This window comes from Dermacentor andersoni, chromosome 1 (genome assembly GCF_023375885.2).
Source record: "Dermacentor andersoni chromosome 1, qqDerAnde1_hic_scaffold, whole genome shotgun sequence".
NCBI classification, from domain to species: Eukaryota; Metazoa; Arthropoda; class Arachnida; order Ixodida; family Ixodidae; genus Dermacentor; species Dermacentor andersoni.
The window spans coordinates 279,421,136-279,538,874 of NC_092814.1; the positions used below are offsets into that span (position 1 = coordinate 279,421,136).

Consider the following 117,739-nt stretch of genomic DNA (forward strand, 5'->3'; position numbering starts at 1 on the left):
GGCCAGTAGGGGGGGGGGGGGGGGGTGTCATATACGTCTGAAGACAGGCGAAAATTGTCGACGACATCCTCGCCTTCCTCGACTACACCCGGGGGGGGGGGGGGGGGGTGACAAGAGCTAAGGGCCCCGGGTGCCAGACGACCTAGCTACGCCACTGCTCAAAATCCTCCTCAACGTCGGCCAACTCCCGCATCAACGGCAGGATCTAATAAAGCACATCAAATGGACTCCCGCAGGAAAGATGCGCAGGAATAACACTGCCAAGAAAAAGTAAACAAGCGAAAGTGTAAATTAAAGATTTTTATTAGCACTTTTTGAATTAGCCCTGGAAGAATTATACGAGAAATATATATTTGCGGAAGGAAGAATCACAGTCAGGCACGTACCCAGGATTTTTCTTTCGGGGGGGGGGGGGGGGGGGGGGGGGGACAGCCCAAGGTAACTTCTATGCAAATGAGAGGGGTGGGTACTTTACTCGTACAAATGCGAATAACGTCCACCATTCGCCATAAAAACGCGTAAACGCACAAAAGAGAAATGAAATAAGGTGTATTTTACAGGTACGCTTGTGCGATACACCTCTCCTTTACTTGGCAAACGAGGAACTACGTCAAATGGACTAGCGCAGGAAAGAAGCGCAGGAAGAACACTGCCAAGAACAAGTAACGAAGCGAAAGTATAAAATAAAGATTACTCTAGTAGTATACAACATAAAGAAAACAGCAACAAGGAACCAAGGCACACAAACCGGGCGGAGTTGTGTTACTTCGCCAGTCAATCACAGAAGCAAAACAAATCGTCGTCATGCGGCCTTTTAAAAATGGCGTCATCCTTGATACCTCCGGAGCGTCTGCTGTTCTTGAAGAGTCTTTTCATCGGCGGAAGCAATGAAATGTGCAACAGACATGGACAAAGTGTATGGAGTCTGAGCATTTCACTCTCCAAAAGTCTGCGGTGCCGTTAATTTCACTGCTGAACCCGTTTTACTCATGAAACTTCTCTGCCAACTGAAGTGATACCTGACAATAAAAGAGAGAGAGAGATGAAGAGGGAGGTTAACCAGATATCAGTCTCCGGTTTGCTATCCTACACTGGGGATACGAGATAGGGGTTAGAAAGAGGACAGAGAGGAAAGCGTTAAAAAAAACGCACACACGGAGACATACACACACAAAAGGCGTTCCAGTTAAAGACGTTCACAAAGGCCGGTGTAGATCGCAAAAAGCGCAATAGTGCTTGCACGGCCTTCTTCTGTGACGTTAGGTCCTTTCGATGGTGTAAAATTCTTTTTTCCTACAGCGGTTGATCGTCCAGCTGGTCAAGATCGTGGCGAAGGTATTCCCTCTGTGGACTGTACTGCGGGCAGGCGCACAAAAATATGGCCAATCGATTCTTCATGGCCGCAGTGGTCACAGGTTGCAGCGTCGGTCATCCCTATGCGGAATGCATAGGCTTTGGTAAAGGCAACGCCCAACCACAGTCGATACAAAAGCGTGGTGTCTCCACGGCGAAGCTATGATGGCGCTCGAAGACTTAATGTGGGATCAAGGGAGTACAGTCGCGTATTTCTTAAATGTGGCTCATTGCATTGCGACGTGGTGCACTGCCGAGCAAGCAGGCAGAGCTTCAGTGCTGCGTCAGTTCTAGAAAGTGGAATTGGTACGTGGTGCTCCTCAGTACGGGCTGAGCGGGCAGCTTGATAAGCCCATTCATTGCCGATAATCCCGCAGTGACTTGGAAGCCATTGGAAGGTTATTTCATTTCATGGCCTGCATCACTTATATGGTATAACGTCTCTGTAATTTCAAGTATTAGCTGTTCGTGTGGTCCGCGTCGTAAAGGTGACAGTAGAGACTGCAGTGCCGCCTTCGAATAGCAGAATACCGTCCACTTGTGTGGCGGTTCATCCAGTGGCGTAGCTAGGTTGTCTGGCACCCGGGGTCCATAGGTCTTCTGTCGCCCCCCCCCCCCCCCCGGGTGTAGTCGAGGAAGGCGAGGATATCGACACTTTCCGGGTTTCAGCACCAGTACAGCCGCCTTGCATACCTCGCACGTCCCCCGGCTCCCCTTCTCCTTCGTTTTCTTTCCCAGAGATCGCGAATGCAGCAGGTATTGGCGCCGAGGAGTTACGGAGTCGCCATCTATCGGAAGCGCCTCGCTGGCGTAGTTTGAGGGATCACGCGGCGCGCTCCTCATAGGTTTTGCTGTCAGTGCTCAGTGAAAACACCACGCGGGAGCTCTCCCGGACATTTCTGTGAGCACTTTCGAAACGAGAGAAAGTTTTTACTGTCTAAATAAAAATATTGGGCAAACTGAAAGCACAGAATCGTTTACAGACGCTATCTCTTTACCGAATACGTAAAGTGAACGCCACTGTGCGCAATTGCAGCAATGGAGTCTCCCGAACCGGCTTCTTGCGTGAAAGGTAGGCAAACGCTGAGAGCAAACTGTGTGAAATATGTTCTTATAGTGTTGGTATAACTAAATCGAGCGTAATAGAATGAAGCCTCCATGCAGCGATCGCACAGCTTCGCAGCGACCGACAGCGCGTCTGCATGCTTGTCCGCGCACTGTTTCGCTTTCGCCGCGTGCGCGTTTTCGCACCGTGCCATGAGCTTCAGGCCGCAGAATATGAGCATTTGACAGTATACAAGCAACCATTGTTGCGTGTGCGCTATCAGAGCTGTTCAAAAATAATTTCGTTGTAGAGACTTCGACGCCTATATCTACGGCGACTGTGATGTGCCATCGCGACGATTGAATCTTTTTTTTTTTCTAAATTCTTGGACGTTTCAATATTATTTCTCGAGTTGGGTCGAACTATAAGTTTATCGGTGTTCTCAGTGTGCGATTTCGCGCTGCTTCTTTTTTTGTAATCCAGTGCATTATTTCATAACACAAACATGACCATATGCCATGCTTTCTTTTTAATGTGCTTCTTACAGCTCTCTTTCCACTCCAGTGAACTTGCCAGTATCTATAGCATCGAAAAGTTCATAAACCAAACCGTCATGACATTAGTCGGGCAGCGGACTCGGGCGAGCGTCTCAGGGCGCGTTTTTCGAACATCGCAGACCCGGCGCCGTGGCATAAATATTCCTCGCGTCTGCGCTTGCTGCTTACCCGAGTATTAGCCGATGACTGTTTGCCGGTTTTATGTTTCGCGAGCCAAGCTTCACGCGGCTTCTTTTCCTGCGGCTACGTATGAATAAGGATGACACCGGGCTCCGTTGCGTACGTCCGGCACTGCGGCACTGAGCAGTAGCCTACCATGTTGCGCGCCTTCAAAGGCAGCCACTACCTATTGTAATGCTTTCAATCGTTGTAAAGGAGACACTCGAAGCGGGAAAATCTCGCCACTAAATGAAGACCGCAGCGTACGAGGGAACTTAAACTCTCGTTTCCAGCTCGCTTCAGCGCTCCCGAAGCAGCCGACGCGGCCGCTATGTCCACGTGATCCATAATAGCACGTCACACCGACGGTGGCGCCAGCTTTACAGTGGTAGAGCTCGAGGCCAATACACGCTGTTTTTTCTGCGCCAAATAACACAGGGTGCTGGACTGATAACTTGTGATAAGCGCATGTGCACATCTTCTGTCAGACTGTAAGGCTTGACAACCAATACAAATGCGGCATCGTGGCAAATACCGCTCACGTTACAAGAAAAAAAATTTTTTTGTAAAGTTTTAATTACCAATTTTAACGGGAACATTGCATTTGCAAAATTGAAGGCCGACATTCACATCTTGCCCAACAACAACTTCACAAAAATCGTCGTAGGTACTATGGCCCACAGTATTTTGGCTGTGGGCAGCCCTGAACGAAAACGAAAATTAAATTGTGTCTCAGTGACGCTGATCTCCCCACCATATTAGAAAAACGGAAAACGCCAACTGCCTCCCTGCTGCGCGGGCGCCAATGCTATGACAATTACTAGTTCTCTTCATTCTGATCAATAAAGCCTTGTTTTATTTGCTGCTATACGGACAAACGTGATTATCCGAGCTGCGGTACCACCAAAAGATTGGGAACAGAATAGAGCAACGCTTCGCGTCGATTCTTGGCGTCACCATAAAAAAAAAGAAGACCGCGATGAAGCCCGTGCCAGCGAAACCTGTTGGTCTGCACTCGCAATGGAGATGGTTTAGGGATCAACGTACGTCACTGGTCCACTATTTCATATTTCTTTCGCTACTGCCATACTTGGCGCCGCCCGCAGTGCCAAAGTACTGTAGGTTGTAGCACCCAAAACGGTTTTGCTTAAGAAGTTTTTGTTGAGTTAATAATATGACTTTGAGTTCTCAATTCTCGAATTGAAGTGCTTCCGCTATAAGTACAAATTACGGAATTATTAAGGATATGGTTATTACTTATCTGCCATATTTTTCGCGCTACCGAGTTCCTAGTAATCACAAAAAGACATAACTTCATAGAATCTCGATCGGGAAATATCCTTACAAAATTCACCTTTCTTCATATAAAATTCTGTGCAGCTGAAACAGACACTGTACGTGTGACATGAAGTCACACAACAACAGTTTTCTGAAACTTTCGAGGGTAAGAAGGAAAGTGAAACATAACGGCAGGTTTCGCAGCGGCTTCTCGGAGCGAGCGGGATAGGGGAAGTAAAAGCGAGCCGGACATCGCGGCGGGCCCGCGACTACAGCCTGTCGAGTCATACGCCGCCAAACTCTTCGGCCGAACCGAGTCTGAAGACGATCCAGAGAATCTCATTCGCGACTTTTGACGGCCCCTCTTATGCAACGTCGCTCTCAACGAACGCTTCGCCGTAAACGCGCGCGCCGGGCGCGCTGGTTCAACGCCCTCTTGCTGCTGTCTTTGTTCGTCTTCGCTGCGCGTTCTGAACGCAAGAGGTACCCAAGAGCCCCAAAGCCTTACGCCTCACTGTATGTTTAGCGACTCCTGCTCCCAGCATGAACGCACAGCACGAGCGCACCCCACATGAAACGTTCCGCTAAAGCGAATAGTTTAGTGACCATTTTGCGAATTAAATTTTTTAGCCCGAACATTCGTGCAATTGTTTCGTGGGGTCTTGGATAGAGCTGCAGCCGACAATTCTGCGGCGCAACGCATCGGGTACATGAGCTCGGGCTACTGGATACTGGAGCATTCTTTGCCATTTGCGCCCAGTCAAGCCGGCGGAAAGAGGGTTGTCTTCAGGCGTATGACCCCCCCCCCCCCCTTGCACCCGTGGCCCCTTGCACCCGGGGCCCACGGCCCCCCGGCCCCCCCTGTTGCTACGCCACTGGGTTCATCACCAATGCAATGAAGGGTAGTAAAGAGCGCTGCGAGCTCTGATGCCGTCGATGTTGTCGCGTGAGTCGTCTTAAATTTGATTGTTGTAACTTTCGCTGGTATCACGATTGCCGCCGCGGAGCTGTTTGGCAGGACAGATCCATCAGTGTAAATATGCGTAGAGTCACGGTAGTTCTCGCACAAAAATAGTAGCGTGAGCTGTTTAAGGGTTGGTGATGATAGATCAGCTTTTTTTCGCGATGCCAGGTATTGTCAGGTTGATTTTTGGCTAAGCGAGGCACCATGGAGGAATCGAAGGTCTCGCAGCCGGAGTGAGACAAGCTGGCAATGATTCATCATATGCGGTTATCGTTTGGCTGAAAGATGTTCGTGGTCTGTCCGCTGGTAGAGAGGCTAAGTGGTGTAGAGTAGTCCTGGCTAGATGCCTTACATGGGTCCTGAGCACTTCAATTTCAATGTGGGTCTTCACAAGGTGGTCTCTAGCGACTGCTATCGTAGCCACTGTTGAAGCACTCTGAGGCAGGCCTAGACAGATCCGGAGCACTTGACCCTGAAGACTTTGTATTGTGCGTAGATTCGTTTTACCTGTGTTGGTTATTGCTGGCAAGCTGTATCGCAGAAAGCCTAGAAAAAACACCCTGTACAGTTGTAACATGGCACTCAATTGTCGACATTCCCCAGGTCTTGACAGCGAAAAACTTGAACAGTTGGCAGATGCCTGTCAACCGTTTTTTCACGTATGATACGTGAGGGCTCCATGAGAAATCCCTGTCGATTATGACACCTAGAAACTTGTACGATCGAACCCGTGGTAGCATTTGGCCATTTATCATTACGCTGCAGTTTGTCATGGGTTTGCGCGCATTTCTCTGAGGAAATTTCCATGCCTCGACTACGGAGGTAGATAGCAGTTTGGGTGGCGGCTCTCTGAATTCTCGCTCGCAACTGTAGCGTGTTACTGCAGACGTCCATATGCAGATGTCATCCGCGTACATTGATAGTCTGCACTATCGTTGGCACGGGCTCAAGGAGAGCAATTAGGGTTACCTTAAATAACACAGGGCTAAGTACACCGCCCTGGCGGACGCCGCGCGGTAGCTATAATGTAGAGAAGTATGGCCTTCCTCAGTGCTTACAAAAAATAATCGCATGGAGAGATAGCTCCGTATCCATTGAAACATCCGACCACCCACTCCTACCTCTGCGAGAGCAGAGAGGATTGCTTCGTGTGTAACGTTGTCATATGCCCCTTTGACGTCGAGGAATAAAGAAGCGCAGAAACGCTTGCGGCATTTCTCATGCTGAATGTAGGTGACCAGGTCGACGACGTTATCGATCGATGATCGACCCCGTCGAAAGCCCGCCATGGCATCCAGGTAGGTGTTTTGGTACTCCAAGTACCACTGCAGGCGTTCTAGGACCAGCCTCTCCATTTGCCCACACAGCTTGCTAAAGCGATCAGGCGATATGATGAGAGGAACAAGGCGACTTGTTTTCCAGCTTGTTGGTAGCGTGCTATCTCTCCAAGATTCATTGTACAACTCAAGGAGAACACCTCTCGCTCGCTCCCCCAGGTGACACAGAGCTCGGTATAGGTTGACAATAAATAGTTGCAGCAAAGCAAGCATGTTATTTCAGTTGAATAAAGAATTAGGCTTTGGCCATTCCACTATAATAGGCGTGGCAAAAGGTATATAATTACGCGCTAATAATTTTACTTTTGTGGTTACCGCCTTATTTGGCTAACAGGAAAAGTTTTAAGTACGAATTATTTGCAGCCTTGCGGAGGAACAGTGGCTGGCGGTTATGAGGGCGTGGGCGGGGCTTCACTGCAGACTTAATTTGTATCCGACTATAGTAGCGTTTTTTGAATTAGCTCTGGAAGGATTATAGAGAAGTATATATTTGCGGAACAATCACAGTTTTTTTAGATCCATCGTTTATGCTCTACCAAGTAAGTGCCACAACCGGCTCGTATTGTTATTTCGGAAGTTACGTAACGATGCGTGGCTGCCAGTCCCGTACAACCGCGTAGGGCGCAGGACGCTGCGATTCAAGACGTACTACGCCCGCCGCAGAACGTTAGAAAAACGCCTACATAAGCATAGCAGAGGAGTGACTACGTTAGGCAGCTCAAATGTGATAACTGTAGAAGCGCCATTCAGAACACACGGAACTGTTCACCACTTCCTTTTTCTATTCTACTTCCTTTTTAAATAAAAAGATGTTGATCCATAAATATTTTCATAAAAAAAACGGTTAAATTTGTTAATTTTCACTTTTCCTTCCTGTTTGGCTGTTGCCTTGGCTCTCTCCCTTAGTAGATCGCCTCATTTCTCAACTCCTTGCGACTTTTGTTACCAGTTGGCAATTTTACACGAAAAGGGCTCTATAATTAGGGAAAAGACAGACGAGTTAAGGGGTGACAGTCACATTGCGTATGAGTTTAAGGGTTATTGCAGGGTTTGATGATGAACACTGTATCGCATTATTTTATTTTCCACCTTATCTAACCCATATCGCGGGTATATGGTTCCGATCTTTCAGCGTCGCGGCGAGCCGTTACTCGAGGAAATAATGAAGCAAAAGGAAAAGTTAAACGCAATTAGCGTTTTCTCTGGCCGCCACTCGTTTCACGAGCATACAGACCAGCTGACTGTATCCGAGCTGAATCCCTTAAGGGATTCAGTTCGGATACAGTCAGCTGGTGCCTGGATCCGTCTAAACAAATAAGCTTGAACTAACGAAGCAACAGCGACGCGCGTGACCGTTCCAACAGATGCTGACAACTGAACGCATCTCGAGTTAATTGCGCGTGCACCGAATCGATGAGAAAACTGGCCTTCACACCCCAGGAGATGCCGATAACCACTGTTGTGATCGGCCGTTCACCCCGCGACACCCCTCCCTCACGGCTCGCACGATTATGGGCAACGGGCCGACGGCCTCGTCAAAATCGTTCTCGACACGGATGAATTATGACCAGCGCGGGAATACCTCGTTCAGGAGAGGTTTGAGCAATTAGCAATGATACGGCTGTCAACTGTCAGCGGCATACAGACCATACAGCACAAACTGGCGTGTCCAAGCCAGAGACGCGCTCAGTGCGATGATCCGGCCTTCACCAGTCAGAGTACGATCGGAGTCGACGAAAAGGGCAACCTGACACCGAATTGGTTGGACCTGATGTCAACGGCCTCCTGACACCGGTTTGGGGGCAGTGACTAAACAAAGATCACACAAGGCATAAAAGGAGCTACGGACGGCGGAAGTTATCATCCGACTATATACCACTTCATCATCAACTTATCTGTATTTCTTTGCATTTTCTTGTACTTATGTAAACATATACGTGTTTGTCCAACGTCTTGAACATCGGACCCAGCCTCACGTTCACTTGCCCCATACAAAATTTTCATATAAAGTCTATAGACAGTCTATAGACGTCTATAGACTGTCTATAGACTTTCTATAAAAATTGTAAGGGGCCCCTCCACGAGGAAAGAGGATCCCACGTCTTCGAACCCCGAGTCGCAACATTGGATGGCAGCGGTGGGATAGTCTGCGTAGCGCTTCGACTTCGGCATGGTGAGTGCACGACCTTTTCTCCTTGAGAGTTGCCAGGCTTAACGTGGTTCTTCCTGGTAGCAAGGGTGTTAAAAGCATTGTTGAAAGATACTTTGCTTCAACACTTAATTCCTTGAGAAACTTGTCGGCAGAAGAGAGGTAGTCATGGATTGGAGCAAGTTGCGCAGAACGGACCTAAACGCGATATGCGGGGATTCCGGGATTGATTGTGGGATGCAGCTAAAGAAGGCAGAGGTCATCGATGCGATAGAGGCAATCGGCAGAGATGAGGAGATCGTGGAGGTTTGGGAGGATATTCAGGGACATAGGGAACGCGAACGGCGAACACAAAAAGGAAGACTAGAGAAAGCGAGAGCAGGAAGAAGGCGAAAGGCTGCAGCGAACGCGACAGCACATAATTAATTAAATTATGGGGTTTAAAGTACCAACACCACTTTCTGATTATGAGGCACGCCGTAGTGGAGAACTCCGGAAATTTAGACCACCTCGGGTTCTTTAACGTGCACCTAAATCTAAGTACACGGGTGTTTTCGGATTTCACCCCCATCGAAATGCGGCCGCCGTGGCTGGGATTCGATCCCGCGACCTTGTGCTCAGCAGCCCAACACCATAGCCACTGAGCAACCACAGCGGGTGCGGCAGCACATAACGCGGATGGAGGAAATGGATAGGGAACTCCAGTATCTAAGGGCAATGCAGGCACGGTCTAGGCTGCACGTACTCGAGGACAGCGAAAACATGGAAAGTTTTCTTGAATTTTTCGAGAAGGTTTGCGCAGAGGTGCAGCTGGACCGTGACCATTGGTCGGTAGGGTTGTTGGGGGTACTTCCCTGTAATGTTTCATGTTGCTTGGCTTCCGGAATTACGATAAAGCCAGGAGTGCATTATTCCGGCATTTTGGTATTCCTGCTGAGCGCGTGAGGGAAACCTCGAATGACGAGTGCAAAATTTCTCCTTTCGAAGAGACTGAGGTTGCGCCAGTAAACGATGAGCACGAAAAGTGCGAGGTGGCGAAGCCCTGAGACAGAGCGCGTCGAGAGCGAGGCCGTTGCCGGTCTACAGAGGGGCCATTCCGGAGGCCGTCCCTTGCGATGACGAGGCTTGTTCCAGCAGCCATGAGGAGGCGCTGGAGACCTTCCTCGTATCCGAGCGCTTGGCCAACTTTCCGGAATCGTCTAGGATAGACCCAGATACGGTAGCGGCCGAGCTAAGAGAAGACCCGACGCGGCAGAACGGAGAGGAAATCGTTCAGGGCTCCAGCATCGGTGACTGCGCAATGCAGTCGTACACTGAAACCGAGCTAGCGGCCATCCCGGAGAGCCCTCCTTGCGGGGACGAGGTCTGTTCTAGCAACCCTATGAGGGTCAGTGTTGGGCTCGTACCTCAGCACTTGAGTGACTTTCTGGCATTGCCGAAAATAAAGAGCGAAGTACAGGCAGTGGCGATACGGAAAAGAGTTTCTTGCGAGGACGAGGCTTGTTTCGGTAGCCCTAACAGTGTAAATGAGGCGCTGAAAACCTTCCTCGCACCACCGCACTTGAGCGACGTTCCGGAATCGCGAAATTGAGGGAACGCCATGGCGGTCAGGCAGGGCAGGAGCCCGACGCTCGAGCGTTCTAGTGACAGATTAGGTGACCACCTGGCAGCGAAAAATTGGTTCAGGCGGCGGAGGGTCAAAAGAGCGAAGTATTCGGCGCATCGAAAACTCGCGAAAGACGGCACATCGCCGCGCGTGAGACAGAGGGACAGGCCATCGCGCAGCGCCGAAAAGGGTTCGTTGTGGCGATTCATAAAACGGAGGCGTCTCGAAAGGTTGATAACGACAGGAGAGAGCGCATCTCTGCGAGTAAGGGTGCAGCGGAAAAGTTAAACTGGGCTGAGACATGCGCGTCGGAACCGGGTCGGTCGAACGGTCACTGAGGTGGACTGTGCCGCGAAAGCGAGGACGAAGGGAGAATGGCTATTCCCGCTTTTACGGCCTCCCCCTCAGGGACGAGACAGCAAGCCGCGAGCACATGGAGTGACGGATGACGGCAGAGAAAAATGTAGGTCCCGCACCTCCTGTGCTCAGCGTGGCCCAAAGGCTGTCAGTCGGCGACCGATTCGAGCGCGCATTAAGAAAGAGTAATTGTAATTTGAACGCTTGTGTAAGTTTTTTTGTTAGTGTTGTTTCTTTTTGTAATTAGTACGCGATGCATTCTTTTGTTAGTTATTGGGCACGTCTTACTTTTCATTGTAATAGTTCGCGTTAGGAGAGCAATTTTTTCAAATGTTTTTGCGGATAGGTAGAGTGTAGTTTTTTTTAAAGATTTTAAATAGCACTCTGCGAATTAATTTAGTTTAAAGTAACGTGGTCAACAGAGCCCAGTGCGTTTCGCTTTAGAGGCCCTGGTACCGGCACGTGGCACTGACCGAACGAGTAACTCGGCACGTGGCACTAATCCCTTTGTCCATTTCAATCGCTGTGACGAATCCCGTGGCTCAAAAGGTCGCCTTTTTCTTTCGCTTTGGCGACTTGTGAATCACGCGCTACCTGGAATTTTTAGTTTGGATGGGCGGAGTTGGAGACGTGGGACACTTTGCCGTGGAATGATCCCAGTTCTTAGAATTTCAACCACGCCGCACCGTGACCAAACTGACAGCGGTCTTGGGGCCGTTTCGATGGGGAGGGGCAAAGGTGGCTGAAAGTGGCCGACTCATGAGCTATGTCGTTTGTAAGGTGTTTATGCCTCGATAGGGAACATAAAGAGCTTCGTTTTTTTTTTTTTTTGGCTGTTCTGTTCTAAACGATCTCCAATCGTTTATCGTTTGCCTCACAGCTCCGTGAGTTGCGCCTTCTTTGAGACACGATAAAAACGAAATTGACTAAAACGTTAGGCACACTACCATTTGAACTTTGTTTAGTGTCTGAAATTTAAATTACTAATTAATTTGTTTAGGTTCGTTTGCGCGGTACTCTTCCATGGCTGCCTCTCTGGCGCTCGCTGGTTCCGACCTCGGGATTAATTAAGGGAGAGGAAGGATTACGTGGCATATCTCGGAGGGGGTTTGAGCGCTTGCCTTGTCGCTACTCGGGCGCTGTGCGGACTTGGTCACTAAAATGCCAGTTCCGAGCCTACGACCTGCAGTCTACCCTCCCTCGAAGATGGCTATTGGACGTGATTCTCCCGGTGAGCCCTGGACTTCGAACCGGAGCTGAGCCTGCTGAGCGGCCAAGGCCTCTTCAAGGGGCACTGGTGAGCTGCCCTCTTGCAAGCCATCTTCCTGGCGGTGGACGGGCTGTTGTGATCGCCCTTTCGATCCTCCCGGCGAGCCTGGGACTTCGAGCCGGAGCTGAGCCTGCTGAGCTGCCAAGGCCTCTTCAAGGGGCACTGATGAGCTGCCCCTTTGCAAGCCCTCTTCCTGGTGGTGGACGGGCTGTTGTGATCGGCCTTTCAATCCTCCCGGCGAGCCTGGGACTTCGAGCCGGAGCTGCGACTGCTGAGCGGCCAAGGCCTCTTCAAGGGGCACCGATGAGCTGCCCCCTTTCGAGCCCTGTTCCTGGTGGTGGACGGGCTGTTGTGATCGGCTGTTCCCCCCGCGACACTCCTCGGTCACGGCTCGCACGATTATGGGGAGCGGGCCGACGGCCTCGTCGAAATGGTTCTCGACACAGATGAATATGACCAGCGCGGAAATACCTCGTTCATGAGAGGTTTCAGCGATTAGCAATGATATGGCTGTCACCTGTCAGCAGCACAAACTGGCGTGCCCAAGCTAGAGACGCGCTCAATGCGATGACCCGGATTCCACCTCTCAGAGTACGATCGGCGTCGGCGAAAAGGGCGACCTACCTCCGGATTGGTGGGACCTGATATCAGCGGCCTCCTGACACTGGATTGGTGGGACCTGATGTCATCGGCCCCCTGGCACCGGTTTGTGGGAAGTGACCTAAACAACGATCACGCAAGGCATAAAAGGAGCTACGGACGGCGGGAGTGATCAGCGACTACCACTTTATCAACTTTTCTGTATTTCTTTGTATTTTCTTGTACTTATGTAAATATATAAGTGTCTATCCAACGTCCTGAATATCGGACCCGGCCTCACGTTCACTCACTCCTCCACGAGGAAAGAGGATCCCACGTCTTCGAGCCCCGAGTCGCAACATCCCCTAGCCTGATACTGTGCCGACTTTTGCCCCGCCTTGTGTCCTGCTCCAGAATATGCTTCATTCCCAAAACGCCCTCGACGAATGGTTCTTACTACTTGTAGCAGTGCGTGCGCACATTGATAGCTGTCGCTGGCCGCACTCTCCGAGTCACTGCTTTGTAGTGGATCCAATCAAAAGATGGCCACGTCTAATACGACGGCGACTCCCGCCTGCAGGAAATAGTCGCCGCTGGAGGACGAAAACAAGGACGACGATGATGGCGAGGACATCGCAAAGCACGTGCAGACGTAGCAGACGAACTGGCAACACGAAGCTCGCGCGCCGGCGAGCACGCTGGCGTGCGTACGTCACAGTTTTGTGCGATCACGAGCCCAGCTGTGTTCACATTCCTTCTTTGACCATCTCGTTGCTCTCTGAAACCGAAACTTGGACTGGTCACTACAAACAAGACTCCATATAATTACCTGTAGTGCTATGAAGCAAATGATGTTTCGTGCCGTTATTACTGGGTCATTAGCTACTTGCTGCAGCGGAAAAACCAAGATCGAAAAATTTTGTCAGTACTCCTTTGTCTGAAACGGTTCAGACAAATTTTGTAGACGCGTAGGGTACAGCTAAAGTTAATCATTCGCACCACAATTTGTGTGAAACGTCTCATATTAAGAGAGCTACAGACAATTACAAGTTACCCTCCTCCATAGTCATGCATATTCTCCTCAACACGTTCGCCGAGTGATCGGGGCTAAGGCCCGTCTTCACTGGCTGTGCGTCATGATGGCGCGTCATATCGTCGACCTCCGGTTCTCTAGGAGTGAGCACGCTAAGCCTCTCCAAACTCTCCACCAGCTGCTTGGCAGTCCACCCCAAGCGAGAGCTATCGAAGCAGCGCGCATGCGAGCATTCTGTCGCAGCGCCGAACGTGTCTGGTATTCCAGTAACCACAGGCGAGCTGGGCGTTTCGACGGAACGGTGGAGACATAAACTCAAGCTGATGAAGAAACTTTAGCGCAGACGTATACGTGAGCTGCCTGATCGGTCTCCACGGTCCAGCCACCGGTTGGCGCAGAGCTTAACCAGCCAAACAAAGAGCTAATATTGCTCTAACCAAGTGTAAAACATTTTAAACATTTACAAAAACAACGTGTTAACGATTGCACTCCTGCGAAAAATTAACATCAGCAGCAAAGAATACATTTAGTTAAATATTTTAAGGCAGTTTTCCTAGCCTCTAAAGCCGCTCGAGTTCGCTCTTCTCCTTGAGCGGCCATTTTTCCTAGAAAGTATGCCTTCCAACTACTCCGCCCTTAAACTGGCTCTCTCAACTACTACACGCAGAGACAAAGCAACAGCGCGCGCATTAGATCCCATAGATGAGATAAATATTTACAATTAGTATTAGGGTTATAATTATATTCGAGTGCTGATTGCCGTGCTATCGTTTGCTAACGAAGCTTTCCCTCAAGTCTAAATATATTAAGGCAGTTTGTCGTGTGCGTATCATGGCTACGCACGCTTATATCGCATTCCGTTTCTCTACCACGGGTGCGCTTTAAAACCACGGCGCTGCAGTTTTTGCTTTTCTTTTCTTTCTTCTTCTCCGCCCTTAAACTGGCTCTCTCAACTACTACACGCAGAGACAAAGCAACAGCGCGCGCATTAGATCCCATAGATGAGATGAATATTTACAATTAGTATTAAGGTTATAATTATATTCGAGTGCTGATTGCCGTGCTATCGTTTGCTAACGAAGCTTTCCCTCAAGTCTAAATATTTTAAGGCAGTTTGTCGTGTGCGTATCATGGCTACGCACGCTTATATCGCATTCCGTTTCTCTACCACGGGTGCGCTTTAAAACCACGGCGCTGCAGTTTTTGCTTTTCTTTTCTTTCTTCTTCTCCGCCCTTAAACTGGCTGGTTAAATTGGCAAAAACCGACTTTCGCGGACAACATGAGTCTCTTTCCACGTAAGTGTGAGGCTCGGAGGAGGAGCTGTGGCGCTTGAAAGTAGCCTGGGGCCTGACGAACCAACCGACTGAGCTATCTTTCCGGGCAACATCGAAGGGTCACGAGTTCAAATCACCTGTTATGTTCCGTTTTTTTTTTTTTTTTTTTTTTTTTTTTTTTTTTTCCGCCCCTTTTTCTTTCTTTTTTTTTCTTTCTTTTAATGTCTTTTCCTTTATTTTATCACTGTACGGGAACCCTCCTAAAAAAAAAAAAATAGATATATATCTTCAAATATGTAAGGCCTCACATGTGCAGGTCATAAATACGAGGTTCTCTAGCCGAGTGCCATCCATGCGGTATAACCGAGCTCAGATTGGTCCACCTTGACTGACCAAGTAGGGCACCACTGTAGGTTAAATGAGGCGTACAACTCCTGCGGGACCCGCCGTGGTTGCTCAGTGGTTATGGTGTTAGACTGCTGAGCACGAGGTCGCGGGATCGGACCCCGACCACGGCGGCCGCATTTCGATGGGGGCGAAATGCGAAAACACCCGTGTACTTAGAATTAAGTGCACGTTAAAGAACCCCAGGTGGTCGAAATTTTCGGAGTCCTCCACTACGGCGTGCATAATCAGAAAGTGGTTTTGTCACGTAAAACCCCATAAATTAATTTTTAATTTAACTCCTACGGGGACGGTAGAGTATCCGTCTCCAGTGCAAGAGGACCGTGATTCAAATCCCGGTGCCGCGCTATTCTCCACCGGAAAATACAAAAAAAAAAAAAAACCGTGTGTTGAGAAAATTGCACAAACAGGCCTGGAGTGCGGCCTGATCCCGGTGACCAGAACCGGTAACGCACTCTCTCACCAGAGCAGGATTGGCCACCCTGGTGCAGTACTTGGCCACAACCTCCTATATGAATACAACAATCGAACCCCGGCCCTCAGTCCCCAGCAGCCGCGAAGCAACTGACCACGGCGGCGGTCAGATCTGTGACGCTGCAGAGGGTGCTAAGAATACCTGGCTCCGGACAGGCCGCCATTGGAATCTGAACCTGGCAACGTTTAACGTTAGAACGCTATCTAGTGAGGCGAGTCTAGCAGTGTTATTGGAGGAATTAGAGGGTAGTAAATGGGATATAATAGGACTCAGTGAGGTTAGGAGGACAAAAGAAGCATATACAGTGCTAAAAAGCGGGCATGTACTGTGTCACCGGGGCTTAGCGGAGAGACGAGAACTAGGAGTCGGATTCCTGATTAATAAGGAAATAGCTGGTAACATACAGGAATTCTATAGCATTAACGAGAGGGTGGCATGTCTTGTTGTGAAACTTAATAAGAGGTGCAAAATGAAGGTTGTACAGGTCTACGCTCCTACATCTAGTCATGATGACCAGGAAGTCGAAAGCTTTTATGAAGACGTAGAATCGGCGATGGGTAAAGTCAAAACAAAATACACTATACTGATGGGCGACTTCAATGCCAGGGTAGGCAAGAAGCAGGCTGGAGACAAGTCAGTGGGGGAATATGGCATAGGCTCTAGGAATAGCAGAGGAGAATTATTAGTAGAGTTTGCAGAACAGAATAATATGCGTATAATGAATACCTTTTTCCGCAAGCGGGTTAGCCGAAAGTGGACGTGGAGGAGCCCGAATGGTGAGACTAGAAATGAAATCGACTTCATACTCTGCGCGAACCCTGGCATCATTCAAGATGTAGACGTGCTCGGCAAGGTACGCTGCAGTGACCACAGGATGGTAAGAACTCGAATTAGCCTAGACTTGAGGAGGGAACGAAAGAAACTGGTACACAAGAAGCCAATCAATGAGTTAGCGGTAAGAGGGAAACTAGAGGAATTCCGGATCAAACTACAGAACAGGTATTCGGCTTTAACTCAGGAAGAGGACCTTAGTGTTGAAGCAATGAACGACAATCTCATGGGCATCATCAAGGAGTGCGCAATAGAAGTCGGTGGTAACGCCGTTAGACAGGAAACCAGTAAGCTATCGCAGGAGACGAAAGATCTGATCAAGAAACGCCAATGTATGAAAGCCTCTAATCCTACAGCTAGAATAGAACTGGCAGAACTTTCTAAGTTAATCAACAAGCGTAAGACAGCGGACATCAGGAACTATAATATGGATAGAATTGAACAGGCTCTCAGGAAAGGAGGAAGCCTAAAAACAGTGAAGAAGAAACTAGGAATAGGCAAGAATCAGATGTGTGCGTTAAGAGACAAAGCCGGCAATATCGTTACTAATATGGACGAGATAGTTCAAGTGGCTGAGGAGTTCTATAGAGATTTATACAGTACCAGTGGCACCCACGACGATAGTGGAAGAGAGAATAGCCTAGAGGAATTCGAAATCCCACAGGTAACGCCAGAAGAAGTGAAGAAAGCCTTAGGAGCTATGCAAAGGGGGAAGGCAGCTGGGGAGGATCAGGTAACAGCAGATTTGTTGAAGGATGGTGGTCAGATTGTTCTAGAGAAACTGGCCACCCTGTATACGCAATGCCTCATAACCTCGAGCGTACCGGAATCTTGGAAGAACGCTAACATAATCCTAATCCATAAGAAAGGGGACGCCAAAGACTTGAAAAATTATAGACCGATCAGCTTGCTGTCCGTTGCCTACAAAGTATTTACTAAGGTAATCGCAAATAGAATCAGGAACACCTTAGACTTCTATCAACCAAAGGACCAGGCAGGATTCCGTAAGGGCTACTCAACAATAGACCATATTCACACTATCAATCAAGTGATAGAGAAATGTGCAGAATATAACCAACCCTTATATATGGCTTTCATTGATTACGAGAAAGCGTTTGATTCAGTCGAAACCTCAGCAGTCATGGAGGCATTACGGAATCAGGGTGTAGATGAGCCATATGTAAAAATACTGGAAGATATCTATAGCGGCTCCACAGCCACCGTAGTCCTCCACAAAGAAAGCAACAAAATCCCTATAAAGAAAGGCGTCAGACAGGGAGATACGATATCTCCAATGCTATTCACAGCATGTTTACAAGAGGTATTCAGAGGCCTGGAGTGGGAAGAATTGGGGATAAAAGTTGATGGAGAATACCTTAGCAACTTGCGATTCGCTGATGATATTGCCTTGCTTAGTAACTCAGGAGACCAATTGCAATGCATGCTCACTGACCTAGAGAGACAAAGCAGAAGGGTGGGTCTGAAAATTAATCTGCAGAAAACTAAAGTACTGTTTAACAGTCTCGGAAGAGAACAGCAGTTTACGATAGGTAGCGAAACACTGGAAGTGGTAAGGGAATACATCTACTTAGGGCAGGTAGTGACCACGGATCCGGATCATGAGACTGAAATAACCAGAAGAATAAGAATGGGTTGGGGTGCGTTTGGCAGGCATTCTCAAATCATGAACAGTAGGTTGCCACTATCCCTCAAAAGGAAAGTGTACAACAGCTGTGTGTTACCAGTACTCACATATGGGGCAGAAACCTGGAGGCTTACGAAAAGGGTTCTGCTGAAATTGAGAACGACGCAACGAGCTATGGAAAGAAGAATGATGGGTGTAACGTTAAGGGATAAGAAAAGAGCAGATTGGGTGAGGCAACAAACGCGGGTAAACGACATCTTAGTTGAAATCAAGAAAAAGAAATGGGCATGGGCCGGACATGTAATGAGGAGGGAAGATAACCGATGGTCACTAAGAGCTACGGACTGGATTCCAAGAGAAGGGAAGCGTAGCAGGGGGCGGCAGAAAGTTAGGTGGGCAGATGACATTAAGACGTTTGCAGGGACAACATGGCCACAATTAGTACATGACCGGGGCAGTTGGAGAAGTATGGGAGAGGCCTTTGCCCTGCAGTGGGCGTAACTAGGCTGATGATGATGATGATGATACTGTGTGTGCTTGAGCTATGTGACACCAGGTGGCTGCACCGTGCAGACCATTCACATTTGCGCTTCTGCTCATCCCGTGAAACGACACGGTCAAACGGCCAGGTTCTGTCACGAGACGGTCATTAGAGGAAACGCCAGTTCACGGGATTGGCCAGTCGTTTCAGCGGGTGCGAGAGAGAAAATCTGGGGGCGTTCGCGCTTGAAATTTCTCCCTTTGCCTAGGTACCACGGAGGAGCAGTTTCTTTGGTCGTTCTGTCCCTAGGCGTGCCCTGGCGTGTCGGCATTTTGCCATGTGTCGGCTGGCGATCTGTGCGTCGCGTACAAGCACGGTGCGTACAAGTTTTTCTCGTGCGTCTCCTTGGGTGTTGCTGGCGCAGTGCACTGGCGCGAACGATTGTTGTCGTTTGGTCAGTGGTCTCCCGTGAAGGCGAGTATGATATGGCGTTGCCCTGTCACTACCAGTGTCACACGTATACTTCTCATCGCGATCGGCACCGATCCGGATCGAAATTCTCGACTGTGATTGGGTCTCTCGCTCATTTTGTCCAAAGAAGGCAATCACGACCGCGAAATTCGATCAGGATCGGGCGTGATCGCGATGAGCAGTGAGCTGGAACACAAGATACACACACAGCGCACACTGTCAACAATTTCATTGCGAAAGCATTGCGACCTTTGAAGATTATAGCATGGCACTAGTCACTTGATAGATATAGCATATATTACATATATAGCAAAATATATAGCATCTTCACAGTTTGCCCTGTGTGTGCTTTTTCGTTCCTTGCTTGTGCCCCTGTCACACTGGTATCTTACCGTCCTCGCGAATTTTTCCATGCGTCGAAAGCTTCGAGAGGGCTCAGTTGCGCGTTATTAAATTGCCATAATTTAAATATTAAAATACTACTAACTTGTAGCGTGGGGTCTCTTTTTCACGTTTCTGTGTCTTCGTCCGCTTCCGCTGCTGCCTTAGTATGTCAAACGGCAAACTTCTGACTGCTGTTGCAGAAGTCTTGGCGTCACAAGTTGGCGGCTGGACGTAATAATATTTATATTAAGTCCAGCACGCTTAGGCCTCCGCCACTCCAATCCTACGGGCCATCCTGCTTCCAGCTTTGATCTCCCCACTACCCCTTGGGTGTCCTGGGGATCCTGCGCCGCCTGCTTTATTATAACCTCAGGTCCTCTCCTGAGGCCTCCGGTTGCATGTGCCCTCCTGGAGCAGTGCTTGTAAAAAATCCAATCTATCGTCGCGACTGCAAAAGCGACCCGCGACAACAGTCACAAAAAGCGACAACACCAGTCAGAACCTTGCCTGTCGAACCAAGTCATTCTCACCTAATTATTTAAATGATTAAGCGACTTCTGTAGGTGTCGGTCAATGTCATATTAAGCGACTGGCGAATTTGTTCCCTTTACTGGACGGATCCTGCATCTCGGCATGCATGTTGTAGCTGTGTATTCGTATAGATGTAGGAGCTCGGTGGGAGATCTATTAGTGCAGGCAGCATGCGCTAACACCATGTGGCAGATACTGCTTGATGATTTCTAGTATATCATACCCGCGCGCAGCTATCGTGTGCGCCACAGCCCTTATAAGTTATTTGGCTCAGCCATAAGTTCCAGCTTTGCTCCGACACCACGTGAGTGCTGGTTTCCCATGTCTGTCTGTCCACACAGTTCTTTAAGCTGACAATGACCGCTGTCATCATTGATTTTCATTTTTCGTTGCCAGGATCGTGATCCCCATCTTCACATTGCATTAGTACAAATAATAAGAAAACTTTGACCACTATTGTCACCACTTTGATTAAAGTTCAGGTCCCTGCAATAATGCGCATTTCACTCTATATCTATACATTTCTTTTCTTGGGAGTTCTTCAAAAGTATATTTTTTTCACTAGAAGGTTGGTAACAATGGGCACCTCACCGTCATGGGCTACCAGTTTGGTGCAATGTCCCACTCATTATAAAAATCTTATAGATGGATCGTCATTTGAAGAAAACCAATTCTTTAACAGATGGTCCATTCTGCATTATGGTTCTACCTACCTGTCTTCTACAAGCTATGCATTCACATATGAAAGAACTGTATATAATGATAGTGATGAAGCGGTGTATCTGAAATAACCTTTGACATCATCACAGGAACTTGGAAACAGGTACCACATAGTGATAACTCTGATAATCATTAATCATGTCTTATACATGGCTGGACATGTTTTCGTTCGCTTCTGGCCTTCCTTGGGTCACATGATATTTTCTGTACCTCACAATGAGACCTTAAAGCATAGGCATCTAAGGCTTTCACCTTAAAACGGAAAGACGCAAAATTGATTGCTTCAATGTTGCTTCCCATGAAAATGAACTACGTGTACTTTGTTTAATTTATTCACTTTTGAAATGCACATATGATACCATCCATGTTAACATAGCAGCATAGACGGTGACTATGTGGGGGGCTCCGGGGCCCAAGCCCCCTCCGGAGATTTTCAGGGGGGGGGGGGCTGAGCCCCCCACCCTGAAAAAAAAATTGTAATCTTGGTCCCCCACTTGATTAATGGCTAGCGTCATTACTATTGTAGTGTTGATAGCTCAGATATGTTGAAATAATTTTTGCTCTTCAAAATGAGAAAACACATGACATTGCTGAACTGTGGCTGTTCGTCAACTCTTGATATTAAACAATAGAGAATCGTCTTACCGCCCTCAAATAGTTTGTGCGCGGTTTACAAGCTGGAACATACATTCAACTAACTTTCTCCTCAAAACTTAATAACCGCTTCTCAGAATTACAATATTGAAAATTGTTCATGGCAGAACAGCCCTTTTTGCATCATTTTGTGGAGTCTTGATAATAGCAATCCCTTGCTATTGAAAGTTGTAACATTCTTTTCATTAACATTGAAGTTCGAATGCTTTCAAGTCCTTTTAAATAAAAAAATAGGAGGCTTGGGACATTGTGGTATAGGGCCTATCCAGACATTTTTAAACTGCTAGAATAAGAAGTTAACATTCACGAATGTTTGTACTGAGAAAAAGGTACCGAGTTCGATTTATCTAAGCAGTGGTTCATACACACCTCTAACACCACCCCAGGAGGAGCCAGACACTGCCAAATTTTTTCCAATATACCCCCCCCCTCCTTACTTTCTCCCGCACGCAAGAGGTATTCGCCAAATGCCAGTTAGGTCGGAAGAGACAAAATAGAAAGGCGTCTTTTTGCGCCTCTTGTTCATCAAGCAATGTTTCAGAAAAAATGAGGACATACAAGGCACTGTTTCCAACTAAATCTTTTATCCAAGAAAACCAATATACAGTAAACTACCACTTGAACGTCACTTAAGCAAATTATTCAGCTGTACGAACTTTTTTTGTATCCCCCATCGAAACCCCATTCAACCCAATGCAAATGCCTTTCAGTTTAACAAAATTCAGTACAGTGGCATTTCAGTTCTGTGATCATATTCTGCTACATCATCATCATCATGATTTTTATTTTTACCACTGGATACAAGGTGAAAAAGGGAGAGCCGGGAAAAAAGCCGAAATCTCTTCGGCTTGACAAAGTTCCGGTCTCCCAGACAGGCACGGAAGCGGCTGGTGTAGCAATACAATTACGCATAAAGTGTGGAAATAAGAGTTTTTTAAACACAAATACATATAGAAATTTTCATGTTATTACATGGAAACTAGTTGTAATACAGTTGTGTCAAATGACTCCCAGTATACAATTATAATCTGTTATCTTGCATATTATTATTTAACACAGACTCAGTTGCATATATCATAGTGGACTTGGAAGCACCGAACGAGTACGGATGCTGATCAAATTTTTTCTGATCGCACAGATCGTGCTGTCGAGGACCGGATTCGTCGACGCAGGGTCTGAGCATGCACTGCATCAGGCCTATCTACTGCTACCTCCGGCTGTCTGCCCTGCTGGCTTCATCGGACAAAACAAGTCGCAGGAAGCTGTACCACGTGCACTGCACTGGGACCACCTGACCAGCACGGTGACGTCGACGGAGACATCGTGGCACCCGGATAAAAGCAGCAGCCTTTTCGACGTTCCCTTCAGTGGACTTGGAAGCACCGAACGAGCACGGATGCTGATCAAATTTTTTCTGATCGCACAGGTTAGTGACCAGCATTTAGTCTCTTCAGTTAGAGACAACGGCGTAACGTTAACGGTGCTCCCAAGTCCACAATGCTATGTTGCTATTTTGCGGGGTTGTTTTAATGTTGTCCGCTTAATGTTACTAACATCCGGAGACGAACAAAATCCAGGCCCTTACTCTCATTCAGATGAATGTTCGCAGCGGGAACTAATGAAACACATTCTAAGAGAACAAAAGGAAACGAACAAAACACTGAAACAACTGTCTTCAAATATCAAGCATGTGGAGACAATAGTTGCAGATTTGCAAGAAAGAATGACAGTTATTGAGAATGAAAGGGGATTATGGAAAGAATGCGAAGACAGGATAGTACACTGCGAGGAATCTTGTAAATCTACCATGATGCAAGTAGAATTTCTGGCATCGAAGGTCGATGATTTAGAAAATAGAAGTAGGCGGAATAACCTAGTAATTTATGGATTAAGAGAGAGCTCTGATGAAGATGTTAAAACACTTGAAGAAGAAGTGCACGGTATACTTAAGAAGATCCTAGGAATAGAAATTAACTCAATAGAACGAGTTCACAGAATTGGTACAAAGCAAAGCTAAAGGACACGCCCCGTTATTATCAGGCTATTCAACTTCGCTGAGAAAAACAAAATATTATCAAGCTGCTTCAAGGTGAAAAACACCCGGGTTTCAATATCCGAGGATTTCTCAAAGAAAGTATGCGACACACGTGCTAAATTATGGTGTTCTGCAGTAAGTGACAAGGCGAAAGGGGCAAAGGTATCTCTGTTATTTGATAAGCTAAAAATAAATGGCAACACCTTTATATGGAATGAGTGTGAGGTCAGAAGAATTGAACTATCTAAACCGAAAACTTCTGCACACGCTGGCCCAGCAGCTTGCGATGGCACGTGACAACAACGTACGAAATGTATCAGAGTGTTATCACTGAATGCGTGCAGCGTAGTCAATAAGTCCAGCCTACTTGAAAGCATAGTTGCAGCCCATCAACCGCACGTTATAGTCATCACGGAAACCTGGCTTCAGGAAAGCGTCCAGGATTCCGAAGTGTTTCCACCTTCTTATCGGCTCATACGGAAAGACAGAGAATTGCGGGGGGGGGAGGTGTAGCTGTCGCAATTAAATCTAACATAAAATTCACAGTTTTAAACAGCATACCTGACCATGAAAGCGTATGGTGTAACCTTACATTTAATGGAAAAAGCATATTTCTGGGTGGCGTATACCGACCTCCGAATGCGCCCCCTGAATACCTAGACGTTATGCATGATTACATTGCACAACACACTTATTCACGTTCCAATATTATTATCACGGGTGATTTCAATTTACCAGGAATCAATTCGTCTAATCTTTCGCACAACAGCTCCGACGCAAAAAGTGCTGAATCACTATTGTTCATGTCATTTACCTTCTCTCTAGACCAGCTAGTTTCCGAACCGACTAGAATAGCTGGTCAGTCATGTTCTGTGCTTGATCTGATGTTCGTAAGCAGTCTATTTCAAAATAACACATTAAACGTTGAAAATAGCATTTCGGACCATAAAACTATTGTATTCTCCTGTCCGATTTTAGGAAACTGTGAACGCGTTAAGCCATCGATTGCTGTTATCAGGGATTACACAAGAGCGGATGACAATGCTATCTCAGAATATTTAAACGCCTGCTTTCTGCAGGTTTCATTACTTCATGACGTAAATGAATTATGGTTACGTTTTAAGCATATTGTACACTTTTGTGAAGAAAACTACATTCCCTCCAGAAAGAAAAGAGTGAACAGAGAACATCCTTGGGTATCGCGCGAAATAATACATTTAAAACGAGAAATTAAAAGGAAGCGCAGAAAGAAAACCACACGTGACCTTCAAGATCTCGTACGCTTATTACAAGATAAGATAAACATATGGCCAAGGAGCGTTTTTTCACTGTTACTCTGCCTTCTTACACAACGAATAAACCACAAAAATCCTGCTGCTACCTATCGAGGGAGTGGCACACCGTATCGCAGATTACTGTTTCAAACGAGACGATTGTTCAGCCTGATGTCATAGCAAGCAAATTTAATGAATTTTTTCTATCTGTATTTAACAGAACTACATTATCATTTCGAGAATCCAATGCCTGAAATAGATATCGACCAACAAGGAATTCTTCGACTTTTACAAAAACTGGATGTAGAGAAACCCTGTGGCCCTGATCTTATATCAGATGCATTTTTGCAAAAACATGCAGTTTGGACGTCAAAATACTTATACGTAATTTACAGGCGATCTTTGGAAGCTTCAGTGATACCTGACGACTGGCGAAGGGCCAAAGTAATACCTGTGCACAAATCTGGCTCTAAACTCGACGTAAGTAACTATAGATCTGTTTCATTAACATGTGCATCCAGTAAATTGTTCGAACATATTATTTATAAGGCCATAATATTGCACTTAGAGAATAATAACCTACTATACAGCCGGCAACATGGATTCCGTTCAGGTCTAAGTACTATTACTCAGTTAGCTGAGTTAACCCATGATGTAGCTACCACAATAAATAACAGAAGCCAAATAGATGCCATTTTCTTAGATTTTTCAAAGGCCTTTGATGTTGTTCCTCATCCAGATCTTACTACTAAACTAATTGCCATTGGTGTACACGAGAAAACAGTATCATGGATCAAGAGCTATCTCGAAAACAGAAAGCAATGCGTAGCTGTGAATGATATTACGTCTGATTACGTCAACGTTTTTTCTGGTGTTCCACAAGGCTCGGTTCTTGCGCCCCTCCTATTTCTGATCTACATCAATGATATTCGTTCATGCGTTCAGCCGCCCATTCGTCGATGATTGCGTAGTGTACGCAACAGTGAATACCAGAGAGGATCAGGTAAAACTAGATGATTCGTTAGCTGCTGTACAAAATTGGTGCAACATTTGGGGGATGAAACTGAATGCATCAAAAACTACCAGTATCTCCTTCACTCACAAGAAAAATGTGCTTCAGTTTACATACACAATAAACAATGTATCACTAAGAAAATACGAGGAGGTCACATATCTCGAGGTCACTCTTACAACGAAATTAAATTGGGAAACTCATATAGATAACATATATGACAAGGCCCTAGGTAAACTACATTTCTTGAGAAGAAAACTTAGAAACACACCTCCTAGTGTTAAATTAAATGCATGCAAAACCCTCATTAGACCCTCTTTAGAGTATGCTGACATTATTTGGGCCCCGCACCAGAAGCATTTCACCGAGAAACTAGAACGCATACAGAACTTAGCATTGAGATTTATATATTCACAATATTCACGTCAAACGAGCATTACGAACCTGCGCGTCAAGGCTAACATTCAATCACTGGCTCAACATAGAATGATTTCCAGATTAAAATTTCTATACTTACTTTATCACGGCTCCTATCGAATACCACAAGCAACATAAATTCAAGCGCCATTCAGACTTTCTGCCCGAACCAACCATAATAAATCAATACGACACCATCCCAGCCATAATAACACTCACAAGTACTCTTTATTCCCACACGCCATTTCCCATTGGAACATACTACCCTCCAGAGCCGTAAATTGCCCATCTGCCAACGCAATTATTGACAGTATTGAGAATCTGGAATTCGAATGGTGATATTACCTGTATTTCATATGCAGCCTCTGTAGATGCATTCTTATAGTAAACGCTGTTTCTCCTGCTTCCCGGGCGGCTCATTTAAACAGTGTATATATTTATTGAGTGTGTTCTTTTTTGTGTGTGCTAATGCTCTTTGTTTTGGATACACTAGTTTCACTTTATTCTTTTTTTGTACTGTATTCCATGTTGTAACCACTCATGCATGGGCCCGACGATGGCCTGCAATATTGTAAAATAAATAACTAAATAAGAATGCAAAAGCAATATATGTATACATATATATACATACACACACATACATATATAAATATAACAAATTTCACAGAAGTTTACAATAAACACAAGTTAAGTTACCATCAGGAAACATTCTTTTTTTTTCAGAAATTATTTTACATACTTGCAAATATATATGTGCATCTATGTTAAAAAACATAAAAAAAGAAAATCTGCATATAGGCTGCTGCTTTCGCGACAGACATCACGGCAACGTAGCCCAGGGCGTCATCACATCCTTGAATTTTAACAAACGCGAAGACGCCCTTTGCAGCATCCAGTTTACAACACGAAACCCTGCCACGTGGTTCGGGCACAATCACTGCAGCGGAAACCCGGATTCTAGGAATAGTAGTTACAAGTGTGAATGTATAAACAAAACAAAAAGCTTCTACTTAACATTGATACAAAAAAATCTTCTGGCGTCGATGCGATACCCAACACATTCCTATTCCGGTATGCCGAGTGGTGCTCTAAATTCTTATGTGTGATTTTTAATAAGTCGTTACAACTATCCGAGTTGCCTCATGACTGGAAGTTTGGAAAGATTGTTCCAGTGCCAAAAGGAGGAGACCCATCGCTGCTTTCTTCCTATCGACCCATTTCTATACTCTGCACATGTTCCAAACTTCTTGAACACATTATCTTTAAACATCTAACAGCTTATCTTGAGCTTCATGGTTTTCTTGACCCCAGGCAGCATGGATTTCGTAAAGGGCTTTCAACTACTACTCAGCTTATAGAAACCATTCATGATTTCGCAGCTATTCTGGATGAGCAAGGGCAAATTGATATTATTTTTCTAGATTTCGAGAAAGCGTTTGACCGGGTATCACATACCAAACTCATGATAAAATTGAAACCTATACTTAAAAATGAGTCCCTTCTTTCTTGGATTCAAGCATACCTTACTTCGAGACGACAAACTGTAAACATAGACGGAACACATTCACGTTCAAGACCTGTACTATCCGGAATCCCACAGGGATCAGTGCTTGGGCCCTTTTTTTCTTAATTTTCATCAATGATATTGCACAGGAATTGCCAGTTAAAATAAAATTGTTTGCTGACGACTGCGTTTTATATAAAGAAATCCGTAGTCCCGCTGACCAATCGCTGTTAAATACCTCGCTGTCTACAGTGCAATCATGGTGCAGCACATGGCAAATGAAAATCAATGCGAAAAAAACTGTAGCGATGACCGTGACGCGGAAACGACACCCTTTAAACAACCGGTATTCGATCGATGGGCAAATTTTAGACCGCGTGACAAGCTATAAATATTTGGGTGTAGTTATCAGCTCGGATTTAAAATGGAATGAGCACGTGTCATACATAGAAAAGAAAGCCATGCAGAAGCTTGGTTACGTGAGGCGTTGCTTAAGAAATTCACCCCATGAGATAAAGCTACTAGCTTACAAAACTTTCGTCCGCCCGATTCTTGAGTATGGGTCTGTCGTCTGGGATCCACATAGCGATATTAACATACAAAAGGTGGAAAAAATTCAGAGAAAGGCGATAAGGTTTGTATTCAATTCCTTCAGCCGGTATGCATCACCAAGTGCTATGCTCGAAACAGCAGAACTGGTTACCCTGCAAAAACGGCGATTTAAAGAACGATTAAAGTACATGTATCTGCTCTATCATGGGAAAATTGGGCATCGACAAGGACACGTATACCGAGCCTCTAACTCGTCGATCAACTCGGTCTAGCCGCGCTAAGCAGCTTAAAGATTACTACTGCAAAACAGAAGCCTTTAGAAATTCATATTTTCCCCGAACCATTAGGGAATGGAATGCACTTCCTGCTGCGGTGGTTGCCTGCGACACCATCGAATCATTCTTAAAGCTGCTCAAAGAAATTGTGTAAATGACCGGGGTACATACCTGCCTTCCTTTCCTTTTTTTCTTTTCTTTTCGGCTTGTCCTTCCACATAGCTGAACGCACGTGTTTTCTGATGCTTCTGCCACGGCTACACATTTTTACACACTACCACATTATATTTCTCTGACAGGATGTATGTTCTGTAATCGTTTACCACGAATGGTATGCTTATATTATTCTAGTTTAGTTTTTCTGTCTCTTAAGTGTTTGTGAACTTGGCGCTAAGAGCAGTTTACATTTCCTTCTGGAATAATTTCACATTGTTAGCGCTAATTGCTACGTTTTCGCAAATGACACGCTGCTTATATTTTCAAATTCAGTGCTATTTCATTTTGCTCACGCTTCACACCTTGTACTCAGTCTTGTTCGTCATGTATGTAACCACTCCTGCTTAAGGCCTCTAACCAGAGGCTGGCAGTAATCTTGAAATAAATAAATAAATATAAAATCATCGTCATGTGGCCTTTTCAACAATGCGTCGTACTTGATAGATCCGGAGAGTCTGCTGTTCTTGAAGAGCCTTTTATCGGCAGAAGCAATGAGGTGTGCAACAGACATGGACAAAGTGTATGGAGTCTGAGCATTTCACTCTTCAAAAGTCTGCGGTACAGTTCATTTCACTGCTGAACCAGTTTTACTCATGAAACTTCACTGCCAACTGCACTGAAACTTGAAAACAAATAGTTGCAGCAAAGCAAGCATTTTATAATTTTCAGTTGAATAAAGAATTCGACTTTCGCCATTATTTTATTTATTTATTTTATTTACAATACTGCTACTCTCATTTGAGAGCGTGGCAGTTGGGCGATACAGTAGACATGTATATGAATACGCATTTAGGCAGAACAGTTCATTGAAAAAAGGAAGAAAAAAGAAAACAATTGCCCGAGGATGGTAATATAAGAAAGAAGCTGAGTTTAAAAACAAAAATGCAAGTTTTCACATGACAGTTAATTAACATGATTCTGGCAGTTAAGAACACGTAATTAACTAGTTTATACATAAAATAGAAGCGAACTGAAAGATAACACTTATCGCGTGAAGAAATTTTAAAGTTGTGTGAGGGGATACGCTTTAAAGCATACACTTTGAGAGCGAGAAGACACGAATGGAAAAAGAAAGAACAATCTAGGCAAGCAATCAGCAGGAAATGGCAGTTATAACAATTATCTTAGGACTAGCAGTAGTACAGTAATGAAAATTTATTTTGGGAACACAGTGTACCATATGTCCACATAACGACAATCAAACAAAAATGGAAAAAGAAAAGTGGGAAGTCGAAAGCAACACAATGCGAAATTTCTGATGATGACACGTGCGATGATAAATTGTTTTATTTACGCACTGCAGCTTCCACTTGTGAAGTAAATTCGGACAACGATTCGATGGCGGTTATAGCAGGATCAAGTCGGTTCCATTCAGCAATTGTAAGGGGGAAGAATGAATACTTAAACGTGTCATTGTTGCATGTGTATTCTGTTAAAGTGTGCGCATGTTTGTTACGTGTTTTTCGAGCCTCAGAAAATGAAATGTACCTGGACACATCTATCTTATAGTTATTTTTTAGAAGCTGAAACAAGAACTTCAGGCGAGCGTGTTTTGCCCTGGTAGATAGCATTTGCAATCCAGACTGCGTTAGAAGATTAGTCGGTGAGTCAGCGCGTATATATTTGTTGTGAATGAACCTTATAGCCTTTCTTTGTACTGCCTCTAATTTTGTTATGTTAGTTGTTGTATGAGGAAACCAGACTGTATTTGCATATTCGAGAACCGGCCTAACGAACATTGTGTAGGCCAGTAGCTTCGTTGATGTTGTAGAGAGCTCAAGGCTTCTTTTGAGGAAGAATAGTTTGCGTAATGCTCCTGCCGTGATATTCGAAATGTGTTTATCCCACCTGAGGTCTGAGGTTAATGTAACTCCCAGGTATTTATGTTGTTCAACTTTAGTTAGTGGTATGCCGTTAATCTCATATGTAAAGTTAGATGGTCTTGTTTTCCTTGTTACGGTCATGACCACAGACTTTTTTACGTTAATTGACATCTGCCAATTAGAGCACCAAATAGCTAGAGTGTTGAGGGATGTATTAAGTGCGATGTTATCGTTATAATTAGTGATTTCACTATAGATAACGCAGTCGTCGGCGAACAGTTTTATGTTACAACCAATGTTAGCTGTGATGTCATTAATATAGATTATTAAGAAGAGTAATAGCCCAAGAACTGAGCCTTGGGGAACTCCGGAAGTAACGGTGACAGTGTTAGGTGGCATTTTTTCGTAGGTTACAAATTGTGAACGATTGGCTAGAAATTCTTTTATCCAGGCTGAAAGGAGCCCTTTCCCAACAACACTTTCAACTTTAGCGATTAATTTGTTATGGCATACACAATCAAATGCCTTAGATAGATCAAGTAAAATCATGTCAGTCTGGCCGCGGTGATTGATAGTATATGCAAGATCGTGGACTAGTTCTGTTAGTTGGGTTATTGTTGATAAACCACTGCGAAAACCATGTTGGTAGGGAGACAAGAAGCCAATGCTCTCTAGAAAAACCGTTATGTGCTTTAAGATTATGTGCTCTAGAAGCTTACAGGATGTACTAGTTAATGAAATGGGTCTAAAATTTGAAATTTCTGCTGTGTCGCCTGATTTATGGATAGGTATTATCTTTGCAATTTTCCAGTCGTTCGGTAGCTGTGAAGTCGTGAGTGATTTACGAAAAATTATGCCGAGGTATCTACTGCACCATTCCGCATACCTTTTCAGAAAGTCGTTAGGTATGTTGTCAGGACCGCTGCCTTTTTTAGGGTCAAGATTAAGCAGAAGATTAAGTATGCCAGCGTCCGTAATGTGTAATTCGCCAATGCTTACGCCCTGTCTCGTTAGAATGGGGGGAATAATGTTATTGTCTGTAGTAAATACTGATTGAAAAAAAATGTTATATGCGTTGGCTTTCGCAGTTTCTTCCTCTGGGCTTAAGTGGGACGCTTCTCCATCATTGGTGCGAAAGTGCCTCCAGAACCTTCCGGGATTATTAGTAAGAAAGCTCGGTAACTTTACATTAAAATAATATTCTATTGCTCGTTTGGCTGCAAGCTTGAATTCCGCGATGGCATTAGGAAGTTTCGTCACCCTGGATTCGTCTCCTCCTTTAATTTTTATTGTTCTACACAGTCTTTTCAGACGGCGCTTTGCCTGAATTACTTCTTGGGTTATCCAGGGATTATTTTTTGCCGGCCGCTTGGTTTTAGTGGGCACGTAGTTCGTGACGCAGTAGAGGACAATAGATTTGTACTTATACTCGCCTATTATACTTTAATAGGCGAGGGAAAATGTATAAAATTATGCGCTAATAATATTATTTTTGTGGTTACCGCCTTATTTGCCTAACAGGAAAAGTTTGAAGTATGAATTATTTGCAGCCTCGCAGAGGAACAGTGGCTGGCGGTTATGAGGCCGTGGGCGGGGCTTCGCTGCATACTTAAGTTGCATCCGATTATAGTTTCGTTTTTTGAATTACCTCTAGAAGAATTATAGAGAAATATATATTTGCGGAACAATCACATTTCTTTTGGATCCCTCGTTTACTGCTCTACCAAGTGCCAAAACTGACTCTTATTGTTATTTGGGAGGTTGTGTAACGATGCGTGGCCGCCAGTCCCGTGCAACCGCATAGAGCGCACGACGCTGCGGCTCTAAACATGCTGCACCCACCGTGAAGGTTAGAAAAAAGCCCACATAAGCATAACAGAGAAGTGGCAACATTAGGCGGTTTGACTGATAACTGTACAAGCGTCATTCAAGATACACGGAATTGCTCCCCACTTCTGGCGGCGTTTACAGTAACGAACGGCACACGCGTTATCAGCATGATAGCATTGCCTGTTACTTTCCTGTCGGGAATGATAACGCGCATGCCGTTCGTTACTGGAAAGTACCGGGCTCAGCGCGTTAAAGAAAGGAAATGCGGACAAGCAGATGACGATTATCGTTGTGTGGCAAAAGGGTGTAATTATGCTTAAGAGTGTATGCTAGCCACCATACCCTTAGTATAAACATATCTTCTCTGTAAAAAAAAAATAAAAAGTTTAACACAGTGATTTTCGTCTGGCGACAAAAAAAAAAGTCGCTTCCAAAGATTGTGCGCATCTATAGCCAAGCCGATCCATGCCTAAAGCTTCCCAAAATGGCCGACTGCATCGTCGAAATCGTTAATACACTCTAATCGTTCACTTGATTTTTCGCTGCATTGGAAATGCAAGCGGTTAATTTCGCCGAATGAAATGTCTCGACGCTTTTCAGCGCCCGTCTCGTGCTTCTGAAAAGAGCTTGCGGTATTGGCGTGAACAGACAGGCAAGTGAACGTATTTATTCTACAGTTATTGAACAGTTACTTATCGATACATCTTGAAGTTAGCTTACAAGCTGTCGTTAAAAGTTCCGTCTTTCAGTAGACCTTGTGCAGCGTACTCTCAGCTCAATACGAAATTCTTGACTGCGTTCTCGAGTTTTGCTTAACTGTAATGAGAAGGAGTTAGATAATGCACAGAGGCAAGGTTTTGTCTGGTCTTGCAGGAGTCCCAGGTGCTTTTTGCGCCGCGTACACTGTCGCAATCGTTACACGTCTGAGGAACCAGACTGACGGCGCATAGGTAAAGCCGGCTGCCAGTGCAAGCCGCAGTCCCCTACATTGTCGCTATAAAGAGGAAATTTGTACGTGTACTAAGTGTACGCAACGTTTCTTTGTTTAGTATAGTTTGGCGGTGCCTCCAGCAGACAAAACGTGGATCCCGTACTGCTCCTTCGGTTTGGGCTCGGCAATGCCTCCGCGTGGCGGGCGCGTTTAAGAGAAAGCTTTAGCTCGGGTGTTCCAATCTAAATACATGTAAACGGAGTATTCGTTTTTCTCGGCAACCACTGCACCAAATTTGACGAGGTTTGTTACATTTAAAACAAAAGCTTAGAATCTAGAATTTCTGCTGGGTACACAAAAGATTTAAGCGAAACAATTGAAGCAAAGCGGGGCATGGTGCTTTCAGTGCCCAATTTTTTGTAGAACATGTAGTTTTCCATTATAAAGGGGACTAATGCGATGTCTTTAAGTAGTGGGTTGTCTTATATTCAGAGTCGACTTATGTTTCAATATGAACGGGAATGAAGTGTTACTCAATTCTATTAACGAAATTTACCTCTGCTGCTTAGTTTCCATATTGTGCGTAGAAGCAACAGTGCGTGCACTTTCAGCTGCTCAGTTTATCTTCAATGCTGCTCTCATTTTGTAGAGTTCATCACTTGTGCATGTGCAACACATTGGCGGAGGCAATACGAACTGCATTTCTCACTAGCTGGACAAGTCGGAATGGCAATGCATCTTGGAGAACAAGACTCGAATTGTGAAAGTCTGGTGGTAAGTCTGAAGTAATATATATTCATTTATATTTGGTGTTAACTTTCCAGCGCACTTTCTATCCTATTGAAGAAACATTTAGCCCCCTGTTTGGCCTGTTTTTTGAGGGCCTTACATCAGGCCCCCTAGCAAGTTTTAGTTTACACTGCAATTTAAAGCTTCTTGAGACCCGAATACAGCCATGGGACATAATTACTTTTCAAGCTGGTTATTATTGCCTCCAGGCATGTTACGAACATGAAAGGCTTTTTAATAACATAGTTTTAAATAACTGGCATCGTCTTTAAATGTCACAGTCATACGTAGACAGGATAAGAGCTGCATCCCCAACAAGTGAACATCTCATGTTCGCTATGGTAAAAACTGTATTTCATTGCCTGAACACAGGGGTGAAGATGGAGTTATGTGTAGTAGACTGTTACTTGGCTGCTGCATCCTGGATTTTCATGCATTAATGAGGAATTCAAAACAGACTTCAAGGTTGCTTCCTGCTGTTTGTGACAATGCAGAGGTCTAGATCAACTTAGTGTGAAATTTCTTGAAAGTAGATGAGAAGAATATGAGTGAACCACTTTCGACAGTTCCACATGCATTGGACTTCATATCCATGATGAATGTTTGGAGTAATGACTTCAGACTTCTGGCATTGCTCTACCGAAATAATCTTTTAAACTGGTTTATTATTAGAGGAGACAGAAGAAATTGAATGCCCTCTTACCACACCACCATGAGGTGAGCGTGACTGCCAACAGAGACACACTCTCCCTTTGCCTTGAGTAGCATCCGCAAGCGACGTTCCTTCCTCGCCTTGTCACATACTCGAGCCGAAGAACCCTATCGGGTTCACGTGACTAGCACCACCCGCTTTTTTTTTTCTTATCCATTTTTGTTGCGTGGCACATTTTCCACCGTGGCATTGTGCATTCTGAATTGGGCGATTTACCGAAGTAATGCGTCATGGCGAGCGACACGACTGTGTTTTGCGTCGCACTGTTTGTTTGTGTTGCCTTGACTCTGGCTGGGTGTGGCGCTTTCTCGAGAGGGAGGAAAGTGGCGTTTCATTTGAAATTTCAGCTGTCTGTATGACATGCACAGATTTGTCATGAATATCTGTGTCATGTGCTGTAAGGCTGTAAACTTAAGAACAGCATTAAATACATTCTCTTAGTAGTGAATGCAACGCATATTTATCTTTTGCGCACAAAGAAGATGTGAACAGTGTACAGTGCTCCCACTTCTGCGTCAGTCTGATAAAAAGGCCAACAAAGAGTGATACTGCACTAAATCAAGTATCTTGAAATTTGGAGACATACTAGGGATGCTTCTGCAGCAGACATGATTGACCAGAGAGGTTAACAATGTACAGCTGCTTGCGGTCACCAAATGCACAGCACCATCACTTTTGTGCCATGCTATAATTCTGTCAAAACCGCCTAAAATTCTTGCAGCTTTTTAAGAAAGGATTAGTGGCACGTAACAGTGTGCCTTTTTTTTTCCTCTTTTTTGAATGTATATTTTGCTCCCACATAGCTGATGTGACTCAAAGGTTTATAGTCCTGAAAGCTTGTTTGCTTTGTTATGAATGTTACCAAAAACTTACGTGTGCAAGCTTACCTCTGCCCACACTGAACGCAGACACAGTGAGTTTATGACGAGTAGAGACTGGGTGATGGCAGCCGATTGAGGGAACGAGCTCGCCTGCGGATCTTGCAACCACAAGAGGTTCAAGTAGATTTTATCGCATTAAAGTGTAACAAGTGACTAGAAAAAAAAAAAGCCTGGGCGTGTCATCAAAAGATACCACTGGGAACAAAAGTCTATGGATCTACACGCACCATGAAATACCCAATTTTTTTTCTTACTTGCCATGTTGGCATACACTGGTCCACAGTAAAGTTGCAGAATGGGGTGGGCCCTCCATTTCATTCCTGCTTGACAAAGTTGAGATCTCTTAATTCCACTCTTTTTAACTCCCCAGAACGCCAAGAGTTGTACCATTCCTCCAACTTTAAATGAAATTCTTACTATACTGGCTCTTTCAGTATCTACCTATAGGTCACTGTCTCTGCCGTGGTACTTGCCAGCAAAATGGTATTCTACTTATTGTGAAGTGCTGGAGACTGTTCCAATGACGAGCTTTAATTGCACCTAAACACTAAGCTTTAGTTGCCAAGAATGATTCTATTTAGCAAGAGCATGCTTGGACTATGACACAAGGATGGAGGCCAAAAAGTTACTGCCCTTCCACTGCTGCGAAGTGGGGTGCAAGCGAAACTTGGGATCTGCGGCTCTTTGTAACGGCGAGGGCGGCACGTCAACGTCGACCCCTTTCTCAAATTCCCGGTGGCATCAATCAAACACTGCCTGTTCTTTGGCCAAAGGCACAACACGTGGCCTGCTCCCACTGCCATTCCTTCAACACAGCCTGCTCTTCAGCAGAACAGACCAAACGCAGTCTCCCCATCTGACTGCTGGGCCTGAACTGGTGTGGGAAACTGCGGGTGTCAGGCGAGCGAACACACCCTTTCCCTCCTCTGGAGGAAGGGGACGCCCGTGATTGGCTCATGCCTTGCGCTGCTTCTACTTACCCACCTTAAAGGCAGCGTTTGATGAACTGACAGTGGCTGAATCGGTTAGCATGGTGGTCTCGCAACCCAGAGGTCGGTGGTTCGAATCCGCAGCCTGATAAGCAATTTCTATTTTTGCGCAGCTTGGGTTTTTTCGCGCGGTAACACCGACACCAGTGAGGCAATACAAGCTTCTGTTAAAAAGGTCACAAATGGTTGCATCTTATGCCAGTTCCTGTTCATGTGGACATTCAGTGTTATTTTTCACTGTCAGAAGTATCCTTGAAGAAAAAAGGGGAGGAGGGCCAACAAAGTATCAACACTAAAGAAGCAACGTCGACGTACATGGTAGTTGAAATAAATCGATGATTAAATGTTGATTATGCTGTCATGTACGGCGCACAAATTGTGAGATGGATCTGGCGAGCTTCAAGCTCACCTGTCAGCACTCTCATTGGCCTGTTGAGCATGTGTAGCGTTGGCAAGATTAGCATTTCCTGTCTTCAGCGTTGACTGCTGCATTGTGGCGTGGTGGAGCACTGCCATTACGAATCCCCTCACAAACTATGAGCTACCAAGCTGCACTAAGACCAGTGCACCAGTTTCACGTCTGTGCGCACTCAAGGATGACAGCACGCATTGCATGCGCACTCAGATGGGCATACATACAAATTCTTGATTACGTCTCTCATTGTACTGTTACACTAAGGTACGTTTTAATACTGCATAAAATTACTGCTTAATTTGCACATCACATAGCATTAATTATAAAAAATTCAGCATGTGCATATTATAGCCGGCTATAAAGAAAAAAAGTTAGAGCTCCTTCCAACAATGAAATAGATGATTGCACAATGGTGGCCGCTTTTCATAAGTTAGCTTCGCTGGAATACATCTGTGTTAGTGGCAAAGCATACGAATTTGGTTTCGTCTCTTGGTGAACTGTGCAAGCTATTTCCGGCCCAAATTTATGTTTAAAGAGTTGCACGCATTCATCATCATCATCATCATCCTATTTTAAAGTTCAATGCAGAATGAAGGTGCCTCCCTGCAATCTCCAATTATCATTGTCTTGCACTAGCTGATGCGAACTTGTGCTTTCAAATTTCATCATCTCACCTAGTTTTCTGTCATCCTTGACAGAACTTCCCTTCCCTTGGCACCTATTCTGCAACTCTAATGGTCCACTGGTTATCTACCCTATGCATTACATGGCCTGCCCAGCTTTATTTTTTCCTCTTAATGTCTACTAGAATATCGACTATCCACACTGCTCTCTTCCTGTCTCATTGTCATTTATCATTGCATTACTCTTTGTACGGCCCTTAACATGTTCTCGAGATTCTTCGTTAACCTCCAGGCTTATGTGCCATACTGCATGCTTAGAACAACAACGTGTCTACCAAGTTGACATTTTCAAATTCCCTGATTTTTTCAGGTTTCACAGAACTTTGTTTTATGTCAAGATGGGCTGACACCATGTCACCTGATGCTGTTACTCTCTGGTAAGCATGTTAAAAAAATAAAAACAATCCAGTTTGAACAGTAAGGAGCAGTGTTTATTTTCTTCAAAATAGAAAACTGAAAAGAGGGGTTTGTAAAATGCACAGCTACTAAAATATCTTCGAAAGAAACTCGGTGCCCTTTTACTCTGTGAAGGATGACCAGCAAAGCTGCGTACGTGGGCCCCTTAATGGTGAACTGCACCTCTACCGCGGGTCGGCCTGGTATTGCACTACCTATGGGATTGGCCCATGTGTGGGGATTGCTTAAAGCCTGCTTCATCTCCGCCGCAGGTTTGACTGGCATTTCACGACCTTCGGGATCAGCCCACATATGGGGAGTGCTTAATGCTTGCTTCACTTCTGCCTCGGGTTGGCCTGGTATTGCACTTTCTTCGGGATCGGCCCACCGTATGAAAAATTGTTGGTCTACGCGCGGATGCGATCTGCGAGATCCTCACCATAGACAGCTTCACTGTAAAAAAGGTGGTCTAGCTCACGGTAAATAGAGTCAAACATTTTAAAATGCGAATAAAAAGAGATGCATACAAAAGCAAATAGAGCTATTTGTATCAACTGATAGCAAGCTCATTGGTATCATGCCCGAACTTTGTCACATATGAGATTCTCCAAGCAACTGGAAAGTCAACCTCAACTGTCCTGACATACTCTCAGCCTGCGCATAATGCCTCAGTGTTGCATTTCACTGCTTTAAGGGATTTATTTTGGTTTGGATGTGGGTAACCTGCATCTTAGCGTCAGCCAACACTTTGCTTTTTGAGCGCAAGCTCCTTCAAAGAGGCGGTGGCGGCACAGTTCCTTTCCTGATCATTCCTCAATGCAATGGTCCTTCCTATTCTTGTCCTTGTTACGCTGCGTGTTCGCCCCATGGATGAAGCATCCTTTTGGTCAGTTGTACAGCCCGATTTTTCAGACTCCCTAAGGGCCGCTACAATGTCCGAAAAAAAAAAATGAATGCATGTCTTTTACTGCCCTTAAGGGCCCAAATCGCCACAGGCACGTCCGAAAAAGCTCTGAAGGTCTGCCAGTACACTTATTAGGCATATAGGTGCTTGCACTCTGACAGGAGACGGCAAGTGCACGTGAGTCTAACAATATATATGCTGCGTCCCATACACTTCACCGCGTAGCATCACTGTGCTGAGGCAAAGCTGCCTTTTGAGGACTAGCAATATGCAACGCGCCGTGCTTTACGAGGATTGCAGAGGCAGAGTGGGTACCTTTGCTGACAGCGGTGAATTCTTTCAATGAAAAAGACAGCACCGAATGTCAAGAACCGTAATAGCATACCTAGGCCTAGCGTTCCCGCCATGGTGATTATAGTGGCCAGTGGATCTGCGTGTGAGTGTCAGTTCAAGGTGGTGAGATAACACGGCGGTGTTGGCTTTGATTAATGCCATATCAAATCTGCAGTTGCAGCACATTCGGAGTGCGGATCAATGGTGAATATCTCGGCAACAGTGGGGACAAATTACTAGTGATTGAGGACCTTAAATAAAAAAGTGTTAGAGTGGGTTTGAAGATTAATATGCAGAAGACAATGTTGAAGAATTCACATCGCCAGTCAGCCTCTAGAGTAAGTCAGTTGCTCGTAAGGGACCCTGATCATGAAAAGGCAATTTACCTAAGAATAAAAATGGGGTGGAATGCATATGGCAGGCATTGCCAAATCATGGCTGGGAGCTTACCACTGTCATTGAAATAAAAAAAATTAAATTATGGGGTTTTACTTGCCAAAACCACTTTCTGATTATGAGGCACGCCGTAGTGGAGGACTCTGGAAATTTCGACCACCTAGGATTCTTTAACGTGCACCTAAATCTAAGTACACCGGTGTTTTCGCATTTCGCCCCCATCGAAATGCGGCCGCCGTGGCCGGGATTCGATCCCCATCCTCGTGCTCAGCAGCCCAACACCATAGTCACTGAGCAACCACGGAGGGTGTCACTGAAAAGAAAAGTGTACAACTATTGCATTCTACTAGTGTTAATTTATGAGGCACACATTAGAATTGGGTAAATACCGTAATTAAACTTTGTGATATATGGTTCTTGCTTCAAAAGTTTCCTATGGCAAGCATAAATGGGAGTTGTCGACACGCGATCACACGTGTTGAATGCATACATTGTTTCCTAAGCATCGCCGAGCTAGACGTGCTGCCACTAAAAGGGTCGCTATTGGGTTCACCATAGGGGTCAACAGCGAGTCACTGTTCCAAGTTCAAATTATCCTGTGAAGGCCAATTTTACAATCAAAATAAGAGATTCGGGACTGTAGAAATGTATGACTGCCGGCCAAGACCTTTGGCCAGGATTGAATTACCCGGAGTCGAATTAACAGAAGGCGACTGTAGCATATGGCAGTGGACTTTGCAGCAAGAATGTATCTCCTACTACACATAGCAGAATATTGGCATGCTGCAGTGCTCAGTGGCTGCAGAACAGTAGACTCCTATAAATTTGATCCCGTCTGAAAGTCCCAGCCAACACACGTGCATTTCTATAGGTCCAAACTTCGGTTATTTTGATACTAAAATAGGCCTTCACCCAAGAATTCCAACTTGAGCAGTCAGCATGCATGCTGACCCCTACAGTGAACGTAATAAGCGACCCCTTTGGTGACATACCTTAGAGGACAGTAGATGTGTGAAACAGACTATCTCCTGCAGGAAATGCCTATTTTCTGCCTGCCCAGGAGGAGCTCCAAGCAATAATCACAGATCAAAACGTCTGATTGTGGTATTCACCCATTTCTAATGCGCCATCTTTAACAAAACTTTCTTGGCGATTTTTGTATGCTTTACCGCATAACACGGATGTATTGCGGCGAAGCTGACTTTGGAAAATTGGTTGCAATGTGCAACACATTGGACCCTTGTCCATTTTTTTAAAAATAAAAATTGTGTGCGCATTTGATTTCTCTTTCATTTTAGGGGCTTTTGTCCTTTCTATGCTAGTTTACACTTTGGACACACAGCCACCGGGCGTGTGTTTCACTCTGGGGCATGTTAGAATCTGTACGTAAACCATGGCAAATAAATCAGTCATGTGTGTTGGCATTTCTTCTGCATCTTCTTAAATTTGACCCACCAGATAATTCAATCTGTTTCGTCAGTCCCGTCAGAGTCGAATTAACGGAATGAAGTCAACTGCATTTTGCTTGCTGCTCAGAAGTATGAGCTTGAATAAATAACATAGCATTACAACACATAGGACATAAAGGAGACAAATGAGTGCTGCAACATGTGCCAACTTGCCTAAGTTAGCACTATATAAGCTTGAACCCAGATGTGCCAGCTGCATTAAGGTTGTGACAAAATGTAAAATCGCATGTGTTGGAGACTCAGTAGGTTGGCTTTCCTTCTTGAAAAGGTGTTGCAGAGTGCCTGTTAAGGATTCACTGATTGATGCTGTCAAACTGTCAACAAGGCTGCCAAAAAATTATTCTTAATACAACCCTTTCATGGACACAACAAGGTAACAAATTGTTTTGTGTGTGAAGCATTAAGAGTATATTCGTGATCAAATATTGTTCTTAAAAAGTGACCTCAACGAGACAGCACACGAGACTGCACAAGATCTAACTCACCGTGTGAGCCCGGACTCCCTCTCGGCAGGATGGGCAAGCGAGCGCGATCCCCTCGTCACAACGATCTCACCCAGCATTACAAGTTAGTCAAGAGAACCATGCCGCTACCGCACAAAGCACCCAATAAAGCACAAGAAGTCACGTACAGGTGGCTTCAGACAGGCACCTACGCATGCCTGGCCTTCCTGCACAAAATCTTTCCGGACGTGCACCCTCACAATGCGTGTCACTACTGTAAGGATATAGCTAGCCTTGATCACATGCTCTGGGCTTGCCCCCTGGTGCCAGAACCACCAAGGAAAAGTGGGACCGAGCTCCACACAGTTCGTACCTTGAAGCACAGCTCTGGGCTGTCCATCGGGCCCGCGACGCGGCGGAGGGGCATGGCCTCTCTGTCCCGACGTGGGAGTGGCCCACTGCGCACTAATCGCACGTACCGACGGTCGTCAAGAAATTTATTCATCCATCCATCATCAAAGCAGTTGTCAGAAAACATTCTGCAGGGAACAGCTAAAACACTATGCATTTCTCATTATAGTGATATTATGTGTGCGTGAATTTAATAAATAGATAATTTGCAGGTGTGTGTATTTCACCAAAGTCACAAAAGCACACAGCACTCTACTTAAAAGGAATCTGAGCATTTGGCCACTGTTGTGTCACTAATGTGCACTGTCGTAGCCGTCTTCATTACCAAGCAGAAATACACCCAACAAACTATTTTTCGGACATGCGTGAGAATTTGGGTATCCTTGCAACACTGCCACGTACCTCACAGAGGCAATTAATTATAAGCACAGCTGAAATTTCGGATGCTGAAATGCTTTGCCTTCAAAGTGCGGAAGGCACAACCATTGTAGAAAGTGTTGTATAATGCCGGTTTTCAAGCGTCAACTTTGCTGCAATATAGCTTGCTACGGGAAGAGGCTTATGCAATGTATCGTGGTGGAGCATACCAGCAGTAAAAATGGGCCATTGTAAGATGGCATGATTTACGTTTTTTTTATTTACACACATACATACTCTCTTCTGTTACAGCACAAGCACCAAGAAGCCTGATAAGTGTTGTGGTTGGTCTACAAAATTAAGAAAAATTAAATTATGGGGTCTTACGTGCCAAAACCACTTTCTGATTATGAGGCATGCCGTAGTGTGGGACTCCGGAAATTTCTATCAACTGGGGTTCTTTAACGTGCACCTACAGTAAATTTAAGTGCACGGGTGTTTTCGCCTTTTGCAGCTCTGGCCGAGATTCGATCCTGCGACCTCGTGCTTAGCAGCCCAACACCACAGCCACTAAGCAACTAGGGCGGGTACAAATTAAGTTCCTTGCCTACCCAAACAAAAATGTTTGCAACATGATGTGCGTGGTATACCGTCCTTGGGAAGGCAAGCTTAATTGGTTGCTGTTGGCTTTGTGTCTTGCTTCACTCTTCAGCAGCGCTTACTGACTGCACAGTAATAAGCTCCACCAAATGGCTAGATTACTTCTGTACTACTCCAAGTGTTCCAAGAAGACATTTGGAACACGAAGTAGAAAAAAAATTTCTGCTCCTAAACTGCTCCAGAATGTCAACTTTGTGCTTGAAACCCTAAACTGTCTTAACCACTGAGGGTTTGATCTTCAACATCACTTATATACTTAAGATAAAATCTTGAGTAACACTTACTGGTTGTCTAAACATTTTGAAATGGTTTCACAGGTTCTAATTTAACACTTATATGCACTTTTTAAAACAACAGTGAATAACGATTTCGGTATCCATTTCGGTAACATATTTCAGTATTCTACAGTTGATTTGGAGGATTATGCGCCATCACTGGTCTGCAATTATGGAAGTTTAGAGATAAAAAAATGGGGGCAATAATGCCTACGTTTTACACATTGTCATTGTACAGAACACAACCTATGCAACTTGCTATAAAACTGATTTATATAGTATTTGAAATTACCATAAGAGTATGTAAACAGCTGGGGTTTCATAGTTCTAGGTTCTTGTTATGTTTTAGACTAGCACCTCCCTTTAAATGGCAGTAAAAGGCATGCATTAATTTTTTTTTTTTTGGACTGCCTGATTTTCTAAATGTTTTGTTTTTGCAGTCCTCAGGGAACCACCCACCGCCACCAAGAAAAAGCACTTTCGACTGTAGCAGTAATCAGTGATTCGCCTAATTGGCAAACAGTTCAGGATGCCAAACAGCCTCGAGACAGCTGTACCTCTGACAGAAGGCACTAATACACAGTGCAATGCACTGTTTCTGCACTCTAGACTGTGGGATTCTCATCCCGTACCTTGGGTCAAAGGAACGACAATCACAAGGGCATTTATTGCACCTTTCATAGATCAATGCCTGCTAGCCGAGTTGCTATCCACAAAACATGCCGATGGGCCTCGACAAATCGCGGAAGTCCGGCTCACCGCGACCGGATATCGAGCGAATATGTTCGCCCCTTGCCGGATCCCAATGCCTGGTCGTTCACGCGTACGGTCACGAGACGATCTCGCAGAAGCATCGATCGGCGCACGGGCGGCACGTCCGTGCTGCTTGCCGTCCCGAACCAAAGAGGAAACGTGTTCTCCCTTGCGCCCCCAAGTAACCCTGCCATGAGGCGGCATTAGCAGTGCAACACTCGCGCCATCTCTCGCGTAGCCTGAGGCCCGCGGCGAAGCCGCAATGCAGGAGACTGAAGCTATGCGGGAAAAACAACATATCAGGGGACGTGTGACAGTCTCGCATCCCCACAAGACAAATGTGATAAGAGCTGTATTATGTGACCTATTATAACTCCGTGGTGACAATACAGACAGGATATGCAGGGCATGTAGCGATGAGGACAGTAGCAATGGAATGATATCACCAGTGTACAGAGCGCTGAATTCATTCTTGCTCTGTTGAGAACTCCATCAAATGAAAAATTAAGAGAAATATGTGTGAAGGAATACTACTCATCATATCTATTGCAATTATTCTCGGACAGCATTCCCTCTTTCTTGCTTTTATTATTAATGCATATATAGTACTGCTCACCTGCTGTTCCATGTGTTCCATCGACACATATACGATCAGTTCCAAGCCTCTTGAAAAGCTCCTGTTGTGGTGTGGTCATGATGACTAGCATAAAATCTCTGTCATCCAAAAGGTCCTCATTTTTTTCTCTAAAAAAATGTCACTTTTTGTCAGGTTGTCCTTGGTGTTTTAAAGAAGAGCAATGGGTTCTCCTTTTCACTATGCATCCTCTCAACCCGCTATGCAGCCGCTCGGTCTTCGGGACTCTGGCATCCCTCATTATTTTGCGGAGATCCTGCTTGCTTAACAGGTTAATGCGGTGGAATGTCTCATCCACGTTGGACCGCACATTATCCAGTACTGCATCCATGGACACGCCTTCTCGCAGCTTGTCTTGAGAGAGTAGAGAAAAAGTGTATATTAGTTGAAGCATAAGTAAAAATTACCGAGCACGCAAGGAAGTGAAATGGGCACTGATGAACATTTTTAATATCATTATTTAGAATTCCTTTAATTGAATAATGAGTTACATTGACTTACAAAAACCTTTTGCAATGGTGTGTGTGAAATAGTTCAAGCTGTCGCAATTTTTGTTCTTTTTAGGTCAGCTCTTTGCAAGGACATGGTGCTATGCAGCCTTCAGCTGCTGAAGAGGCAAGATTACATTTCTGAATTACACTACACGATTACATAACATTTGAAGAGGCAAGATTACATATTTAAGTGTTTCAATGTTTGGTGTCATTGATAAACCGTCATAGGGATTATCTGCACCAGTGTTATCAGGTACGTAAGTGAAGAAATTTATTGTGTGTACCAAGTTTACAGCTAGGCTGCCAATTTCATCCTTCACTGTTGGTAACCTTGTTCGCACAAAAGACATTACTGAACCATTGTAAAAGCATTGCACTGGACTGGACAAGTGCAGATTGTGGTTCAGATCCTACCCAGGGCAAAAATGTCTTCCACTTTTAGTTCCTTTACTAAATATTGCCATTGTTATCAATTTCTATCCTACAGTTAGAACTTAATTTTCCAATTACATTCCATAGCACAAGTTATTGCCACTTCCATAGTGGCATGCCACCATAGAAGGGCAAAACAGTCGGCAATCGAAAACATGTGCAGCATTTCCAGATTAACTTAAATATAAACATCACTGTTACTGACTGAATTGATGCACATAATTTGATTAATGTCAATATAAAAATTGTCAATTAAAGCTTTCAGCAATTATTTTTAATGGTTGATTTATCAGTCATTCATCCATATTTACAGAGCAGACACACCTGTGAACGTATGCTTTGAAGGCTATGCAGTCATGTGGGTTTTTGAGTTAAAGGTATTATTTCAGTCAAGTAGAGTACTGACTGGACACTTGAAGCTGTTTTACGAGTTCATGTCTAATACCCCTGTCACACGGCAAATCTAATGTCATTTACAACGAATGACATTCGCTGATAATGCCATTTCTTTGGTGTCACACGGTAAAACGTAAGGACATTTTCGAAAATGACATTTACAAACAAATCAGTTCGCCAAACTCATTCGCATTCGTTTGGAACTGAATGTGTATCCTCGACACCACGAGTTTACCAGTGTTTCGCAAACAGTACGTGCTTCTTTTTTTGTTTTAACAAAAAAATCGCTATTATTCTATCCATTTTATTACCTAATTATTGCTTTAACGACATTGAAGTCCATCGCATAGGTAAATACAGAAAACTACTCTCCGTCCAGTGACCAGACAGCCATCTTTAGCTTTCGCTGCAGCAGTCGTGTTGGTTCTCACCGGAGCATCGGCCGCGGCCACTTCAATTGACTTGGCATAAAAGCGTGCGCGTTTTTTCCTGTGGCACGCGCCAAGAATGAGGATATTAGAAGCTCGCATGCACATCAGAAAGGCGATGACATGCAACTGCCCTTCTCGTACCACTTTAGCAGATGTAGCGGACGCGCCTATCGTTCTCTTCGCCCTGTTGCTTGCCTTAGCTCGACTCGACTTCGTTGGCAATGTCGACAAGTTAGTAATCGAACGCTACGGTTTGAAAGCAACGATCACATATTCTAGCGGAATTTAGCATACTGGAAAATAATTGTTGGACAAAAGTGGGTTTGAGGCGTGTCTTTTTTTTTTACTATCGTCATTGTCATCATTTTCAAATGACATTAGTTTTCACCGTGTGACAGGGGTATAAGCCTAATTATCGTGATCGTTTCAATCATGTTTCATTCACATAGCTGATTCATGAGCATTCAAAATATTTAGGTACCATATTTTCCAAACCATAGGTGCCACCATTTTCTTTTCATTTTCGTCCAAGCGTATTGTAGAACAGTGTAACTTATATATGCAAGACCAACATGAGACATTCTTTTTCTCCAGCAATGTACTTGCAGGTTATTTTGTCTGCTAGAATGTGCGGCTCATAAAATTTTTTTTTACTGAAGTTTAGTGCCCTGAAATGGGTAAGTACGACATTTTAGGATAAGTGTATAAACATGCACAATCGCATTTCACGATGCTGACCCAAGTTAAGATAGATGCATCTTATACAATGAGTTATATACACATATTTTTTCTTTGAAAGTTGTGAAAAGAGGGGGGGAAAGGGGGTGACTTGTACAACAGTTCAAATTATAGTCCAGAAAATATGGCACATGGTTTGTGAGCCCTACATATAGTAGAGTAAAATACAACTTGAGCTGATGAAAGTTTCACATGGAAAGCACATCTGCTGTGGATGACCTACAGTAGTGGCGAGAGGTCGCAGTTTCATCGATGTCTGTAATACTTGCACTTCAGTTTAGGCAAAATGGCAGACATAATTATGTACAATGCACCTTAAGTAATCCCAAGTGGAAATTATTCCAGCTTACTGCTATTTTGAGACATTGAATCCCACTAGGATCATAAGTCATACCAATACAGTTAACTGAAAGCCTGAAAAATAAAACAGAAAAAGAAAAAGCCACAGTCTGCTGCGTGGCCTACAGTGCACCAGGAGGCACTACACCTTCCTGCTTGGTACATGAAGTGATGCAAACAAGTATAAAATAACTAAAGTCGTTGCCTGCAATAAGAATAGCCATATAGGTCAAATATAGGCCACTGGCTGTGCCAAGGTAGTTGTTACCGCTGTGAAATTGGAGAACGGTTCCCTTTTTTCTCTCTCTCTCTGAACCCTTCAGGCATTGATACAATGTAGCAAAATGATAAACATGTTTATGATGTCATTAACTATAATGCCCTGCAGTCAGTAAAGGTGGCCTCAAATTATGTGGAAATTATGAATTTCAAATGCACTAACATGTGCTCCAAGTTCATTGCATGGTCTGGCATGAGTATTGCCTTGTATTTGGGATGTTGAAAACTCAACAACCACTCTTTATGTATTATAAAGCAGGGCAAAAGCGGTTTCTTACCAGCAATAGCAGCTCTTTCCGACTTGGACAGAAAAACACGACCCAGTTCAAAGTCGTGGCCTCTGTGCTTGAATTAGAAAACCACATACACACCTGTGTTGTCTTCAGTCACAGCCATTGCCGCAAAACATCTTTTTCCACACTTGACACTTGAAGGCCGCTTCAGCTTTTGTTTACTTGTAGCTGTGGAAAAAGATAACCGGGTAGTTTATTCTAACTTAAGCACTGGACTTCCAACACATGCTTAGTGGTGGTTCTACTACACCATTTACACCATTTAGCTACAATTCAACTTGCCTGAAACCTGGCTACGCGAACTGCGCAAAGGTGTGGTATTTTCACGCTTTCAGGGCAGCGCGGCGTTTCCAGCAGGGGTACGAGAAGACTTAAATATAAGAAACAAATAGTGAACGTGCAAGTAATTCAGTTTGAGATGGATCATCTACTAGACTTTTCAAATATTGAGTAATATTTGCAGTAATGCAATGGATTGCCCGAGGTCAAAGCATTGCATGCAGCATTTCAAGGGCACTTGGTTTGTCTCGAAACAAGAACAAATAAAACAAATCTGGGTTTTTACATGCCAATACCACGATCTGATTATCAGGCATGCCTCTCTCAGTATAAGTTTCGTCCTGGCTGTCAACACCAATCGAAGCAATTACTATATGCAATGCTAACAGGGTACGGTGACAAAAGCAGCATTCATAGCAAGCACAATGGCATGCGCTAAGACCCATTGACCACTGGAAGGCACACAGTTTGCATTGCATATATGTGTTCTTGCACGTGGTTAAGAACTGTATGACAATTTGTGATCTTTTAAGTACAGGAACTAACTTCTGTGCGCACTTGTGATAGTTGCTGACTTGTGAAAAGAGGGGGAGGTTACTTGTGCCAGGTTCAAATTATTGTCCGGAAAATATTGTATATGGTTTGTGAGCCCTGCATATAGTAGAATAATATACAAGTTAAAGTGATGAAAGCTTCACATGGAAAGCAGATCTGCTGTGATCTTGTGGACTCGTACAGCAGTGCTTCATCAGTTATCAAAAACTCGTACTAATGATCTCGGAAACAATTGCCAATCGTACCAATATATTAACACCAAGCTTCCTGTAACTGCTTGCAGCCCATATCACAATCACCAAAAGCTAATTTCATGGCACACTACCCTGACCATTGGCCCTAATCAGCACTGCTTCATCAGGTCGGTTGGGTATCAGTAACTAGAGCTACAGTTAGCTGATGAATCGACTCATATCTATTTGCAGTTGAATCGACTCATATCTATTTGCAGAGGCCAGCAAACCACCTTGTAACAATATTGAGTGCATGGAATGGTAGCAATGTTGTTTGTGTCCACCACTGCCATCTTTGCATCCATTTGTGCTATGGCACCTCCTTCTGGACGCTGTTCATAGCCTCGCGGCAGTCTCTTGTCGAGCTTCTTGCATTGTTATCGGGTGTAATACACTTGTGCATATGCCATAGTGCATATGAAAGCACATGTGTCATTTGCAATGCACATAAGACATTCACCTTCACTTCTTTTGTTATGTGTGACAGAGCAAATTGTTCTAGTGCAGTTGTAATTTCTTGCCTCTCCGACGCCTAGGCACACAGCTGCTTTCATTAGCCCACAAAATTTTTATTTATTTACAAAGGCTTTCTACCTACTCAAATGAAAGTACTTGCAACATACTGGCATGGTAGTAATTGGCTGGTTCTGGGTGTTAAAATTTTCTTAAATGTGTAAGCGTTTCTATGCTTACCAAACGTCCATCACGCAAGATAAAAATGTGGGCCGATCCCAGAGATAGTGCAATACTGGGCCGACCCACGGCGGAGGTGAACAGCCTTCAAGCACCCAACAAAGTGAAAAGTGCATACAATATAGATAGAGCATGCAGCAGCGAGTGGCTTTACCTTTGTTCTGCCTGTCGCTACCACGAGATCGAAGCAGCGCTCGCAAATCTCTCAGCACACACCGCACCCTGCACCTTTCGCAGATCGCTTTCAAGATATGGGCCCGCTCTTCAAGGCAAAGCGATGAGAACACGGAGTTCAAGATATGGTCCACGCGGCGCATAATGGTTTGACGTGGATGGATAAGGCACTAAAGAGCAGTATCAGTTTATAATGATCAGAACGTCATCAGCACACCTGGCGCCGCCGTCTGCAGCAGTCCGTGTTGCTGCGACGCTGCTGTTTATACCGGTCATATTAACTTCCATAACACTCTTTTTTGTTGAAGTACCCTAAAGAGCCCAGGAGGCATAGGGGTGGGGGATGTTACGATTGGCCAGCGGGGATAGTGACCTTCACTGCAATGAATCGCTTCGTGAAACCAACAACACGCCCCCTTCGAATAGCCCTTCGGAGCCAGTAAGGCTAGACCGTTTGGCGGACAGGATTGTTAGCTGGTTCGCTGTCACCTTCAGGGACCAATTGGAGCAAGAAAACTCCTGGAAATGTTTGTTCTATGGCATTCCCCCATGTACTCTGGTAATAGTCACGGTCATGACAGATTCAGCAGCTAACTGCAGAGTCAGCTCAGGAACCAAGACATGCCAGCTTGAGTCAAGCGTGACAACACCTGTCTATGAGGCCTCACTGGTTTTGGTGTGTTCAGTAAAACAAAAGTGCAAGAGAGTGTGTGAACCTTCGCCCTCAAAGGCGGGTACTTCGACGACTTTGGACGCTTTGATTGGATGAAGGTTGGATGGCAGCTTTCCCTGGCCTAAAGATCTAGTAAGGATAGACAGTGTTTAAGCAGACATTTTCGGCTGTTCAGTGTGCATTTCAGTCATGCTAGACTGATCAGATGTAATGTTCTCCACCCTTAATGTAGATATTGTAGATAAATCCCCTACTCCTCATTCCTCCCTTCAACAACATCCTTAGCATGAATGAGTCGGACAATGGTATGGGCCAGGTACCCTTTTCATGGCAGACACCATCTCTTACAGGGATTACAATGAAAGGAGCAAAACATACCAAAAGTACGCAACTAAACAAGAAATATGAATTGGAACAACATGAATTAGTGCAAAAAAACGACTTATTACAGGGTATATACAATGTATGAAAAAACATAGTAATGACAAGGTTCCTAAAGTACTTGACTTATCACAATGAGCTGTTTTACATTACAAAACAATGGAAAAAAATTTAAGTATACATTACTAAACAGGAAAGCAAAATTGCATATTAAATAAGAACATCAAGAAATGCAACTGGAACGGAACAGCAAGGTAAGAGGTAGTCCAGATTTCTAGGAACAACTTCAAATTGTGTACAAATGAGTCGTGACAAATAGCGAGGAGAAGAGGTGAGTGGAAAAACGGATTAGTGTGGGTGAAGATGGGTGCGATTTTAAGTTGGTGATCAAGCCGTCAAGACACATGTCACGAGCTAGTCTGATATTTAGAGTCGCGTGGGACAACCGACTGGAGTAAAGTTTATGAAAGAAGGACAATAGTGTCGGAAGCCTGCGTATATTTAGAGGAGCTAAATTAATCTAATATTTGATTTCCGTAACTAGATGTATGCGAGTAGTTTCTTGTGATGAAGCGAGCAACATTATTTTGCAGAGACTCTAGTTTGTGTTCGAGGTAGGCCTCATGTGTGGATTCCAAATTAAGAAGGCATATTCGATTTTAGAGCATACTAAGGTGGTGTAAGCCAGAAATTTGGTCTCGGAGTTAGCCGAGTGCAAATAGTGCCTTATGAAGCCAAGTGATCTGGTTGCTTTAGTAGAGTGTTCTAGTTTGCCGTTTTTACACTCGGCTAAGCAGCTGAGCAGAGCGAAAGCGTGAATGCACATGCGCCCTCCACTTAGCTGCAAGCAGGCTGGTGGAGTCAGAAACACGGTCCGCTTACAAGCTGCCTGAGCAGAAGGTTGCTGCCATTTTTTTCTAGCAAGGGTGGTCGATGCACACACCCACTCTGGCACGTGCATCGAGGCACCTTGCCTGCCTTGCTCTTTACAAGAAAGATTTGCACAGACGAAGACTTATGTCTGCTAGAAGGTGCGCATGCTGACCCATTTGAAAACCTCGCAGCGCGGGAGTATGTGATGCATGCTGTGCAACATGTTGGCATCAGAAAGGATCAGATTGGATGCAAAATGCAAGCTCGCTGGCTATCACGTGGCATCCCAAGATGGGGCTTTATTTTCCACTGGATAAAATGGACCAGTAATGCATTACAAGTTCACGTTTAGATGCTTTATGGACAAATAAGCTATATGTATTCATTTTACTTATAAAAGTTTTACTTATAGGTGCTTTTATTTTGTTTCATTACCCTGAATTCGGCCAGAAGGCGCTGCAAATACGAAAGGAACATCAAGCGGAAAGCCAGAGAGGCCGAGATAATCTCGTGGCTGGCGGCAATGGAAAATAAACCTGCTATGAGTAACTACTGAAGAGAAAATAACAATATCGGGAAAGAAACAATCTATTATAACTCAAAGGGAAGCTCATTACTTTCTGAAATGAGCTCGGGATGCCTTAGAACACGCACTTATACAGCAAGATATAAGAAGGAAGAAGCATGTGCTTGCTGCGGTAAAGCTAGGGAAACAATAGAGCATGCTTTACTAGAATGTGAAATATCTCCCCAGCAGTAGATTTAGGCACCACTGGCCTATATACCATTAATAAAATATATCCAGAGAGGGAGATTAAGATGGACTGCAATGATTGTAATGGCATCATTGGAATCAGACATATACTGGCGGGGTGTCCCGCGACTCTCCCCAAACTCGTTGAAGAATGGACACAGTGAGAGAAAAGGATTCAAAGCCCATTGTTTCAGGACCAACTAAGGGCAGTCCAGGGGGCCCATGATGTCGCTGAAAGGCTTGGCCTGACAGTGCCAACGTGGGAGCGGCCCGCCTTGGCTTGAGAAGTCTAGCCTCCGGACATTACAATAAAAGTTTTCACACACATACACCACTGGCCTGCTTGAAGCCCTTGGGTTCAGCAAGAGCAGAGGGAAAGTAAAAATGTATGCAGTAAAGATTGGTAAGCAACGAATGGAAGATTGGTGGACAAAAAGTAGGGAAACGTCAAACAACAGAGGCTTGCAAAGACAAAGTTCAGAAAGTTTGGTTATGGGGAGTCATCGTGGGTTTCTTTCTTTGTTAACATAGGTAGAACATTAGGCAATACAAGAGCTTCATGGCGCAACCCACACATCTTTCCAAAGGGGACACTCGTAGCACCTATCCATCCGTTCCTCTGCTCCGCTAGGCTAGACATACAACTAAAACATGCAATCACCCACCACTCCACCATGTGGCTTAGCGGGGCAACTTGGAGCGGGGTGGACCGTAATGACACTAAACTAAAACACTAGTGAAAATCACATCTACGCAAATGTTCCATGACAGATCGGATGACAAATGAACACCCAGATATTGTGAATACCGAGGCTACGGGCATGTTTTATAATTATGCAATTGCATAACACGGGTTTAGCTGTAGTCCCGAATCTGGTAGCTTTTGTTATATTAATGTTGATTTCCGCTTGCTTACTGCCCCACTTACGGAGATTGTCTAAGTAAGATGGAAGGTAGCAGGTGTCCTCAGGGTTAGTAGATCACGCAATCATCAGCAAATAGTCTATGAAATGCCTACCATTACTAATATAGTTCTAATATATATCTATATATATCTATGTTCTAATATATCTAAAAACAACATAGGCCTGAGCATGGAACCTTGCGGTACTCCAGATTTGACATGATTTAATGGAGACAAATGGTCATTGATGAAAACTGATTGCTACCGGTTAGTTAAAAAGATGGTAGTCCACCTAGTTATCCTCACATATTAAGCTCTGTCAGTTTATGAATAAGCCAGAATTGAGGAACCTTGTCAAAAGCCTTCGCGAAGTCTAGAGATATTACATCGATTCGATAAAAAGAATGAGTGGAGTTATGCAAGTCATTAATTCAAATCAATCGTGTAAAAGTCCATGCCGACTGATAAAGAAAAAGTTATGTTCTGTAAGAAACTTCATTAGAGCAGATGAAATGATGTGTTCGAGAAGTTTGCAGCACATGCTGGTTACAGAAATTGGTCTGTAATTTGATGGGTTAGACGAATCACCATATTTAAATATGAGAATTATGCAAGCTGCCTTCCAATCATTTGGGACGCATCCCGTGTCAATACATTGCTGAAAAAGCTTGGCTAAAATGCGACATATTGCAGGTTTGGATATCTTAAGAAGTTTAGGGCAGATGCCATCACGACCAGGAGCAGAGTTAGTTGGAAGACAATCGATACAGGACTGTACTACTTCAGAAGCAATATTAATGTTGTGCATGCTTGAATGCAACATAGGGGCCTGAAAGCTACTAGGTACAGGAGTCTCATCCGTGAAAACGGATGAAAAAACACTTGTTGAATTCAATAGCAACACGTGCCAGAGAAAGAATGTTACCATCCTTAGATAACGGTACCGTCAAGTTCGATAATTTGGGTTTCCTAAATTTTTGTGTCATTGCTAAGCATGTCTGAAATGTCATGGTTGAAAAATTTATATTTGGCTGTTGTTGTTATGGTCCTGCATAAGTGTGCGTGCTCACGATAGGGCCTCCAATCTTCCACAGATGCTCATAGTTCAGCTCTGCAATATATAGGTTTCACATGCGTCGCAAACCAAGTGCTTTCTGTGCAGGCCGTTATTTTGAATTTTGGAATATGCTTTTCTTTTTAAGTGTGATCAGCCCATTATGAAGAAAAACCCAGTTTGTGTTTATGTTGCAATGAGGGAATGACTGCAAGAAGCCGACAGAAAAGGTGGAAAGGTCACTAACAAGCCCGCTGACATTCACGCGGGTGTAATCAAATATTAATTTCTTTCTATTTTCATGTTTCTTTAGGGCACCTATGAATTCACAATGCAAGATATTGTGGCCACTGATACCATCCAATACATTTTCCGTAACATTATTTGGTTCTGTGGCTAGTATGAGGTCAGAGTGAATCACCATGAGTGGGAACAGAAACAATTTGATGCAAATTGAAAGTTGAGAGCATGTCAGGAAAATATTGGCATTGACGTTTTTCTTGTGCCATACAGGGGTCGGCATCAATGCCATTCAATATTGGGATAGTCGAAATCGCCGACATAAAATATTGGTGATGTCGGGTACTTATTCTGGACAAAACTTAAAGACTTGTTTAGATAATCCGGAAAGTAGTGGGATGAATCAAGTGGACGATAGCAGACTCCAATGACAGAGGTAGAATGTGTGGGCAGACAGAGAGCAACCCTTAAAATTTTGAGGCAGGAATTAGTTTCAATAACGCAAGCTTCCAAACTAGATTTTACTGCGATTAACACACCGCCACCTCTCGATTCAATTTTATGTTTTCTAAGTAATGAAAACTGACGAGACAAGGACGATCCAAAATGTCGAATGACAACCAGGTTTCGGTGCCTAGAACGTCTACTGAACAGGATTCAAGATAAGAACAGAGGTGATCTTGCTTACGAAATAAGCTGCGGAAGTTTGACACAAGAATTGACACACATGCATCACAGCGTTCATTTTTTACATCACTGGGTTTTCACGACGACGTGACGTTTCGGGAGGGCACTGACTTCATTAGTGGTATGGTCAAAGACAAATCGTGTTGTTTAGTAGAAGCTTGTCAAACAGAAGTTTGAACCTTTCAGCGGGCTTCTGTTTGGAACGTCCGAAATCTCGGAGTTTCTGGACTGCATCCTCATTGAAAAATCCTTATCAATCCACATGAGACGATTCAAACCTTTTTTAGTTTAAATGCATTTTTCAGTATGTGTTTTCTTTTTTAAGTTTAGGAATTTCACAATTATCAGCCAAGTATGGCCTTGTCTTTTTTGTCCTATTCTATGGGCACGTTCAATTTCATCAGCTGCAATGCCTAAATATTTAGAAACTAACTCAGTTACAAGCCCTTCCTTTTCCTGCCACGTCTCTGAGTCTTGCTCAATGACTGCTTTAAAGATAAGGTTGTTGTGACGCAATCTGTTACTGAGGTCGTCTACCACCAAACTTGTGTTGCAATTGTTCTGATTTTATGCTTTCCAGTTTGTCCTGGGTGTCAAGCATATGAATTACCTCGTGATGCCAGAGGTTCCTTCCATTTAGGAAAGAAGTTCAGTAACATTCGTTTGGACGTCTTTTACTTTCCCTAGGATGTCTTTCTGAAATTTTCCATTACAGGCTGCCGTATCCTTGAAAATGAGTTGATAATGACATTGGGCTGCGTGGAGATGAGCAAGCGGTACAATGCTTAAGCTTACTTAAGTCCCAGAGGAGTTTCTGCATGAATTTTTCAATTGTTTATGAAGGTTTCTTACCTAATCAAAGAAAAGTGTTTGCAACATACTGACGTGGTACTAATTGGCTGCTGCTGGCTGTTGGCCTTGGTGTCTTCCTTTGCTGTTGAGCAGCATTTAGTGAGTGCACAGTAATAATGAGCTGCACCAAATGGCTACACATTACTGCTGTACTACTCGAACTATTCCAAAAGGGCCAATTTTTCTGCTCCAAAATGCACCATGACTACTTATTTCCTAGCCCAAATTCTTAACTGGCTAGGCCCCCGCTGCATGCTGACACACCACCCACTGTGGGTGTGGGCTGTATTAGCAAAGTCTCAGTAAGACAAAAATAACTGTGGCACTGTTCTTTTTGAGCTTTGTTATTTAATGAAAAGGCTTTGAATTCAGGCCACCAGTGCCACTATAAAGTATTCCTATTCCAGCCGCACTACTTGTTAGAGCTGCATGCCACCTGCATTACTAGCTGGGCCAGTCACTTGAAATCGGTGGACTATAAGGTTAGAGTAGAACCAAACAGAAGACATTTTTTTTATATACTGGCTTTGGACGTCCCCAAATTTTTGGGATGGGCCTGCTATAAATTTTACGTATTCATAACATGGGAAGGTTATGACGACATGTAACCCAGGCAGGCAATGCTTGTGGAAACAAACTTTAAACTTTGCCACTCCGACAGTGGTGAATAGAGTGATCTGTTGTCATGTTGAGCAGTACTACTTGCATCTGACCGCTGGATGTATTGTGTCACTGTTCATTATTTATTACATGTGCTTATAACATGTGCTCCAAAAAGATGTTCCAATCATTGGTGCAATCTACTAATACCAGCTACTTTCGCAATGTCTCTGTAGGTATCTCTTTAAATCCTTTTATGTCTAACACGATACACAAGGACTCCCCTGCAATCACTGACACAGAAATAGTACAGTGTAGTTCTAAAACAAATGTGCTTAACTCATATTGGTGACAACAAATAGTTTAACATTGGTGCTGTCATAGGTCTGGTTTGCGATTACAGCCGATGTCTTGTGGTTGATTATAGGAGTTCTTTAACAGCAAGGTCCAGCATTACTAGAGCTTTGTTTAAAGGGCAGCCACTTGGACAGTGGTACGCTTGGACTCGGGTGTAAGTAGTTTAATATTGATGCATAGGCTTTGAGGTGACCAGGGTCAGGCTAGTGTATACAATTTTTATCCTGTTCTATTTTCTTTCGCATTACTTGCACTTCATTCAGTGTTACTGCATAGATGGTGTGTTGAATGATAGGAAGGAAATAGAATCATATGTATAATCTTGGCCAAGATGGCCTTGGAGTATGTTTAAGCCCAACTTTAGGCACACATGATTCCCAGCTTGGGTGAGCATACCGAGATAACTGTCCAGGTTGAGGTTCATTCCGATATGCTGTTAACGCTTCTTTGAGTAATCGTATAAACATGAGTGAACAAAAATCTCTGTGGTTTTTAAAAACCCATCAAAGCCAGAGACTCAGACTGGTGGTCATGATATGGGCATTTCACGATACCTTGTGAAGCATAACTTCCAGACCGGTGACAGACGAAGTAGAAATGCTTCTTTTTCAGGTGGCCACAAGTCTCTGTACCTGTCCTTGCAATGAAGTGACTGCGTGTGTCTTTCTCCACCTTTTCCTTCTATGACTTGAAAGCTGATCAGGATAATAAAATAAAGCAAATGTTACATGTATGCAGTGTGTCAAGGGGAATCAGTTTATTGTAAGCCCACGTTGGCTGTGCAGAATATCTTATGGGGTAATTTAGAAGAAGAAAGAAGATTAAGTACCCTGGACACTTGTATGTTCAGTCTGCATTTCAGGGTGTGTAATGCACAGAACTAGCGTTACAAAGTTGAATCGTAGACATGTGGAACTCGGTAGTTATGAAGAAGAGCTTCAGTGACATCTTTTCTCTTTTCCTGATGAGGATCAAGCATTTGTTTTTCTCAGGGCAAAATTTTAGAGCGAAGCATAATGGAATTGAAGAAAAAGAAGATATAAAAAAGTGACAAGAATGATGTTGCTTCTTGTACATTTTTAAACTATGCTTTGTTTGAGTACATTTTGCAGCTTTCATACAGAGATCAAACTCCTGCGAAGACAGTATGTATAGAAACTGTAAGCTAATTTGCTTTATTAATTTGAGGTTGACACTGTGACATGGCGTCTAATTATAGCAGCACAAAGTGACTGCCATCAAAATTTTTTTCGTGAGCAACGCCAGAACTGCATGAAATGACAACTGAAAATGACAACTCTATATCTTACAAATTTCCGTTCTGAACGAGAAAGAAAATACAGAGAATCATACCTTATCTATAAGTTCAAGGCATTGCAACAAATAGGCATAAACATTTCAAAAGGAGCTTTATAATCTATCCGCTATGCTAAATTTCAAGCTATAGGCAACAACACTTAGTTTGGTTTCTTGGCGTATCCTTCTTTTTTTCTTTCCTCTTCTTTTTCTCAGCCGGCGTGTCAGATGCCGTTGACATGCCGGCTAATATGCGTGCGTTGGCACGTGGTTGACACCGTTTTCCCCATGTTTTAACTGAACAATTAGTAGATTTAAATTTTTTGCACATTGGGGATTCAGGAAATATAAAACTTCGACAGGAGCTATCATTAGAACTAGTGTACCGTACTTCTAGCATTTCTTTAATCAAACAATGCAAAATTTGCGCTTTGGTTGACTCAGCTTTTACTTATTGTGTTAAGATTGATATGAAGTGCTACTTTGTTTTTCTGCTGTGTGTACATGTTTTTAGACGCAATCCTTTCCATTGTATGGAGTTCTCGCTCACACAAAGCCATGTACTCGATTGCAGATCGACCTTAGGCAGAAGTGCAATCTCATACCTGTGCACTTGCCTCTATTCATTAGTGTGCAATACCGCGCAAGCCTGTGCATAACTATACGACGACTGTAAAGCATATGAAACCTCCAGCACCAGTTTAAGGCACAAGATTAGACCAGATTTCTTGAACAGAAAAGCTGATTTAACACATTATTAATGTACAAGGAGGCTTGTCCATGCTACCTAACCTGACAACTATTGCTTCTAGACCCTAAAGAATGCAGTAAAAAAAAAAGTAGGTGCTTGCTGCAATGGGGAGAAACATTTTTCCTGTACCATACTATAGGTGCTTACCCATTTCCAAGATTGCAAAGCGAGTGCTTTCCTGCATGGCATGGCCACCACTATGGCTAATATTCATGCTACCAAATCTGCATATAGTGTATCGCATGGTTTACCTTACAGAAGTTGGGAAGTAGAAGCAGGGTTCATACTTTGTATATTTGTTTTCTTTCTTTCGTTAGTTAAAGTAAAAATAGCAAATCATTAACTTCATTCATGCTCCTCCAGTCACTTTTCTTTTATAGAATGTATTCTAGGGTTTTATGCGCTAAAACCACGATTTGATTATGAGGCATGCCATAGTGGGGCAGTCCGGATTAATTTTGACCACGAGGGGATCTTTAAAGGGACACTAAAGCGAAACAATAAATCAGTTTAGACTAATGAAGCATTGTTTAAGACCCCTGCAGGCAGTGATTTCAAAAAAATAGTTTGATTATTAGATGAGAAAATGAAGGTCCAAGTAACAGTATTTGAATTTCGCGCCGAAACCCCAGCGCCGGTACATTAGCGTGACGTCAGGGATTCCAAAGTATGTTTTCACATTTGGGCCGCGTTGGCTGAATAAAGGTTCCTGAAACTTGCCATGTTTAATATTTGGTTCCTTTAGAACTCAATATAGTCAATCTGTACCGCTATATATATAATTAGTAGGCCCTAGAAGATGCCATCAAAATCCACGACGTCACAGCCCCCAGGTGCGGGAACTCAAGTAGGCGTCGCCACCCGTATTTCGTTCTTGCGCTTTTTCTGGCTTACCAAACATCTTATCATTGTAACAGTGGTGTTTTTGGTGTTGTAGAACGGTAATTTACTGATGCAGAAGAAATAATTTTTCACTTTAGTGTCCCTTTAACGTGCCACACAGGCGTTTCTTGCATTTCGCTCCCATCTAAATGCGGCCGCCGCGGCGGGTACATTTTTTTAAAACTTAAATATGTGATTCCTAAAAAAGATCCATCAGCAATGATTCTGCGTTGCTTCGATTCAAAACAGCAATGATAAGCATGCAATTTAATGTATGATGGTATAAGTTGCAGCTAGTGCATGGTCAGATAAAATGTTAAGCATGAAAGCACCATAAATGAGCACATTTCAAGCAATAAGTGAACAAGTGAATCGTTCACTCTGCAAGCCCGTAATGCAAAAATAACAGGTGGAGCGGTAATCACGCGTTGCTTTGAGAGAATAAGCAAGTGTCTTACCTGGCATTGTCAGAAAGTGATACCTCTCATATTCCGGCTCGAAGAAATGCACGCTGATATGGCGGTACTCCAGTTCTTTCAAAGTCAGGGCTACTTCACACTCGTCGCAGTTGTACTTCGGGTGAGTGATTTTGTGCATAAGTTTTATGTGCCTCTGCAGACTGCGATTGTTCGCTAACCGCCGGTCGCAGTACTGACATTCAAAGGAAGCAACTTTCGCCATTGCGAGACCGCGAAGAGAAGCATGGGGTTTCCTAAAAACCGATTACGTAACTATGCTCAGTGCGTGCAAGTGGGCCTTTTATATCTGCGGGTGCTCTGACCATGGAGTAAAGAAAAAGCTGAGAGATGCTGACGTCACTCTTTGCGAAGCATGAGTGACGTCGGAAGGCATGGCAGATATCCTCTCTTGTGCATATCTCTCTCCTCCGGCCCGCAACCACGCACGAACTGCGTGGGCTGCACGGGCGCGCCTGTAGCAATCCGAAAGCATCTACTATTCTGACAAAAGATGCAATCGCGATGTAACGTTGGCGAAGTCTGAGTGTTCTGCCCTGGCATTGAAACAAGTTTAAAATAAACTCCTCACATTAGACCGTCATGTTGGACTCCGCAACTTTTGCGGGATTTTGTGAAAAGCAATATGGTTTATTGGTCCAGCCAACTGAAACTGTCCTGATGCCTTCTAGACCCACCATGTTGTATTAGTGGTTTTGGCATTGCGCTGCGAAAGTGAGGTTGTGGGATCACATCTCGGTCGTGGAGGCCGCATTTCGACGGGGTTCGACGAAGTAAAAATGCAATGCCCGTGTACCGTACGTTGTATGCATGTTAACGAATCCCGCGCGGTGAAAATTAATCCGCAGTTCACCGCTACGGTGTGCCTCATTATCAGTTCTCTGCTTTGGCACGTGAAGTGTCAAAATTTGAATGTTTGATTAACCGCAGGTACGGTGGCTGCCTAGTTCCTGCATCATTTTAGATTACCTTTATTGTTCATTTCTACCTTCGTTTCCTCTGTTTGGGCTCCCTGGGGCTAGACCATAGTGGTTATGGCTAGACGCGGCGATGAAAAAATCAACGAGTCTAGAAGTTCAGGACAACATTCATTTGGGCTAGATGGTGCATACTTGATTTAGGAAGGAACAGCGCCAACGAAGACGTTCACAAGTGGGGAGAACGACACAGGACAAGCACCATGTTAAAATTGGCTCCAAGGCGCTGTCAATACAGGTTAAGAAAATGTTAGTAAGCACCGGGGCTACGCAGGATCCAATACAAATCCCTTGTCTTTGTCGATAAAACTTGTTCTCGAAAGAGATTAACTTCACATCAAGGTAAAATTCTAGCATTTTCATAAAATTATATATTGACACGCCAGAGGAGTTTTGGAACTCTACTGCACCGTTACTTTCTATAGCATCTCTGACAGAACGAAATAAGGCATCGTGGGGCACAGAGTAAAACAAGTCTTCAACATCTACTGAAAACACATAACCATTGGAAGTACATTCCTCAAGAAACCTAACAACATCTTTTGAACTCTTTGTGGTGTACGGATCTTGAACTTTAAGGGATGTAAGGTGCTTTTGAAGAAACTTGCATAACACAATCAGCCAAGTTCCATTTTCGCTGACCACTGTTCTGAATGGCACGGACAGTTTGTGCATTTTGGCCGTAAAGAACATGGAAAGGGCATTGCTTTTGCTGTTACCAATGTCATTGGCCAGCGTGCTCAGATCTAATTCTTTGCACATCGCAGCCGCCTTGCCTCTCACTCGCGTCGCACTAGCCTTCAGAGGGATGAAGTTCTTTGCAATTGCTTCGCCGGCTCTTTTTTGAAACTCTTCCTCGGTGAGCACCACAAACCCACCATCCTTGTCAGCTTGAAGAAGCCGGAGTCTATTCTTCCTGAAATACGACACGACTTTTCCCATAGAATCTTTGCTAGTCAACGTGTTAGTGCTGGTTGTAGATCTTATAAGCGTATCCACACCATCCAGAAGGCATCTTTCAAGATTTTCTTTCAACGCCTTTCCTGCTATGCGCCTATTAAGCGCCAGGAACTCATGTGCTTCTATCCGTGGCTCGTGGCTGAATTTCTGACCTTTGTTCAACACATGCCTGACATCGTTGGGAAGATCAACGTCTCCGATGACCGTCACCAGCCTTTCCGGGGGCTTCTTGTCCTTCAGAGAAGACGACTGTAAACACTGGTTCAGTGTCTGAGCCCATCAAAATATATATGTATATATATATATATATATATTATTGAGAGAGAGAGAGAGAAAGAACAGCGCATTAGTAACTCCCAGTTAGGGATATCCATACATTTGTTCCCGCGCGCAGGCATCATGTAATGAATGATTGTAGACCAAAAAATATTTCGCGTTTCTTTCCGGATAAATACATGACCATTAATAATGCCTTGGTTTTCATACTTATTAAGAAGTAAAGGAACATTACAGGTTAGCGATTGCATTACATAAATTGTTAGCCTTTTTGGCACGAGCCATCTATCCTGGCTGTAGTCCCGACAGTGATTTTACAAGTGAAGAGACTTTGTTAGAGGAAAAAAATATGAATAGAGTAAAGGAAAGCCATACAGATCTGGCAGTTTGAAATCGCGTTAAATTTGGTGAAAAGTGGTGATGTTGTGTGGAGGTATGGAACATTAGCAATAATTCCGACGTGCACGTTTCTGAAGAAAAAGCTTGTGTTAGTGTTCACAGTGGTGCCCCACACATGCATGCAGTAGTTAATATGAGATGCAAATATTGCCTGGTAAATTTGTAATTTCAACTGTTCTGGAAAGAAATAATATTTTTAAGGCCGTTGTGGCTGGACCATCCCAATGAAGTGGAAAGGAGCGCGTTCGCTTTAGGAATGACATCGCAAGCCTCCAGACCAGAGACAAACAGGCTGGTATCATCCACATACAGAATGGTTGTTGCCTCGCTTTCTGCGAACGTTCATCGAGCAATAAGGTTCCCAAAGAGCTCCAGCCGCACGGGAAGGTGCGAGGTGAAATCCGGCAACACTCATGCAGGCGGCTGTTCCCCCACTCTCCATTCCCCCAGCCACACTTTGCTTCGCTGCACCGCTCATTCTTGGCTCAGCAGCCGTCCAATATGGAGGTTCCCATTGTTGATCGCACCAAGTACGAGATTTGTTCCGCAATTCGCTTTTTGCACGCCAAGGGGACTCCCCCGTGGATATTCATCATCAGTTGACAGAGGTGTATGGCGACAAGTGCATGTCCGTTCAACACGTCCGAAAGTGGTTTAGGGAGTTTAGTGCCGGTTGAAAGTCCACGATGAAGAACGGAGTGGAAGACCGTCAGTTTCGAAGATGGTTATCAAGATGGCCCAACGCAAAGTGCTTCGGAAGAGGAGGATCAACATCTGTGAACTTATTGCTCAGATTCCTGGAAGTTCTTACGGTACAGTGGAAAGAGCTTTGACTAAAGTATTGGTGTATCAGAAGTGTTGTGCTCAATGGATACCGCGGCTATTGACATCAGACTACAAGGAGAAACGCCTTGACTGTGCTCGCCAGTTTCTTCAAAATTGTCAAGAAGATAAGGAAGGATTGTTGGACTCCATTTTTATGGGAGACAAAAAGTGGGTGTTTCATTTCACTCCTGATATGAAATAAAAATCCCAAGAGTGGCGTCACCCAGAGTCACCTGTCGCAAAGAAGTTCAAACTCCTTCTGCTGGCAAAGTCATGGCCACTGTTTTTTGGGATCATAACGGAGTACTGCTGATCGATTTAATGGAACGTGGGACAACAATCAACTCTGAAAGTTATTGTGCAACACTATGAAAACTCAGGCAAGCTATTCAGAACTGCCGGCGAGGACAACTGGCAGCCAGTGTAACACTGCTTCACGACAACGCCCGACCTGACGTCTCCTGTCAAACCCAGGAACTTTTGACAAACTTTGGGTCGACTGTCATGCCCCACCCACCGTACAGTCCGGACCTTGCACCTAGTGATTATCACTTGTTCCCCAAGCTAAAGAAACATTTGAGTAGCCAACGCTTCCGGAGCGATGAAGTCGAAGAGGTGAAATGCTTCCTCAATGGGTCGGCGGCAGACTTCTACGACACTGGGATACAGAAATTGGAGCACTGTATACAAAAATGCATAGAAAAAGATGGCGATTATGTAAGTTTCATCTTTCCAATAATGTAAATTTCTATGAGAATAAACAATGTTCTCTACTTCTAAAATTGATGGGAACCTTATTTCTGGATCACCCTCGTATGTCTATCATGTCATTAACGTAAATGTCGAAGCGGACCTAAAATGCTGCCCTGTGGGACACCTAACAATATTGCCGTCCGAGGAAATACTATTTCCAATGACAACGCATTGCCTGCAATCAAGCAGATACGAACACAACAAAATATGTCATTCCATGTACACCGTTGGCAGTCAACTCTGTTAATAGAATCTTGTGTTGCAGACTGTCAAAAGCCTTGCTGTAGTCAATAAATATCCGGACTACTAGGTTTCATTTTTCTAGCTTCTTGATTAACACCTGCTGAACAAGCAGTGCAGTTTCGGTAGAGCAGGTCATCAAAGCTGTTTCTCCATCGCCAGGGTTTGTCATGCTCTCCAACCATGATTCCTCGCTCCTTTGTGCCCTCCAGAGGGGCGCGGTCATGGCCCCCCAAACAAGGCACTTAAATCACCACAGCAATGAAATTGCAATTTTTCGCTTTTAATATGCTTCAGTGCAATACATTGCATAAGCTTCCCTGCTTAACTCAACTGTAATGCGGCAGAGGTGACTTTAGGAACACTTTCTAGACATGCCAAACAATATGTGCATTCTGGTCAGAACTACACCTGACTTAACATTCCGACACGTCGGCATATGGATGGCCCTTGTGCAGTTTAAGAGCACGAATACGCATGCTGGTTGTGGCTTGAGGAAATGTGATTTCTTAAACAAGTTTCAATGCCAATGCCCTAGACTGAGCTTCACCGCAATGCAGTTGTGTTATGCACTGGAGCTTCTGTAATGTATTGCGGTCCATCACTGCAGCAACGTCAGAACCAGCCTTGAATGGGTGTCATGTGAGTTATTAGATGTCTCGGTGCTCATACTGTGACAGATGACGGCACATGTGCGCATGTATAGTCGGGAACATGTGCAAGGCTGTGTTGCAGTCTCGTATATGGAGCTTGCAAGATGGGCGAAGCAAGGGCCCAAATCACCACAACCCTGCCGGAAATAGCTCTAAATCCCTGCCTGTACACTTCTTAAGGGTTTCGGTGCTTGTACCGTAACCGGAGATTGCACATATAATACTATATTTTCAAAACTGAGCTCATTGGAACATCTTCCTGTTCATGCTATGCACACAAAAATGAGGAATAAGGGAAAAATTATGCAGATCCCACACCCTGTGGGAATTGATGGAAGTGAAGCTTTCCATGCTGGATGCTCTGATTGACGATAATTAGCAGTGTTGACGGCTAAAGCTTAATTTCTTCAATGTTTAGGCTAACACGAGATTGGCGAATTGATGTTAAACGTTACCTTGTGGGCACCACTGCTGTTTGTCTGCGTAATAGGCAGAACACACAGGGAGAGGTGTTTGCATGAGGCATTGTTGTGGGCCATATCTTATAACCCGAGAGGGTTGAGTGTTGTCATTTCCTCATATGGCACATCGCGTTATGGCAGAAGTTTTAAACTTGAATTGGATTATGGGGCTGTACGTGGCAAAACGACACTCAGATTATGAAGCACGGCATAGTGGCAGACTCCAGATTAATTTTGACACCGTGATGTTCTTTAATGTGTCCCAAAATCTAAGTGCACATGGGTTTTCTATTTCGCCCCCGTCGAAATGTGGCTCCCGCGATTGGGATCAAATCCATGACCTCTCGCAATGCCATAGCAGCAGAGCTAATGCAGCGGGCACAGAAGTGTTGATTTGACGGTCAACCACTTCTGTAGTGTTTCCTGGACGCTGCAGTGTGCTTTAATTAATGCGGCTCTGCTTCTGCACGCCCTGTGTGAATTGCCCGCTTGACATAATTTCATTGTGTTTATTTTTTCAGAAATAGCAGCAACGTATTGTATTGTGCCTTGAACATAAGCACACCGCAACCGCTGTTGTATGTTAGTGGAGTTTCCTTGCCTTCTCATGTCACTTCCCCCATCTTATATGGGAACTGCCTCTTCTCCTCCCTCTTCTTCTCTCTACAGTTCTATCTGTGTCCCCTCTCGCCTCGCACATAAGCGCTGCAGTTTCTTCAGTGCTTCTGAGGGGTGTCACGGATAATTGCAGCTGTCAGGTGGCTAATGTGACAACGGCCAGGGAGCTCCAGAGGGCATTGTGCACGTTCGATGTGGTGGGGTTAAAACAAGCTTCTCCCATCTCCTTTCCTCTCTTACTTGTGCCTGTCATGTATATACACACTCTGAACACCCCCCCTCCCCCCCGACGTGGTGTGTGTGACATCAGCAGCAGTCCACAGCAGCAGCTGGAGTGGGAAAGTCAAAGGAAGAGGCAAAGAAAGCTTCACTTTAAAACAAAATGCGTAAAGGTTTCTATGCTTACCCAATGAGGAAACCCGTCCGTCACGTAAGATGATTGCTTTCAAGATAAGGCCCGCATGAGCGAGCGAATTGTAAGATCGGGCCTGCGCAGCCGTGCCATAAGCAGCGGCCGCTGATGTACAGTTGATAATGGTTTGCATCGAGAGGAGGCAGCATCATTGACCACATCTACGTATGACGTCTACCTAACGTGACACTGTTCAATTACGTCACGTAGAACAGCACGCATTGGCCAATGCTCATCTTCCATGAAGCAGCAACATCATCCAAATGCACCATGATATAAAAGGAGTGAACAGTGCTACTACTGGCCTCTGCTTCATACTCATGCTGGTCTCAGTTTAAAATTTTGGTGTTGCAAATGCGCTTCTCCATTTCATGATTTTTTTCGTGGCGTTTCTCGCAATTATATGAAACGCAGCAGCATATGACGACAAAACAGTAGGTGATCAGTCGCAAATGCTTATGCATCATTTAGATAACTCCCACAGGATACTCTGCATGTAATTTTATCTTTTTCCACTTTCAGTATGCTTCAGCGCTATGGTATGCTTGACTGCGTAACCTTGCTATGTCCAGTGTTTGTGACCCCTTCCCACTGTTGGTATACTTCATCACAATGCTAAGTGCATGGTTGAATGCGTAACACCACTGTATTGGGATGAAGCTAACTTATGGGTCTGACATTACAGTTTTAATTTAGCGTACGCAACTATAGCGTATGCTATACGCTAAAGTATATATAGCGTATGCTAAGCAGCACACATTTCTTTAGATTGAGTTGGCCTGTGAGATGTTCAGATCTTAGAGGCCATGTGCCGTCATTGCGGCTATCTCCCGACTGTAGCTATAGGTGGTGCTAACATGTCGGATGTTTCTTTCGTTAGGTTTCAACTCACTCGAAACGAGAAGCGATCTCGAAAACACCACAAGGTTATCACAGTTATCATTTACAAGGTTATCATTTACACAGTCAGTTGCAAAGAACGAAGTCCATTTTACAAAAGCAACGCCAAATTCAATTCGAAGCTGGCAGCCGAGGCCGCCGCCATGTTTCACGCAAATTCCGCAAGCCACGCAAAGACACTAATGCTAAATCTGAGAAATAGTGCGCGTACGCTATACGCAATGGGTCGTTTAGCGTTCTGCGCATGCGCAGTGATGACCCACTATTTTATAGCGTACGCTAAACTAAACCTGTCTATTATGCAGCACATTTTAGATGCTTGCTGGTTTTAAAGTCCGAAAGCTGAGATACAACAGCGTCGCACACTATCATGTGAGGAAAACGAACCGCTGCATGCAGCAAGTAGCGTCAGCATAAGCACTAGATTACAGTTGAACAGCTCTACAATGAAGACCACAATTAATTTGCCTGTAAAACAAAGAAACTTATGCGTCCCTGGCGGCTGATTTACGTTTATAAAACGAATTCCGCACCAGTGCCGCCACTGCCCCGCGAAGATGTCACCAGGGTAAGCTGTGCGCTAGCGCTAACAGCAGTGTATTTGAAGAGCGTGCTGATATTACTAGTTCTGTTGCCCTGCTCCAGGATTCACTCACCTCGTATGCTACTTGTTGTGATGGATCAACGGCTGACGAATGCATGGATAGGCCGCGAATGTCAACGAAGGCGACCAAAAATTTTGCAGCAAGGGAGGCTTAGGGGCACTAGACAATCAGGGGCTTTGCTTTGCATGGTTCCTGCATTTGGTTGGAGAGCAAGCTGGGAACCTCAATGGAGCATAGGGTGGCTACAGTAGAACGTGCTGTCAGGGATATTTTGCAGAGAAAATTTAGCGGTCTATTTCATTAAGTGTCTCTTGAATTCTTGTTAAAGATTTTCTTTTGTTGAAAGTGCTTAGCTATTGTGAGCAGTGAGCTGCGCAACCTTTAAAACAAAGTGACCTGCATAGCGAAGGATTTTGAAGGTGCGAGCACTTTGTTAAAAAGGCGTTTGACTACATAGATACATTCAGAGCAGCGCTTTCTACCCTTTAGCCCATGCAGAATTTGTAGGTCCTATTTGCGCCACCAGGATCTGCCGATGTACTGCAGTGAAGCCTTTAATATGTGTCCCAATGTCCAATGCTACGGAGTTCAATATATCCATTTAATGTCTGAGCAAGTTTGATGTATGAAGTTTCATATACATGTAATTCTCTTGGTGATTCACCACCTGTTATTTAAGCAGTAATTCTATTTATAATTGTTTCATATAACAAGGTTTAATTGTAATGAATTATTGCTATACGACATTCTTTCCATTACTATAACTAATACTCTCAAGCTTGGAATCTCCCAGCTTCCTCATACAGTTGGCCAATGTGACAGTGCACCTGACACAACAAGCCATGTCGTACACTTACTCTGTGCATATTCACAGCCCATGCAAGCTTGTGCTGAAAGCTTGTTGCTGCTTGCAGAGGTAAACGTTTCACTTGACTGTTGTAATGATCTCGCTGACTATGTGATGGAATAAACAGTTACTCCACAATAAAACATAGTATGAGGCCATTTTGTAAACATGAGCTTGAAGTAAAACTGTGCCATGCATCGTCGAAAAAGGAAAACAACATTACAGGGATGAGCATACTTATCGTGGGCTTGTCTCTATAGCTTTTATGTCTTGCTTTATCCACATTATGCTGCACAGTTTTAGTTGAAACGGTTATTGGCTGGCAGACGTCTTCCCATCATGTTACTACGAGTTTTGATGAAAGCAGTCTTGGCCAGCCTCTCTACCCCTGGTTCTCTGGCTTAGGTGCTGGTGCCTCCAGTAGTTCACATTTGAATGGGTCCAAATTAATTTTCCCTCTCAGTGAAATCATACCAACTTTCCCAGGTTACCGGGCTTCTACAATTCCTCCAAAGTTGAACTTGTTCAACAGCTTTACCGAGTACTTTAAGTAGGCAGTGTATTCTATGTCGTAGGGCAAACAGAAAATTAGCATAAGCACTCTTGCTTTCAAGCTGCCATAGACTTCGAGTTAAAAGTGCAGTCGAGATCAACATGTCCAACCTTGATCCCTCCAGCCAATGTGCCAGCCTTCCCTATGAGCCACTACTTGCGAAGGTGCACATACCTTCTTTGTTCCATGCAAAACATTTTGTTAACTGTTTCCAGGAAAAAGTAGTTCAAGCATAAATGGCCAACGCATGCTCTTCATACCAGGTTGCCATGGATAATGGAGACGATAGGAAAGTACAGGCCAGCGTCGCTGTCCCAGATCCATCCGGCAGCTTTTCTGTCACAGGTCCATGTGTCCTAACTGCTGGTCTTCAATGGGAGTTGACACTGTCTCCTTCTATAGGGGGCATTTTCTGACATGCTCTTCTGTGGGAGAATGCCCCATTCATAAAAAGAAACAACAAAGATTGGACACAAAATGGTGCAGCTCATTAAAAAAAAATTACTTGCTGGGTTCGCCACTGGGCCGTATGCGTTGGCGCTCGTGACTCGACAAAAAGCAGCCACAGCGGCACGTGCAAGCTCAGGCTTCACATAGTTTCGCGCCCATCGCAAGAGGGGCACTTCACGGCTACATTCGGATATCACCGGCGCACAAGGAGGAAGTGCAGAAACATGCACGCTTGCAGTCTCAGAGGGACGCGCATGCGTGCAAACTCGATACCATGGGTGCACAGCTAGAAGGGAAGAAAGGTCGTTTTGCCACACGCTTGCGCACCCTGTAACATTTTGTGGGCGAGTGTACATGCTAGACATGTTGTTTTTTCTTATTTTTGAAATGTGATCCTTTGGGATGTATAATACATATAATATGCATCTTAGCTTTGTTGTGCATTAAGAAGAATTTATTTTATAAATACTATATAATTATCTGAAAAGATGAATGTTTCTTTAGATTTCACACATTTCTTTTGCTACATTGTAAATGTATATCCTAATAGATTAGTGTTTCGTATGTTATACATTTGCCGATAGGAGACTTACTGCTGCCATGCGCGGGCCTTCAGGCACATTAAAGCTGTATGTTGCAGCTTTTCGCCTGGAGGACACCCAACAAAGTAAGTTTGTTGGAAATAAAACCATTTCTGGTATGGTAAGTCGAAAATTCTATTTTAAGTCGCTGCCTCTAGACCCTTCGTGCCAACCGCCATTTTGGCAAGGCTGTGTGATGTCTGGGAATAAGGCTGCTTCGATGGATTTCAAGACCAGATAGCAGCCTTCCTTCACACACTCTGGCACCAAAAAGGGCAGCACAGGTGTCAGTGTTACTTGTGCTACAATTCCTTCACTTGTGCTATAAATAGCAGCAGCAAACTGCCAAGATGCAAAAGCAAAACAATGAATGAGGGCCATAACGTATTTCCCAGCTCCTGAAATCAGTTCCAGTTTTTGCAGTAGACAAAAGCATGGCCTTCAAGATCAGCTTCGATTACCAGTGGGAACAGTTTCCGAGGGTGCCAATTCATTTCATCAAGACTCAGTGTTGCCACACTGCTTTTGATTGAAGTGTGAGAAAAAAATATTGAAGTGAACGTTTTCTAACACATTGAATGCAGTCAAATTTTCTTTCTGTTATGCTTTCCTTTTATTTCAAAGCAAAAAAAAAACAAAACTCTAAGAAAGCAAGAAGCAAAACAGAAAGAAAAAATATCTCAGTATAGGGCATCATTGCACAGTGTTGTGAAACCAGATGTGCATGCCTGTGAGGGTGATGATTGGCCAAGTGTGTGCACTATACATTCAGTGATGCTACAGGCATGCACTCTGCTGTTTGCGTTTCATTTGACGCTGATAGTACATCCACACAATGTAGCCACAGGGACAAGTGAGCACTCAAGTGAAGCTTTTTGAGATCATGTTTAGTTGGATCATGCAAATAAAATGCATTAATTAATCATATGCCATGGAAGATACAAGCACAAGTACACAAATTACTGTGCATGACAGGAGTGGCTGCGAAGATGTATAAGGCTCACACAAAGGCCGGACAGCAGACAAAGGACGATGATATTTAACTAATTTCGCCAGGAAAAATGACTTCGAAGTTTGTGCATTAAGTACGAAGAAAATCCGAGGATACCTAAGCACTTCTTATGAGTTGTGAATACTTTAATATCCAACTGAACGCCACTGAGCAGTCTGAGTTATGAACTCCTCGCGGGCAAGCGGACACGTTAAGACGCTTGGTACATATTGATTTAGCCTCACCGAGGCGCAGTTAGAACACACACAAGAGCTTGAGTAGACAAGGAACAGGTGGTAACACAGGCTTGCGAGAGGGAAGGTGATGTTTTGTCGTAGCAATGCACTCTCCCCTCGCGAAGTAGCGCAGCAGCAGATGTTCCCCTTCACTCGCTTTCCTCTGCTGAGACACGAGCCAGCAAGTGCAAGCTAGTGTCATGAGCGCGCCTCGTGTGCTCACATGGCGTCACAGTCAACGGGAAATTAGGCACCGTTTTGCTGCTACAGGTGCTGCCGGCTTTTTCACTGAAGGAACCATTTAACATTCTTGCATAAAAAAATATCCTGTCACTGACCACATAACAAACGGCAATAAAGAAATTCCGTTAAAAGTATTGCATCAAACCAGCTCAGAGCACGAAAGATTGACCAAAGCTGTCAGGCTTGGCTGCTGAAAATTAATGTCTTGTAGCAAGGTTTAACGAGCGAAAATGATATGCAAGAATACTCAGAATGATGCGAATGCTCAGATGCTAAGCTCTGCTCTTGTGCAGGAGCTTGGCAATGCAGCTGGCATAAATGCCAGTCTTCTGACTACTACTCTGGTTTCATGAAAAGTAGGTTATTCTAGCAACAGTATCACTGCAACATCACTGCAGTGCATTTTTACTTCACAGTGAGTAAGTACACTTTTACTTCACTGTGTCAGATAAACAAGTCGACAGACGTTTGAAGTGGTTCAACCACGATTCACAGCTGGAGAACAGGATAGCAACCATAGAATTTGGCGAGATGATTAGACAACAGGCAAAGGAGAGTGGACAAAAGTTGGAGGTGAAAGCTGTTCTGTTTGACTGTGACGAGGTGTAATGGAGTCGTCAAGCAACAGGCAATGGCGATGGTGCTTCCTAGCGTGCTGATATTGTTCTGGCTGCAAGGCACATAATGGTGATTACTGCATTTTATAGTGTCCCATTTTTCTTTAGATGACAAAGTATTTAAATTTGTGTATTGGTTACATTTGCAGTGACATCCAAAATCTAGATTTGTACTTGGCAAAGACAATACTTAAAAATTAAGTTCAGTGGTTTTACATGCCAAAATCACTAAATGATGATGAGGGATGCAATAATGAGAAACTCTGGATTAATTCTGACTACCTGGGTTTAACATGCACCCAATGCAAGGCGCACAGCATTTTTTGCACTTTGCCCCGATCGAAATGTGGCCGCAAGGGCTTGGATTTGACCGCACGGCCTTGGGCTTAGCAGCCAACACCAAAGCCACAGCACCAGTAACATTAAAACAAAGCAGTGATTTGATAAAGCGTGTAAGAGCACAACGGTTTTTAAGCATTGCTTCATGCTAAGGTCTAAGTTCGGTACTGTCACACAACAACCACAATAATGAGATGAACAACGGGGGTAAAATGCTAAATTAAGCTGCAAAATTATGAAGCAAAAGCCTTTGAAGCTGTGAAGTTCTTTAGGAACTTGCAAGGTGTGGACATTTGGACATGCAAAGGATGTAGCCTTTGGAAACAACTTTCCAAGTTAATTAGTTGTTTTTTACTAAAGCAATACTTCATCACAAAGCAAATAGCTATAATTTCAGTATGCTCCAAGACTGAATGCCCTATGATGAAAATTTCTATTGCATTTCTAGCAAGTTATATGGAGCAACCAAAGGTAAGAGACATTTGATGCTAGTGTTCAATAAATTTCAGTTATTAGACAGCACTCGTCCAGTGCCCTTCCGTGTGTCTTCCATTGTTTCCGCACTGATTAGTAAGTATGATGCTAGTGACTGTAATAGAATACGCGAAGGCCGAGAAAATAGCAATGGCAATGAAGAGCTATTGCTTGAACAAAAAAAAAAAAAAGCATAGGTGTAGTGCCAAAGCAGAAAGGAGAACATGAACGAAAAGTATGTGCAAAGTCATACATGATAAGAGAAAGCAGCAGGCAAGATGTGGTGAGCAGGGGGGTGGGGAGGAGTATTTTGTAAGAGCCCACCTAGTGGACTGTCCATTTCGGCCGCTACTGATTGGCTAGGGCTGCTCGTCTCCTCCTCTCACAGCTGAATCCAATCGGCAGTGGCCGAAATGGACAGCCCACTAGGTGTACTCTTACAGAATACCCCCCCCGCCGCCCCCCCCCCCCCCCAGGAGAAAATGATGAGATGGATTCTTGCCTAGTGAAGTGCAGCAACTGTTCTTTTTTTTTTCCAGAGTGAACGTGAGTGAGACTGGAGATGTAATGGTGATATGAGGCTTTGATGTGGAGATAAGCTGTGGTCTGGGATGAAGCACAATTTTGGTTTCCAGCTGTGGATGTATTTCCAGGAGACCCTGCAGATAGTTTTTTTAGCAATTAATAATTCACGTATCTGGCGAAGGAAATCATTACAGTGAACATGCGGCATAAGCAATAGACAGCCAGGCACATATAGCAAAAGACAGTGCCACTGTAGAGGAATGGCGACAGGGAAGAGCAACAAAATGTGATCAAGCATGTGCAGGGAGAAGGGTACAGAAAAACTACAAGGGATCACACAAAGGAGATCAGTTTGACAGTGACGACAAAAGCAGCACTTATGAGCACAAATTTCAGAAGAAAGTAGCAAATTAATTGAGTCATCAGTTGCCAAAGAGCAAGCACTTTCTGTCATGAATGCTACTGATGCCAAGCATCAGTCCTGGCGCTGTTAAGGAAGTGAAGGCGCAGTTGTGGCAAGGGATAGCAGCAGGTGTCTCATAAAAATGGCAGTACCGGGCAGTACTGGGCTATAGTGAGCCAAGAGTACCAGCCTGTGCTTCTTGAAATCTGTCACCTATGTCGAGTTGAAATGTACTGCTAAAGTGGGTGTACGTCGGAAAGACTTTCTCGCCCGTGCGGCGCTCGTGCCGAGTTGGTGATGGCGGATTATTGATTTAATGAGCCATCTTTCGTCTCATTAAAGATGTTTTGCGTCTCTTCCCGGGCGAGGAATAGGGGCCATATAGTGTAGACCAGGCATGCTCTCCTGGAGCAGTACCTTCGCTCGTGCACCGCTTTTTGTACGCTGCTCTCCGACTTTTAAATGGAATATTTGAATGGTCCCCTTCGATATAAATAAAGGTTCATCAGCAAAACCATGTGCAATAAATCGGTAAGCGGGAGCCGCAGAGCTAGCGAAACGGAAGCAAAGCAGGCAAGTCGGACGTACATTTAAATTAAATTATGGGGTTTTACGTGCCAAAACCACTTTCTGATTATGAGGCACGCCGTAGTGGAGGACTCAGGAAATTTCGACCACCTGGGGTTCTTTAACATGCACGTAAACCTAAGCACACGGGTGTTTTCGCATTTCGCCCCCATCGAAATGCGGCCGCCGTGGCCGGGATCGGATGTACATTTAGACAGAGCGTTATTATAAGCTCAGGTGCTCTCGTGAGGGCTCCGTTTGCCGGTGATGTATGCCGTCCTGTCGCAGTACTGGTAAAAATCCATTATATCGTCGGGACGAAAAAAGCACCCCGCCACTTCTATAACACCAGTCGGAACACTGCGGCCGCCATCACGTTTCAGAGTGGTCTACGGCCATAAATTGCATAACGACTTTCGCTTTTCCCAGCTACAGGGTGCTAAATGTGTTTCGACATGCAGACATGCATGTTCACGCGTATCTCTTGAAGGGTGCAGTATGCACCGATAACCAACACATGATGGACACGGCGTAATGCTTTGGCATTACGCCGTGGCATTAAGTTATCCGATTGGCCCTCGATATCACAGGTTCACTGATCCCGTCGCACGTTCCGTATGTTACCAAAAAGCGCAACAAACCTACCGGCAACATCCAAGGAGACGCAGGAGGAACACTTATGCACGACGCACGGCACGCACGGCTTCGTCAAGAAAGGAGACATTGATTTGAAGGATCGCCAGCCGACACACGACAAAATGCGCGCCTAGGGACAAACGCATACGAAACAAGCAAATCGGCTTCTCCTCCGTAGTACCTAGGCAAAGGGAGAAATTTCAGGCGCAAACGCCCCCAGATTTTCTCTCTCGCACCCGCTGAAACGACTGGCCAATCCCGTGAACTGGCGTTTCCTCTAATGACCGTCTCGTGGTTCTGTCCCCTTGCGCTTGCGTTTACCCTAATACCGGACTCGCGAAACGCTATTGCGTTAGTAATCTTCCGGTGTAAAGTGACGGCCGTAAACGCGCAAATATTGGCGCCGATCGGATAGCGGCAGTCCGATGCGCTGCAGCCAGTCCGCTCATCTGCTGCCTTGTAGAGGGACACGATGTCGCAGCTTGACATATTGCCAGTCACTACGTTTGCAGGCCACAACGCAACAAAGTCGAATCATAGTGCTCGCGAAAAGACTGAGACCGACTCTGACCGCGAAGCTCTCGTCAAAATGGAGCACGTTGTAACACAAGCAGACGACGCTTGCTGTGTGCCGGAAGTGCTTAAGTGTACTGAAAAATTGTTCTTGTGCATTCACTTTATGTTACTTCCTTTTTATAAAAACAAATGAACTAACATTCCAACTATTACGAACATCATTTGTTTACCATAAACTTGGAAAAATTATCGATCACGTGCCCTGGTCAGCCAATCGGATAGCTCGTCCCACTGACGTCATATGGGTGATTTGCGTCATATGGGTAGGGGCGGCTGAAAATTCCGCCGAGCAGTGTGCTGCGATCGGCAGCGATGTACATTTTTAAAACCTTATAATAAATTACACGCTTTACGCGGATCACTTAGATGCGTCAATGACCAGAAAGACCTATAACGACTCAGTACGTTTGTAGAAAATCGTTTCAGGGTCCCTTTAATCTTGATACGCTGGCGATAGAGTGAGCGTAAGTTTGCATGAGTTGGGGTGGATGTGTGTAGATAACGTGAGAGAAACTATATGCCAAGAAGCTTCGCTACTCACTTTGTCGCCGTATAACGAAGGGTGCTCTCTCGTGCAGACGTCCTGGGGTTAATTCCTTTCCTTGGAGCTTAGCTCTACAATGCTGGCGGATGAGTGAGGAGACGACAGCCGCCATCTTGGGCATTGAACCACTAGGTTCAGTTACGGGCCTATCAGACGAAAGAATAACTTCATGTTGGCTGGACACCACAGCCGGACGTCGAACTGGTGCCTGAATAGAATCCTCAGATCCTGTGAAGCGCTCAGCCGTGTCATGTGCCGAAGTATGGGTAACGGCGACTGCACAAAGAGAACACTAATGTTCAAAGCTGAACGTTTCGTAACGGCCGGTCCACACAGTAAGGGCCCATTCACACTTGCGATTCGCAGAGATCGTGCGACCGTTTTGGTCGAAAAGCGTTGGTCGCAGGCCAGTGGCACGCTGCTCAAATTTTCAGACTAGCGGCTGCGAATGGCAAACCGCTAAGCCAATCAGCGAGGCCCCGGAAGCAGCGCGCGATACTTTGTGCACGCGGTTGTCGTTGCCGGCGGCAAACACGACACTGGCGGAACGAAGAAAAACATGGAGTACTTCACCGAGGTCCTCCCGAATGCGATCAAGCAGTAGCCATACCTCTATGACAAGAGACATGTGGACTTCAAAAACAGATCGAATAAAGACCTGGCAATGGCTGGAGGTTGGGAAGCTGTTCGGCTTATCTCATAAGTACCACGCACTTTTGAGAAACGCATTTTTGAGAAACGCATTTTTGGAGAATGGCAAGAGCAGGACTTGTATAGTACAAGCAGCAATATTTTTTAGGCAATCTCATTGCTTGGAATTAGTTTTAGAGCTAGCGCATTATTGTAGCGAATAAAGAAATAATGAAATATTCCTTGTCGTGCGCTCGCAGATCTGGAAGTAGGCGGCTATCATGTCCGGCCACTTCCCGCGAACGGAATCGCAGGCGCATCCACCACCGCCACCGCCGTCTTCTCTGCGCATGCGCTTGAAGTGCGTGGATGAAGGAAAATATTAATAATAGTTTTTTTTTTCTTCCTCAATGTTGAAGTGCCTGTGCGGCCGCGGTGCACATCAAAACCGCAACGACATCCTCCCCTTCGCTCAGGTCGTCGTGGTATACATCGCGAACAGCGAGGAACTATAGGGCACACCGAGCGCGAGTGCGGGAGACGCGGTTAAAGCAGACGAAACTCCCGATGGCGCGCGGACGACGTCATTTCCGAGAGTTTTCATTTTGAACGAGAAGGCGACCCCGGTCGCCGAGGTCACCCTTGCAAGTGTGAGCGTCGGTGTTACCGAGTTGCCGCCTGCAGTCGCATGCCCTTCGCGACTCGCAAGTGTAGTGACTAGCGTTAATGGGTATTTGCTACAAGCAATTGCGACGTACAGAACATCCACGTTACAAGCCTTGTGCCCAGCAAGAACAAACATATCGCAACTGAGCACACCGGCCGCGAGCGATCAGTTAGCGTCAGAAACGTGACAAACCGCTTTGCTTAAAAGTATTTCCTAAATAAAGAAAGAAGAGCCAAACACAATGATACTGATTCAGTTCATAAGCGCAAAGTTAGGATACCTTGTAATACACTTTAGCCCTGCTTTTACTACAAGCACTGTATACGCTGCTCACCCCGTTTGGACAAAGCGTAATGAGCGCCGAAAGCGCTTACATGTTCTTTGAAGCTGTAGCCAAAGCTTCGCGTGTCATCCACCCAGTCACCGTCTATACGATATCCGGCGTCATGTACGTACGTACGTCCATTGTAAACACAGAGCAGCTGAGGCAAGCAATGGACGCTTCACCACGTGATCAAACATGGCAGCGCCCACGGTATCTCCTTGAAAAGGATATAGCGCCGTGCGTCGCAGCTCTGCCAGTCGGTGCGGTAATCAGTGCGGTGCCTCAATATATCGCGAATTGAAAACACGTATAGACCGCTTTATCGGGAAGGAGGAACGTCGCCTCGAACCAGCGCGCCGTGCCGCTCTCCTCGCACTGGTCGGATCGCCGTTTCTCCCATGTGCGGCTTGGAACAGTAACGGTTTCATTGCGAATTAGTGTCATTCTAACGTGTTCTGGCTGTGCTTGCTGCCATATGTCAGATGACTCAACGTCAACGGGCTACCACTGCACTGTATTCGGCTGCAAAAGGATATACCTTTCGGAACCGAACGCGCTTCATCAGCCGCGGCGACCTTGTAGACTCCGCCGCTGCGGTTGCAGACAAGCGCTGCTTTGGATAGCCAGCATAAACAGAAAGGACTTGACGCCATCAGCTTCGTCGCGTGTATGTTCAGAACATTTTGTTTTCAGTGAGCGCACGCCGACGAACCTGGCCCCTATGATCAAACTTGAATATTGACACTTGTACTTCTTTATCTTTATCGGCCGACCACTTCTCGCCACCTAACAAATGTTATCGCGCAGCGCAGGACGCGCCTGCATGTAAAAGAAGTTTCTAGAATGTTATCGATGGTTCCATCCGCTGTCTGTGACCGAGCCTTGTATAATCTGATCGCATGTGTTCGCGACGCGCATAATGTAGAACTTTGTGGTAGGCAAGCGGGTCCCAGCGATTACTCTGGAACATTCGACGACGGATGTATAAAAGCCGATGCGCTTGACCCGCAGATCAGATTTTCGACGATTGCCGACTGTGTTCACCGCTATCGTTGTGCTTTAAGTGTAGCCTGTCTTTGTGGGCACAGGTTCGCCCAATAAAAGCTAGTTTTGTCTTTCACAGTATTGTTACTGTGTTCTTTAACGTCACTACCACGTGACATCTGGTGGAGGTGCTTTTCGTCCATGTACCGGACGCCCCCGACAAGCCGTGATCCAAGCCCGGACCGCAAAGAGAGCACCAACGTAGTCCCGGACCATCGAGCAAGCCGTCGTCTACAACAGCTTCCCCCAGAGCACGGACTTCTACCTGACAAGACCAAAAAGATTGTGGCCAAGACAACCACAATGGCAGCCCCAGTGTCACCCGTCGTACTTCAACAACCCAGAGAGCCCCCTATCTTCCGTGGAGCTACGCCGGAGGATCCGGAAACCTGGATCGAAACCTTCGAAAGGATCTCGACCTTTAACAACTGGACAGCTGAGGATAAGCTACGACATGTGTACTTCTCCTTGGAAGATGCCGCGAGGACTTGGTTCGAGAACCGCGGGAGTCCACCCTTGCAACATGAGACCTGTTCCGCAGTAACTTCCTCAGGACGTTCACGAGCATTGTGCGAAAAGAAAGGGCCGAAGTTCTGCTGGAAACCCGAGGCCAACTACCCAATGAGACCATCGCCATCTTCACAGAAGAGATGACACGTCTTTTCGGGCACGCCGACCCGGAAGTCCGAAGAGAAAAAAGTACGTTTCTAATCGTACGCCGGACTAATCCGAAACCCACCGAAGACCGTAGCTGAGTTCCTGACAGAGGCTACGACGATTGAGAAAACTTTAGGAATGCGCACTAGGCAATATAACCGCCAAGTGCTCACGCCCCAGTGCGCCATCCAAGCGCTGGGCTCCGTTGATCTCCAGGGCCATTGTGCGCGAAGAAATGCGCAAGGTCTTGCCTTCGTCGCAGCCTCAAGTAGCTTCGATCGCTGACATCGTGAAAGATGAGGTTCAGCGATTGCTGGGAGTTCCTGAGGTGCAACCTCAATTACCGCATCCCCAGCCAAAAGCGGTGACCTACGCCGCCGTCGCACGCCGTCAAGGTCCCCCTCCGCGACCGCGCCAGGGCCCTGTAACGCCGCAATCCCGTCGTCCGCCGCCGCCGCCGCAAACACGGCCACCCGTCGCCCAGCGCACCTACGCGAGGAAGACAGACATTTCGCGCGCCCCCAACCACTGCCCGCTGTGCTACCACTGCGGCGAAGCCGGCCATGTGTACCGCCGATTCCCATACCGCGACCTGGGATTGCGAGGCTTCGCCGTCAACGCACAGCGCCCGAGGGAAGGTTAACGCCCTCGTGACATCGCCGACTACCTCGCCGCTACTCAGTGGAGCCCTCGACGACCGTCCCGTTCGCCGTCACCAGGCCGCTACCTAGGGCCGCAGCGCCGTGCATACACTGGCCCAGCTCGGGGCCGGTCAGCGAGCTCATATCCGGAAAACTAAAAGCAGCAACCGATGGAGGTGCGGTTGCTGTTCGTCGAACTGACGAAGATCCTCCGCCGCCGACGAAGACGCCGAAGGAACTACCTCGACGACATAACGACACGCCGTTGCATCAGCGACTTCTTGAACCGAGAAGGCCTTTGGGATGTTGTGGCGCTGGATAAAGTTGACATACTCATTAGGTACTTTGTCGATGCGGGCACACATTTTCGTTTCAGAAACTGGATGCCTGGAAAGGTAATCGGAAGGGTTACTACTTCCTGCAGTGTGTTGTACAACAAACTTGTACTGTTGAATGCGTAGAGCAAGGCGCTCAATGCGGGCAGATGGTGATGATCTTGGGTTTCCCAGTATGCTCACTAAAGGCTTGTGATCAGTCAGCAAAAGGAAGTTGACTCCACAAAGGTAAAGACGGAAGTGCTCCATGGCCCATACAGCTGCGAGCATCTCACGTTCAATTTGGGAGTAGCGACTTTCAAGTGGTGTAAGCGCTCTACTTGCATAAGCTATCACTGCAATGTTTTCACTGTCACGCTGTGTAAGGATAGCACCCAGTCCATGTGGACTTGCATCTACCACCAATTCTGTCGGTTTGGATGGGTCAAAGTAAGCAAGGGTGGAGGCATCGGACATGGCTTGCTTTAAGCTCTCAAGAGCATTTTGCTGTCGTTTTGTCCACTCCCAGACAACATCCTTCAGTGTCAGTTCACGTAAAGGCTGTGTGAGGTCAGCAAGATTTTTCAGAAATCTGCCTGAATAGTTTATCATTCCTAGCAGGCTCTTCACTTCTTGTGGTGATTCCGGTGTTTTAATCTGTAGGAAGGCTGCTACCTTCTTAGGATCAGGACGAACGCCATCAGCTGAAAAATGAAGTCCAAATAAGTTCAGTTCACGTTGATGAAAGTGACACTTCTTTTCATTCAGTGTCAATCCAGCTTCTTGGAGTCGCTGCAGAACGGCTTCCAAGGACAAGTCGTGCTCCTGTTTTGTTTGCCCAAAAACAAGAATATCATCACTAACATTCAGGACATTGGGGATGCCATTGAGCACTTGGCGTATGGTGTTCTGAAAATTTTCAGCTGCACTGCTGATGCCGAAGTTCAGTCGTTTGTAGCGAAACAAGCCAACATGTGTTGAGAACGTGGTGAGTTGCCTTGAGGAAGGGTCAAGTTCCAACTGATGATATCCATTCTTTAAGTCAAGATTGGAGAACATTGTTGCTCCATTTAAGGCAACAATGATGCCATCCACTGTTGGGCACAAATGTCGTTCCCGTTGAATGGCAGTGTTCACAACACGCATGTCAATGCAGATTCGAATTTCATCAGGCTGATGCGGTTTAGGCACAATAACCACAGGGGACACCCGCGGTGTAGGTCCTATGGCTGGCTCAATGATGTCTTCTGACAGGAGGCGTTCAAGTTCTTTCTCTGTGGCGTCACGTAAGGCAAACGGAATACGCCTGTGTGGTTGTGCAACCGGTGGGACAGTGTCGTCCACAAAAAGATGAATGTGGTGGTTTTTGAGTTTTCCAACTCCACTAAACAACTTGGGGAATGCTTCCACGATTGACTTGTCACCTTAATGCTCATTAACTTGGTATGTGATCTGGACAAGCCCCAGGTTGGATGCTGCTGTGAAGCTTAAGAGTGGTGCACAGTTTCCTCGAATGACAAAGATTTCTTCAATGCAGTTATCTTTGTGTCTCATTGTGACGGAGACTTTGCCTAGAAGTTCAAGCGGAGATGTTGCTTTGTATGGGAACACTCTGACGGATGTTTCCTGAAGTTTCACCTTTAGCCGATAGCTCTCAAAGTCATTTTCGCCAACAATTGACACTGTTGCACCTGTGTCGATTATGAAAGTGACCGGCACATTGTTGACAGTGACAATAACTTTTGGAGATGGGCCTGTCTGAGGTGAGGTCATGGCAACGAAAACATACTCGTCACTGCTTGAACTGGTGTCACGGGTGGCAGCACATTCTTTGGCACTAGAACTCTTCTTACTGCAGACTGTCTGATTCATGTTTGGACCATTGTCACAGTCCACTGCTTGTACCATTTGTCTCGTTGAACGACAGAATCGTGCAAAGTGACCAACCTTGTTACATGCCCTGCATGTCTTGCCCCATGCAGCAGAACTTGATCGTCCGCCTTGGTGAGGCCACTTGCCACCGCAGTTGCGACAATCTGCTGATGAGACACGAGGTCGTTGCGGTGCATAGGTTTGTCGTGGCATCTGTCGGCTGTTTCTTTGGTGTTGGCCATGGTGCTGTCCTTCCTTGCGCACTGCGAGCACCGCCGCATTGTTATCGACGTTCTTTTCGATTTCGGATACGTCCCGTTCGACATCCTCGAGCATTCTTCCTTGTTTAAGTAAGTCTGGTAAAGTGAGGGAATGAAGCATTGCGTATTTGCGAAGGCGAGACGACGTTGTGGCGAGGATTATTTGGTTCTGGACTTCAGCGTCGACGTTCTCGAAGTTACAGTGGCGAGAGAGCTGCCGGAGGCGCGCGTAGAAGGCGTCCAGTGGCTCACCAACGTTTTGCTGGGCTTGGCGAAATTTGTAGATCGCAAATGTCGAGTTCACTCGCGGGGCGAAGTATGCACTCAGTTTCGCTCGTGCGGCATCGTATTCTGGCGTCGATGGGCTCTGCGTGGTCTGGGTCGTGCTTGTAGCTGTTGTAGCTTGTGTAGGGCAGTCGGGGAGGGAGCGAAATATGTCGTAGACTTCCTCGCCGACGTAGTGGAGGAGGAGCGCTTTCTTGCGTGCATCTGCCGTGATATCACACGCTAAAAGAGTTCTCGAACCTTTCTATCCACTTGGTCCATTCGTGACCAGTATTGTTGGCGTCTGTGGCGCGAAGGTCGAAACTTGGGAAGGGAGGGAGCGCGTATGCCATGGCTGCGATTGTCGGTTGCCGCTTGCTGCTGAGGGATGATACGACGGAATGACTTGGTTTGGCACTCATATGGGACCAAGTAACACTTCTGACACCATTTTAGTGTTCGCGTAGACCGGGATGCGGTCTGATTGATTTAGATTGGAGTGACACGGTGATACGCACTCATTGCTCAAGCTCCCATGCTTTTATTCCAGGTTGCCAACCGAGTACTCACATTTGGCTAAATGCTGTTAATAGACACTACACTTGCCACTAAGATATTCTGTTTGTTGTTGGGGCAAAGCGTGTCCAAGTGTTGTGCCGGACCGAGGCCAGCCGAGGCGGCAATGGCGTCGGCAACCACCGCAGGGCCAACCTTTGCTATGTTAAGTCCCCCACGAGGCCTTATAATAATACGGATGTCATCTTTTGGCAATGACGGCATTCTGCTCGCGCGGATGATGGTGTTTTTAACGTTCTCGCGGCCGCGGGTCGCAGTTCCTCCACGTTTCAACACGCCATATGGCGGAGTAGGGTTAACGCTCTCACGTTTGGTTGCGGCGCGTAGAGACGTGGCAGTCTGCCAGCCTTGATCTGGGGTGATTTCCTCCACGGCAATGTCCTCCCCAGCCATGGTATTCCATGTATGAGCACAAGAATTGTAGCCCATGCAGCGGCGGCGACGACGTGGAAGAGAGAGCAACGCGCCAGAAGCGGCGCCGCGCTCGACACGTCGGATTAGAAGCTCCCCTCGTTAGGGCTAGAAAGGCGGCGGTCGGGTGACGATGGCAAAACCGCTGTAGACGGTAGAGATAAACACTCACAGTGTCCAGGAAAGTGTCCACAGGGTCCGTGCAACTTCACAAAGCCGTCTTGCACAAGTATTTCCTTGAAATCGTGAAAAATCGCCGCGAAAACATTGGTAGAAACAAGAGCCGAATTGAATTCGTCCGCACACTCCGGCGTCTTCTTCTTCCTCCCGGTGTCCCTGAGTGCAGTGCGGTTTTCCGGTCTCATTGTGTTGTGTACACTGCCCGTGCCTAGTGATGATGCTAAGTGCGAAAGCTTCTTCGCTGTGCAGCGATGAATTACTAATTGCAGAAGTGCGACAGAGGCCGATACTCTATGACCAGCGCCTGAAAACTTCGAGCTTGAAGAGCCTCGACCTGCGCTAACCGCCGCTTGCTGATCGGTGCCATGTTGAAAAATGCGAAACCCGCCGTGGTTGCTCAGTGGCTATGGTGTTGGGCTGCTGAGCACGAGGTCGCGGGATCGAATCCCGGCCACGGCGGCCGCATTTCGATGGGGGCGAAATGCGAAAACACCCGTGTGCTTAGATTTAGGTGCACGTTAAAGAACCCCAGGTGGTCGAAATTTCCGGAGTCCTCCACTACGGCGTGCCTCATAATCAGAAAGTGGTTTTGGCACGTAAAGCCCCATAATTCAATTCAAAAATGCGAAACGCAGCTGTCCCGGAACGGTGATTGGCCAGTCGTAAAAAACGTATCTTATCGAAAGGCTCAATGTGAACATAGGCGGTTGCTAGCTGCGTAAACAGTCGTTCCAGCAGTTGCGCAAATTGCAATAAATACGCCACTTATATCGGATGCGACTGTAGTCTGAACGCTGCTAAACTTCACGAACAGCCTGTTCTTACCCTATCGTAGTGGCGTACTTATCGCACGTACTGGTGCCACTTAACAGTCTGGTGAACTCCACAGGTACGTAATTACAATCGCGCTAGCTTTGTGGTCTCTATTCAGAACGCGTACTTGCGTCGTACGTAAGCGTTCCATCACGCTTACGTTTCTTTCTCTGGTCCATACTGGACACGTTCCTTAAACGAACAACTACACTTGCGTAACTTACGCACACCGCAGAACCCTTCAAAAAATTCGTCTGCTAATTACTAGTTCTACGCACGCTCACTAGAGAAGTCAGAATACGGCCGCCCTCAACACACACGAGCAACCCAGTCATAAACCTGCTTCCTTCCGTCTGCACAGGACACGCGCTAATGGAACTACGAACGCTTCTCAGTGCAAATTGTGCACTCTGCAAACCTACGCGCTTAACCTCAAAAAATTCAAAAACACTTATAAAGAAAAGATGGTTAACTAATACACACGCGCGTTACCATAGGCCTCTCACGATAACCTTGACCTTCAGGTTCATCATCATCATCAGCCTAGTTACGCCCACTGCAGGGCAAAGGCCTCTCCCATACTTCTCCAACTACCCCGGTCATGTACTAATTGTGGCCATGTTGTCCCTGCAAACGTCTTAATGTCATCCGCCCACCTAACTTTCTGCCGCCCCCTACTACGCTTCCCTTCCCTTGGAATACAGTCCGTAACCCTTAATGACCATCGGTTATCTTCCCTCTTCATTACATGTCCGGCCCATGCCCATTTCTTTTTCTTGATTTCAACTAAGATATTATTTACCCGCGTTTGTTCCCTCACCCAATCTGCTCTTTTCTTATCCCTTAACGTTACACCCATCATTCTTCTTTCCATAGCTTGTTGCGTCGTCCTCAATTTCAGCAGAACCCTTTTCGTAAGCCTCCAGGTTTCTGCCCCGTAGGTGAGTACTGGTAAGACACAGCTGTTATACACTTTCCTCTTGAGGGATAGTGGCAACCTGCTGTTCATGATTTGAGAATGCCTGCCAAACGCACCCCAGCCCATTCTTATTCTTCTGCATGGTTATTTCAGTCTCATGATCCAGATCCGTGGTCACTACCTGCCCTAAGTAGATGTATTCCCTTACCACTTCCAGTGCCTCGCTACCTATCGTAAACTGCTGTTCTCTTCCGAGACTGTTAAACATTACTTTAGTTTTCTGTAGATTAATTTTCAGACCCACCCTTCTGCTTTGCCTCTCCAGGTCAGTGAGCATGCATTGCAATTGGTCTCCTGAGTTACTAAGCAAGGCAATATCATCAGCGAATCGCAAGTTGCTAAGGTATTCTCCATCAACTTTTATCCCCAATTCTTCCCAATCCAGGTCTCTGAATACCTCCTGTAAACATGCTGTGAATAGCATTGGAGATATCGTATCTCCCTTTCTGACGCCTTTCTTTATTGGGATTTTGTTGCTTTCTTTGTGGAGGATTACGGTGGCTGTGGAACCGCTATAGATAGCTTCCAGTATCTTTACATATGGCTCATCTACACCCTGATTCCGTAGTGCTTTCATGACTGCTGAGGTTTCGACTGAATCAAATGCTTTTTCGTAATCAATGAAGGTTATATATAAGGGTTGGTTATATTCCGCACATTTCTCTATCACCTGATTGATAGGCTGTGAATATGGTCTATTGTTGAGTAGCCTTTACGGAATCCTGCCTGGTCCTTTGGTTGACAGAAGTCTAAGGTATTCCTGATTCTATTTGCGATTACCTTAGTAAATACTTTGTAGGCAACGGACACTAAGCTGATCGGTCTATAATTTTTCAAGTCTTTGGCGTCCCCTTTTTTATGGATTAGGATTATGTTAGCGTTCTTCCAAGATTCCGGTACGTTCGAGGTCATGAGGCATTGTGTATATAGGGCGGCCAATCTTTCTAGGACAGTGTTCCCACCATCCTTCAACAAATCTGCTGTTACCTGATCCTCCCCAGCTGCCTTCCCCCTTTGCATAGCTCCCAAGGCGTTCTTTACCTCTTCCCGTGTTACTTGTGGGATTTCAAGTTCCTCTAGCCTATTCTCTCTCACCTTATCGCCGCGGGTGTTACTGGTACTGTATAAATCTCTATAAAACTCTTCAGCCACTTGAACTATCTCATCCATATTAGTAACGATATTGCCGGCTTTGTCTCTTAACGCACACATCTGATTCTTGCCTATTCCTAGTTTCTTCACTGCTTTTAGGCTTCCTCCGTTCCTGAGAGCCTGTTCAATTCTATCCATATTATAGTTCCTTATGTCCGCTGTCTTACGCTTGTTGATTAACTTTGAAAGTTCTGCCAGTTCTATTCTAGCCGTAGGGTTAGAGGCTTTCATACATTGGCGTTTCTTGATGAGATCTTTTGTCTCCTGCGATAGCTTACTGGTTTCCTGTCTAACGGAGTTACCACCGACTTCTATTGCACACTCCTTAGTGATGCCCACAAGATTGTCGTTCATTGCTTCAACACTAAGGTCCTCTTCCTGAGTTAAAGCCGAATACCTGTTCTGTAGCTTGATCCGGAATTCCTCTAGTTTCCCTCTTACCGCTAACTCATTGATTGGCTTCTTATGTACCAGTTTCTTCCGTTCCCTCCTCAAGTCAAGGCTAATTCGAGTTCTTACCATCCTATGGTCACTGCAGCGCACCTTGCCGAGCACGTCTACATCTTGTATGATGCCAGGGTTCGCGCAGAGTATGAAGTCGATTTCATTTCTAGTCTCACCATTCGGGCTCCTCCACGTCCACTTTCGGCTAACCCGCTTACGGAAAAAGGTATTCATTATCCGCATATTATTCTGTTCTGCAAACTCTACTAATAACTCTCCTCTGCTATTCCTAGAGCCTATGCCATATTCCCCCACTGACTTGTCTCCGGCCTGCTTCTTGCCTACCCTGGCATTGAAATCGCCCATCAGTATACTGTATTTTGTTTTGACTTTACCCATCGCCGATTCCACGTCTTCATAGAAGCTTTCGACTTCCTGGTCATCATGACTAGATGTAGGGGCGTAGACCTGTACAACCTTCATTTTGTACCTCTTATTAAGTTTCACAACAAGACATGCCACCCTCTCGTTAATGCTATAGAATTCCTGTATGTTACCAGCTATGTTCTTATTAATCAGGAATCCGACTCCTAGTTCTCGTCTCTCTGCTAAGCCCCGTTAGCACAGGACGTGCCCGCTTTTTAGCACTGTATATGCTTCTTCTGGCCTCCTAACTTCACTGAGCCCTATTATATCCCATTTACTGCCCTCTAATACCTCCAATAGTACTGCTAGACTCGCCTCACTAGATAACGTTCTAGCGTTAAACGTTGCCAGGTTCATATTCCAATGGCGGCCTGTCCGGAGCCAGCGATTCTTAGCACCCTCTGCAGCGTCGCAGGTCTGACCACCGCCGTGGTCAGTTGCTTCGCAGCTGCTACTCACACACAAAAAAGAAAGCCTATCTACTCATTAACTAACACCTCGCGAAACTATAGTTTTACCTAAAACGCATCTTTCAAATCTCGGAGCTTCTCAAACAAATCATAAAGCTCATACCGTACTCATTGAAAGAAATTCGAGTCTCAAATCGCGAAAATTTTCCAATGCTCAAAAATAAAACAAAACAACACGTTTTACTTCTACGGAAGCTCTCTTGGCCTCCCGTTTCAAACGTTTACAACTGACTCATACTTTTGAGCCGCACTCGAGGTGGTCGCGGTTCGAACGCTATTCTGGCTATCCAGGAACAACAAAAGGGCTGACACACTGTCAGTTCCTTCAAGACGTTACAGTCTCCGGCCAATTTGCGTCCTGGCGCCCCGCTTTCATCACGAACTCGACTGACCACGTCGCGACTCCTCATCACCTCGTCTCGTCTTGCCACCTTGCGCTCCTTCGCACTACATGCTGCACCCCGAAAAGAACGGCGCAACGACGAGGAACGTAATTGCCCCGTGCACTTTGTCCGCGTCCGTGCAGAACATGCTTCTCGGTCTCTTTTTGATCGGTGGCTCGAACGTGGTTGATGCGCACACGTCATCAACGACGACCGCACCCTTCTTTTCCTCGCGCCCTGCGTTTTTGCGTCTTTCGCCGTCTTTGGATGCGCTACACTACTCAACGCATTCCGATCTTTACGGCGCTTCTTTCTTCGGCGCTTTCTCTTGGAATTCCCTTTCATGCCGTCCTCTGGCGCCTCGTGCTGGCCGGTACAGATCTCGTCGGCCCGGATCGGTCTCCTACCCGCACAGTCTGAGTGATTTTCATTTAAATCAGCTCCCGCGTTGCCACGACTGGCGCACAGCCCAACCGACCCTGGAACAATGCAGCAGTCTTTACTCGAGCTATGCAACTCGCACTCTTGCGAACTGCCCTCTACTGCATTGCCCAGCTCACGCTGTGCATTGGCACACAGCCCGTCGGTCTCTATCGCTGTCTCACGCGCACAGTCTGAACGATTCCTAACGAAACCATCCCTCTCTTGGCTACCTAGACTGGCGGAGAGCTGCACCGATCCCTGAACCATGCAGTGGTCTTCCCTTGAGTTACGGAGCTCGCAATCCTGCGAACTGCCCTCAACTGCATCGTCCAGCTGGCACTTCACTTCGGCACGTAGATCTGGCTCGACATGCGTGCTCGCGTCTGTCGGGTCAGCAGTACTCTCTACTTCGTTAGCAACCTCGCTAACATTACAAGCGACGCAAACGGGCGGTAACTGTGCCAATTCATTCGCTGCTGGCCTAGCTGTCTCTACGGTGCTCTGTTGGCACAGCACCTCGTCGCTCTCACTTTGGCCTTTAACGGCCTCTGCTGCCACTAAGGCCTCGTTAGCTGCTAGCACTTTGAGTTCACCTATGAACGTGCTGCTAATCTCACAGGTACTACTACTTTTCCCGGCTTTCGACCGAAATCTGCTATCTACTTCCTCCGACTTTCGCTGCGTCCAGCCTACAGATTTCTCAAGCCGCTGTTGACTTAGTTCGATTGACTGCTCAAAACCTTGAATCTCGTTGTTCAATGCAGCAACGTACTGTCTCGTTACTTCCCTTAGGTCTTCTTCCTGCGAAACCCCTTTCAGTTTCTGCCTAGCTTCTTCCTGTTTTTGCCTAAATCCTTCTTGTTTTTGCCTAATTGCTTCCTGTTCCCGTTTTTTGCTTAGAATTCGGTTACCCATTTGTTCGATGAATTTCATATCATTGCCACTTTGCAGAATGGTCTTACGAATTTCTGCTTCCGTCAAGCTCTCCTCTCGACTCGACCTCCTCACACAACCACTACAGGTCAGCTCTCGTCAAACACAATAGGACTGTAAGGTCGCTCTGATTGTTCGTGTTCTTAAGTGTCACGAATCGGCCACGTGCTGTGTGTATAGAGAGGGGGTTCACTCCCCCCCCCCCCCCATGTCAGCGGGGCAACCGTTTTTGTGTTATGTGGGGTCACGGACCGCGCGGTGTTGGGTGACGCGTCGCGGCAGGCGCCAGGCGGGCGAGTGCCGATTCCGGGAAGCCGGTATTGTGCGCAGGGTGTTGGCAGTCCGCCGACGGTCACACGATTCCACACAGACCAGCCTTGAAAGGAACCGCTGTGTACGGTATTGTGGGGCTGGCGCCCGAGTACCTGACTAATTGGAGGCGCCGCCGAGGTTAAGAAGGGCTTAGCACACTTGACCCCGTGCCGCGCGTCCGGAACGCAATCGCCAGCCTTGTTGTTGGGTGCGACTGCCTGTGTGGTGTCGAAGGCCAGCTTACAGTGCACGCTGTAGGGATGCGGTGCACACGTGAAGAGTGCATTCGGACGGCGGCGACTTGTAAACACGCACTCGGAGAACTTTGTCTTGTAGACAATAAGTTTGAAGGACAAGGAGGGCCATCCGTCTCCCACACGGCCAAACTTTGAGTACAGCGGCACTACGTGGTGTCGATGCCCCTGCTTCCGAGACATTTACGGCCTAGACGCCGTTGGGATTTGAGGCGGTCTAGCGATAACTTGTTCGGGCCTGGCGTGTTTTGCTGAGCCCGTCACTAACTACGTAGAAACGAGAGGGCAACGGAGTTTTGGGGAAAAAGGAAAAGAGCTTTGTTTTCCAATATGTTTATTTTTAAGAGTAAGCCCATCCCTGTGGGTTGTGGCTTAACAAACGGTTGACTCTGATTGGCAACTGAACCTGTGGGACGGGCCAACGGCCCTACCGCCTTTTTTTTCTTTGTATATTTGGGCTATAAAAATCGGGACGACATGCTGTCCCTCAGACTTGGCTGAAATCAGGATTGCTGATAGATCAGTGAGCCTCCGTACCATGTACGTTAAAACGAGTCTGGGCTCTAACAGTCATTGAGACCGTCGAAGAGTGAGACTGCGTTTCTCAATTGTTCAAGTTTGTAATGTATTTGTTTTACCTGCCATGTATATAGAAAAGTTCAACTATAAATATTTCTTGTACATCTGACCTCATCGCTTCCTGCCTGCGTTTGATCAACAACTGCCGATCATCGTCCGAGAAGCTTCAAGTTCCAACGGTGAAGCGAGGACAGAGAACGAACGAAACATTACTAGGACCATGGTCGCTACATTAAGCTTTGGCTCTGCTGTCACACAGTACTTGCTGCGATACCCACGCAAATCAAAATACAAGTAAAATATCCTAGCGAATCAAATCAACAAACACAGCGAAATTGAAGCCTGGTAAATCTTACAGCCGAAACCAAACGCTTACCCACTGAAGCAGCACCATATCACCAGTCCTCCGCCGTATCCAGTCAGTTGCAAGAGGTGGTCAATCCCAAGTCGCCTCCAACTTAATCAGGATACCAGTCGGTCACCATGTGCCAAAGTCCGTGAGCTGCCGTTGCTGTCTCCGAGTCGTAGGCCGATCTACGAGCCGTAGGCCGATTCCACCGCTGCCACCAGTTGTAAGAGTTGTCGGACGATCCCACCGCTGCCACCAGTTATTAGAGTTGTCGGACGATCCCACCGCTGGCATACAGTTGTAGGAGTTGTCGGACGATCTCGCCGCTGCCACCATTTGTAAGCGTTGAAGGTCGTAGAGAAGAACTTGGGAGGAACTTAGACGTACAGGGTTTATTTACAGTATTTACATTTTAAACAAGAGATACATTTGACAGTCTAGCGTGGCTCCCAAATGGAGCACGCAAAACGAAGCATACAGCATACGAGCACGAAGCTCCAAACACACTGACAAGCACGCAGCTCACGAGCACGACGACGAGCACACTCTAGCAGCCGACAACAGCTGCTTATAAACACTCCATTGGTCCCTAGATCCCTAGGTGAGGGAAACGTTCGAGTCACCGTAGACGAGCTGACCAGGCACCGTATGCGAGCTGACTGGGCACCGTAGGCGAGCCGACCAGGCACCGCAGGCGACGCCTTTCAGCGGGAGGGCACACACACCCGTACGCACTTTGGCTTCCCCGAACTCGAGTTGAGCGCGTCCCCGTAGCCAGGTGGTCACGCCTGACCCCAGCCGGCGCCTCTAAATTCCAGAGCTGGCTTTCTCCTGTAGCCACCGATTCTCCGAACGAGGCGCATGGTGGATTAAGGAAGTTCATGGTCGGTTAGCGCTGTCGTCCTCGCTGGTTCTCTGAAGGGCGCCACCACCGCGGATCGATCGGAGCACGTGCAGCGGGCTGAGATAGCTTTGCAGAGCAGTACCCCTGCAGGCCGATCCTAACACCCTGCGGCACCGAGCAGTAGCCTACCATGTTGCGCGCCTTCAAAGGCAGCCACTACCTATTTTAGTGCTTTCAAGCGTTGTAAAGGAGACACTCGAAGCGGGAAAATTTCGCCGCTAAATGAGGACCGCAGCGTACGAGGGAATTTAAACTCGTTTTCAGCTCGCTTCGGCGCTCCCGAAGCAGCCGACGCGGCCGCTATGTCCACGTGATCCCTCCTAGCAAGTCACGCCGACGGTGGCGCCAGATTTTCCAGTGGTGGAGCTCGAGGCCAATACTGTGCTTGCACTAAAAGCGGAGCTAGAAGTCTATTCCAAGCTGTCAAAACATTACTCTTATGAATTAAAGCAGGATGAGCGTGTTTTGATCTTAGTTCTTTATTTGGAAAATACTTTGAACGTTTCTGACCCAGTAAAGTTCGTCAGTGCGACAATGCTCAGTTGCGATAGATTTTTCTTGCTACGCGTAAGGTTCGGAAAGTAGATGTTCTGTACTTTGTAATAGCTTGTAGCAAAGATGTATTATCGCTATTCACTAGCTTACTTGGTGGACCGTCACGAAGCGTTCAACTTCGAACATTCGTGTGCTGTCGTAGTCGCCGTCACCCATAGTCACTGTCACCTATGCTTCGGCGCATTAATTCAAGAGTGCGCCCACTCGCTTATTTTTGATACGTTCGCGATAAAGTGGCGTAACTGCGTATGAGCTGCAGGGGATATGTGTAGATAACGTGCGGGAGACTTAAACCAGTAAGCGACCCTGCTGCTTTTGTTACTGCGTAACGAGCACTACTCAGTCTTGCAGACGTTCCGTGGTTGAAATCCGTTCTGTGGAGGTTACAACGCTGATGGATCAGTCATTTTTTTTTATTCTCGAGGAAAGCCGTGCATCGCGAAGCGCCGGCAACACAAGGGGTTGTTGTGTAGCGGCTGTCCGTGAACTTGGGCACATAGATTCATTCCATTCCTAATATGCCAGTCACTATTTTTGCAGTCAACTCGTGCACATATCTTCCCTCTACCGCTCCGCATTTTGCAGCATGAATGGAGCACAGTGCGCTAGCGAACACCCAGTTGCATTTCCGAGAGCTGATCGCACTGTAGCAGCGCAGACGCAGTAATAATTTCGTATTCATGCGCTTTTGCTGAGGCAACGTGCGTCGCGCCGCCGGTAGCGCCACCTCGTTCCTCTAGCGCAAACTGCTCCTCGAAAATGGTCAATAAAATAGCTTAATTTTCACCGGTTTTCTCGCGCTCTTACTGCGTCTCTCTTAGCACGGCGCTCTCCAATTACCGCCTGCAAGTATTTTCTTCTACTTCTACAAATGACAGCATTAGGAAGACAACAAACGTTGTATATTTAATGTATCTGCTATATTGTCACCCGATGCGGTAGCCCAGTGTCTGTGGCGTCGCAATGCCAAGCTAGAGGTCGCCAATTCGACCACGGCCGCATTTCGATGAGGGCAACATGAGAAAACGCTCGCATATGGGCATGGAGGAAGGAAACTGAGGAGAGGCCCTACCCCCTCCTCGCGGTAGGAGAAAAGTGTGGAGGAAGTGACGTAGTACGTTCTCCTCTTTCTTGCTGATTTTTTATTTCTTTGCCGTAGCGGCCACGCCTTTCGGGCCACAATGGCGGCTTTGTTTTGGTTCTGTGCGCTCACACGTGTTGCTCCGTAGGTTTCGTACCGTGGCAAAGGCGTCGTGCGGGCAGGTTTGCGTTGGTCTCCGTGTTTTGTTGCGCTGCGTTATCTGGACCGTGCTCTCCCGGATGTTGCTGTGGCCAGGTGGGACAGGAGGAACTAAAGTTCGTGAAATGAACGCGCATGTAACGCTGTACGCAATGTACCGCGCCACGGCAATGGCTACGGACGAAGGAATATCCGCGGGAAATTTTGCCCTCTTTCGCGGAATCATGCTAACGTGCTAACGATTGTTTAGTATTGCTGCGGAGCGCGCGCGTCCGAGCAGCACGGTTGCGCGCAGCGCGGCGTGGTTTCGCGAGAAATGTAAACAAGAGAGGAGAGCTGGCCCGATAGGCGGAGCAGCGCCATGAGCAACGCGAACTTCCGGCTTCACTTTAGCTTCACAAAGAGTGACGCCAGGCCCTCTCCTTATAGCGTCCTCGATCACCTTGCCCCGGGGTTGCCCCGAAACCAGAATGGTGCGCTTTGCCCCGCCGTGGTGCCGCACTGCGCAGGGTCAACATCGAGGACAAAACTGCACCCTGTGCAGGGTGCTTGCATGCAGCGCTACTTTGCCCCTGGCGCGCAAAACGTGCGCGAACACGCGCGCGCGCATATTTTATTGTTTGCAGATGCTGAACATCTGCGGCAAGCGCTCGAACCTTGTCAAACTGCGTGCTCCGACATACCTGGTTGCAAGCAAATACCAATGGATTTTATAGTTAATCCTGACAACCCGTTCAATGAACCTGTTCACTTTCGGCCGCTCTTCACCACACTGTTTTTGGACGATGTCGAGAGCATGTCGTCTTCGCTGTCAGACGAACTTAAAGAATGCTCATCGATTGCGGCAACTAGCAGCGCTTCCTTTCTCATTGTCGACAAATCCACTAGCTAACTCCGTCAACTCCGTTGTAACGTACCGCAGCTATCGGGCCAGAGCGTCCGCGGTTCTGCAGTCGGCAGTACGCGCGCACGTCGCGCGTCCAGCAGTGCTTGCTGGGATTGCACTCCGGCGCACCGCCGATTTTCTCGGTGCGAGACGGGGCAACGGAAAACCGCTCCAACAGGGTGCGCTTCCGTGATCGAGGATGGTCAGTGCGCACCGGTGCGGTTGATCGAGGATGAAAGTGCGCACCAAGGCGCACCAAGGCGCCCTGGTGCGCACCGGTGCGGGTGATCGAGGACGCTATTAGTTTCCATCCTCGTGCATATGGGGTTCTTGCATTGCCCAGGGGGCGCTGCGAAAACGGTGCTAAAAAGCGCCCTCTGTCCTGAACTGGGCAGTACTAGAGTGTACTAGAACATTCTAGGTCACTCTAGCAGTACCAAGCTCGGTTGTCTGCTTCGGAAAGCACGTTTACAATATGGACCCGCCACTTTCGATTTTGTTGTACCACGGCTTGCAGCGAATATCGGGCGCCGAAGATTTTTTTTCAGGGGTGGCACACTGCGTAAAGGCAATAAATTATGCAACGCCGAATACGTGTACGCCGTTCAAGAAATAAGCGGCGAAGTTTTAGCGCGGTGTTAATCGCAAGTGAAGCGAGTCGCGTACGAAGTTGAACGTCAGGTAAGGTTTGCATGCTGCTAGATTCAGGTGCACAGACGCGAGGAAATGCTTGCTATAAATGAATTCACAGCAGCGATAAGCAGACATCATGTGTACGGAACTGCTAGAGCGCACGACGGTACGCGCCGCGACGGCAGCGGTCTTTCGACGTGCCGCGAAACGGCGGGCCTCCTGCAATCTTTGTTGACTGCATGCCACTAGACAAGTAGTTATGCATGCGCTGTAGTAGCGGCCATCTGTCCCTTTAGCAACTGATAAATAACTGATCCAATATGCATATGGGCTCGCAGTAACGTACGTGCAAATCGCGCTGCAGCGCGAGCTCGTGCGCTGCTCGCTTGATGTAGCTTTTAATGACAGCGCTCGAACATCGATGTGCTGCGCTGCCTCAACGTGCTGGCTTGAGGTCAAGGATGAGCACATTTAACTCTCTAGCCTGTGCTGCTCGTAGTGGGGTAGTGAATTGTCACCGAATCAGCCCGACCATTTGTGCTCATTTGCACACACCTGATCACTTCACCACTTCGCACCGGACGAATTGTTAACTGTCGCTGTGGCCGGGTCTCGAATCGTGAATCGCCAGCCATGCCTGCTGCTATGTCGGTCTGCTGTCGGGACTGTAGGTGCAAAAGATCGAATTTTAGAACGCAGATAATCAAGCAAGCTTCAAGACGGGCGAAGCAGTCAGCATGGCGCGAAGTTTCGCTTACTCAGCGCGACGAACTGCAGCTATGCACCGCGCCCGACGCTCCGCTTCGTGAGACCTTGAAGGAAAACGGTAGAATCTGATGTTGGGGTTCAGGCCTTCTCGTTCATGGCAGCCCAAGACGCAGAAGTAACGACGGTGACGCTTTTTCGAGGCTGAGCTAGGTCTCTCCGGATCGGCGTCGCCGATTCCTTCTGCTTCCAGCATTACGTCCTACGGCACACAGAGAGTCCGTTTTCGTTAAACTATAGGCTGCGGCGAGCTCGCAGCGTGGTCTGTGAGAAGTGACGAGCTTTTTCGCACTCGCAACAGGGCAGTAAAAAGCGCGAATCGACGCAAAACTCGGGCCAGAAACGTGCTTCGCCACAGCCAGGGCTCAATACTACCCAAGCTGGTACTACCCAGATAACGTTTCGCGCGCCGCCACCAGGCCCCGCTACTATACCTCAAACTCCAGCGCAAGACGCCCATGGTTAAATTTAGGTGCACGCTAAAGAACCACAGGTGGTCAAAATGCATCTGGAGTCCTCCATTACGGCGTCCTTCTAAATCATATGATAGTTCTGTCACATAAAATTCAAGAATTTCATTTTTTTTAATTAAAAAAACAAATTCGTATAACCACAGCCCTCGCAGGCAGGGACAAGATCTCGTGACTCAGTAACAAGACATCGCGCCAAGCGAATAAATGAGTCTACGCAGTTCTTGAAATAAAGCACGGTCGCAGGACTCATTCCCAAATTTTCGTGTCGGCTAAGTGGTATTGTAGTTGAATACACATTAATATTTCGCTAATTCTAGTAACTTGATGTTGCATATATAGTGCGTTTCACGTAACTTGAACCAAGGATTTTAAAAAAGTGGTTAAGCGCAGCTGAATGAAACCAACCACATATCGTTGCCGTCATGTGGCACTCTTTAGAGTATTTTCCTATGCCGCTTAATTAGTTAATTAACTAAGATCAATTATGCAATATTTTTATTATTCCCTTTAGGGCCAAGCGCGTTTCGTTGCGTTGTAGAGGAGGTTCCGAAACGACCGATCAAATTTTTTGTGGCAACGTACATGCTGCGTGGCGATTTTTTTCAACGTTTAAAGAAAGGCCGCGAAATATGAAATAAAACCACGTGACTGCGCTCTCGCGCTATCATATTGCAGCGCTCTCAACCGTGCGTCGAGCCTATCGCTTATCAAGGACAACGGCTCTTCCTTTCCGTGTGCCACCGCCAAAGATGCTGACGCACTGTGAAGCCGATGCCTGGAATCGCGGCCGCTCACTTCGCCGCGGTCCGCGCGCACAGTTGTTTCGCACGGAGCGCAAGGGAGCGCCGTCACCTGGTATGCTCCATATTTCGAGGGGTTTATTTATAAGTCGGAAAATTTTTTTACGCAATTAGTACGGCGCTGAGAACACCGCAGTTAGATGTCCCTTGACTGTGCCTACAAATGCCTAATTGACACTTTGATAATTAGGATAGTAGGTCTCGAGTTAAATAATTAATTACAATTCCTAATTAAATCTTAGTAACGAAAAAATTATTGGCAGCTACTCCACTGTACTGGAAACAATATGCACTAGGTTTTCTTCGAGTAACGCATTGCGCTTTTTAAAAAATCTTGGTGCATGATAGTTAATTTGAACAGTCTGTACATATTTAAAACCTCTGCATGCTACTGACGATGTTTCCATCCCTAATAAATGTGGGAAAATATTAGAACAGTTTATTCTTTTTTTTTTTTCATGAGTCGTTAGCATTGCTTACTGGAAAGAGAAGCAATTTTGATACGTGCATCTAACATTCACGTGCACCTAACACGGCGTTGATAAAAATTTGGAGGACGCTTAAGCTTCGCCTTTAAGAGTGGAACGCGATAGCATTCAAAGATCCCTGACTGCTCACGCTTCTCGGCAACTACAGCGTATGTAACCGTAATGTTAACCGGGAAATGCTGGCCGCTGTTACGGTTGGCGTGTAACACCCCGGGCAAAAAGGATGCTCAACGACCATGCCTAATCGAAACGAAGGATGGATTCCTAATTTGCTATGGTTGTCTCGAGTGGTTGCCGGTCTGGCAGGCGCCCCACAGTGATGACAGGTCTCTTTGTGTGTGCGACTCTAGGGGGAGAACCCTTTTCACAAACTGTGCGACTCCAGGGGAGCACCGTTTCCGCGAACTGTCCGACTCTAGGGGAGACCCTTTCCGCGAACCAAACAGGACCCGCGGGTTGCCGCCAGAGGAGACAAGCTCGTTTAACGTCACCTGGGAGAAAGGATCAGCCGCCCATCCCCGACCAGACTCCGTGGGTTGCCACCAGAGGAGGCAAGCACGTGCCACGTCACCTGGGAGAAGGGATCAGCCGCCTACAATCCCCGACCCACGGGTTAATTGCCACCAGAGGAGGCAAGTCCGTGCCACGTCACCTGGGAGAAGGGATCAGCCGTCTACAATCCCCGACCCGCGGGTTGCCACCAGAGGAGGCAAGCCCGGGAAACGTCGCCTAGAAGAAAGGATCGGCCGCTTACGATCCCCGACCCGCGGGTTACCGCCAGCGGAGGCAAGCAAGTGCAACGTCGCCTAGGAAAGTGGGAGCAGCCGCCAAGCACCGAAGGGGCTCAGTGCATGTCACGTGACGTTGACGTGAGCAAGATCCCGCCAATGATTTTAGTGGGCCTATTTAAGGGGCCCCGCAATGTACTTTTTCAATTCATTCTTTCTCTTCTTATTCTTCACCAGCCATCGAATAAACAGTGCAAGTTTCGCACTAGAAATCGTCTCGTCCTTGCCTGGTCGCCATGGTCTGCCGGACGCCTGCAGCCCGCCGACATCGCTACGCTACCCAATAGTAACGCCGGTCGAGGCTCGAGAACCAAGCGTCGCAACACTACTTAGGGCAGGTAAGGCCGCGGATCCGGATCATGACACTGAAATAATCAGAAGAATAAAAGTGGGCTGGGCTGCGTTGGCAGGCATTCTCAGATCATGAACAGCAGGTCGCCATTATCCCTGAAGAGAAAAGTGTATAACAGCTGTGTTTTACCAGTAATTACCTACGGGGCAGAAACCCGGAAGCTTACGAAAAGGGTCCTACTTAAATTGAGGACGATGCAACGAGCTATGGAAAGAAGAATGATGGGTGTAACGTTAAGGGGGATAAGAAGAGAGCAGATTGGGCGAGGGAACAAACGCGAGTCAATGAAATCTTAGTTGAAATCAAGAAAAAGAAATGGGTGTGGACAGGGCATGTAATGAGGAGGGAAGATAACCGATGGTCATTAAGGGTTACGGACTGGATTCCAAGAGAAGGGAAGCGTAGCAGGGGGCGGCAGAAAGTTAAGTGGGCGGATGAGAGTAAGAAGTTTGCAGGGACAACATGGCCACATTTGGAACATGACCGGGGTAGTTGGAGAAGTATGGGAGATGCCTTTGCCCTGCAATGGGCGTAGCCAGGCTGCTGCTGCTGCTGATGATTCCATCTACTTGATGGAGGAGGCTGCAAGTAAAAGCTGCTCCAGTAGAAGCAACTATCATCAATACATTCCGGTGAGAATTTCCCACGGTCTCTACGGGAAGCAGTCATTTCTCGCCTGGGTCTGCTTCGCCACTGTGGCGTGGCAGCCTCTTACAAAGCAATTCCGGCGCTTATTCGTCTTCCGCTTCGGATTCCGAGAATATATGTCAACCAGAGCAATTGCAATTGAATGGAAGCCTGCCGCCAACTGTCGGAATCGCAACTACAGCGGAACAAAAAATCGAGTGCGTCATCGACATTCGTTATCAACGTGGCGATTAAAACTGCAGACTCGACAAGTGACGGCTGCATATTCCGTGCATGATGGACTTCACTCCAGCTCTGCTCACTGAAAGGCATGCCACCGTTGTGGCTGGAAGTGCTGTAAGGCCGCTATGGATAACGCCGGATGTTTTCGGCGAGGCCGCCGTAGAAAGAGAAAGATCATAATTTTATCGAACAAACTGAACGAATGCTGGCAATTCGGCACAATACCACAACAATGGAAAACAGCCAAGATTATTCTAATACCTAAACCAGGCAAGCGGCTTCAGTTGGAGAACCTGAGACCCATTTCACTCACGTCCTGTGTGGGCAAACTAATGGAGCACGTTGTCCTAACGAGACTGACCAACTATCTAGAGGATAACGACGTTCTCCCCCCTACAATGTTGGGCTTCCGGAGAAATTTGTCCACACAGGATGCTATGCTCCAACTTAAGCATCAAATTATAGATAACACAAGTCGGAACACCAAAGCTATCCTAGGATTAGACCTAAGGAAAGCTCTTGACAGTGTTACCCACGAAACAATACTAAACAGAATAAATGAGCTAGGCCTAGGCCAGGGAGTATACAGTTATATACGAGACTTCCTTACTAGCAGAAAGGCACACATTAAAATAGGAGACCTTAACTCTGAAGAACTACAGATCGGAAGGGCAGGTACGCCCCAAGGTTCACTAATATCACCGATGCTGTTTAACCTGCCTCTTATCGGATTACCAGCAAAGCTACAGGAATTAGATGGCATCAATCATACCATCTACACTGACGATATCACCATCTGGGTGAGCGATGGCAACGATGGACAGGTTGAAAACACATTACAATGTGCAATAGAAGCAGTTGAACAATACCTAGCAGGAACCGGACTGGCGTGTTCGGCAGAGAAATCTGAGCTCCTCCTTTATGTACCATCACGACGTAGCCGAAAACCACGCAACTACGAGGAACGAAACAATCCGCGAGTTCACCTAACTACGGCAGATGGTACGCCCATACCCAAGGTTGACAAGATCAGAGTATTGGGCCTCACCATTGGAAGTAACGGCTACAATGGAGAGACCATGCATACGCCAATTAGACAATATAACATCTCAAATCATGCGGCTACTTAAACGAATAGCCAACAAAGATAGTGGAATGAAAGAAGGCAATCTGCTTAAACTAGTCCAAGCATTCGTAATAAGCAGAATAGTATACGTGGCATCGTGTACCCTACGATGGTACTCGCCTGAAAAATACAAATTAGACTGCTTAATCAGAAAAATCTACAAGCAAGCAATCGGACTCTCCATCACCACCAGCAACGATAGACTACTGCAGCTAGGTCTCCACAATACACTGGATGAGCTAATTGAAGCACAACGAATGGCACAATACGAACGACTGTCCAAAACTAAAACAGGTAGGCAAATATTGGATCGCCTAAGGTGTCATACCCAACATGGCGTCAAAGTAGATATGCCCAGACATCTCAGAGACGTGATAACCGTCCCTCAAATACCCAAGAATATGTATCCTACCCACCATCAGGGTAGACGGGAAAGCAGAGCACGCAATATACAGAAGAAATTCGGTAACGGCAAGGACACCACATCTGTAGACGCAGCTAGATACAGACACAAGCGCGCCTACACAGCAGCTAGTGGTGATAAATTACGAGGGAAAATGCACGACGAACGATACAGTCAACACGGTACACGCAGAAACCGCAGAGGAAATAGCTATTGCGTTAGCCATAGCACAAACACAAGCGGGCATAATCATCAGTGATTCCCAGACGGCTATACGAAACTTCGTCAACGGTCGAATCTCCCCAGAGGCACTACGAGTCCTAAAATTAGCTCATAACCGCGACAAAAGTGTCGATCTCATTTGGACACCCGCTCACACACTACCAGACGGTAGCAAAGATGCGGCGCACCGCATGGCTCGAGAGCTTCCGGACCGAGCCTCGGTTAGCCCCGCCTCACCGACTACCGATGAGTGGGAAGATCGAATGATCAGATTTCACGAAATTACACAAACACCATAGATTGCAGAGGCGTACATTCCCGCCGCCACACCCAAAATTAAGCAAAAACCAGTCTGTCGAATGGCGGCAGTTACAGACCAGGTCCCATCCGAGTCCAGCTATTATGCACCTAATACACCCAGATTTACACATGACTGACAAGTGCAGACATTGCGACTCTAGAGCTACCCTGGATCGTATCCTATGAGAATGTTCGGCTGTAATACAGGATAACGGTGATGCAGCCTCAAACAGCGACAGCCTCCGCGCGCGCTGGGAGTCTGCGTTGCTCAGCTCGGACCTGCAGCACCAACTCTGGGCCGTCCAGCGAGCCGAGGAAGCCGCCAAGGGCCAACAACCCTTGGCCGAAGCCTAGGCGGGGTCCAGGCCCACCCCACCAAATCGCAGGGCACTGAATAAAGTTATTTGAATGAATGAATGAACAAACTCGAAGGCCCGCGCGCTCGCGAGCGCGTCCTAGAGCACGGCTCAGGCACTCTTCAGGCTCAGGCTCTCCAGGCGACCTTGACGACGGAGCGAGCGCGCGCACAGGTGGTTGAGAAGGCTCGAGCTCATTGAAGGAGACAATGGGGGGGGGGGGTGGAGAGAATCAACTTAGCGCGCGCTGCGGCGCCTACTCCCTTTCCCAGCGCTTCCGCCCGTTGCTAGAATTATTGGGCCATGTTATATACAAGAGAGTGCTCGGCGTGCTGCATGCTGTCATTTTTAGTTCAGTCATTGAGCAGCGAAGTAGACAACCCCGGGTTATGGGAAGTCGCGAATTGGGAGCGTTGAGCTCAAGTGTTAAGTGTTGTGTCAGCTTTGGTAGCTGAGTGCGAAGCTTTTGTTACTTCTGTGTGAGTGTTACTGTACTGTTTTTGAAGCGTTATATAAATCAAGTTCTGTTTCTCCGTGTGTCGTCCGTCCATCGTGTGCAAGTCTGTCTGCGACACGTCCCACGCCAATTCAGTGTGCACTTCGAGGTACATGCACAAGCAAACATGAACACACACGATGAGCGCGGACACTCGCTATCAAAGCGCTGGTGTGAGCAGGCGCGGCAGCAGCAGCGAGCGAAGTGACCTTCGTGCCGACTATATTGCTTTAAAGCAAGAACACGGCCAAAGCGTCTAGAACACAGCGCGCGCACAAAGGTATGAGCCATCTGCAGATCTCTTTGAACATATGGCGCACGCGACCGTGCAAAGTACGCACTTGTTGGCGAAGTCGAAGCCCCCCCTCTCGCTTTCCTCCATATATGGCGCGCGAGATTGAGCCTCGATCGCCAGTTCACCTTGCGCCCGGTCGCGAAATGCGCAGTTGCTGCCGGAGCACAGCGCCATGACAACGCAGCCACTCCTCCTTCCCTCCCATCCACCCATGGCCTTTCGCGCGACGGAAGACGGCGCGTTCGCTCTCCGCTTTCTCCTTCGCGTGCGCCAAACTGCGCGAATCGCAAACGTCGGTTTCCCTCGCGTTATTTCACTCGCACATACAGCATACGACGAGCGGAAACGGCGTTATCATCCTTGGACTTTATATACCGAACATCATATGGCGACGGCAAAAAAATCGCAATAATATAAAAGCATGACAAAAGATTAGACAGCTTTATTCAAGCCCAGCGCTGGTGTCGAATGTGGCGCTACATGCAACGATGCCGCTTCGGCTTGGCGCTCTTTTTTTGCCGATGTTGAAATTTTTGGCAGCGGTGGCGACGGGCGGCCGTTCGTTCGTGCTGTTCACTTGCTTAAAGTAATCCGAGTTTTCGAGTGGAGCATCACGTGAAGTCGCGCTGGATTGAAAGACATGAAAGACTACAGGACGTGCGCACGTCCTGTCGTCTTTCTTGTTCGCGCGGTCACACTCTCGCTCCGCCTCGGAGCGCTGTTCCACCTGGTCTGCGCTTAGGAATCGCGTTCCTCGGTTCTGGCTTCTCCTGCTTTGGGGGCTTAGGTCAAGTATCGGGTGGTATTTTCTTTGCTCAGCTTGTAATTTTACGTTCCATTTTTTTCTTATGTGTTTTTGTGTTAGCCTTGCCTGATGTCTGTATCATCACCTGGCTACGGGGCTTCCCCGTGGTCAGCCTCAGTAGCTCCTCAGGAGCTGCTGCTTGAGTTTTTTCTTTGCAGTGGAGCCGGCACTGTTCCTGTGGCCATGGTGCCTTCTGACGGTGGTATGATCAATATGAAAAACCAGAGATGATTCAGGTGGAATTGCAGAAGGTTTCACCTCACTTCCGACAGATCACAAAGATCCGCCAATTCAGCAGAGAGGGTATATTATGCTGCTCGCCAGACCAGACCTGTGTCAAGGAACTGCCTCAATTGTTCCACATTCGCTTCCCATCCGGTGAGCTGTTTCGTACCGCCACATCTCGCATGCTCTAGAGGCATTGTACAAGGGGTGGACGTCACTTTAACCCCTGAAGAGATTTTAGAGATGTTCTCTGTGGCTGGAGTCATCTCCATTTACCGGTGTAGTCGAGTGATTGACAATAAGAAGATCCCAACAGAGTCAGTCATAGTTACATGGTCTGGGACGATGCGGCTAACAGAAATTAAGGTCTGGCCCTTAATTTACAAGGTAGAAGCTTTGGCTCCACGCATTCTACAATGTAACAAATGTTCGCGATTCGGTCACAGCGTCAGGGGCTGCAGATCTGCACCCCACTGCCGTGCTCGTGGAGACAGCCACAATTTTAGTGACTGTTCGTCCAAAGAAGAGAAATGTTGTCTCTGTGGTGGTGGTCACCCCGCCAACTACTCGAATTGTCCTGCAAGATGACAGGAAATTCAAATTATAGATATAATTGAATCGAAAGGACATCTTACTCACACCGTGATGCCGTTGTTGAGGTCCAGGGGAGATCTAAGGGATATGCAGGAGTGACAGCCTGTCAGCAAATGGTTGCAGACTCATCCCTTTCCAATTCTATTGCGACAGCGATCGAAAAGGCGTTGTCAAAAGCTATGGAACGATTAACATCAAGCCTGTCGGAGACTCTAGCACAAGTGTTGACATCACATATGATTCAGCTGTTCAGTCCTTTAGCGAGTTCTAATGCTAGCTCGCAGATTTTTACACATACTCTAACATCGAATGCTGAACAGCTAATCTAACGGATCCTTTATCAGTTATTGTAAAAGACACAGACATTGCGAGGCTATCAATTTCAACTCAGCAGACTGACAACGGATGCCTCTCTGGATCAGTGCCGGAAAACAACCAGGATGTAGAAATGGACCTCCTGACGCTTAAACACACAAGATCACCTAACGATAATTAATCGATCTCTGTCCCGCACTCAAAAACCAAAAAGTTTGTGAAAGATAGTCTTTCCAAGTCAGATTCTAATCCTAATTCTTCCAGCCCTGTCCCTCAATCAAAACCCACAAAGTACGGTAAAGACAGTCTTTCAAAGAAAGATTTTTTAAAAGACAGTATTTTAGAGCAAGCCATTTCTAAAGTAGGTGTTAATTCATCATAGGTTATTTAAAGGTATCACAGTGGAACTGCCATTTCAATATTTCTGCAGCTACCGATTTAATATATTTTTGTTCACAACTTTCTCCCGACATTATTCTTTTGCAGGAGACTTGGCTCTCCAATGGCCAAGATTTTCATATAAGAAATTATCGTTTCTTTCGATTGGACCATCCATCGAGAGGCGGAAGACTTGCTTTCTTGATAACAACTGAAATATGCCACAATGTAAAAATTTCCTACCTGTATATGTCTACGCATTGTGAGATACTAGCAATAGATGTAACTATTCCTGGTTGTTCCCCATTTTCCTTAGTTAATACATATTTTCCCGCAGGCATTCATGATATTCGTTTCCTTGATACCGTTGTCAAATCTTGTAGGAAAGAAATTGTGATAGCCGGAGACTTTAATTCGCATCATGTGTCTTGGGGTTTCAAAACAGGCTCATGTGGAAAGCGATTGTCGGACTGGGCAATTAATCAAAATTTTTGTTGCTTGAACACGAACTCAGCTACGTTTATTCAGCGTCTTTCTAAATCAGCATATTGGATCTAACATTTGCCAGTTCAGGAATTTCCGTAACTTCCTGGTCTAGTGTCGACTCAGCCTCAAATAGTGGCCATCTAGCTATTAGGCTTGATAGTGCCTGCCCTGTTATTCCCATAGAGTCTCTGAAGCGGACTTTTGTTAATTACCAGAAATCTCAGAGTGTCTTGACAACGGTCCTCAACTCCCAGAATATGGTACCCAATGGCATCAAAGCCATGAGGCTTTGCTCTTTATTAAAAAGTTTCTTTAAAAAATCTCAATTTAATGTTAACATAAGTAAAAGTACTACCTCTCCTTGGTGGAATTCGGATTGCATGCGGGATTATAGATGACAAAAAGCCGCGTGGAAGAAATTACTTTACAATCAGTGTCCGAGTCACTGGAGTGATTATAAATTCGCAGCGGCTGCGTTCAAGAGAACAGTATCGAATGCCAAATACAAGTATGACGAAAAACATCATGACTTCCTCTTTAAGCCCAGCAACAAAAAACCTCTGTTCAGATTCCTTCGATGTAGAAAATTCGTACTGACACCAGCGAATACTGAATAGATAATTCTTTCACCACGCGAGATATCTGCTCCTTTAGAACTCATAGGAAAGGGCTTAGCGCAACGCTTAACATCACGTTTGCCGAATGGGCCATTAAGGCCTCCCATTACAGACGACTTTGTGGAAGTCAGTGTCAGAGCTCTCTAATGTCCTTAGATCTCTGCCTGCCTCAGCTCCATGTCATGACAGCATTTCCAATGCCATGCTAAAAATGTTTGAACTGTCTTCTGACGACATTCTGAACACAGTGAATTATTCTCTAAAAAATGCTTGGATTCCACCAGAATGGAGGACAGCCAAAATGATTCTGCTGCTTAAAAAACAAGGAGATGGCTACAATCTGGAGAACATTAGGCCTATCTCTCACGTCAAATATGGTAAAACTAATTGAAAGAGTTTTATATGATCATATGATGGATCATTTATATGAAAATTCGTTACTGAGCCCAAGTCAAATAGGTTTCCGGCCCGGTCTCTCCATTTGGTGTGTGCATGTAGATTTGGAAAGCCGCATCCAACTTGCTCAGCATAGAAAAGAAGTTAGTGCTTTAGTGACTCTTAACATAGCAAAAGCTTATGACAGCATTGAGTACTCTCTATTGCTGGACAGATTACAGTCCTACAATTTTCCGATATATATAACGGCATGAATTTTTGAATTTCTAAGAAACAGAAAATTTCATTGTTTTCAATACGGCTTTTCTTCAAGAAAGTTCGATCAGACAAGAGGGGTACCCAGGGGACTGTTCTGTATCTTGTACTGTTTAACCTATTGATGAGTTCAGTACCACTGCACCAGGATGTGAATACGTATGTCTAGGCAAATGACATTACATTTTTCGTGACAGCTAGAGACACCAATTCCCTTCACCTGTCTTTGCAAACGTACCTCTGTACTCTAGAGACGTGGCTTCACAATCTGCATCTGTCACTAAACGTAAACAAAAGTGCAGTCCTTGTTTTTCTGCTTTCCGGGCCGTTACAGTTATCATTAGTATATGAACGGAGAACCATTCCTCAAGTAGAGTCGCTTAGACACTTGGGTATCATATATGATGGAAAACCTAACTGGCGTTCTCACATAGAAAATATTAGAACGAAGGGGACATGAGCCATAGGTTTACTACGTAGAATCAGTAACCGGCGTTCTGGTATGCGAAGTGACACAGTAATCATGATTTATTGTATGCATGTACGACTGGTTCTAGAATTTGGCTGTGTTTTGTTCTCCGCAACTGCAAAATATAAATTAAGACCACTTGTTCTTTTAAAAAGAGAAGCTCTTCGACTATGTTTAGGTCTTCCTAAATTCGTTGCTAATATTGTATTATACCAGCAAGCGCGCCTACCTACTCTTCACATGCGATTCCGCATGCTTACAGTTCAAACCTACTTAAGAGCGTATGGATCTTCTCTACGATGTGGACAATATGCATTTATTAGTGAACCAAATTCATTTTTTTAGAACACGTAGCCACGGTTGCACATCCCCCAGGTTATATTTGTGCAAGCACAATTAGCACCTTCAAATGTTCGCCTTAGAGAAATAATTCCGCTTGATAGGTCTCCAGGGTGTCTCAAAATTGAATTTGCAGAAATTTTTCCAAACTGTGCGAAATTTCTGCCCACAACATATTTGAATGACTGTTTACAAGAATATTTGGCCCGTTTCAAAATAAATGTAATAGCGACTGATGCTTCTTCGTGTGAAGAGAAGGCAGGTGTGGGTATCTACTCACCATCCCTCGATTGGTCTTTTTCACTTCGCCTACCAGATTACACATCAATTTTTCATGCTGAACTTCTGGCAATAGTTCTTGCCTTGCAGAAATTACCCCTTCATACTACAAAAGTTAATATCGTCACAGATTCTCTATCTGTATGCAGCACACTTACTGCGTCTACAAGGTCGACAGCATTGAACAAGTTTTATACATTAGCTCCGCCTCACTTAAGTTTAGTTCATATGGTATGGGTTCCAGGCCACTGAGACATTCATATTAATGAAATAGCCAATTCCTTAGCACGAGCTTCTTTAACAGGTCCTATGATATCTGTGCTGCCGGCAACTATGTACACCACTGCAGCCAGATATAGGCAATTTTCTTTGAGCGAAGACAAAAAAGCCCTGTCATTAGAAAAATCTACAGATCTTTTGTATCTAAATTATTCTTGGTACCGGCAATGATGTCCTAACCGGAAATTCGAAGTTTCATTTACTAGGCTGCGTTGCCGTATTCCAACACTTAATTTTTACTTGCACAGATGTGGTCTGGTGGTATCCCCTCTATGCTACCTCTGCAATGAGATGGAATCCATAGATCATTTTTTATTATCGTGTCGGCGTTTCTCTACTCATCGAAAATGATGTCTAGAAATTCCGTTTCAAAATTTAGCATTGCCTTTAAGCAGTACTGTTTTACTCTCCCTTGGAGCAACAGTATTGGGATACAGCCGCAGGAACGTTTGCCTAGCCATTTATAATTTTCTATATGGCACAAAATGAATGCCTTGTTAATATTTCGTAGTTTCCACAATTGATTTACTTCTACTTCAATTTAGAAAATTCAAAAAGTGAAAGCACAAATTCAGTTTAAATATTCTAGCATTATTATTCAAAATTTAACTTGCTCATGTTTAAGTATATCCTTTATTTTATGTATTTCAGCAACAATTTTCTTTTTTAGTATTCCTATCAATGCAAGGCTGACTATAGTATTGATCACTACTTTATCTCATGTATGCAGTTTATTTTTCATCTTGGGTTATACATTTGCTTTCATTTTCTTGTGTGTTATTTATTTGTTAACTAATTTATTTTATTTTTTCAATCATTTTACCACTCGATTCGTGGCCTATCCTCCATAGTGGGTTTGTGCCATTAATTGAGGCTTCTTCATCATCATTATCTTTCTTGTCCATGTCAATCCAGTGCTATGACTTCAATTGATGCAACGAACCACCTAGCCCAAAAATCTCCACTTCTCGATTTCGAGTGAACTTCGGATTGTGTTTGTAAGAACGGCAGCAACAACACCGCTTGACTTTGTTTCGGTAAGTGGTTTCATTATACAACTGAAGGGTTCCCACTTTGCTGAAAATCATGTTGCACGATTCGAACATGTTAGAGTGGCCACCAGTTGTTACGAGCTGGTACCGGTTGGTATGGGAACGGGGTTTCAGTGACCTTCAACAGCTCGAACCAGATTGACCATTGAAGAGGGTTAGGAAGGGAAGACGAGATGATGTAAAAACAAATAACAGCAGTTTAATACATCATTACGGGTGAGCGGGGCACTCCAAGTGAAAAAGAACAAAAACGTTTGGCGTGTGTGCTCCTGCACGTTATGACAGAGAAGAGGTCTCCGTGGTGTCTCGCTGGCCTCCTTATACCCTAAACCATCCAGGCAACCTCATTCTCTCTTGCTCCCTGGTAGAAAGCCTTGTCAGCACACTGGTCCACCCACACAGAGGAATATGGAGAAAAACCACTCCCTGGCAATCTACACAGAGTAATACAGAGAAAAACCGCTCCCTGCACTCTTAAAAACAGTTGCACCCTTTGGGGTGTATATTTGCCACACAGCAATCATTGTCACCTGTCTTGCTTGCATTTCCTTTCTTTAACGCTGCGAGCCCGGTACCTCTAAATCACGAAAGGCATGCATGTTATCAACATGACAGAGCATTCCCGACAGAAAAGTAACGAGCGCAGCATTTTCAAGAAAGGAAACACAAGCAAGACAGACGACAATTATTGTTGTGTGGCAAATATACACCTCAAAGGGTGCAACTGTTTTCAGAATGTGCCGTAGAGAGGGTGAACGTAGGTCACGTCGTTTCAGCCCACTGGTCAGCCCACACAGAGGAATTCGGAGAGAAACCACTCACTGGCGTAGAAGGGTTGAACATAGGACAAAGGAGAGTAGGATTTGCACTGGTGCATAATCCCATTGCACACACACGATGGACAAATCTTTTCATAGTGACTAGCGTGACGACTAGACATATCGTGTCTCAGGTGTTTGGCATCCGTTTCCTTCATCGCCACACACAGTAAACCGTAATGAACGGCATGAACATATGTTAATGTTTCGGATCGTGGCGTTCATGCAGTTATTGACGGAGGCTGTTTCAGATTGCAAGTTTTTTTTAGGTTTGTTAGCAGCATTCTTTTTTCTTTTGGAACTTGAATATGGTACTGGCTTCGAGGCTACGATGGGAGCTATGTAATTCTGTTACCGACTCGATATGTGGTTGCGATACTATATTCATCACTCTGCATGCACTGTATTAAAATGTGATTGCGTAACACTCGCAGGCTGCGATTACAGACGAAAATAAGCGAAACCACAATAATTTTGCATGAAAGTGGCGTCAACACCGTTCGTTGACCTCCCATATCGGGAAAAAAACTGCTAATGGCCCCACATTTAGCTCATGGAGGTGTGTCCACTCCACCATTAGGCAAGAAGGCAATGCAAATAATACCAATGGCACTCAGCAAACAAGTGCGGTCGCCGAAGGCAACAGCCGCCTGCAGCCGAAGCCTCTTTTGTACACTGATGACAATAAAGAACAGAAGTTTATAATGGGAAGCGACAAGAGAGTAAAAGATCATCACCAGCTCATAAGCATACATATGCAACATTTCATGAAAATTGAACTTTTAAAGTGGTTCAAAAACATCACGGGCACTGCCCGTTATTTTGAGCACAAAAAATATCCCCTTTACACATTAGCTAAATGAAACTTGCAATTTCAAGGTTAAGAAATTTAGTGTTGTGTGACTCGTTTCAATGTTCCTGTGTGAAATGTAAAAAGCCTATCTGCAAATCATGGTGAACATTACTTTTGCATGTATTGTTTTGGTTGAATGTGTATAGTTTTTAAAAAAAATATTGTTTAAATAAGATACCTTAATCGTCAGTTGGCCTTTATTACGTTTTTACCGAATGGTTTCTGCACTGCACTATTCCATGCGACTGTCAAGACAGCTGTGTCGCTTGCAGTTTGTGTGATGTTAATGTAGTCTGCATCTTTTTCCATTTTTGTTGGTCTGAGCGTATGAATCTTTTTTCTTTTGTTTTTTTCAGAACACGTCTTCACTTGGAGGTCGCATTTGAAATTCTTCGTAAGCTATCACTGTTCACATAATATTCTACCTTTCTCACAGCAAGAGGAGAAAACCTTGGATGAAGCTATTCATAGCTGTCATTGAATGTGAGTTTGCAGGTTAATTTAGGTTAATTTAGCTGCATAGAGAAAGCAATGACAATAAATCTGAGACAAGAAACAAAGCTAAAACAAGGTCCATTTTGTTTGCTGAATAGTGAGCTACCCCACTTAAACTGTTTCCTTTACATAAGCTAGTGCAGCTTAAGATTGTTAATAGCCAAGGTGGTATTATGTGCTTTTCTCATTTAAGTAGTTGTTTATGCTGCCTGCATCAGATGATAAATGTTTTCTCAATTTCAGAGGTGGCTAGGAATGACCCAACGTTAACTGTCACACTCTCAAAACAGTGGCAGATCGGCTCACAATACTGCTGCTTGAGTGTCATCTGTGACTCAAAGATAAAGGTGATGCATTTTATAACCTTAATTACATAGAATCCTTACTATGTTTTCTGGCATATATGAAAGTGAGCTATGCTTGCATTTATTGGTGTGGAACCTCTAGCTTTTTAATTTAGTTATAAATATAAGTCCGAACACTACCTAGCCAATTTGCAATGTTTAAATGCTGTCAGCTTAAGGAAAGAGAGTACTATGTTGTGCTATTTGCCAGTAAGGAAAATTGCCTTTTCCTTTTGATATTTGCCATATTCAATGTGAATTTGACGTCAAAACAATGATGATAAAGTTATTTGTCATTGTTTGTGCTCACGAGGGAGTATACCACAAAATTTTTATCTAGATTTTATACCAAGAATGGACAGCTGTCAACACAGTAATCATGCTGTGGAGCCTCAATTGCGTATTAATAGAGAAATATTAATTAATGCATTGCCTTTTAGTGTGACAGCTCAAAACATGCACAAAGTGTAGTGTGGCTTTGTATATGAAACATAAGTCTATTCATGTCACCAATACTCGATTCGGCGGTTTCATGCTACCAGACACAACTGACGCACACACATACACTATGACCATGCTGCAAAAACAGAGATCATTCAACACTCGACAGGATAACAGGGGAGAGAGTCCTCCTGCATTTCAAAAAGAAGCTTGCAGTTGGAAGGGTTAATTTGACGGCTTTTAGTGATAAGGCCATTATATCACCGTCAACTATTCCATTGAGCCAACTGTCTGGTGCTTGGGTTGTTTGTGACACCACATGAATTCCAAATATGGTTTCAGTGATGTAAATAGTCTCCTGCTTCACATATAAAATAGTGCTGCACTTGGAGTACATTTTAAAATAGCTGCATAAAATGTGCCGTAATAATAATTTGTGCTGCTCAAGAAATATTGGCTCCATGTCATAATTGTGAGGTTGGCAACTACCTAAAAGAAGCACAAAAGTGGGGCACAAAATTTTTGTGTCAGTACTCCCTTAATGAATTTCTCCTAGGTGCATTAATTGACTTTAAGAGAGTAATTGTTTTGATGCACAATTTGCTTTACACTGTTGATGTCTTGTTTTAACTCGTGCAGAATACTAGAAACAATTGAGTCTGCCAATCCCTGTGTAAGCAGCTGCATCTTTCCCTTAAGTGGCACGAAGAAGGAAGTGCCATAGCTGTGATCTCATCGACCAGCTTTCTGCATGGGAATCCCAGTTGTCCATAAAAGATTGCAACAAAGTATTCCAGGGTGAAAATCAAGCCTTTCCTGTTAGCAGAAATGGTGGGTCTTCTAATCAAAATGTGGCTCCAGGGACCACAACAAGTTCTTTGTGGTAGGCCAGCCATCAATTGTAATTCCAATAGGTAACTTTAGAAAGCACTACAAATCAGGTTTATTTGTTTGAGTGTTGTGAGAGAGAGATAGAATGGTATAGTTTTTGCAGCCATGATTTAAGCAAAATAAGTCTTTTAGAGCATTGGTCACTAGAAAGATATAATACAGTTAAACGTCGATATAACGAAGTAGGCAAAGTCGGCAATTTGCTTCGTTATATCGAAATTTTGTTGTATTGAAATTCTACCTTTTCTGCAATTAGTAGTCGCCGATTGATTTTTCGTACATGGAATGGGGCCGCAGAACTTTCCGAATTATCGGGCAATCGAAAAAAGCAAATTTAAATGATAAAACGATTCATTTTGATGAATTTGGGAGTCGGCGACGAATGGTACGGTTTCATGCCACTCCGCCCCCGCGGCTGATAGCGTCGCCTGCATTGGGAGGACGCTATCGATCATTAAAAGCGCCGGCAGCGGGGAGTGAATGCTTCCTCTGCCTCTCGCTCCAACGAATCACCGAAACTCAAGATTACGCAACCTCCAGTACTAAAAGCACGAGAAGACAGCTTACATGATGCCACACCGTCTCGACACGCCCACTCTTTGCACACGTGGCAGATTACCTCTAAAGCAGGATGCACGGCTGTGTATGCGCTCAGCCGCGCTTACAGCCATGCGCAGCCACGGCGACACGCGCGCTTGATCACCCCCATCTTTTTTGCCTCACCCTCGCACCTAAAGCACAAAGTGCGCGGGCCACGATAGCATCTTACCGCACTTGGACTTTATACGGAACATGATGCGGCTCCATTTCCGTGGTCGTTCTTGTCGCGCGATTTGCGAGGTGCGTTTGCAAGCAGCGGCTTGTAATTCAATCATTTGCCCATCTGCGTCCGCAGAAGTTTCCATTGATTGCCTAGGCATTCCTTTGCTGCAGAAGCGAAATTTCGTTATATTGAAATCGCATACGAACACACTTCGTTATATTGAGGTTCTAAATGCATGGTGTCCTATGGACAAGAGGTTATGAAAAGAAATACTTCGGTGTAGCAAGAATTTCGTTATATTGAGGTTTAACTGTATTCAAGAGAGCATTGTGAATGTGCCTTTGCTGTTTTTTAAGCTTACAATTCCATCCAAGTCTTAGCCTGATATTTCTTTGCACTGTTTGCTTTATTTGAAAATTACAGTTCTTTGTAAAGAAGTTGCATTTATTAAGGGCCCACTGTATTACTCATATTCATAGCACCCATACTGAATCAGATTTGTATTTATGAAATAAACTGCATTTTTTATGGCTCCCTTAAGCATCTATGAGCCATTATGCAAGGTTGTGTCTGTAGAGACATGGAACAGCCTTTCTGCATGCATCTTCCTTAAAATGCACTTTCCACACACTTGCACTTAGATCCGCTGCCATTAGTACTGCATGTAACCGTTTATATTGCAGTTTACCTGAAGTAATAGTGGCATTTATTGGCTGTATTTGGTCGTGGAAATGGTATATACTGTTTTTCCATATGGATCCATGTATTTTCATACCAGTGCAAGTCAACTGGCACATAAGATACACGTGCAGTGCAACCTACTAATGGCCTGTGAAACAAGGGACATAGAATCGCACATTTGTCGCACTACGTCAGGCAGACATGCACTGCTATAGCCGGCATGCATGGTATAGTATGCTAATACTGATCCACTAGTATCACAAAACAATGGTCCTCTTTGACTCGATGTGTAAAAAGAATTTATGGGCATGGTGCTAGAACGTTGAGAATGGCTGAACAAAATGAGCGGGCTGCAATGCATTATGTGCACTCAGTGTAGGCTGAACTGCAACACTTGTTTAAGCTGTATCTTAAATTCTTAAAAATAAAGGGGCATAATGAAAAGTTGTTTTTTCTGCCACATATAAGTAGCAGCAGACGTAATACTTTGTATGAAAACCTCCAATAATGTTTCATTACCAACTTTGGTACACATTAAAGTTGGTTAGTGCCGATGCCATTTGATCACTAGAAATGCTTTTGCATGAGCTTAGGCAAAAACTGTTGTCTTGCAGTTTAAACGGAAGGTGTGGGAGAAAAATACATAGAGCACAAATACATTTCTTTGTGAACGTTGGGATAACTATTTTGGTACTGGTGCTATGTATTGACAAGTGGTACTTTGTTGCACTGTATTGATTACCTCTTTAAATGATTGTTAATTTGTATTTGTGCAATATTAGTGGCATGAAATTAAGGGCTTGAGAACAGCTCATCTAGTTGGGAATTAACTTGGCACAAGAAAGACACTGACCACAGTCGAAGTGAAAATTTTAGTGTGGTCATTGCCTTTCTTGTGCTTTAGTAGTGACATGTAAAATAAGAATTCAACCTTCCAGGATTGCAAACA

At 45.5% G+C, this 117,739-nt stretch overlaps 1 protein-coding gene, 1 long non-coding RNA gene and 1 pseudogene across 13 annotated transcripts; 1 reads left to right on the plus strand and 2 right to left on the minus strand.

Annotated features, from left to right (window-relative positions):
* Nucleotides 1–19,130: 19,130 nt before the first annotated feature.
* Nucleotides 19,131–46,132, plus strand: LOC126547689 (uncharacterized). 8 transcript variants are annotated; one of them, XR_011890522.1, is made up of 7 exons: nucleotides 19,131–19,273; nucleotides 22,698–22,985; nucleotides 25,264–25,348; nucleotides 31,756–31,832; nucleotides 33,098–33,149; nucleotides 34,078–34,202; nucleotides 38,208–38,306. XR_011890522.1 is itself a non-coding variant. In XM_055063193.1 (5 exons), exons 1-5 carry the CDS (start codon nucleotides 19,137–19,139, stop codon nucleotides 45,559–45,561), a joined length of 573 nt encoding a protein of 190 aa, XP_054919168.1. In that variant the 5' UTR covers nucleotides 19,131–19,136; the 3' UTR covers nucleotides 45,562–46,132. The 8 variants fall into 8 exon arrangements, 1 of the variants encoding a protein (XP_054919168.1); XR_011890524.1 differs by lacking the exon at nucleotides 31,756–31,832; XR_011890527.1 differs by lacking the exon at nucleotides 25,264–25,348.
* Nucleotides 44,890–76,866, minus strand: LOC126547691 (uncharacterized). Of its 5 annotated transcripts, XR_007602757.3 has the most exons (5): nucleotides 76,595–76,866; nucleotides 70,784–70,948; nucleotides 58,194–58,334; nucleotides 48,409–48,498; nucleotides 44,890–45,282 (listed from the first exon to the last, which is right to left on the minus strand). It is a non-coding gene; the product is annotated as an uncharacterized lncRNA (long non-coding RNA). The 5 variants fall into 5 exon arrangements; XR_011890531.1 differs by lacking the exon at nucleotides 76,595–76,866 and having other exon boundaries at nucleotides 70,784–71,550; XR_011890537.1 differs by lacking the exons at nucleotides 70,784–70,948; nucleotides 76,595–76,866 and adding an exon at nucleotides 61,027–61,143.
* Nucleotides 76,867–83,934: 7,068 nt separating this feature from the next.
* Nucleotides 83,935–84,788, minus strand: LOC140218865 (uncharacterized; annotated as a pseudogene).
* Nucleotides 84,789–117,739: the final 32,951 nt, after the last annotated feature.

Bases quoted from the DNA above. Each gene is read 5' to 3' on its own strand.
- LOC126547689 (XM_055063193.1), top strand. From the start codon at position 19,137: ATGTGTCGGCTGGCGATCTGTGCGTCGCGTACAAGCACG. The intron at 19,176-22,697 runs GTGCGTACAAGT...CTGATCGCACAG, and splicing joins GTGCGTCGCGTACAAGCACG to ATCGTGCTGTCGAGGACCGG. The intron at 34,203-45,492 runs GTAAGTCTGAAG...TGTTCTTTTTAG, and splicing joins CGAATTGTGAAAGTCTGGTG to GTCAGCTCTTTGCAAGGACA.